The sequence below is a fragment of the Colossoma macropomum genome, unplaced genomic scaffold (genome assembly GCF_904425465.1).
Source record: "Colossoma macropomum unplaced genomic scaffold, Colossoma_macropomum, whole genome shotgun sequence".
Taxonomy (NCBI): Eukaryota; Metazoa; Chordata; class Actinopteri; order Characiformes; family Serrasalmidae; genus Colossoma; species Colossoma macropomum.
Genome location: NW_023494787.1, coordinates 8,033,187 through 8,163,484, shown reverse-complemented (window position 1 = coordinate 8,163,484; position 130,298 = coordinate 8,033,187). Strand labels below are relative to the sequence as shown.

The window sequence follows — 130,298 nt, the reverse complement described above, 5'->3', positions numbered from 1 at the left end:
TTACCACTTTTTTAGATATGGCCAACACAGATTTAATAAACTGCTTCATTTCTTAAATTACTAAGAGATACAAATTCTTATTTTTTTTTCTGCAGCCCCCTTAGTGCCACTCTACAGCCCCTAGTTTGAGAACTGCTGGCCTAAAATACCACTTATATTCAACTCAAATACTTTAACAGATAATTGTAGTTATTTTGAAATTCTGAGAAATTACATATACAAACGGAGGAGTGATCATCATTAAAGGGAGACTGGCCATGTGTTGCACTTATTGTTAACGTGCCTTCTGGTGCTGCTGCAGTCTCTAGAGCAAGATTTTTCAGGTTTAAAGACAATTAAACCTGCCTTCTCATGACATGTCTTAAGTGGGGAGAGCTTATGAAAAACTACACCTGCTTTGGGTGGACCTTTGGAGATGGTTGTTTTAAATGTGATTTTTTTTTTTTCTTCAACAGCGGAAAATTGAGAATCTTGTGTAACACTGTCTGTCTATACACTCTTAAGTTTGGAGTTTCTGCTCAGGCCGATTAAAGGCATCACTAACTTAACGTGTACAAGTATTTAAAGTATCTCATAGTATGGAGCATGTTTTTTGCACTGGAATGTTTAAGTGACTGAGCTGATATAGCACTGCTGCACTTAAAGGATGGGAATTGTTAGGTAGGGTATTTGGCATCATATGATACACAGTCTAAAAGTCTAAAATTACTTTTTATGATACATAATAATATACAGTATGCTGGTCACCAGCAAAACCAGCATATGTTGTGTTTTAGATGCTAGTATGTTGGTCAGCCAGCATGACCATGCTAGCAGACAAGCTAAACCAGCATAAATCAGCTTAGACCAACATGCTGGTCTACGCTGTTCTTTTCAGCAGGGAAAACACTAACATTAGAATAAATACAAATAAACAATCCATTGTGATATGATTTGTGTTAGTTTAACCATTTCCAAAGCTCTCCTTGGGCAACTCGGATTTACAGTTACCATCCAATACCTTAGATGTAACCAGTCCTTCATTAAATTAAATCAGGAGCCTTTGATAAAACTTAAAATAACTCTGACTTGAGTGCAGACGTCAGGAACCAAACCTGAGCCAACTGTAGCTCTCTGTCATCTAAGTCGATTATCCTCCTGGGTCGCAGGGGTGCTGGAGCCTACCCCAGCACTCATTGCGTGGAAGGCAGGAAACACCCTGGACAGGTCGCCAGTCCATCCCAGGGCAGAAACACAGACGTACACATTCACACTCACACCTAGGGGCAGTTTAGTATCTCCAATTGGCTTGACTACATGTCTTTGGACTGTGGGAGGAAACCCACACAGACAATGAGAGAACATGCAAAGAACCCTGGTCGCCCAGCCGGGGAATCAAACCCAGGCCCTGTTTGCTGTGAGCTGACAACGCTACCCTCTGTAGCCAATATGATCAATAATGCTTTTGACAAACAACACATTCCCATTACTGTACTTGTACAGCAGTAAAAATGACATTCTAAGATTAACAGTAATCATTAGATGCTAGGGGGTGGAGTGTCATGCCTTTGAGAGCATCAACTCGCTTGAGAATTCTCCTTTTATCATTAATTTTTGTACGTGGGACCCTTTAATGGATTTTGCGCCGGTGGCCCTAAGATCATAGTTACCCCCATCTGATGTAAACAATATAAAACCGTGAGATCTGTCGAGCTGATTAAGCTACTGCGCTACACGGTTTACATGACAAATTACGCACTCGTTTTCGTCTGGGCTGCCTTGTTAAGAACGCTGAAAACAATTAAAGACAGTGCCAACGGTCTTAAATGACCGTAAAGCACAGACTCTGCTAATAATAATGTACAGAAAAGTAAACATTCACACTGCCCTCTTCAGCTCCGCGGTCAGTCAGAGCGCTGTGGCTGTAAAGCGCCTTCAGACCACCAGGCGGCAGGACGACGCTCAGCAGCGCTTAACTCCGCCATTGTTCCCACAAACCGCAGAAGAAAATCAAGATGGTTGATGGCCGAAGAGGCGAAAACAAAATATAAGATTTTTTCTGGAAATTTCGATATAGGTTGAGCTGCTGCATGAGGTTTCACCGTTTAAAACGTGTGTTTTGATAGGAAAGTAGAACAGATGACCTCCTGAGTAACATATGTTGTTTTTTGTTATTTTGCAGAGTAACTAGCTCGTCTATTTTTTCGGTGCTGTCCGTTTGAAGGTTCAGTTGCCAGCGGTTCTTATTTTTTTGGATTGGAAGGGAAAGCTCACTGAATTTACCCTCTTTTTTCTTTTTAGTTAATATTAAACTTGTGTTCTTGTAACGTGAGAACATTAAGTATTTTGTATGCTCGTCAGGGGCCGGTTGGTAAGCTAGCTTAGCTTGAGTGAGGTTAGTTAGTTTGAACGTCCCTGACTGACCGAGCAGGTGACTTGAAGAGCGAAGGCTCCCGCTGTCAATGCTAAAAGGACTTTTTTCTTAAGAAAAAGGAAAAAGAAACGCTCCAGTCGACATGGAGTCCAAGCACGGTAGCAGCAAAAACCAGCCGAGCAGCAGCGGCAGCGACTCCAGCGGAGGGCCCGGGTCGCCCGCCAGCCCCGGAGCTCCCACCGGCGGCAACGCGTTCGCCAACGACGGCAGCTTCATGGAGCTGTTCAAGAAGAAGATGGAGGAGGAGCGGAGGAAAAGGGAGCTGCAGGAGGAAGGGAAGAGCGAAAAGAACAGTGCGGACGCAGGACAGTCGTCTCAGGGAAAGAAGACGCTTAGCGTGACCAGCTTTGTAAGGGGTTTGGCAGTTGCTCTAGCCGGTTACAGCCGCACTACATTAGTTTATGCTGAAATGTGCTGAAACTGTTTACAGCTTTACATCCCACGTGCAGAAATAGAAACAGCAGCCACACTTTTTCATCCCTTTATCAAGGACCATCAGTAATGGTCAGCTTGTTTAGAGATTGGCTTATAGTTTAGCACAGCTTGTATCCAGTTCACATTATTATAGCTGCACATCTGCCAAATCTTATGTTCCATGAGTCCTGCCCACCATGAAGATTGTTGAAGATGGGGGACAATTGAGATAAGGCATAGCAGGGGATGGTGCGGTTTTTTTGGGTGGTCTCTCGCTGTTGGGGCGGGTGAAGCCTACTTGTAGATGCTTTCCTAAGTGAATGGCAGGCTTCCCCAAAATGGCCCGTATAACGGTTTCAGTCTTCTCCCCTAACCCAGGTGGGCAAGCGGAGAGGCGGCGCCAAGTTGGCCCTCAAGACTGGCGTGGTTGCCAAGAAGCAGAAACTGGACTCGGAGGTGAGTCAGACTTTTAGTGACGGTGTTTTTGTAGATGGTCAACATTTTTGCCATATTCCAGCACAGCTGTACCAAGTTTCACATTCTTAACTGATTGGCACGGATCTGTCAGCGGTAGTGCTCCCTCATCCAGTCTTTTGGGACTCCCAGATGGTTCACATTTCTTAGTGTTCTTGGCTGGTTGGTACGGATCTGTTGGCAGCAGTATTCCCCTACCGAGTCTGTCCCAACTGTCACAACTATTCCAGAATTAGTGTTTTGACGTCTTGGTACAGAACTGTTGGGAGCTGGGATAGCACAAAAATAATGGACCATCTGGGGAGGACTGCACCTTTTTTGGGCATTTCTGCATAGTTTCTGTCCTGTGCGCATGTATTTCAGTCAGAGTAGTACGCCTTTTATCCATGTTATATCCATGTCTGTTATTGGTGGAACTGAGCAAAGACAGTTTGAAACACATTAATACACCTTCCTTCTGCAGGCCTCCTGCAAAGCGCTCGGCCATGTTCATTTCGGAAATGGGAAATCCTCTCACATTTATATGTATTTATATATATTTATATTAATATTCATGATGTGGTTGTACAGATTTTTTTCCTTTTTGATGTTTGCTGCAAAGCAGTAACTCTGAAAAGGTGCAAGAAAAGTTCATTAATCATTGTTCTGTTTAGAAATACAGGAATAAACTTATAATGAACGTGCCAAGTGGAATTGAGTAAGACATTGTTTCTCATCCCTGGTCCTGGAAGCCCACCGTCCTGCACATTTTAGTGTTCCCCCTGCCTTAACACAGCTACTTAGTCAATATTTGTCTGTTAATGAGCTGATTAGTTGAATCAGGGTGTTGGGAGCAGGGAAAACACTTAAAGGTGCAGGGCTGTCAGTCTCCAGAAACACTGGAGTAAGAGACATGGGCTTACTGAATGAACAGGCTGATTTCTCTTTGGGTATAATCTTACATTCCTGTGTTTTGATCCAATCCATGCATCACTTTATACTGCTGTCTAATGTTAGGCCCTTACAACCAACTTAATCAGCTGCTCTGTCCTACAAATATATAAGGTCTAAACTTTTGAGACAAACTATTCTTAAGCCATCATTTTCAAACAAAGTTTGTACTCGTGATTGCTTTATGTCCTGAAGCTCTCTGATGTTACTGTGTGTACTTTACAGGCTGAGGCAGGTAAAGGAGATGCCTGGTCAAAGTACATGGCAGAGGTGAAAAAGTACAAAGCTCACCAGTGCGGAGACGACGACAAAACCAGACCGCTGGTCAAATAGACTCTACTGAGCAGCATCCCACAGGAGCAGCCGCCGGACCCTCTCAAGACTGCCAGGCCATTTGAACATGCAGCCGATGAAAAGTCACACGGTGTACTTTGTGATTTGGTCAAGGGTTATTGTTTTTTGTTTTTTTCCCCTTCCTTTTTGTTTTTCCTCAAACGTTTTGATCCTAGGTTTCTAATTTTAGCGTGTATGCAGTCTGTGCCAGCTGCAGTTACGTACGGTGATTCAGATGCCTTTTAAAAGTGTAATTTGAGCATTATTATCAACATTAGTAAGATCATTTGTGGTGTTTGTTGTATTTGCACTGACATCACACCTTGCTATTTTGTACTTTTCCCCCCAGTGTCACCTGAATTAAAAGATAAAAGTATTAAAATGCTGAGTGATTATGCCCTTTAAGACTGACCCCTTGCATCACCAGTAATGCTTGTCACATTTTTGTGTATAACCTTTTTGAGGTAGAATTCTTAATAGACATGCTTTTTCTTTTCCGATATCAATGTTGAAACTGTGAGTTGCTGATACTGCTCCAATGTGTTTTTATTTTAAACTAACGCACTTTAGGCTATCATGCTATAGCTCAGGCATGTCAACCTGGGGACCTTCCCCTGCAGAGATTAGTGTTTACCCTCATCTAACACTCTGATTTCAGTTTATAAAGGCCTTGCTAATTAGCTTGGCCCGAGAGGACTGGAGGCTGGCACATGTGCTCTAGCTTCTCAAACTCTACTACTCCACAGGAAGAAATGCACAGCTAACATATCACGCTATAAGGTATTTCAAGCTAGGTTTGTTACAGGATTGGGTGATTCAGTCTTTCTTTACCCCCTTCTATATCCAAGCCAGCTTTTTCTGCTGCCCATCAATACTTATGCCATCCAAAGTTCAAATCCTGTCAGACCTCTGAATTACCATTTAGGGTTACCCTGTCCCAAATTACCTGACAAATTGACCAGTCCGAAATACATGCATTTAAACGCCTAGTTTGGTCATAGCTGTTGTCCAGTGGAAGGTATGGTTCTTTTTGTTCTGTTTAGTGTCCCCTCTGTAAGAGTAAATGAGAATTGTCCATACAGTTTGTGAATTTACGGCTCTTGTACTGAAAAGTTCTGAATCTGTTTTACGCAAGATATCCACTACTTCATTACCTGTTAAGTCATCCTCACTACATTGCTTCTACAAAGTACTGTAAGACAGCACTGCAGTAGTGTTGTATATGATTTTTCCTTGATCAGCTAGGCCCTGACATGAGCCCTCTAAGCTCATCTACTAACCAAACTTTACTTGAGACAATAAACATATTGAACAGCCGTTAAGTCATGGATTCCCCTGAGGGAAATAGCGAGGCCAAGCCGACGAGGGCATGTTAAAACCAGTATGAAATGGATGTCTAGCATTTCATGATGTCATTTGGTGTGGTAGAAAACAGGAAAACTAAATCAGTTCCGTCAGCACTGAGTAAAGGAAAAATGCCTCAGTCTTGCTATAAAGAAGCATGCATATTTCATCATAATCATAATCCTGAAAAGCCGTTGCTGGGACTAACTAATGCTTTTTATTTAGCTAGTGTGGAGTTCAGCTTAAGTAGACAAATTTTGAAAATTCAAGTACAATACAAATTCACCCCCCCACCCCCAAGTCCCCACTTTCATTTGGATATAAAATAATTTTTGTTCAACAGGGGCTTATTATAATTCCACTGGGAACAGCACCAGAGAGACACTGACCTACACCTGAGAGAGGGAGGGATGAATTCACTCACTCATTCATTCTCTAGCTACCTCATTCATTAAAGCATCCATAATTCACTCAGTGGTTCAGAAATCAACACACACACAAAATCACTCAACCCAGAGTGTGTACATATACACAGTTTCCCTCCCTGTCCACAGTGATTAAGGTCTGTCTGTGTAAACATTAGCCAAAAAAAAAAAATCATCCATTCCAATGACAATATTATTAATTTAAAAAAAAAAAAATTGATCCATTCTTATTGGGTAAGCCAGCAGTCCATGCATATGTGGGTGGGCCCCTTGGTTATGTCCATTTCAGTATGAAAGCCACCCAGATTCCCGCATTATCAGAGTCAGTTCACATGAGCTTTCCTTTAGAGTCCAGCAGATCCTGGGTGAGGTCATAGCGACTTCCTCTTCACGTCTCCGCCCTGGCTTTGAGTGACATCTGTAACAGGAAATGAGAATCAGTTCAGAAAAAAACGGCAAAGACCATGATCATGAGAGGACAGAGAGGTCAGGGGGGAAGGGGGAAAACAACACTTAACATTTAAGACAGACCCAAGAAAGGTACTAGTAACGACTACAGGAGGGCAGACATGCAACCACCACCAGATGAACACAGAAGACAGCCACCAGGCAGGCAGTGAAAGGGGGTTTTGGGGGGAGGTTGGACAGAGAGAAGGAACGAGGGAGCGACGGAGGAGAGGGCCACAGTTTACCTGAGAAAGCGAGTTGCAAGTGAGGAGGCAGAGCAGCCTGAGCACCTGACATGAGACCCTTTAACAAATCTGAGGAAGGATGGACAGACAGATGGAGAGAGAAAAAGAGAGCAAGAGGAAAGGAAAGTGAGAGGAACAGGGTAGAAATCGGAGAAACAGGTGAAGGGATGAATAAGGACAGGGATAGACAGATTAAGTGGAGGGATGAGAAAACAGACCAGAAAAAAGGGAGTAAAGAGCAGATATAGATCGTTTCAGGGGATGATGAATAGATGAAAAAGCAGAGATGGGCAGAACAGCAAAGAAAGGAAGTAATAAAGAAAGGAAGGAAAAAGGGTGTAAAAAGCAAGAAAAGTTGAACATGAACACAAAGGAAAAATGGATGAACAAAATGAATAAAAAATGTATGATGAGAAATACAAACAGGCTAGCAGCAGGTCAAAAACACTACATGAACCAACAGCAGCACAAGAGACAAGCCAAAGACAGGGACATACGGTGTCATATACAGCATCTTACACGCAACGTTATGGGTATAGTACTGTGTGAACTCTAAGTGGTTTGTTGAAAGTGCCAATCATTTTTACTTGAAGCTCAGAAAGCAGAGCAATGTAAATGGTATTCAGTTTGAACTCCAGAGTTGGTATAAAGCCCAGTGGATACTCCTCTCATCAGAGAACAGTTTCCTGCCACTTCAACTCCGGAAGAGCTTGTTAAGTGATTAGTAAGACCAACGACTAGACACAGCGTTTACAGATAGTTAAATAACTAATGATTTGATTTACTTTGATTCATTTTTGACACGATATAATGTGTTTCAGCTCCAATATGATTAGATTCAGGCATGTTTCTTATGCCTCATTCAAAGCCCCTACATTCTTTCTTGAATGTACCTTGGTAAAGTCTTGAGTAGAGCTGAGTATCATTACATTTTTTGATATCCATCAATACCTTGATTTTGATACTTATTTCTGAATTGTTTGATACTTGTCTTTTGCTGTCATATGGGGGTTTTGCTTTGCCTTTCTGGCCTGCATACAAGCAACTCTATCTGAGAGTTTTCTTCCAGATCTTGCCTTTACTTCCACAGTTCTCCTTAACCGCCATGAATGTTTTAATGACATTTCAGACAGTGGAAACAGGGTTGGAAGCTAGAAGCATGTGCAAAAGTCTGGAGTTAAGGTTATTAAGTCAGTCAAAAATTAAAAGCATTTGCAGAAAACGTTAGCTCCAGAGGTTAGGTTTACTTCTTTTTACTTCACAAAAAGCAACATGTAATGTGGCCAGAGGTTCCCAAACTCTTGCATACAACTCTCTCTAGAGCCACTAACAGATGACCTGCCTTTTTGTTTATTTAGATAACTAGTGGTACATCTAGACTTCCCAAAATGACAAACAATACGAATGCATTTACACAGGTATCAATGTAAGTGAACAATAGGACAGGATTCTCTTAACTGGACCCATCGAACATAGCAAATTGATGTTAATAGTTCATGTGTTACTCCACTAATCAGTGTGCAGACTGTGTGAAAGATAGCCGACACTGCTCACAGGCAGCCTGTTTCATGCGCGGTTTCATTGATTCTATTGTGTGTGTGAGAGTCATACTCACTGGGGGGTAGACTGTATCCTGAGCTGGTGGGGTTAGCAGAACTGGCCGCTGCAGCGGTAACTGTGGGAGTTGGGAGGTTGAGCAGGCCTGGGAACTGGAAGGGCAGAGAAACAGGCACCAACCCTCCCAACATCCCGAACCCCAGCGGCAAATTTGGGGCACCTGAGCCTAGCAGAGCTCCACTGGATGACGAAACCTGCAGAGAAAAATAAATAAATAAATAAATTTAAAAAAACAGCTCTGACAAGGAATCTGAAAGATGCCATCAGGGCTAACAATACATAAGAGAAACAGGTCAAAAAGTGAACAATGTTAACTTAGCCCAGCTTGTTAGCTTCCCACAGCTACAATACTGTCTGGATTAACTGAACCAACGTGAAACAAATCTTATCTATTGAGGGACATCAGTCATTTTTTGTTCTAGCAAATTAATAGTCACATACGGGGTAGACATTGCCTATTCCTCAGTGCCCCTGGCCACAACATTTCACATTTTGGCCATAAAAATTGCAAAACCTGTGGCCTGAGTGGCCAATTGCCTGGCAGAGTTTTTTTTTCCCTTTTTCCAATGACAGTGTGGTGACTGTGGTGGTAGCGTTACACCGAATACACTGAAATGATCTAGATCAGATGACATGGACCAGCACAGCAGGAGGACCATAGCACCATGGTCAGCACAACAGCAATGCTCTAATTAATGTGATTTTTTTGATAAACAAAGCAACTCCTGAATGTTTTAGTGCTGAAGCATGCAGCATTTCTTTATTTTGGCCACAAGAATAATTGGCTTGGTGGTTCCAATAGACATGCATTTTTTTTTATATCTGTCCACCCCTCATTACATAGAACATGGCTTAAAAGATATACATGTGCATTTGGTAATCCTTGCAGAACGTAATGTGCCTGGTAGCTAAACTAACTTTCCCTACTAGTTTGCATTCTTTTTAGCAATGTTAGCAACTGCACGCTGTATTACTTTCATTAGTCAGACACTAGGCAGACAAATTTGGTTTATCAAACTATCCAATTTATGCTTCCAACACCGCCTTACCTGTGGCAGCTGAGAGGCTGATGCTGAGGAAACCGATGCCATCGTCTTAGTCCCCTGATTAGCCATGCCTGCCGGCCTTTGCCGCTGTCCGTGATTGGCCGAGCCAGCTATGGGCGACGCGCTGGTTGGAGGCTTCGTGATGGAGGAAGGAGTGCTTGTGAGGTTGCCGCTGTTCACCTGAGAGGAATTCTTCTGCTGCCCTACAGGGGCGCTATAACTGGCCCTGACACCTGAGAACCCCGCGTGAAACCCTGGGCTTTTAGAGGAGTACTGGTGCACGCTGGGTAATGTAGGCGGTCTGAGGGTGGGGGAGGGGGAAGGAGAGCTGGTAGCCACGCTGGGGGTCGATACCCGAGGGGTGAGTTTGAGGATGGGGGAGTTGGAGCTGTGGGGGGATTTGGTGAGTGTGGCATGCATTGGGGTGATAAAGTTGGACTGCTGATGCTGCGGTTTTGGCTGAGAGGGGGAGGGAGAGGGCACTGGGCGTGGGGACTCGTGTGGGGCATTTTTGGACTGTGGTAAATGTAAGGCCTGTGGCGTTTTGGCAGCGAGGAGCGTGGAAGAGGATGAGGAAGAAGCGGAAGAAGACGGCGTTGTAGAAGAAGTAGGGAGCACAGGTGGCCGAGATGATAAGCTTATGTCACCTATTCTACTGCCGTTATTATTGCTGGACTTGTGTTGGCTCGGAGACGTGGCCATGGGCAATTTTCCCACGGGTGAACTGAAGCTTTTGTGAGGAGGGAGTAGCGGCGAGGCAGTGGGCGGCGGCCTCGGTTTCGGCGGAGACGGCGTACCAGGCATGCTCAGCTTGTTGCTAACAGCAACGACAGGGCGCTGGGCCGTCATTACGGAATGTCTTTGCGCCTGAGACACACCGCCCACTCCGATCTTCACCCCTGCCAATCCCTCACTCCTAACAGCAGGGGAAGAAGAGATGGACACAGAGGGAGGACGAGAGATGGAGGGAGACGGAGAAGAGACGAAGTGAGGGCTACTTGTGGCCAGCGGCACGGCGGCAGCGGGCACAGATGGGGCAGTAGTGGTGCTGGTCTTTTTGGGGAGTGGAGTAGTGGAGGTATGGGGAGCCGTGGGGCTGGAGGGTTTGGGGCCCTCGGGGGACGCCGGGCTGTCAGACTGAATTAGCCCCTTAGCAGCACTGCTGAGTAGAGCCAGCGCCTGTGAGATGGAGTCCAGAGACGGAGCTCCGCCCAAATCCTCATCCAGAGAGTCCGAAAGGCAGATGGGCTCGGATGGGGATGGCGGCTTGGGCAGCAGGCCAGGCTGCTGCACGCCTGTCTCCATGGACGCAGTTGGCTGCTGGACCCAGCCACCATCCTGAGGCTAGAGAGAGAGACATCGGTATAAATGGGTGTGAAAGCGCATGAGTGCATTGTGATGTATTGACATGAAGGTGGCAATTCAACTGTGCTGATTTTGCAATGTTAGAATCAATTTTAAATCAATCAATCACAATAATACTCAAAAAAGTATGTGTAAAAGCTATTTTCAAAACATAACTAAAAACTTGTATTGTTCTTATTTTCAATATTGCTACACTGTGTGAACAGTTCCTGTACAGTGCTTCTCCTACATTAATATAAGCCCGACGGCACACCTGGACAAACCTCCGTGGCTGAATGAGTCACTGACATCAGGGTATAACTTGCAGGCTAACGTTTGCAGTCCAACTGTCTAATTCAGTGCATATTTAAAAAGTAATTTAAGTTGTGCCAAAGTAATTAAATTGAATTGTGGTGAAATTTGAGATTTGATGACACACAAAAGGATCATAATCCTTGTCAGAGATTTACACCCATGATGCTCTGATGGGATGAAATTATTTTGTAGTACAGTTTGCCATTTAAATATTGTTGGATAGATCTATTAATATGAGACTAAAAGCAACTCAGAGAGAAAACAATAATATTTCACATCGCTCCATGGACAGTCACTAAACTTACATAATTATTTTCCAGCAATGTTTCTTGAAAACATTGGGAAAATCACAAGTCTTATGTTTCTAAAACGTAAGATAAGCTCTTGAAAGATTCACTTACTAATTCAGCTCTTGGCTCTGGCCAAACATTTGCCGACAAACAGTGTATCATGTAGGCAACCTGAAAGATTAGTGCACCTAACCATACTGCAGGTTTATGCAGTTCCTCCTACGGTCATTCACTGCTTGAAATATAAAAAGCAAGAAGATGGACAAGAATGCACTCGCACATTCTCCCACATGAACATGCACAGCTTACTTTTGGTTTCACTTTTGGAGTGGGGACCATCTTTTTCTTCACCCTGAAAACAAACATGAAGAAACATTTCTTACTAGAAAGCATTTCATTTTGTACAAGAACAGCTACACACAATCTGGACAAACAGGACACACAAAGTTTAGTTTTTATTCAAAGCCTGAACAAGTTAATCAGGATCTTCAGAACATTCAAATCAGTTGTGATAAGAACTGAAGTGACTGAGAGCGAGTGTCCTGATTTAGACTGTAGTTTTTTTTTTTTAACGTGCATGAGTAACCACATGTAAACAGTGTGTTTTAGGAGAATCAAAAGTCAACTCACGTGTTTCCTGTGAGGTGTCCGTGGGCCATGCGGCTCTCTTTAATCAGCATCCTGAAAACACACAACAGGAAGTGAGTGCTTTACACCTCCTAACTCCAGGACAGAAAGGCAATAAATATATATATAATGTATATATGCACCCATATACTAAAGAGCAAAATCAAAACCAAAATGCAAGAAATGAATGGAGACAAATCCTTAAACTTCAGGTCATGAGATAAGCTACACGAACACTAACAAGAGAAAACCTATTTAAATTACACAAGCTTATATGACATTTCACCTACAGTATTGTAGGGCTGAAACGATCAAATATATCCACTGCTGAACATTCTACTGAATATTTTTTCATATTTGAATATTTTGTAAGAATAAGAAAAGCTCAAGCAGAGTTGAATTAAATTGTTCAACCAGGGATTCTGGCCAATCTGGCAACCGCAAACAGGTTGCTGGCTGTGTTTGAACAGTAGTAAGCAGTGCAGGGAAGCAGAGGAAACTGTCTTTTAACCACTGTCTTAAAAATGAAAACAACTTTTTTGATCAACTTGCCATGGAATAGGGTTGTGACGAATACTTTTCCTACAGCTTCAGTTAGTTTGCATGCAGTCTCATTTATTCTCTGCAATCAATGAAGCTGAGAACATGCAAGTTATCCAGCTATACAGAGCAGTATTAAATGTATTTGGACTGCACACAGAGTTAAGACTGGTCTCAAACAGCAAAAGCCTGGTGTACCAAATCAATCTGCAATGAGTGTGGTGTGCAGAGCTGGCTTCTGTGTGCTACTAGAGACAAGTCTAGTATTTGGATAGTGGATAGTACAGTGCACAGGTTCATAAAAATGGTGAATGTGTTGGTTATGCGAATGGCTTTACCAAATATTATCAAATTTGTTGCAGCCCTTCAGTATCGAACCTTCCCTGCAACAACAGCTGCATGATAGCATTACAATTAGCTGACGTATGGAATCACCCAAATCACAAAACAGGCTCTCCATCACCCAAAACACTATTTCCCCCATCCGAAAAGTAGGCAATATGACGAGATTTGTTACCATAATTTCTGTTATCGATACACAATAGACATGCCTGATATAGTCAGTACTTAAAGAGCACCGACTAACTGCATGTTTCATTACAAGGACAGCATAATTAGTCCTGCGTAGTTGGATTTAGTGCAGCAAGCTATGTGTAATGTGTAAAAATGTTAAATAATTGTGTTTTGAGTGTATTGATGTTTATGATGAATGAAGATTTTTTACATGCAACACTACTAGTGCATGGTGTCAAAATATTGTGCTGTGAATTGTGTAAGTTTTCTTTCAGGATTGTGATAATATTTTTTTGCCATATTGCCCACCCCTACTACAACCAGTTCATTTTGTTTTAGCTGTAACAATCCCAGAAATCTATATGAGATTTCAAAACTGAATACATCCCACACTTTTTTAGCCTATTTTAGTAAGAGAAGCATCCCACAGTACTCGAAGTAACTTGCACTGAACTTAAACTACAGCAAATAGAGGATGGAGCAGTTTTGTAAATCAAAGTGTCACACATGCACACTAACCTGGCCTGCATCCAGCCTTTAGGCCAGAGGGGTTTCACCTCAGTCTCCATAAAGGCTTTGAGGTAGTCTTCAGGAGAGGGAGAATTTTGGCCCTCAGCTTCATAACAGCCCAGTTTCACTCGGACCAGATTACACAGCAGGGCCCTGCCGACACAAACACACACAGAAACACATTTTTTTTTTCGTTAAGATGTGTTAAACTACGTCTTTGTGCTGGTGGATGTGACTGAAGCATTTTTTTTTCATTTTGAGCTTAGATTTAGATTTTACCTGAGTTTGTCATCCCACACAAACTTCTTCCGTGGTCCCATTACCCGTTTTCCTGGCTTCTCCTCATCTTCATCCTCTGAACCATTCCTCTCCCCGTCCTCCGACATCTGCCTACAATGCCCACAGAAAATCAAACTGTGTGGCTGCAGTTTTGATGTTAAAGCAATTGTTTGACAAAAACTTTCCCCAACACCAAATGTAGCCAGTCAGTAGAGATGGAAGGATCAATCGGCTATATATCAGTCGATTTTCAGCCCAAATATGCCATCGGCAATTTGCTGATATTTATTTAATAACTTTCAGCCGATCCTGAGAGCTGATCAGTGACAAACATGTGAGCCATATTTCTTCTGAGGCACCAGAATGTAACTGCTGCACCATTTAAGGTGGAACAGGAAAATTCAAACAAGAAGCTGGTGAACAGGAAGCCAAAAGTATATTTATTACATATTTGGCTCCTATTGTGCCGTAAACTCTGTGTGAATGTGTAGAACTGTAATAATGCAGTTTGTGGTCAAAGCTTTGAGGATTCGTTTATGTTAGCATCCACATACTAATCTTAGCTTAGCTTACACTGCACTAGCTTCATGACCGATGGCTCTGACAGGGGCTAAAAATAAAAATAAGATGCACAACTGCATAGATAAAATGTGTATAATCAGCCCTTTTTATTTATTTTTTTTAGATTTGATTTAAAAATCATGAAGCAGCCTCTGGTTTTTTCAATGGTTACGCTAGCCTCTCTAATGTTATATCACTGTATTTGTCCGTACAACATTTGCGAAGTGTTTTATGGCCAGGAAGATTAAGAATAATAATAAATAAATAAATAAATAAATAAATAAATAAATAAATGTTCACTTTGGCAATGTGCGTCCATTCATTTGGGGGGTAGAGCTCCTAAAAGAGCACTGAGATGAGGGGTGTTTTGTTATTCGTTCTCCATTTACTGATCCTTCAAGTGATCAGCGATCGGTATCGGCCCCAAAAACACTGATCGCTCCATCTCAATCAGTTAATCATGTACAAAATGTTCTTCTTTTGTTTTGCACTGGAGCTACAAGATGCTGCTAATGAGTAACAGAAGCTTATAACCAACCAAATAACACTGTACCTAAATCACACACTTGCTTCAAACAGTGTCGTTGCTTTAGTGCTCATACTTTTGCCCATTTTACACCAAACATGCCTTCGCTGATAGAGGACATTTGGTGTAAAAGGGGAAGACAAAGTAAATCTGATTTTCACCAAACTATCGCTCATCAGTACATCATGAACAATCCATTTGTGCTCCCATTTCAAAAACTGGGACACTGTGTTCTGCAGTAATGCACTAACAGACACTCCCTATCTAATCCACTGCCAGTACGCTGTACAAAAGAAAGTGATCAGTTGAAAATGCCCTTACTTGGCCACTTTAGCCATGCAGTCCATGTTGTAGCGAGCGATCTGCTCAGGCATGGCGCTGCAGACGGCCAGTTTGAGTTTGAGCAGCGGCTTCTTCAGCCTGTCGTCCTGCACGTTCAGACTGAGCTTCTTCAGCCGCTTCAGCAGAGCCTCTTTATTACAAGGAACGAAGGCCTCAAGGTGGGAATACACAGCAGAGCGCACTTCAGCCGGCTGCTCCTGAACCTGCAGCTCAATACTGCAGACAGGGAGAGACACAAAGAGAGAGAAAGAGTGAATGAGAAAATATTATTTATATTATAAATAGTAGTACTGGTAATGGTGGTAGTAGTAGTAGTAGTAACAGTAACAGTAGTTAGGGATGGGCATTTCAGTCAAATTTCAAATGTCAGTTATTCAAAAAATATTTAAATAATTTAATTAAGTAACACAACTCCACAGTGTGAGACAGACTTGAAAGTCACACCAAGATAAACATAAAATAAACAGGCAAATGCTAATTAGTAGTTTTCACCTCAGCTAGTATTCATTCAAGTTAAATAAGTTAATAACGTCCAGTCCCTACCTGCATAGTTAGGTTACCTCTCAAATTCAGAAAACTCAAATGTGTGAGATTTTACAAAAATGAATAAACAAAGCACTGGCAAAGCTCTTAAATAATAAACATAATTAGGCTGGAGTTGGCATCTTATTTGTCAGCTTCTTATTCAGATTTTCTGTTCCACTTTAAATAGTGCAGCAGTTATTTAGGTGCCATTTACAATGGATTTTGAAAGAAGCTGGCGAGTAAGAAGCCAACACCATGTAACACAAAAAACCCGAAGACATCCTGTTTACCTCAATAAATACGTCCTTAATCAGGTAATATTCTCAAATATTCTATTTTTTATACTCTAAAACTCTTCTATACTTTTTAACTACTACAGTAACGAATGCAGTTCTATTTGTACTGCACTTTTATGTACTACTTATTGTGCTAGTAAGAGGTTTGGGAGGCAGCAGAAGTAATGAACCATCACTGCGCTGCCAAATGAACTTTAGATTCCTACCAAAATAGTGGCGACATCATCGGAATACTATCAATTACTTGCTTAGTCACACCTTATTTCACCACTTTTAGCTCAGAAACAAGGAGCTTAAGAAAAGTTAGTTTGTGGATACCAAAGCTTAAAAAAAAAAAAATAATAATCACTAAATGATCTATTCGATTAAGTGTAAAATAAAATTGTGCTTCTTGTTTATTAGGTCTACCGTGGAGCTCCTTCTCCGGTGTGTCAGCTGGCCACAGTTTACATTGCAGTAAACAGATAAGACAAGACAAAGCACACACACAACTCAAAAGCTACTCCATCCTTAATAACTAGCTAGTAAAAATGCTTAAAACATGATTATTTTCACTCTCAGTGTTGTGTATAAAATGCATAGACTGGATGGTAAGATGTAGGAAACAGTAATGGCTAAAGTTTAAAGATCAGAGGCTAAATTCATAGACACAGTCAATGCAGTGAAGTTCTCTTGAACTCTTGACATATTCAGAATCAACAAAGACAGAAACAAAAACTCACTCCAAGAGGATGTTGTTCATGTCCAGCGTAAAGAACTTCTTCCTTCCCTCCATGTCAAACTGCCGAGACGCCTAGAAACACACACATACATACATACATACATGAACAAAATCATTTAAAATGTTTGAAACAAAACTTCCAGACACAAAATCCACACTCCCAAATCAACAAGATACACTACTGTTCAAAAACATGGAATCACTTGTCAAAATAAATACTATTTTATTCTATCTAAATCAGTGTAAACTGAAAGACTACAATTGAGATTAGAAGGTATTTTAAGATGTTTTTAATCAAGATTTCTAAGAACACTAAGACTTTTGAAATACGAGGCATCCTGAATATTATTCTAACTTCATTCCTGACGCTATACAACTTTATCAGTCATTTGAGAATCATCTAGAGCTCTGTTCATCGTCATCATGGGGTCTGGAAGCATCACCCTCCAGAGAAAATTTCAATTATTTCAACATGAAAACTATGCTAAATGCTCATAGCGGTTACAGCAGCCCGTAACCACTATGTTCAGAGAGTGGAGACGTTATACTGGCCTGCCTGTCTTCCTTTGAAAACGTCTGGGGCATTATGAAGTGCAAAATACCACAACAAATGGACCACACGGTCGCACAGCTGAAGACTTAAATAACTGAAGAATGGCAAAAACAATACACTTTCTATGCTAAATCAGCTGGTGTCTTCAGCCCCCAAACAAATATTAAGTGCTGCTGAAAGGAAAGGTGATGTATCACAGTAGTAAACATCCTCCTTTAATTCATGTGAATGACTGACAACTTGTTTGCAATGCATGCAGTCATTTTAAACATGATTTTTTTGAACGGTGGTTTATGTTTAAAAATAAATAAATAAAATAAAAACTTCAACTGACAGCAATTTTCAGAAGTTTAGAGCCTTATTTCATAAGATCTTCACCAGCTCCTCAAAAAAGGACACTTAAGTTCAAAGAGCAGCACCATGTCTGTAAAATACTGCCATAACTCACCCACTTCTTTGCACCACTTTCTATACTGCTCCCTCTACTTTCTAGAGGTCTGCACGGGCTTGATTATTAAGGCCCGCAATCACTTGCGCCTGTGCCCACAAAATCTAGTGTCGTTCTTGCCCACACCTGCCCACAAAACTTAACGGCATTTTTGCCCACACCCACTCACATCTACCACACGCACACTTTGGGTAATACACAAGTGGGAGTGGGTCCTTATCCACCCACCCACTTCTTTGCACCACTTTTTAAACATTTAAAGTTGCAAATTATAAGTATTATGTGCATTTTCAGGCTAAACACACATAGCAAAGCAGCTTAGCTTCGCTACTTTTTATCTGTATCAACATTATTTTTTTGTCTGTCAGCATTATATTAGTCAGCTGGAATTAAATCAAAGCTAGAACAGATGCTGAGGCATGCCACACAGGTTAAAAAGCCAAACACAGGTTCTTGAGGGGAAAAAAATATATATTATTAACGTTTTCTCTGCAGCACACCTGCAGCTTATTTGTTGTTTGCTCGTGTGCTTCTAAACGCAGCCAATAATTGTCTAAGAGTGCCCCACCCAGCCAGCTATAATACCCGCATGAGCTCACAACCTGTTGGCTGTTTACTCGTGGTGCCTCAAAATGAATCCCACCCGACTATTATTTTGCACATCACCCACAGGTGAACCCACCTTGTGCAGACCTCTACTGCTTTCATCTTTCACCTCTTTTCTCTCTGCTATTTTGCCCCTTTCCCTCACTCTGCTTCCCTCTCTACCTCAGTCATAGTCCTCTCTACTGGTCTTTATTCTTTTCATCTTCTTCCTCTGTCTTCCACCTCCCTCCTCTTTCAGCCTTTACCTGTATGAAGAAAGCCTTTAGACACACTGCACTAACACACCTGATTCAGCCTGATAATGAACAGTTATACAACCTATTATGCCTCTGCTTTTGTCAAAAAGACAAGATAATGATACTTTCCTTTAATGCTAGTGTTACTTAGAACTCAAGTACACTTACACTGAAATGTATCTTTAAAAAGATTAAACTGCACTTATGGTTTTAACTTTAAGCAGATCACACAGAGGCTGTACAAAGGAGTGGAAATACGATTTCTTTTTTTTTTTAATGGTCATTTTATCAGAAGCACCTACAACAGTGTTTCCAAAAAAGTTGGGACGCTGTGTAAGATGAAAATAAAAACAGAATGTAATGATGCAAGTCATGTAAACCGTATATTTAATTTAAAATAGTACAAAGACAGCATATTAAATGTTGGAATATTTTTCAAAAAACAATATATGTCCATTTTGAATTGTATGCAGCAACACTCCCTAGAAAAGTTGGGACGGGGCATGTTTACCACTGTGTTTTATCACCTCTTAACAACACTAACTTTCGTGAACTGAGGAAACCAATTGCTGTAGTTTTGAAAGTGAAATGTTTTCCCAGTCTTGTTTGATACAGGATTTCAGCTGCTTCACAGTTGAGGGTCTCCTTTGTTGTATTTTTTCGCTTGAGAATGCATGAAATGTTTTCAGTGGTAACAGGTCTGGACTGCAGGCAGGCCAGGTTTGCACCCAGACTCTTTTACTCCAGAGCCATGCTGTTGTAGTACATGCAGAATGTGGTTTGGCATTGTCTTGCTGAAATAAGCAAGGCCTTCCCTGAAAAAGATGTTGTCTAGATGGCAGCATATGTTGCCATAACAATAAATGTATATTGTTCAACATCAATGGTGCCTTCACAGATGCGCAAGTCACCTCAGCCATGTGCACTAATGCACCTCCACACCATCACGGATGCTGGCTTTTGAACTGTGCACTGATAACAAGCCAGATAGTCTTTAGCCCAAAGGACACAGTGTCCATGATTTCCAAAAAGAATTTCACATCTGACCACAGGACACTTTTCCACTTCCATGCCTCAGTCCATCTTGAATGAGCTTGGGCCCAGAGAAGGTGGCAGCGTTTCTGGATCCTGTTTATATGTTGTTTCTTTTTTGCAGGGTAGAGCTTTAACTTGCATTTATGTGCATTTGTTGTATTTGTCTTGGCTATTATCTATTAAATATAGGGTTTCAAATTTGCACATCTGTGTTTTTTTTTTTTCACATTTTGCACAGCATCCCAACTTTTTTGGAAATGGGGTTGTACCATTCAGGTGCACTTGGTAAGTCTACAGTTGTAGACTGTAGCCCATCTGTTGCAGCACACTGTCAGCTCTCCCACTCTAAAATGGCCAGTGAGTATACGCGTTTCATATGGTGTTTCCGTTTTTTTTATATCCACTGTATATTCTGTACAACACCTTCAAGTGCACAACAACTTCACACCCAGTCAAGATTAATTTTAATTTAAAATTATTTTAAGAAATTTTAGCTGATTATTAATTTAAATAACTGCAATTAACAATTTGCCTTCCCAAATAAAAGTCCGAAGTGGCCAAATCGCCAAATAACCTTTTGTTTTACTTTGTCTATTGAGCCGGTGAAAACAGTCATGATCTCCCACTGTCACTTTTTTGAGTGGCTGCTTCATGAAACTTGCTTCACAAAATTGCTTACAACGGTTGCAGCAGAGTTTCATGCTTTACATCATGCATTTCAAGCGCAATTTAGTTTCATGCAAGTTGCATGAAAATGCCACAGTTTAAAGCCAATCTTTGCAAGATATTGATATTTACTGCCGTGATAAATGTACTGAACTGAGAATGCACGCATGTGGCCTACTTCGCTTGGCTTTGCAATGCTGCAAGCAATTGTGTGCTATATTCAGACTAGATTTGTGACAATATCGGTTTAGATTCAAATTTTCCAAATTGTATCTGATTCAGCACTTTTTTGTCGGATATCGGATTATCTAATTGTGATGGGCCTGAAATTCACCCCATATGTAGACCAGCCATGAAATGTCTGCTTTCTTTAGTAACACTAATGGAAGCTTATAGCTTACATCCCACCAATTAGCACAGTGGAAATTAGGGATGCAACGGTACACAGTTTATTACAGAAACGTTCGGTACACCCCCTCAATATGCACATGTGAACCACAATATCATGATGTGCCTGTTATTTTCCTACATTTTCCAAAACTTCCTACTGCGCTGCAGATTACATGGACGTTGTACATTCAGATCCACAGAGCACCTCTGGAGCCTATCAGAATTTCCTTGCAGCTTATCAGTGCTCTGTATGCAAATACGAACTGGAGAAGAGACAGGGAACTGAAAACAAAATCCATCAGCTCCAATGTGACAACAGCGAGCGCTAACAAGACAGAGAGAAGTTAAGGATGCTCCATGTCGCATCATGCAGCGTCCAAAAATTTGAAACCTGTTTTTAAAAAAAGGTACGCACACTGGAGTCGACGTGTAGCAGTGCTCGTGACTACAACAGCCAGTCTTTTAGGTAAACAGACAAATGCTACTGTTAATTTACCTCAGCTAACTTTACTATCCTAGCCTTTTTCAGCTCTTATCTTTTGCTTGAAAACAGTTTGTGATGAGTAGTAAACAGATGTGAAGTGTGGCAAGTGAGGCTTTTTTTCATTGAATTTATAAGAGCAGAGAATGTGCAAATGAACTTGAACCTGGCTATTATTGGCCCTCCCTGGCCGCAATCTACAGCAGCACTACACTACACGTCTGGTGTGCGTTGGCCTTTACAACGTCCCCTCCCACACACATTTCAGCAGCAAAGTAACTCCTAAAGTGTTCGGAACATCAGAGAGAAACTGAAAGCGTAATGACAGACACCCTGTCTAGCCCTCTTCAATTATTTAAAATAGAGAAGGCAAAGCACCTACAGGTCAAAGCTAAGAAGCACTTTTAATTTGAATGTTTTTCTCTTCCTGATTTCATACAGTACAGATAGAAACCAGGCCTATTCAGTCATGCTGCTATTCTTCTGAATGGAAGGGTTTTATTTGTCTACAGGCAAAATAAAGAGTTCATTGTTTAAAGGGTGGTGTGTTTTTTTTCTTAAATATAAAGATACCAAAACTGTACCATTACCATGGCCCAAAAACCATGACACACTCCAAACCGCAGGTCCACTGTACCACTGCATCCCTAATGAGAACTGCATAAATGAACATACACTTGCTTCAAACTGTTTCAAGGTGTTAAGACTTCTGACTCACTTATGTGGTAGCTAAACAGTTTTGTCCACTGTTTATAGATAATAGTATATCATACAGTGTCAGACACCAAATAAGCACGTCTACTTGAGATGACTTGACTAATTAATTCATGCTGTTAATATGATGCTAATTGTAGCGCACATGCTTTCATTACTTGTTAGCTACATTAACCTTGTAGCTCTAGTGAAAACCCAAAGAAGCAGACTTTGGCTGATTGACTACTTGTGGAGTAAATCAAATTGTTTTTTTTCCTCTGAAATATGGCTTTTAGCATGATTTGATTTAAACCTGAATTGTTTGTAGTTTACACTAAACTAACACTTGCTGCAAAGATTAAAAATTAGATATTCAGCTGAACAGGAAATTGACCAAAAACCAGAACAGGTCAGACATGTTTAGTGGAAATGAATTAAACTGTCAGGCAGGAGTCTCTCCATCTTAAGCCTTCTTTAATCGTCATGTCAATATGCATAGTTAGGCAGGCCAGCACTGGGTGATACAGTCCTAGCAAGGGCTGGTGCAGATTAGTCACAGAGACGCAGCCCAAAGATCACTTATGACTAAAAATAAACCCCACTCAAAGTGAAGACACAGTTATTCTACCTACTCCCATCGAGCGATCAGGGGGTGGATACATAACCAAGAAGCAAAATTCTAAATCCTCCTGTAGTATTTCTTGGCAGCACCAAAGACTAATTGAAGCATGACTAAAGCTTATTTCAATCAAAAGGCCTATTATTACCATCATGATCATATTTGTCATTACTGTAAAATTTAACCATAGGCTGCATGTTTTGTGAGTTTCAGAGTTGTCACTGCAACTTAGCATTATTGCAACAAATGCATGCAACTGCCTCCCGTTTTTTCTTCCAACAATACAGCAACAGCACAGCCATACCACTCGACAGATGACTGGATATGATGGAAGCTTGCTACATACCAAAATGATAACTTAATACAAGCTTAATATTAAAGGAATACTTCAAAAATGGAGTTCATGCAATTTCTTCCTAACACCACAATGTAGTCGATTAGCCAAGGCATGTTTGGTATTTGAAGTTTGTTTCTTTAGCTTTGTGCTGGAGCTATGTGGCTACTGTAGATCCTCTGCAGTCACTAATGTATTTTTTAATGGTTAACTCCTGTTAGATGACTTATTATAGACCAATATCTGTATCAAAAGTGTTACTACAGCACAGACTTTCAACGAAAACAAAGACTTTCTCGCTGATGTAAGTTTAGAGAATAAAGACTCAAAACTGAGCTTGTGTATTTGTGCATGGAACTGTTAGCCTAAACTACTCTTGCTCCACATTCACCAGAAGCTACCGTTAGCATAGAAAGAAGGCCTAGGCTTTACACACACACACACACACACACACACACACACACACACACACACACACACACACACACACACACACACACAGGTTCATTATATTTTATTTATGCCTTGCTGATGTACGTTTAGAGAATAAAGACTCAAAACTGAGCAAGTAAACCTGTGTTTGTGTAGCTTTTAGCTTATGCTACTTGGCTACAATTAGCTTAGCGAGAAGGTTAAACCACCAGCAATTTCAGACCACTGACACTGCAGTGAGGCAAGATCACAGGACTCAAATTTGAGCGGGTGAAACTGACCGTCAGGTACCATAGTGACAGAAACTGTACAACTTGGGTCTTATCACTCAGCTAACAGCAGCTTCTAGTGAACATGAAGCAAAAGTAGCTCAGTCTCCACAAAAACGCAGGTTCAGCACCTCAGATTTGAGCCTTTACTCCCTAAACTTCTGTCAGTGAGGCTTCAATAAACCGGAATGAACTTGCGTAGATGCGTGAAACACTTAGGCCTTCTTGCTAACCTAATGGTAGCTTCCAGTGTATTAAAGTAGCCTTTAAGGAGCCTATTTTTTGTTTCTGTAACATCTCATTTGTTCAGTCTTTAATACAGAAGGAAAAAGCATGCAGGGTGATGGGGGAAGGGGTGTGATTTAGAAAAAGGAGAGCAAGGAGTTGTTTAAAATTTGCATAATCATGCATACTCATATTTTTACATTCCTAAAGAGTGTCATGGTTTAGGGACGCTCTTATGCCATTTGTAATAGTTCCTTTGGGCATAAAAGCAATGCAAAGAAATACTAAAGGATTTATTATTCAACCTAGATTATCTGTGTGTGTTTCAGGAACTTTAAGGTAACAAATATAATTACAGGACTCGTTGCTCCACTTACCGCTCGCAAGTCCTCTATGCGTTTGATGAGGGGGGCAGGCAGACCATCCGGCAGTGGAGGAGGGGGCATGAGACCCGTCCTCTGCACCCGGCCAGGGATGCCTCCTCTCTGGGCTCCAGCACTGCCGTTCTCTCCTTGCCCTGGACTGGAGGGCTCCGTAGGGTCCAGCAGCGCAAAGTCCAGATCACCCATCAGGTCCTGCAGCATCTCATTGTCATTGGCTGAACCCAGTAGCGACATCACAGGGTCGTTGGTGAGGTCAGCCATAGAGAGGTCGTTGCCCGGGGGCACCGAGTTGGAGTTGAGCATGGCTCTGTTGGCATTCGTGGGTCCACGTGGGACCTTAAGGGGGCCAGAAACTACAGGGTTCTTCTTCCTCATCTCCTCTTTCTCACGGGTGAAGCGGCGGATCATGGCCGCCAGTGAGAGTGAATCCTTCATCAGCTTCTTCCTCTTCTTCTTCTCAGGCCGGTTCAGCGCAGACACCCTGAGAGAGGGAAGATGGCACGGGTGTTTAGGATTTCAAAGAAAAGATGAGGTCTTTCACAAAGCAGGACTTCTCAGTAAGGCTTGTTGACTTCTACCCAAAGTAAAGATTGTCCAACAGGAATGTCTCTAACTTCCTAAACTCTGAAACCATCACAGTCCAATAAAACAAACATGAGAGAACATGCCAGGTGCCTCCGGGAGAAACAGCATGAGGCCAGTGCTCAAGCCTCGAGCGCTGAGGAGAGTCAGGCGAAACACCTGAGCCGAGATGGCAAGGGAGAATTTTTTTTTTCCCCACCACCCCGCCTCAGCCCCTAACTTCTACTATTGTCAACATGTGGAAGACAGAACGAAGAAGAGACGAAAGTTTCAGTGTTCTTAGGTACAATGTAGTAAAATGAATGCCATAATGAATTAACAGTTCTATAATGAAACTGTAATATTCCAATGGCATCCAGTCGTATCGGGGAGGATAGCATTGTTCCATGCACTGTTTTTAAATCTATGTTCAGAATTTTGGGACGATGAACACTTAAAACTTGCCAAAACTGTGATAAAAGCACAAACTTGCCACTCATTAATGCAGAAACATATAGCCAGTGATTTTTTTTAGCTGTCTAGTCAGACATGCCCACTCAGAATCATACAAACAGTGATGAAAATTTTAAATTCTAATGATCTGTGTAACATTTAGAAAAAAAAAAAAGAAGATAAAAATAAAAATAACAAATAAATGCTAAATGAAGTAATAAAGGGTTAAATTTTATTTTAACAACCGTTTGGAGACTTTAATGCAAACTTTCTATTTTAACTGAAAAAAAAATACATGTCCTGTATTATTAATCTCTCACTGAAATGGGAACATAATCATTGGATTGGTCAATTAATTTAAACAATAGTTAATACAGAAGTAATTGTTAGTTGCAGCGCTACTGTTAAGTACTGCTAAAACACAAATTAAAAGAAACGGAAAACTGCAGGCCTGTCTGACCAATTAATAGGAATCATAGGCCTTTAAATGTCAAGCAGATGAAACCAAACTCCAAACACAAAATCAAACTCAGCCATGGCCCAAACTCATCTAGGGCTGCAACTAATGATCTTTTATAAGTTTAACTTATTTTATGATCAATCAGCTCATCTAACTAGCAAAAGACATTTCACAGGTGATTTCACTGAAATGTTTGAGCTTCATTGACGTACCACTGCACAACGCCATCTACACTGCATACGCTTTTACTTGTTTAAGTGAAAAACTCCCAGAATTTGGAGATTCACCACAAGCATTCAACCTTACAAATGTGGGATAAGCGTTTCTCAGTTGTGGAGTGACTGAACAGCAGAAGCTGTTGAATGACTGTGTGCATGTATCAAGCTCACCCTGGCTTTGGTACTCGATTCTTTCTGGGTTTCTTCTCCTCTAATGAGCCGTCTTTCTTCTTTCTTTTTTTAATCACTCGCTCTTCACCATCCTTCAGCTTCTACAGGCAAACAAAACAGAAATGCACCTTAGATGAAGAACTTCTAAAATTTCTAAACTGTCTATAACAACAAATTGGTTCTCAAAATCAAATCTTGAGTTGATGCAGCACTTCAACATTCATTCACTCACTCACTTTAGTTCATTCATAATCCAAGTGAAATAATTTTAGGTGAAAACACATTTTCTTCTACAGCAGACGTTCCCAATCTCAGTTTGGAGTCCTGTTGTCCTCTGCAATTTTTTTTCCTGAATCTTTTTTATTGCATTTTGTAAGAGCAAAAATGTAGCATTTTGACAGATCTAACAAGGACAGGCGTGACAATGTACACAAATAGACGTACAGAGAGACAGACAGAGAGACAGACAGACAGACAGACAGACAGACATCTATTAAATAAAAAATATAAACGAAAATCCCTCTGTCTAAAAGTTTTCATGTAAGCCTTGCTGTCTCATTCACACAAGACAGTAAGGTCATTAAGTTCTGAACTTTGTGTTTTCTCTACTCTACCTGCTGAACCCAGACCAGGAGGAACTTATTAATTAGTTAAATGAGTCGAATCAGGTGTGCTAGATGAGACAACGCACAAATGTGTGTTCAGTCAAATAGAGTTTTAAACACTGCCTGTTTACATTTTGTTGATTTTCTAAGTGAAAATAACATCCTCTACAGAAAAAACACGTAAAAATGGCATTTTTCTGAACATTTTAGTGCACCATTTATATTTATTAGCTGAGTTTAACAGACTGGAACACAAAAAAAATGAAACATAAAATAAAAAAATATGCTATTGCTTTTGCACAGACCACAGTCGCCACACAAAATTGTTAAATTCAGCAAATAAACAGTAGTTGTGTATGAAAATGTGTGCACTGAAGTGTGTTCCCTGTAGAGGACGCATTCTTATTTTCACTTGGGAGAAATAAAAAAGACATAAAATGACCATCCAAACTTGCACACAGCCGTTTTGCAGGGTCACTGAGACTGGGATTCCCTGTTTTACAGTGTGATCTGAGACATTTAAAGCACACTAGTCGAGAGGGGAGAGCTGTGTGAACCTTGAAGTGGTTGCCGTCCTTGCCGCCCTCCTCATCCTCAGACTCTGACGCAGCTCTAAACTGCAGAGTACCCGTGTTGATGTAAAAGCCTCCTAGTTTAGTGGTGAGGGATGCAGGCACAAGCTCATCATACTGCAGGGACAAAATAAAAGGGTTACGTCAGCAAAACAGCAGGAAGTTACAGGCATTTAAAGTGTTAATGCAAATCAAAACAACCAAACTCCCCTTCGCTTTTCACCCCCAATTTCTTTCTGCTGTATTAATTAGCTTTTTGGGCAGTTTATGTGCTCAAGCAACTCTTACCTGGGAAACAATAATCAGCTTAATTACTGCAAACCTAAATGTCTCAGTTCAACCTGACCTAGCGGATGTGTAATGAGACCAACTGAATGGAACAGTCATGTAGTTCGCATGGCTGAAAACTGAGCAATACTCACAGCCTCAGAGTTGTCAATGAATGGATCGGTCTCGTCATAGCCATAACCAATGTCAATGAGGTCCTGCATGCGGTCCTTCTTCTTCTTTCTCCCTGCGTTCCCCTGTCACAGCATCAGAATGAAGTTAATACATTTTTATATGAACATTCTTACACATAAAACCTTTGCAATACTGACACAACAGAGGGCTGCAATATGTAAACAAGCTCTCCAACCAATCACATTCTTTCTGTACGTTGTGGCATCCTAACCAATCAGAGCTCCAGATGAGTGAGTGTGGACATTCTGATAAATCAAGGTATTCATGAATGTAATAAAAGCAAATTACTTTGGTTAAAATAATGCAAGCCAATATTTAACTAACACCTACTTCTATAATCCGTTTTCCCCGATTAGTCAACTAGTATGATTATGTTCCTGTTTCAGTTTTTTTACACTTTTAAATGTTTAAGCAATCTAAACTGTTAATAAAAGTTATTTTAAAACTTGATATTACTTCATTTATAATTTACTCACTATGTTTTTGTTTATTTTTATTATATTAACTTTCCAGTTTTCTCAATTTTAGATTCTAACCATTTAATTTCCCATTTTTGTCTCTGTTTACATGACTGAGTGGGGCATCTCTCATACATCTCTCATATCACTGGCTAAAGGTTTATCAAACACTATGGCTGGCATGAACGACTGCCACGCTTGTGATTTTATGACTGTATATTTTACAGAAGTTTAACCCATCCAATATCATCTCAAAAAAAATCTAAAACATTCTCATGCACAACATTTATCCTCCCCAGGATGTCCAGCCAGTGTTAGTTTGGAGCTCTGTCATTTAATTATGTATTTATTACATTTTACTACACTATACTGATCATCACTGAATCGTTCGTTTTTTGCATGAGACATTCTGTTTTGCGACATGTAGTGTGACGTTAATATTACTGGGCTGACATTATCCACCAGGCTAGTTAGTTACAGCACTAACTCACTAATAGAGGGAGCAGAAAATAAAACTAAAGAGCTTACATTTCGTTTGTGAGTCACTGACATGCTGCTGTGAACTCTACCTCTGCTTCTGTATAGTGCAAAAGGCATTACACTGTGACTTTTGTGGTGTCTTGAGGTACATTCACACCAAAGCATGCAAGAGGAGTGGAGCAGCAGACATTTTCACCTCTCACTTAAAGCGTTTCTGTGATCCCTCCGGTCCAGCTCCATTCTGTTTTTTTTTCTATTTCTTGCTCCTTGCTCACACGTCAGACATACCCCACTCCACATGATTCATTCTTATATTTATGTCTTGACCGTATAAACATTTATTTCATAATTATATAACTCGTGGCCATTATTAAACAAAAAAAAACTAGTTTAACATTGTGTAACCCAGGCTCCTTTCGGAAGGAATAGGCTTGAAGTGACAGTCCAATCACAAGCTAGAAAACTGTCAAGGGTAAACAAACATACATGTTTTTTATACAATCTTCTCTGTCATTCACGCAGCAAAACGGCTGACCCAAGACTAACTAATATCTGTTTTACTGAGTTTTGATCAGTGAGAATTATACGCCTGCTGAACAGCTCTGCAGCGCAAACACTGTATGAATGGCTGTGGTGTGCGATCTGTAGCAACCACTGTCGCATCTCTCACAGCCCGCAGAGGTAGTCAGCGTGGAAAAAGGACTGTCTGGCTCATGGGATGGAGTGAAACTAGAGCAATTTCAGAGTGAGAAAGAACACTGACACTTTCTGAAAAGCTACTCTGCGCTCCGCTCCCCGCTGCGGTTCACACTATCATGGCAAATGTCTCAATCATGTCAAAACATCTCAAAACTGCCTGTAGTATGATTCAAAATACCCTGAATGCATACACGTAACATTGAAATTCTATAGTAACAGAAGTCAAGTAATTGCCTACAGTCTTTAACTGCACATTAAAAAAAAAAAAATCTCCAAAGAAGTTCAAAACCACTCCATTAAATGTGAACAGACAAGACACAAAACCTTTTCACAGCGATAATGCATCTTTACTTTTGCTGCCACCATCGTTCATCGTCCGTTCTGTCATATTGCCACCATGTGTACTGAAATCTTTCAGAATTAACACACAAACGTTATATGGCATTTTCTTTTTCAGTAACCTATGCAAGATCAAGATTTGTCGATTAATCGTTGCAGCCCTATTTTTAACCATGCCACAATAACTGCCCCAAAATATTGTGCACATCTAAATTGCAATATAAAGTAATCACAACACTAGGATTTTGTCTATATTGCATTCGTATAGCCCTATACACGTTATCACAATAAGGAAGAGCTACTTACATATTTACTCTCAAATTTCTTGGCCAGAGCTTCAACCTCTCGTCTCTCTCGGTCTTCGTCTGCAAATGGATCATTTGGGTCGAGGGGTGGGGGGAGCCCTTGAGGAACTTTCCTGGCCTTTAGGAGACACAGCAAAAGGGTGGAATGAACAAAAAGCCACAGACTGAACACAAAAAGCAGGAAGTGACCAGATGGACAGTCTGAACATACAATCATTGTTGGCTCATCTTGATCAAAAAAAATTAATGTCTTCAAATTCAGACAAACGAATTGTGCCCGAAATGCAGCAATACCACAAATTAACACACTAGGTGTTAAAGAAAGCAGCCTTCCACCACATATTGTGCCGGAGGAGTAAAGGCTTTCACGTAATGTAAGAAGCATGAATCACTTTGTGTGTCAATAATGATCATCAACCGTTTTGCTTTGTTTTTTACATAATGCAAAGCCGATTTCAATCGCAATTTGAAGCAATGTAACAGCAACATGGTCTAATGTTGTGCAACCCAAGTGCTAAAGCAATCCTGAGTGAAGCCAACCAACAATGTGAAAGCAGACTTTCTTACAAATATCTCCACATCCCACAAGTTCCCCAGCTCCAGTTCTGTGATCCACCTGCACTGCGGAGTTTCCATTTTTTTTCCCCATGTTTAATTCCATAAAATAAGAGGATAATTTAGGATACACCTGTTTTTTTCTAAATTAGAATCACATTAGCATATGCTCAAGTCCTTCATCAGATGAAAGATGGGGTGTGAAGGCCCAAAAGTTTGAAGTGTCCAATAAGAAGATCCCTTAGTTTTTCTCTTATTGAACAAGGCTCGACCTCTGGTGTAGATTATCTGACTAATGATCTGGCCTGCTTTGTGAAACATAATAGTATGTAGTGCAGGTGGTCTTCAGGAACATAACACCGCTCTAGCTGGTCGTATAGTAACTCAAAGCATTTGTAGCATATTTTGATGACTAAGTCTGAAGTCATCCTCCCTTACTAGTACTAGATACTTCAGTGACCCAATGTCTGAAAACCTTCACAGACACTGTTTCCCCAGTTAGTAACAGCTAAAGCCCATTAGGAAGCTATACATAGGCTTTGCAAACTTACAAAGAGCTATAAATAACGCGTCTAGACCACTAGTGGTCTCCTAACCTGCTACTGGTGGTTTTTCCTCATCTAACACACCCGATCTAACTAATCAGCTTCTTATAAAGCCTTTCTTGAGTTGAAGAGGGTCTGTTAAAGCAGGAAAAGCACCAAAGTTTTTTTACCGATAGTGCTCTGGCTAGCAAAACCTGCTAAATCTGTGAACACCTGCTCATTAGGAAGCTATGAACTTTACAAAGATCTGCCAACAACGTGTCCACATGAAAGGCCCTGCAGCTCGGCTTAAAGGTAAGTTAAAGTGCCCCAGTCTTGCCTGCTGGACCAGCTCGCTGTAGCTGAACTCTGCAGATCCGTGGTCGCTCGGCTCAGACAGAGAGAGACTCAGCCGCACTGTGGGCTCCGGTTCTCCCGAGGCACTGCCACCACCTCCGCTGCCGCTGCCGCCTGGGGCTTTTCCAGCCCCGAATAACCCAGCAGCCCCGGCCCCAGCCCCTCCATCCCTCGGGAGGTGGTGATGATGATGAGGATGGTGAGGGCTGACCTCGCTCTCCTCCTCCCTTCGTCGTTTCTTGGATTCAGGAGCCGCGCTGTATGAAGCGAGAGTCACGAAAGGGACTTTTCTGGGGTCGGCCATTGGAGGGATGACCGCTTTTGCCCTCGGGTGGTTCTGTTACCCCCCCTCAAACTCTCTAAAGTAACTAAGCAGGCGGGCTAGCAGCAGCCTTTAGCTGAAGCTAAACCGAGCTGCTAACTAACCGGCCAGTCAACACGCAGCTAAGTTGAAGAGTTCACAACACAAACTCCCGCCGTCGAGGATCCGGCGTCCTTCGGGGCCTCCAAAGTCGCTTTCCTGGACGCAGATGGCTAAGAATCTCAGTTCTTCTTCGCCTCCATGAGACTGAGGGTTCCAGCAGCATCCGTGGTGGCCATTTTATCAGCGCTAAACGGGTTTATTCTGCTGCGGGTCACCGGGCCTGCGCAATGCTGGCGCCCAGCGGAAATGGAGGAAGCGCACGGAGGGAGGAGACGCACCAATCACAAGACAGAGCGCCTCTTAGAGCCCGCCCACTTACTCTTTTATTCCATTCCTGATCTTTATTTTTACATTTGTCTGGAGCTCCCGCGCTTTTTACTTTTTAAAAATATTTACTTACTATTTTGGTTTTGGTAATGTATTTTTATTCGTCTTTTTTCACAAAAAATGTGACCTGTGCAAAAGTTGTGGCACATTTTATATTTTGTGTTTTATTTTTTCCAATATGTTAAATAAAGAAAATAAAAGTAGCAAGAGAAATACCATATTTATGTTTGTTCTCTGTTGAGGACATGTTAACTTAGTTCTACTTAGAAAGTGAACAAAACCCATAAATTGACAGGTCTTTTGCAGACAACTGTACTATAATGTAACAAGGCCTGTGTTTGGTTCCCCGACTGGGCGACCAGGGTCCTTTCTGTGTGGAGTTGCATGTTCTCCCCGTGGCTGCGTGGGTTTCCTCCCACAGTCCAAAGACATGTAGTCAGGTGAATTGGACACACTAAATTGCCCCCCTGTGTGAGTGTGTGTGTGATTGTATATGTCTGTGTGTCTGCCCTGCGATTGACTGGCCGTCCAGGGTGTCCAGGGTGTTTCCTTTCTTCCATCCAGTGACCGCTGGGATAGGTTCCAGCATCCCCCACGACCCAGATGATGTGTAAAGTGTAACGATGAATGCACATTTCTATTGCCACATTACTGACATGCATCACAACACAGCCTCATTGGTAAGTGCTAAAAACTATATTTTTCTTTTTGAAAACGTAGATTTAAATCCATATATACAAACCATGAGCTGTATCAACATCTACAATGATATAAACCTAAATGAAATCTAATGAAAACATAAAAATGATTTAAAATAAAAGCAAATAACGGACCCAAATGAGTAATGAGGAAGTCAAGGACAAAACTAGACAGTGACTGCTGTGTTACTGCACTTCAGAATCGGCTTAGACAGCAGTATGTCTGAAACAATGTCACAGTGTTATATAACACCACAGGCTAGTGTTCAAAACAGCATGGATGTCTTAATGCCGTTCTCAGAGCTTGCTTAGTGCGTACTTCTTATCAATGTTGTGTAAAATAAACAATAAGACCATTGTAAACACTTAATTTTTATTAATTTTTCACAGGGATACAGCACATCCTCATAATGCAGCCAAAACAGAGTGATGCATTCAAACTCTACTATGTTAATTGATGTTTATCTTATTAGGCATGTGCAGTAAGAAGCCTGATTGTGTTTTGCCAGTATAAACACATGCAGAACATGTCACAAACACACGTTCCTCATTCCTCCGTAATCGTCTCACTCTGGATCAGAAAGAGTAGACAGCAACCAAGTTAATGCATGTTACAGGCTTCAGAGGAAAACACATCTCACAACTGTAAACACATTCACAATTCTACACCAAGCAAGAAACCGTGAGTGTGATAAGGTACTATTTCAGCTTCCTTATAGTCTCCTTTCAGCCTGAGCGTAGTTAAAGTTGAATGTGTCGCCACTGTCAACGTGTTGTAAGTGGTACAAACATGCCTTCAAAAATAGGCCTTCCAAAATAGGAAGCCAGTGAGCAAAACAGACATTAAGTACTAATCATATATGGACTATTGTACTGAATTAGTTCAAACCGCACAAAAAAATAATAATAAAAACGATTCTTTATTCAGATATTTACAAGGATTATGTTATGATCTATGTAAACCCAAGGTATTAATTGAGATAATTATAAGCTTAAAAGATACGAATTACCATTTATATATTTCTTTCTATTGGCAGATGGCTGTCCTAAACACTAACACCTAAATTTGAACTTAACTTACTGTTTTTTCTTTTTCTTTTTTTTCTTTTTTTTTTTTGCTGACCAGGTCCAGTAGAATAATGGATAAAATAATCCACTTTCATAAGAAAGGAGAAAGTCAAGGGGAACACAGAAGTTTCCAAAACTGGAGTTCAAAAACTGACTAAAAGATACAGAGAAAATTAAATATGAAGTAAGACTTAGAAGACCACCAAAACTGTCACCATCAGATAAACAGTACTAAAAGCTTTAATCTTTGAGAGAGAGGAGAATATCAAGCTCCACTCTTACTTCAGATCTGAAAAACTCCACAGGTGTTTCTGTCCATCCTTCTACTGTGAGAAGACAACTCAACACTATGATCTGAAAGGATGTGTAGCTGTCAGACCTCAACATCACTGTATGTCTTTGGGATTATTTGGATTGTGAGAAGCAAAAAAAAATGCAACCAACTTCTAAGACTGAATTTTGGAGGTGTAAAAATATATCCCTGCAGATTTCTTTTGAAAAACTGAAAGTAAGTCACCTAAAAAGAAGGTGTAATAAAGGCAGTGGGTGGAAATACTGTGTAATTATCTGTTAATTTTGTTTTTCTTAATGTGGAAAAATAACAACTTTTGACTGGAAATGAAATAAATGTGCAAAATAAGCGCAGAGTGCTGTTGTAGAGGCTAATAAGTGGGAAGTGATGGCACATCTGATTGTTTGGACCAGAATCCAGAATAATATTGGAAAAAAAAAACTTTAAAAAATCAGCTGTACAACATCCTAAGTGCTCCATAAAAAACTCTTATCCCTTTAAAGCAGAAGCCTGGGTTTAAGGAATTCCACAGCTGATTTTTAGGGGCTAAATAAAGAATCAAGACATCTCAGTCAATGCATAAACAAACGAATGAATAGTTTATTATTTTAATAGCTTGAAATGCTCCCAATTCATACAATGAGTCAAGTAAGCCCAGCTCATAATTTGGCTCCTTTTAACCCTCTGATTCTGTCCAGAGTCCTGCTGCAGCATTTTTACAGATTACACAACAGCATGACATCTGAAGATGGATTAAAACCCAAAGAGCCCAAGAAGATCTCAAATATCTCAAGCAAATGACAAGCATGCTTTTTGTGGTGCAATAATGTAAAAACTGGTGCATAACAGTCCACAGGGAATGAAAGTGGACGAAAAGCTCCAAGCAGGAACCACTGCAATACGCAGTGCAGTGTTCAACTCTGGCAGTGTTCCCTCTACCATATAATACACATGCAAGTAATAAATAGAAAAATCAATTACATTTCAATTAAATTGAAAAATATTCCAGGGAAACTTTGCATTTTGTTGCCAGCATGTGACAACTGAACTGCACTCAGGCGACAACTGAACTGCACTCATCAAAGCACTCATCGAAGCAAACAATTAGAGCAAACTAATGTAGGACACATCCACATTCAGGGGTATGTATTTTTTATATGTGAGATTTATTTTAAATACATTGTTTTATTCCTACATATATTCCAAAGAGTAATGTACAACATTTTCATACATTTTCAAATGCATTTGAAGTACATTTAACACATATTTCCTTTCCATATGGGAAAACAGCAGTGTCCATTGTGTCCAGTAAAAGTGTATTCATGTACGTCCCACATGGAAAAGAAATACATGAGCAAATGAGAAAATGAGCAAAAATACATCTTGGAATGAAACAATGTATTCGATGTGTATCTCCAAAACATGCCCATGTATGTCTTGTCTATGTGGGACTGTATGCATTACAGATTGCAGTTCCATTTACATGCTGTTGCCATAAGGCAACAATACAATTTTTATTGTTTATTTTATCATTATTATTTTATTTTTTTTATTAGCAAAACCCATGATATCCAAATTGTTTAATTTATGGAAAAGAAATGGTAACCTCCCATAGGTTGTGTTTAAAGCATAAAAAATAATTTTAAATTCTGGTGAGACAAAATTAATTTGAAAAGAAACGTATTGCCTTATGGCAACGTCATAAAGAGTTGTTATTCAACTAGTTGGCTATAATTAATTACTACCTAGAAAGGTTCAGTCAATAACTGATTACTACACAAAAAAATGCAAAGGTAGATGCAGAGTGCAGTTAGAGGTCAATTTTAAAAGTCTGGTGTAGTACAATAGATTTATTGAGAAATAGGACGTTTAAGACAGAAGTAGTTCGCTAGCTACTTTAGCAACTGTGTTAGCTGCTCATCACACAACCACTTACAATGACCACAGTTTTACATTAGCCAGCAAGCGGGACACCACTGGCATTTCAAAATATGATTAATTAGACAGATTAATTGGAATTTGCTGTATAAAAATGAAGTGAGTACAGCAGCAGCTGTATAAAAGCTACATACAGACACTATCTACAGTGGCTGGTTATTGTGACCGTTATCTCAACGGTTGCCGCCGTAACCTGACGGCGACTGGCGGAGGCAGTTTCTCCAGTATTACTGCAGGTGGCGCACTCTTCCGGCTCTAACGTTTCAGACCCTTCCTGCGCAACACAAACGAAGAAGAACTGTTTCCAAGAGGTAAATAAAGTGAGACGTGTTGTTTTTTGTAACTTTATTGCTGAAAATAGAAATTACTGAACTACGTTTAGAGAGGGATTTAAGTTACTGATATTGAGAATAATTCTCTCTATTATCGACCGAATAGAGGCGCTCGCTAACTTTCTTGACATCCGCCAAAAAGTGAAAGGGGCTTTTTCAAATTTCCTGTATTAATCAGTTATTAAGATGTAAACAGAGTAATTCAGAATGTTTTGGTGTGAAACAATCCGTTGTAGATAAACTTACCAAGTCAGAATTGTTCACAGCAGTGGTGAAAGGACCCAGAGGAACCAAAAGTCTGATCTGAAAAGTTTAATGACACTAAAAGCTCCAAAAAGCTAGGTTACTACACATAAAGCTATTACATGAAATGTTTAAAAACACGCTGTTTGATGCATGAGCCATTATATTACAATCATTCTGAGATAAGATTTTTGTCTAAAACGTATTTTTTTATCTGTACATGGCAGAGAGGCACCTGCAGGGTGTTGGAAGGCAAAAAGGTAATTTTGAATAAAGGTGTTTACAGCCGGTGCCATCTCTAGTTTGTATGATCAGCCTCATTTTATACACGACTAGTTGCTAGGTTGCAAATATAGTCACTGACTTAAGTCTCCTCTTGTTCAGTTGACACCAACATGGATATAAGCTTCACTAAAGGGAAGTCGGCCATCCTGGAGCGGCCGTTGTCTCGACCCAAGACGGAGGTCAGCTTAAGTGCCTTTGCCTTCCTCTTTTCTGAAATGGTCCAATACTGCCAGAATCGAGTGTACTCAGTGTCTGAGCTGCAGGCGCGCCTGGCTGATATGGGCCAAAGTGTGGGGGCCAGCCTGCTGGATGTCCTGGTGCTCCGGGAGAAGAACGGCAAAAGAGAGACCAAAGTGCTCAACATCCTGCTCTTCATCAAGGTCTGCCTTTGTCCAATTTTGTCTGGGGGCATCAGTCTCTGCCCTCATAGAGATTTGATTATGATTCAAACGGATATATTAAACAGCCTTAACAGCTACATATATTTTTTTCAGTATTTAGTGTGTCCAGCCTTTGCCTTCATTACAGCTTCCATTCATTTCCAGAGACTTGCTTTCAGTTTTTCAAAAAAATCTGCAGGGGTATTTTTCCACACCTCCAAAGTTCTGCTTCTAACAATCCAAGCAATACCATACATATTCAGTGATGTTGAGGGCTGGACTCTGGGGTGGTCAGTCCGTTGTTCTGAGTTTCTACCATTTTTTCATGACAAACTGTGTGTTCTTTCTCTTTTTTGTAGGTGAATGTCTGGAAGGCTCTATTTGGCAAGGAGGCAGACAAGCTTGAGCAAGCAAACGATGACGACAAAACATACTACATCATTGAGAAAGAGCCACTGGTGAACGCGTTTATATCTGTGCCCAAGGAGAACAGCACTCTGAACTGTGCTGCCTTTACTGCTGGGATAGTGGAGGCCATCCTTACCCACAGCGGATTCCCTGCCAAAGTCACTGCACACTGGCACAAAGGCACCACACTGATGATCAAGTTCGACGAAGCGGTCATCGCCCGAGAAAAGCAAATGGACGGCAGATAGAGACTTTGAAGGAGCTGTAGGTTAAAGGAGAGACACTTGGATTTTGTAACTTTGTAAACTGCGTGGGTGAGAGCTATGGGGGCCAGTTGACTTGGCTCAAAAAATATCCTTTAGTAAACCTGTTCCTGATGCTTATTGATTGCTTGAAAGAATTGTTTCATCATTGTCATAAAAAATCTTCAATTTCCAGAAAAATGTTCTTGATATCTGGTTATGTAACTTTAAAATGAATTTCTTCTGGTCCATTTGTAATGAAATGTTCACACAATGTAAAAGGGAGCCACTGGTTTTACGTGATGTAAAAACATTTTCAGAAAGGAAAAATGGATTTACAAGGTTTTCTTATGGCGGTGAAGATTTGTATTAAAACATGTCTGAACCAAAAGACCAAGATCTTTCACCAGGAACAGTTGCATTAGCATTCTTTGTCTCAGGGATTTAGCTTTCACCTCAACATATGGCAAATATGTTTGTCTGTATGTATGTCAAACATGTATGTATGAAATATCTGACTTCTTTTTGCTGTATGCTATTCATTGTATTATTAGTCTACTTTAAACAGCATATTAGTGTGGGAGCAGATTGAGTATGTGACTAAATGAATGAAGGCAATATAGAACACTAGACTGTAAAATATTGCATCCTTCACTGTTTTGGAAAACATCGTGATGAAAACTTGTGCCTGAACATGTTAGTTATTGATTCATCGTTTTTACTATAATGCCAAATTACCAATTACTTTTACTTTACTGTTTGCAGGCTTACTGTCAAGGCTTTGCTGTGCATCTGGTCAAATAATGATTATTCTGCAGTGTAAGAACTCATAGGGAACAAATCAAGAGACAGTTCATAACTGTATAAGGGTTAATGGGCATTGTGTCAGTGGGTTCAGTGAATAAGCAGACATCTGACTTAACTGACTGAACTTCATCCTGAATAATTCTGATTCTAATAAGAGAAGTATACTAAAAAAGTAACGTATGAGATAAAAGTTTACCTACATCTGATGAGACCCGTCTACCACCCCGCAAAAGCGCTGTCAAATAAAAATAAAACTGTCAAAATAAAAGTCCCGGTTTACGGTTCCTGGAATTACTTTTTCGTTTTCAAAAAAAGAAAAAACGTAGAAATATGAACTGAAAAATGTGTTACATAGTTGCATTATGTAACATTAAATATTTATAAAAAAAAATAAAATCTACAAAACATGCACTGTCCCTCTGAATCCACAGATTTGTGTAAGGTCTCCAGCCATATTGCTAGGAATTATAGTCCTGCCCATCGTGTATATCATACATATTATAAATAATGACCAGAAAGGGCAACTGCATGATAATTATGGTAGAACTATCAGAGCACGGATATCATAACACGGAGTTCAGGGAGTCACGTGGGCGCTGTCACGTGACCCTGTAGGATGTGCTGTATGTTTACTGTGTTTTCCATTCTGCTCTTTTGACATCTCCGGTGTTATGACACTTAAGTTACCACAAGAGCGGCAGTTAGCTCCAGGCTTTACTTAATCCTGTTGCTCTCTAGGCGAATTAATGTACACTTATTAGCTTTTCGGCATATTTATTTTAGCTGTCGTCCCCAAAGGCATCGGTATGGCAAGCTCCCTGTCTCAGAATCCACGAGAAGAAGACACAGGTTTGTTGGTGCTTCTTTTCTTTCAGGCAGGGTCTGTATTTGCACGCATGAGAATTTTAAAAGAGGAGAGAACTAATCCTTCATTTCAAAGTACTTAAGTAAAAAAATCTCTTAGTGTGCTTCTGTTTTCTACAACTCATCGACAGCAGCGTTAAAACCTTTGAGTAGCCTAACGTTACATTCAGTAGGTTTTTCATGGTGAGCTGCAGGAGTAGGTAGCGTTAGTGATTTGCCCTATTTGATAATAGCTAACATAGTGTGACTGACTGCACTACAGGCCACTTTCCCAGACCCAAATTAAGCCTAAAGCTAGACCAAAATAGAAATTGCAGTGGACACGGTGGTCTTAGGCTCGTGTACAGCAGCTCTAGAGCGTCCCATTCTATTCTATTGGCGAAGCTTTTCTATGGAGGTTATGTTAGCTGTGTGTGCACATCTGAACGCCAGCAATGGGTGCACCTTAAAGGGCTCATATTTTGGACAACCAAACTATTTGTTAATAACGTTAACATTGTTAAAGTTTCAAATGTCCTATTCACTCACCAGTCCGGAGAGCCGATATATGGAGACTAAACTGCAAAAACAACCCATTTTGAAGATATTTGTGACATCACAAAAACAACTCATTCGCATGTATCCACCTGTTCAGTCTACAGCAGTTCAGGCTGAAGTTATAGTGTTTCAGTTCTGACTGCTTTTTGTATAAGGCACAATAAGGCATCCAGTCAGAAGATGGGTCATTTTCATTTCATCACTGTCCAAAGAAAAAGAGGAATCACCAAAATTTTGCAGGAGAAAGAAAAACATTCTTTACATTTAATGTAAGTTAATGTAAAGAAATATTATTCCAAGCAATTTTTGGAGCATTTTTGTTGGTCCATTCATCATGAAATTTTGAAAGGAGAGCTGTTTCTTCAAATTATGTTGAATGATGTAGAAAAATAAAAATAGCAAAAAAATGGAGGTGCTTGACACCAATGATGTATCTGTCTTAAAGCCACAGTCATGAAAACAGTCTGTTTCATTATAAGGGATAAAGAAAAGAAAACGGTCATGTAAAAATGGAATTATGACTGTTTTTGATACGTAAAACCATTCAAATGTTATAGGTGGGCCTTAAGAAAAATGGAAGTATGGGCCCTTTAAAGTACCCGAATACACTAATTAGGTGTGTCTGGATACCTTAGGCGTGTAGTGTATCTTTGGAGGCTGTACTGCCTACAGTGTATATTAGATGGAAGGTCTTTACTGAATATGTATTAGAGACATTGGCCATATGTCAGTTGGACTATTAACTATATAGTGCACTTGACTTAATATAATGACATAATATAATGACACTGGACATTATAATATATATAATAACATTTAAACCTAAATAGTGCTCTGTATCTCCAAAATAAAGGAGTAAGGATCTGTTTCAGTTGTTTTTATGCTCTTTTAATTTTTGCTACAGAAAAGGACAAGTTACTGACTTCTGTAACTGACCACAATGACGGCGGCCATCCTTCGCTGGATGTCGGCGGCTCATCATCATGGAAACGGGTGGATGAGGAGGAGGAAGAGGCTCTGCGCAGAAAGCTGAAATACTTCTTTATGAGCCCATGTGACAAGTACCACGCCAAGGGCCGCAAACCCTACAAGCTGGTGTTGCAGCTTCTGAAGATCATTATAGTAACAGTGCAGGTGGAGCTTTGATTTTTGTCAGTATATTATTGGCTATTATTATAGTCTTAATTATAGAATTAATCATCAGTTGCAGCTAGACCTGGCACAATTGTGAAATTTTAGCCAACTATTGATTGCCATATTAATAATTGCGATTAACAATTTAATTGTGACAGGCCTAGTTGCAGCCTTAACTTAAGATACCACAAGGATGCAAAAATATGCAAATGTTTGGGTGCCTCCAGTCAAATTACATGTGTGAAAGTAAGTTACACACAACATATATACACACACACACACACACACACACACACAAACAACAAAATGGAATTTGACAAGGGGGGTTCAGACTTTCTCTCTCTCAATCTCTATCTCTCCCTCTGTTTTTCTCTTTTTCACTCAGCTGGTGTTGTTTGGTTTGAGTAATCAGATGGTGGTGATGTTTAAGGATGAGAACACAGACTCCTTTAGGCATCTCTTCCTGCGAGACTACCAGGACGACTCTGATGGACTGGCTGTCCACACTCAGAGCGGAGTGTGTGAACACATCAACTATGCCATAGAGCAGGTACGCTTTACCTCACAATCATAAACACATATACTCATACACTTTTATGAGTTGGATAAGTTTGTGAAATGCAAAAAAAACAGAAAGTAGGAATTTGTAAATTTGCATCGACCTGTGTTTGCTTCTGTGTTGGGATATCACTGCATGGGCTCTGGAATATTTTGACAAACAGTTCATCAGTGCATCCCCACGTGCAAGTAAAGACTGTGCTACACACAGCGAAAGCCATACATCAGCAACAACCAGAAATGCTGCCAACTTTGCCAACTGAAATGGATTGATGCACAGTGGGAATATGTATTGTGATCTAATGAGTTAACCTTTCAGATTGTTTATAGAAATAATGGATGCTTATTCTCTGGGCCAAAGAAGAAAAAAAGGACCATCCAGATTGTTACCAGAGTGAAGTTGTCATCTTATGGAGATGTTTAAGTACCCATGGCATGGGTAACTTACACATCTGTGAAGGCATCATTAATACTAAGAGATATACACAAATTTTGAAGCAACATGTGCTGCCTTCTAGATAACATCTTTTTTTTTAGGGATGTGCTCATTTCAGCAGTTGTTACAACAGCATGGTTGGATAGTCAGAGAGTGCCAGTCTCCCACTGAAAATGCAAATAAAAACAGAAAGCAGTGATTTGTAACATTGACCTGTATCTAAACAAAGTTGTACAAAATATGTACCTATCCTTCCAAAAAAGTTGAGACAGGGACAATGTAAGGCTAGGAACGCTGAGAAATGTTCAAAGAAACATCTTAAACAGGTGATGCAATTAGCTTGGGTATAAAAGGAGCGTCCAGGAAAGGCCTAGCACTTGGGTGGGTTAAGACTCAAATGATTGCAAGAGTTTTAGATATTTTCCCCTCTGCTGTATCTTAAAGCTTTAAGCAACCTGCAGAAATCCCTGTGCGAAAAGGCAAGGCTGAAAAACCACAGCTGAATGTCAGTGACTTTAAAACCCTCAGATGGCACTGCATTAAAAATCTGCATGCTTCTATGCAGGATGAGCTCTACATGGTCATTTTCAGGGATGTTGATGCTTATTGCAACATGACAACATCAAGGCACATTCTGCACATGTTACAACAGCAAGGAATGCGTAATCAGAGACTGGCTTCCTGCAGTCCAGACCAACTGAAAAAACTGCCACATTAAGAAGTGTAAAATGTGACAACAAAGGCCCTGTACAGCTGTACAGCTGAAGACTTGTATAATGTAAAAAATGGCAAAAAATTCAACTTTCAAAACCGATCAGTTGGTGTTTTCAGTCCCCAGACGATTATTAAACATTGTTGAAAGGAAGGGTGACGTAAAGTGGTAAACATGCTCCTGTCTAACTTCTTTTGAAATGTGTTGTGGACATCAAATTTGGAAAGAGCATATATTTACCAAAACAGCAATAATGTTCATATGGTTTAACATCAATGTTGTGCTTTTGTACTTGTTTGCTGTTTTGCTGTCTTGTTCTTACTTTATGTAAACCCTGTGGATGTTGAGTAAGATGGCTTGTTTTAGCTTGTCAGCAAAAAACAGACTGGAACCAAAAATACTCTTGTTTTAATTCACAATCTAACTGCCAAGCAGTCTTTTTAACTGAATAATGCGCATGTGCCCAGCCCTTCTCTTAGGGATTTGTCTCCAGTCCAACTCTTACCACACCTGATCCTAAACAGGTTCTCCAAAAGTAAAGAACCAGTCAGCAGACATACTCATGAAGGATTTTTTTCACAGATTTTTCAAAATTTCTGCGTAATTAAGTGGTTAAAGTCATTCAGAGTGGTTTGCTGTAAAATGCTCCGCTCTAGAGAAACTTACAATGTCAGAATTATCTTGTATCTTGGGTTCTAGGATTTGGAGAACAGTTTGGTTCCAGATTTTTCCTGGACGCCTTCCGGCCATCACATGGATTTGTTAAATTCCATCACCAGAACATTTGTTTTATTAAAGCGAAGTAATGATTAGCCAAACGACTGGTGGATGATAAATACAAATAATACTGGGCAAATAAATGCTTCCTGCACAATGCTGTGTGTATGTATACATAAATGTATATATGTGTGTGTGTGTGTATATATATATATATATATATATATATATATATATATATATATATATATATACACACACGCACATATACACACGCACATATACACACACACATATACACACACACATATATATACATATATACATGCATATAAATCTTACAAGACACCACAAACAACAACAATAACAACAACAAACAAATAACAAAGTCTCTCTCTCTCCCTCTCTGTCTCTCTCTGTCTCTCTCTCTCTCTCTCTCTCTCTCTATCAGTATCTGGCTCTCACTCAGAACTCCGTCAGCAGATACGCGTATGTGTTGGGTTCAGGAGTAAATGGTAGCGCCCTCTCTCTGTGCCAGCACTATTACAAGAAGGGCAGCATTGACCCGGTCAATGACACCTTTAATATCGACCCTCACATTATAACTGGTAAGTGGACACGCTCTCATTCTCAAGTCTATGAGGAGAGGAGTCAGGACTATTATATATATAAAGCAGCTATTCATCTGTAGACAGAGTCTGTTGTCTGTTAGTCGATTACAGAAAGGTGGAGCATAATTTATTAAAAAAAACAACAACTGTGCTCTGTAATATTTATATGATATATGTTGTTTCATCTGATAAATTGCAGTACACAACAGGAAGTCTAGGGGCGCTATGACTTTATTACACCATAAAATGAGAAATTGCTTGTTTCACAGATGGAGCTTTGAATGAAAGTAGTCCTTTAATAATTGTTTATTGCAGCCCTGTACTTTCCCATTTGTAAAGCACTTTGAATGACAGCAGTGTATGAAAGGTGCTATATAAATAAAACTTGCCTTGCCTTGACTTGTACTATTTCATTTTAGTGTTCCTGTTTTGAAATTACCTCTGTAAACAAAAAATGCACAGTATCTTTTGTATGTTTGTATTGTCATTAAAATATCCTTATTTATTCAGTTGTGGTAGCTACTCTGCATGTGCTACACAGCAGGTTTCAAGTATATCTTTTTTGGACGTAAGGAATTTGATTATTTGAAATGTACAAATCTATGTTATGACTAGAGACAGCACAATACCACTTTTTCTTTTCTGATACTGATAATAAAAACCTCACACTTCAAATTCTAATTATAAGATGTAAGATGGCATTTTAGAATTGTGTCTTAGCTTTCTTTTGTCTCTTTTCTAGACTGTATAGGGGTGAATCCCCCTACAGACCCTTCAGATCCAATCCCTGAAGACTACAAGAACTTCACACTCAAATTCCACAAGTAAGTAGGAGGGAAACCTTGAGCCTTACAAAGAATTTAACAGTTCAAACAAATAAACAATGTTTTGTTTTGAAACATTGTTACTGCAGCATACTAAATAACAATGCATTTTTATTTTTTCTTGCGCATAATTCCAAATGTCCAGTTTACTGGATAATAAAATCTACTGATATTGATATTAAAATAACATTATCGCCCCCAATTTTTCAAACATTATCTGCTGTCACTCACAAATGAACATAAGATTTTACTGTTAGCAAAATAAACAAAACCCATGAATGATAACAGTTTTGTAAGACCACAGTGTATTGTACTAAATTTTCCATTCCACCTTAAATGGTGAACTAACCAAAGACCAGCAGTGAGGTAGCTGAACTTTACCACTCCTCTATCACTGCAGACTGGCAGGGTCGCCTACAGAGCACTGCTAGTAGCCTGTTAATGAAGTAATGTTCTTCTTTATTTGAGGGCTGTCTCATTTCGTAGGGGAAGATTTCAACCACTACCCCCTGTAGCTCAGTTCCATGGGGCAAGGTGACACTCGAAAACAAGGGGTAGGGGCAAAAATAAGAAATGGGATTGGGCCAAAATATAGGTTTTAAATACAATCTGCATAATTAATATTATTTGCTTGGAGTGCTATAAGTAATGCATGTAGTGAAAATCGTATTATGTCTGTAACTGTGATGTGAATCTAAACCGTAATTAGTTTCACTACTTTGTTATTTTGTTGAATTGTTGCAGTCCTGCAAGTAGGACACACGCATTAGATGAGCATCAGTGCTGCTGGGTACAGTAACATTTCAGAATGCACTTTATTACACATGATCACACCTTTCACCATTTTGCCATCTGCCTCTCTCCTTTCCTCTGTCTGTCATCCTCCTTATGTTGTAGGCTGATAAACGTAACCATCGAATTCAAGCTGAAGGCCATTAATATCCAGAGTATCATCAACAATGAGATTCCTGACTGCTACACCTTTTCCGTTACTGTAAGCCCTGACCCTACAAACACCTGAACTGAACACACGCATTTAGCAAATAAAAGAAGCTAAATACTTCATTTACACTGTAAATAGAAGAGAGTTCGTCTATTCAACCAGTCCATTACGAATCTGCAGTGCCTGTTATTGTGTAATGAATCGATTTCTGTAATTGGCTGAACATGGAGCTCCCTCTGTCATTGTAATCCCAGTCCAATCCACCTCGAGGTAATGGACTGCTAAAAGATAAATCCAAGAAAAGAGTGTTGTTATTGTTATTGAATATGCCTTTTGGTGTACTTCTTGTCTGTCACCTTTTAATCTAGGCTATTTGTGGAAATTTACACAAATACTTTATCCCTTACACATTACATTATACAGCTTCATCTGATAAAACCGATCCTGCTTAATAAGCTCATAAACATAAATCACAAATCATAGACCACATCTGTTACAAGCATTCATCCATTACAAGTATTCACACTCATATTAAATGAAAATCCCACCCAAAAATGCTAACTTTGCTAATACACAAAGGGTAGTAAGAACCATTTATTATAATGAAAATAAAATGCAAAGTGTTCATTGCTAGCTTCCTTGGGTAATTTTTTTTTTTAATTGAAATATTAATCAAACCTACAGTTATTGTAATCAAGGGTTGGAAACACTATATAATGTCCAAGGACAATGTCTAATGTCTAAAAGTAAATCATTTAAAGTCAACATACGTTGACATTTTTCAGTTTTTTACATAATTTAAAAATACCTGTTGCCCTTTACGTTGGGTGTAAATTTCATGAAAAATGGACCAAAAGAAGCAGCCAAAAATAACTTGGAAAAAAGTCTGGTTCCATTGACTTACATTAAAAATAAAGTAGTTTTTTTCCTTTTCCTGTAAAGATATGATTGTGGAATTACGAGGTTTTCTTCAGATAACAGCGATATGTGGTTGGTCAATTAATTCCTAAATTGGCCAGGGCCCACAGGGGGGGCCCAAGGTTTTACTACACACTTTAATAGTGTTCATAAGACTGGGATTTTAGAGGGTTAAAGTGAAGAAGCATTGTTCACTACTCAAGCAAAGGTGCTATTGCTTTACATTTTTGCTTACTACAGTCTGAACTCTTACTGGAATGTGAGAATTGTGAACCCGAGGCTAAGTACAGATGTGGTAATGATGTGACAATGATGGATATAAAATGATTCTGCAAAACTGCTAATATTTAAGAAAATGTAACTATAATGGAACTCAGGTTTTCTTTGATTTAGTCATTAGAAAATTTGCAGTGGTTTGGGCAAAAATAAAATGTACACAATTTTCCTCTTACCCTAAATGTATTCATTTAGCCAAGACATGTGGGGTGTATAAAGTTGACTTCTTTAGTTTTACACTGGAGCTAATGTAGCTGCAAGTAATGGAAGCTTATAAAGCACCAAATAGCACTGTGCCGACTGTAAGCCTAAATCATGACACACTTGCCTCAAACTGTCCGGCTAAGTCATCTCAAACAGACTTATGTGGCTTATGACACTGTATAATATACTATTTCCTATAACACATTTTTTATATATATATATATATATATATATATATATATATATATATATATATATATATATATATATATATATATATATATATCAATAACATAGGTATTTTTGTTGTACACTGTCAGAAACCACATCAGCAAGACTGTGTTTGACAGCAAACAAGTCATGACTGACTGACTATATTAGGATTGAGGGGAAAATTCTGCACATTTGATTTTTGTGAACTGGTTAACTGAAGTTTTTCTACACCTGCAAGTTGGAGGTCTGTTAGGCTGCAGTGGTCACTTCCTAATTGTATTTATAGTCCACACCTGCTGGAGGTTTACCACGTGTGATATACTAAAAAGTGAAAAAAAATCCATTGTTTTTCCTCTTTGTGTGTGTTTGTGTGTGAATTGTGTTTTAGATCCTCTTTGATAACAGAGCCCACAGTGGGAAGGTGAAGATCAGTTTGCGTAACAAGGCCATCATTAGAGAATGCAGTGCAACTAGTGTGTCTGGACACAGTAAGACAACACGCTTTGCAAAAAGTCAGACACACACTGTTTCTTCACTGTCTGATTCCTTCAAGGAGCCCATATACTGAACATCTGAATTTTCTTTTCTTTTTTTAAAATAGAATTTTGACATAGTAAACTGCATAAAAAATACTTTGGCAGCAGGGTGCCAGACTACAAAGTCTGGATGTAGCTGGTGCTATAATTTTCTGGATAGTTATCTTGAGATCACAGGATAACTAACTTGTTATTTCAAGATAACAGCTTTCTTATATTGAGATAATAAGATAATTAACTCATTATCTCAAGATAACAACTTTTATCTTGAGATAACAAGATAACCCGTTATTTCGAGATAACAACTTTTGTTATCTCATGATAACAAGATAATTAACTTGTTGCTGCCTTTTAATGTAATTCAGCAGTTTTGTTACTTAGTTGACATCAGTATTTTACCACAAATGTCTTTTTCTGTAAATCAACAGAAGCGGTGTTAAAGTACAGTATATGTACTCCAGATAGGAGTCAATATGGCAAAAATATTGTATCACCATACTTCAAGACATATACACAATATTCATCATGATATTTAGTTTTTCTGAGATGTAATAAGTTGGAACAGACAAAATAGAACCTATAGTTCCACATATAAAAATACTATATTATATATTATATACTATAATAAACCTACAACTACAATATTTTTATTTAATATTTTACAAACTGTACTGCACTAAATCCAGTTAAACAGGCCAAATTATGTTCACTTTGTAATGAAACCTGTAGTTAGTCAGAGTTCTTTAATACTGCTGATATACACAAAATGCTTAGAAAAGCCTATTGTGACACAATTTAGCATGAAAACGATAAAATTTTGCCATATTGCTGAAACTGATTTTTGAATTTGAGTTGTTTGAGTGGTAGATGTGGAGAGGATTAAACGTTGTACTGTACATGTGAAGGGAGGGCCTGAATTTTTTTACAATGATCCCTGAGAATTTCACTCCAACCTTTGTTTCCACATTTCTACTGCACAATACATGGCAACCTGTTAGAATGTCTTTTACATAAAACAGTAAGAAAACCAGCTTTTATGATTCTAAAGAACAGAAAGACAGGTTGCAAAATCGTCATGTGAAAATTAATTCAAACATTTTGTTACATATTCGTACAAATACAAGTGGACTTCATAATATGGGCCCTTTAAATAGATTTGACCATAAGAGTGTTCTACAATGCTGCGTCCAAACTAGTCATTTTTGTTCAACTGCCAGAATGTATTTTACATGCAATGCAATAAATCTAATTTTTATTATTATTAATAATAAAACAAATCTAGAGAGCTTGATAAGCTTGTTAGTTATCAGTGCAGACCTCAGAGGCTCAGTGTTGTGGTTACAGTGTGCATCAGGTGAAAAGCTTGTTGTATATTATCACAAAAAAGAGTTATTTATTTACAATTATTTTATGTTTTACAACTCTAAAAATGTCTATTGTGAACACAGAATTTTGAGGGTGGGTGTTTATGATTCTTTTTTTTACTAAATGCTCATATTCTAAATAATCATATTTGCTCATTCTCCCTCTCTCTCTTTCTCTCTTTCTCCCTCTTTCCTCAAATCTGTCTCTTCGTTTTCTTTGTCTCTCTCTCTTTCTCCTCTATATCTTTCTTGATCTCTCTTTATCCTTCTCTGCCCTTTCTCTTACTTTCATTCTATTTCTTTTTCTTTCACTCTCTCTCTCTCCTCTCACTCACTGTCTGTCCTTCTTATTCATTCCTTTCTCTTTTACTCTTGTCTGTCTGTCTTCCTCTCTTTTACTCTCTTTCTCCTGTCTCTCTTTCTCTATCTTCTCTCACTCACTGTTTCTCCTCTTTATCTCTCTCTCGCTTTCTCTCTCTCTCTCACTCTCTCTCTCCTCTTTGTTACTCTTTCTCTCTCTCTCTCTCTCTCTCTCTCTCTCTCTCTCAGAGGAGAACTACTGGCGGGTGGCGTTTGATGTGTTGGTGGCGATAGTATGTGGTCTCTCTCTGGCCCTGTGTGGACGCTCCATACTCAGAGGAATCGCCCTGCAGCATGTACGACACAGAGGAGAGGGATTGAGGGAGAGGGGAAAAAGGAGAAAGAGAGAAAGAAAGGAGAGACATTGCTACACAGTGACATAGATACATTATTAATTATCACGGACTGCATGTCCTAAATTAGAGTTGTACACTGAGACAGTACAGCACTATTTGGACGAGGTGGGTTTTCTGTGGTGAGGTGGGGCAGTGAAATTTTACCACAGGACGTCTGTAATGTTAAAGACCAATTTTCATGGAACAAGAAATCTCTGTATAAATGACAGAGATGGGAGTGGCTACTCCGTGTGCTGTCTTTACTCCAGCAACAACTAGAAAATAACCTGAGGTTATTTCTGTGGCTTGTTTTTAGAAAGTAAAAGGCACTGGAACCTTTAATGATGCAAGAGAGCACAGTCTGTAAAAATGACTAAATGGAACATTCAGATGGGATTAAACTAACTTAGAAACAGCAGTAAAAATTACCCCACCTACTTGTGTGAAACTAATCCCACAGTAAGACAGTAATGGAGTAACTTCTCCGTATATTTATACAGGGATGTGTGGATTTATGGATGGACTTATGCAGTAATGGGTGAAAGGGAAGCTATAAGGGTGGATAAATGCAATGTAAGATGTTCTTTGTGATGTGCTGATGTCATGCAGGGGTGAATTTAGGCTTGGACTGCTTGACCAGCTTCCACTGGTTTGAGTTTGTGTTTGTGTCTGTGCAGGAGTTTGTGCGGTTCTTCAGGCAGTCTTTGGGTCGTGAGGTGTGTTGGGCTGACCGGCTGGAGTTCATTAATGGCTGGTATTTACTCCTCATCATCAGCGACATACTGACCATCATTGCTTCCTTCATCAAGATCGGAATTGAGACCAAGGTTTGGGATCTGCAGACATCACTACAGACAGACAAACACACACACACACACACACACACACACACACACACACACACACACAGCAAAGTTAACAGGACATGTCAGTTGAAAGCCTTTAGTAGGGCCTGAAGTTTCAGCATGAACCCGAATAAAGTCTGAGAACTTTCTTTCCAGCATCAAGTTTTGAGTCCAAACCCAACCTGGGCCTGATAAAATTTTGTCTGATTCCGACCCGTACTACATCAAATTTTGTGTCTGAAACTGACCTGAGCCAAACAAAATTTAGTCCGAAACTGGCCAATCTTCACAGAAATAATGGCTAATAAAACCTGTTATTTATAATTTTATAGCTGGTTAAAGGGGCCCGTATCCTAGCCCGAGATCTACTTATAACATTTACCAGAACCAGTCATAATTCATTTTTAGATTAGTATTTTCTGACCTCTCTGTATCCATAAGAACTAAACAGTCTGCTTTTGTTACTGTGCCTTTAAGAGTGATAGATGTAAAAACCTCTATTCTGATTGGCTGCCCTGTATGGTGCTTTGTTCAGAAATCAGTCTGGGCTGAAGCATTCCTTATAACTTTCAAGTGATTTGGCAGAGCTAAACTAGGTATAAAATAGGTGGATAAAAGTAAATGTTTGTTTTTGGTGACATCACACCACTGTTCAGTTTCCGTTTATGGATGGGGTAGCCCTACATAGTTGCATCTGGATGAAATGGACAAAAAGTTAATGAGTATTAATAATACAGCCATTTTTGCATTAGAGGTGAAACTCTGACGCATGGTGTAGGCTGTTTTAGCACGCTTTTAATCTGTATATTGTAGACTACATTTGCAGTTTAACCAGCATAGTTAAAGACACATTTCTTACATGAAGACGTTTCAACATTTCTGCATAATGCAATCATGTAAATAAACTCATTCAGATTGGTTTGATGTGAAATAGCACATTGTAGGGAAACCAACTCTGATTTTCTTTACAGTGGTGGTGAAATGAACCAGGGGTTGCAGTATCTGCAATATAACACAAATGTAGCAATTTTATTTTTATCTTTACTGACCAGAGAACCTACATGTGTCTTGTGTGTAAGTTCTGTGGTTTCATGGTAGACAGGCTCATAGGCTCAGAGTCTTCACTACACACACATACACAAACAGCGTAGAGTTTAAGTCACTTACAGCAAGGATTACATCAGAAGGTAAAACACATCTTCAAGAAATGTACTAATTTCTTCCACACTGTACGATACTGTTTAATGTGCTTTAGCTTGCCACATTAGGAAGTCCTCTCTCTGGGTCTGCTTCCCCAGACGTTGTGTAACAGTAAGAGCATTATACGATGATAGACTGAATTTTTAAGGAACGTTTAAGGTGATGCTGATTAAAAGGCTTAAATGGTCTTTATTGTCATTCCACAAGATAAATTGTATACATACCATTGGAATGTCAATCTTCAGGCCCCATGGTGTAACACACAACAGCAGCACATTACACACGAGTCATAGTTGTTTTGCTCCACTGGTGGAACTGTGACAGTTGTGGGACTGTCTGATTGGTTGTTTGTGTTGTGCTGTAGAACCTGGCGTCCTATGATGTGTGTGGGATTCTGATGGGCACTTCAACTCTGCTGGTGTGGGTGGGAGTCATCCGCTACCTCAGCTTCTTCCAGAAGTACAATGTGAGTCTTACAGAATGAATGAATGAGTATATAAAGAATAAATGAATGAATTAAATTATGAATAATCAAGCGATCATAAACATACTCACATTAGTAGTGGATTTTTGAAAATTCTAGGATGTTGTTTAAGCCGTAAGCTTTAGCAATCTTGAATTATTATTGACATTTTGGTGCACATTCATATACAGCAATTACATAATTACTGATAGTTATATATTTTTGCGTATGTTTAATTTACATGACAGTATAACATTATAATATTTATATTCAATTGTATAAGTTATTAATTACAAAGCAATTACATAATAGACAGTTATGTGTTTTGGTATACATTTAATTTACACTGCAAAATATTTTCAATTGCATAATTACATAGTAATTACATGTTTTATAATTATGTAATGAATTACATTTACATTCATCTTACATTCTTCATCAACAGGCTTGAATGTACATTTCTGGCTTTATTCTGTTTATTTTGATGTCAAAGAAAAAGTATAAAGGATATTTTTTCTTCCCGCAAAACAAAACTGCATGCACACCACTACTGTCATCAAGTTTAAATTATAATAAAATCTCAATTCACTAAAGTAATATATATATATATATATATATATATATATATATATATATAGTGGTATAAAAGTTTACAATTTACACTTTCAACTGAATTTCTCTGCTTGTTTCATTGAGCTACAACTGAGCTTAATAATTCAAATAAAATTACAGCACATTTTTTTTCAGTGATTCATTGTTGCTGGTGATAACTACAACTTTGCAGGCTAACGCCATATGACATAGATATAGATGAAATAGATCAAAGCTCCTTTTCTGAATGAAAGCTTCAGATGTGCACAGGAGATTACCCAAGTGTTGCGTTAGAGGTGAAACTGAATGAGGTAAAACTTTAGGCAGAGCTGGTTAATTAGGAGTCTGATCATTTCCTGTTCCTCCCATTCTACCAAAACCAACTGCAAAATGCTAGAGTGCCCACAAGCAAGTCCTCAATGAATGGGAGTGAATTAAAAATGAAACGTTTCCATTCATTGAGGAACTTTCTTTAATTTTGGAAAGCAGCAGGTTGTATTGCATTAAAATCAATAAAAACTTATTAGTATCGTTCCGTTTTTATAGCAAACAGGTTTTGAGTAGTAATACACTAACATTACTGCTACTGAGTGCTTGTTCAGTGAGCTGATCCCTCCACTCCTAGGCTGAGTAAAGTGGTTCACACACATTGACATGCACTTTTAGAAAGTCTGAAACTAAGTCTGTATTATATCAGCAGTATTGAAATATTTGAAAACAAGTGCATTTTTCTATATAAAAGGATAAAAAATTTACAAACTACGAATTCACACAAAAGCTCCATGCAAACCCATTCATTTTAGGCTCTCTCAGGAGCGCCCTCTAGCGTCTGACCAACCCGGAACCAACCACATGTCTGAGTTGTTGGTGTCACTAGAAATTCTCTGCTTTTGGTACATAGCAGGCAGTTCACCAATGCTGGACATATCTATATGTTTTTATGTGTTGTTTGTGCAGATCCTGATAGTGACTCTGAGAGCAGCATTCCCTAACGTGATCCGCTTCTGCTGCTGCGCCGCTGCCATCTATATGGGCTACGTCTTCTGCGGCTGGATCGTGTTGGGACCCTACCATGCAAAAGTAACACATCCTAAAGATACTGATCCTCTTTACACTGGGACTGTACCATGCTAAAAAGTGATAGTTTATCAGAAAAACAAGTGCACACAACTGTCACATTATTACAAATGAAGTCAGTCTGCCAAAACATGTTTTCTGTCTGAGGTTTGTTCCTTTTTTTGCACTACAGCTACAAGGCTAATGTAGCTAACAAATAATGGAAGCTTATACTTGACCAATTAGCATAATGCAAACTGCAAACCATGTCCAAATGCTAACGGTATTTTCTGTTCAATTATTGAGATGTCAACAAAGTCGTTCAGAGCAGTTTGAAGTGAAATGCTTTGTTTTATTAATATGTTTTATATATATATATATATCTTTGTCGATAATATTGATGATTGTAAAATAGTAGAACTTGGAAGAAAAATGCTTTTTGGGTATTTTTGGGTTGGCTATTTTGCCTCACAGCACACTGCATGTACCCCTCCAACATTTATAAATTTAAAAAATACATTTTAGGCCAAAATCTTATCTCAGGACTATTGTAACACAGTGTCTCAGGCATCATGTAGCATATTCATAAATATTTCATATACAAACTTTCTGTTAGAGGCCTTAAACTCTTTTGACATGGGGTTCCTATCACCACCACTACGAACGATTCTGATTCAGTAAGTTTCTTTAGAACAGAGTTTTGCCCCATCAAACCCATTTTGAATGTCTTTATTTACATCTCAAAGGTTTAATTATGCAGAATTCGTTAAAGTTTGCTTGAAATTAATTTTATGTGATCTCAAATAGACATGCTTATGTGGTTTCTGACACTGTATGACAAACTGGTATATATAAAAATGGAGTGTTAATCTTTTTATTAAACTAAAATATTTATTACCACATATATTACTAACTCTTCTACTATCTTTCTCTCTCTGTGTCTCAGTTCCGCTCTCTGTCCACGGTGTCAGAGTGTCTGTTCTCTCTAATAAACGGAGACGACATGTTTGCCACATTCTCAGAGGTGGAGCGCAGTGGGACGTTGGTGTGGCTGTTCAGTCAGCTCTACCTCTACACTTTCATCTCTCTCTTCATCTACATGGTGCTGTCACTCTTCATCGCCCTCATCACCGGGGCCTACGACACCATCACAGTGAGTCAGAGGGGGAGGGGAGGAGGTCTGAGAGATAAGAATAATGATGTTTGTTTGATCTGACATCACCACAGGGAGCGTTGACTATTACAGTCATTGAGGGTGTAGAAGTGATGGATGATGCAAATGTATGAAACCATTAATTACATTGTCAGTAAGCCAGCAACCAGGAGGTTGTGGATTCAAATCCAAGGACTAACTGGGAATTTCCTTTGAACACTGTTCACAGCCCCAGCCAGCACTGCTCTGCTGGCAACTCTGTGCTGCTCCCAGATTGGTACTAACCTATCAGACCAACAAAGTGGCTTTGTAAAGCACTTCAATTTTCCAAACTGAAAAGGAAACCGCCAGATTTCTCAGCCCTCAGCCATCACAGAGACTTGTTCAATTCCATCATCATCACACCTGATTTCACATACTGAAGTACTAATTAAGCCCAATGAGGTACTAGATGATAACTACAATAATACTGGGCTTCCTGGAGAAGAGGTTTGGAAATGGTTAAATAAACCCATCGACATACTTAAAATCACTATTTATTGTAGCAGTATTATTTATTTTATTGGCCAAGTATGTTGACACACACAAGGAATTTGGTTCTAGCCGTTGGTGTCTCTCTGGAATTAAATGCAATATACTGACAATGTACAAATAATTTACAGACAGTACACAATATACAGTATACAAGCAATATGCAGATTATGCAGGGACAAGCAATATACATAAGTTATTATTTACTGTAATATTAGTGTGTATATATATATATATATATATATATATATATATATATATATATATATATATATATATATATATATATATATATATATTCAATGCATGTATGAAACCACAATTTGACAAGGTCTAAAAACAGATGTGTGTTTATCTGTGTGTGTGTATCCACAGCAACAAGCCCAGGAGCCACCACAGGTGTCAGATCTGCATCACTTCATTGCGCAGTGCACAGACACGCCCACTTCAGGAAAGTTCCACAGCCCAGAGAACACGTCCTGTTCTCCCTTCTGCTGCTTCAACTAGCGAGGAAAGAGTGTGTGTCTGTGTTTATGTGTGTGTGCATGCGCGTGTGAGAGAGAGAGAGAGAGCGAGTATGAGCAAAGGTATGTGTGTGAGTTTGTGCTGTAAGAGAGTTTGTCTTGTCTTTGTAAAGGTGTGTAAAGCACAGAGGGTAATTCAGCCCCCTGTTAGAGCTAAAGCTGTTTTACTTGGTTTCTTATGGATTTCAGTACTGGTTGAGTTTTGCCTTGTTGTCAGTTAAACTATGTGAACCAGTGCCTCCTAGTGGCAGTGACAGTTAGCTCAGCTCTGCACTCATGTCATCCTCAGTATTCATTGGGGGCATTTAGGGACTTTTATTTTATATAATATTTGGTTAAATTTTTGACTTTTACTTCTTTGTTATTTTAATTAATTTAATTATTTATGAAGAGAATGTGCTGAGCACTATTTGCACAAATATATTTTTATTCGTTTGTCTTTTTTTGATGTTGGTAAATGAAGTAGTCATACAATGTGTATCTGACAGCTAAATTACAATGAACTGCAAATTAATGAATGTCTGGTCAATATACAGTACTGTAAGAGTCAGAGACCACCTTTTCATTTATTTAATTTCCAGTCAAAACCACCACTGAATACAAGTTACTCAGTTTCAGTGTTAGAAAAAAAGCAGAAAAACATGTATTTAACAGAAAATTCCACAAAAGCCTCAAAGTATAGGCACAAAACTCAAGTATAATATCAAATCTGTCAGTATTTAATTTGTCCACTCTTTACTTTTGTGCACTCAACTGCCACTTTAACTCTTTCATCCTTCCAATCTCAAAACTAACCAGTTAAAGTTGTTCGCCAAAACTCACTGATATTATGTTCCCCTTCAAGCAGAAACTAACATTCACACAAGCAAATAAGTTGGAGTTTGAAAAATGATTAAAAGTTACAGAGAAACTTAGACTCCAAACAATCATGCAGGACCTGGTAAACCACCGCAACCGTCCCCATCAGATAAACTGCACTTACAGCTTTAATCTTTGAGAGAGAGGAGAAAATCAAGCTCCACTCTTACTTCAGATCTGAAAAACTCCACAGGTGTTTCTGTCCATCCTTCTACTGTGAGAAGTCAACTCAGCACTATGAGTCTGAAAGGATGTGTAGCTGTTGAGAAATCTTACTGAGAAAATGAGTACAAGAACACCGAAAGTGGAAATCTGAGATAGAGTAAGTCTGATGAGTCTGAATGGAATTATTTGGATCTCGAGGTGCAGTAAGTGCACCCAGTGTCTAAGACTGAACTTTGGAGGTGTGAAAAACTATCCCTGCAAAAAAGCAAGTCTTCTGAAAAGAATAGAAGCTGCAATAAAGGTAGAAGGTGGACACACTAAATAAATACATATAATACATACAAACACATTCAAATAAATGAAGGGTGGTCTCTGACTTTTGCACAGTGCTGTAGTCTGTAAACAGGACATTCATTTTTAGATTACAGCAACCAAGCACACAAGAAAAAGCTCAAGCTTCTTTCTGACCTTCAACTAAATATCACACACAAATCTCCGGTAGCCTTCTTCATGTCTTTCTCTCCGCTCTGTTGCTTCTTGTCTTTCATCTCCTCCCTTCCTGGTGTGTGTGAAGGAATAGCGTAGCCTGCAGCTTTACTGAAGCATCAATATTTATGGGAGCTCTTGTGGTGTCCAGGGAGCTGACCTTGTGTTTTTAATGGAGTTGGAGCAGTTGGAGCTTCTTTTCTGACCATGCTGGCCTTTCATCCACACTGTCCCTGCAGAGAGAGAGGAAAGGAGGGTGGAGAGAAGGAAAGGGGGAGTGATAGTGGGAGAGGAGGTAAGAGAGAAAAGGAGGAGAGAGAGAAAAAGACAAAGTAGTTAGTCGGGTTTAGGCCTAAACGATACTGTGGACGAAGTCACATCGCAATATTTAAAATATTTTAGTTTCTACAATAAATATTGTGATATTTGAAAAAATCAGAAACTAGTCAAAATGCTTTGATGAACTGTCCCCAATGGCAATAATTAGCTGTTTTAGCCATGGAAATTGTGTTTTTCTGCATGATGTGGATGAAATGCTGTCTCGCAAATAGGGCTGCTTAGGGGGGGAATTCCACCGATTTTTCAGAATTTCTGCATAATTCAGTCGTTGAGATGTAAACATTCATTCAGAGTGGTTTGGTATGAAATGAATAATTGTAGACAAACTTACTGACTTAGATATCTTCACAATGGTGGTGATGGGAACCAGGGGTCCTACAATTCAAATGCAAATAGCGCTATTTTATTTACTGTCCAAAATGACCCTGTGTCTTTTTGTATGTATTGTTGATTATGGAGAAAAAGTAGTAAATCTGGAAAAAAAAAATACTATTCTGCATCCTTCTCAAAAATGTTGTAAAACAATGTCTCAGGCATCAATGTTTTAAATTTGGTGGAATTTCCCTTTACGTGATCTCAAACAGACTTGCTTATGTGGTTTCCGACACTGTATGACATACTGGTATCTATAAAAATGCATAGTTCTGACACTTCTCAGTTCTGACTCTTGAGTTTCTTAAGGATGGAGCATTTCACATCAAACCACTCTGTTTACATTTTAACAGTGTCAATATACAGAAATTTTGAAAAAAAAATGATGTAACTCTTTTTAATACATACCTTGTTAATTGTTCGGTTATGCTGATATTGCAGAAGGCAATATGCTGTTGCGATTGCAATATGCAAATATGGCCTCCAACTAATTACAGTAGACATTCTAGATGTGTTATTGCATTATGTTTTATTTTTTTTATTTTACATGTACTTTTATTCCTTTTTAACAGTCACAACATTAATGAAAGCAACAAAAACATGTCCAGTATTCACAATAGGGCTCCCACTTTGTTTGGATAGCCCCCTAAGATTATCCACAAATGTTCTAATTATTAACAGACTGATGAAACTCTCAACAGTGATAGAGTTAAACTTAGGACTAGCACTATGGTTTGTTTAGGACCAGGTTTTGGGTTAAAATTAAGTTTTGGATTGAGGTTAGGTTCAGAGTGACTGTTTAAATGAAGTATCACATAGGTACCGTCTGACCTTCTGTTTACATAGACAATTAAATGTAGTACAATACAGTTTAAAAACAAACTGTTCATAAAAAAAAGCCACAGGCTTCTCTTTAACCATGTCATGTCAAAAGTTCACTAATGCTCTTTTATCTGTAATCAGGCATATTGGAGTATACAATGTAGTATTTTGTCCACATCATACAGCACTAGCAGCTACTGAGGGTCATTATCCTTGACACTGTTTTGCTGCTCCCTTGTGTCTTGTGTTTGCTTCTACTCTCTCACCCAGAACTGAAAGATAAAAAGGGACAAAAGGGGGCTTTTGTGCGAGGGGTGTTGTAGCCGGCGGAGTTATCTTGCTCTTTTGAGGATTTTGCCTATAGCGCCCAGTCGATAGTGCAGCTTCTGTACTCGGATGCCTTAAAGATTTATTGTGCGTCATTCGCGAGTTTGGCTGGGCACCCGTAATGCGCTTTGTTTTAATTGAAAAGCCTCACGAAGGGAGATTTATGAAAGGACTGTGCTCTATAAAGGGGTGGTTCTCAGTGCCAGTGCTAGAGGGCTGCAGGATTGCATAGTTTTTAGTGATTCCTCTGTTTGAACATGCCTGATTTAACTCATCAAATAGTTATCAAACCCTTCAGGAAGGTGGATAATGTGTTGGAGCAGGGGACGCACTGATTTCTGGGTTTTCCTGGACTGATTGAACTAGTTTGGAGATATCCAGCTTTAGCTTTTTGGAGGGCATTAGTCCAGCACAGAATATTTTTTGTCCAAATGCTGTTCACAGGTTTTGTATGTTTGTTAAAGCAGAAAAATTGATGGACAGAGGTGGACATCCCTGGATAGGAGGTGCTTGGGTGCATAGGAATATCTCCACATTGACCAGTACTTTGAATGATGCACTGCAAACAAGTCAGTTTTGTGAAACATGCTGTAGATAACATTTTAAGCAGTTTTCAACAAGTTTTTGTTTTTGGTCAGATGCACAGTACACTGTAACAAAATATCCTAAACTTCTGGCTTTTTATTAGTTTTAAGGGGAATTTCACTTAATTTTTATTTCTGCATTCTTTTAGATTTTTGCATTATTCAGTAATTGGGATGTAAATGAAATCATGCAGGGTAGTTTGATGTTAAATGGTTCATTGTGAAGAAACTTGCTGATTTCTTTACAGTGGTGATGATAGGAAGAAGAACAAATATAGCCATTTTATTTACTATACAAAATGAGCAGTAAGCTACATGTGTCTGTTTTTTTATCATTTATTAATACTAATAGTGGTAAAATAGTGGAAAATCTGGAAAACAATTTCTTTGGTTACTGTTTTGCCTTACACTATTCTGCATGTTAATCTCTGTCGTAAAAGGCTTTTAAAATACATGTTTTAGGCCCAACATTATTGTAAAACCAGTTTTTGGGACGCTACTGATGTCTGGTTCCTATCACCACCACTGTAAGTAAATCTAACTCAGTTTCTCTAGAAGGGTGCATTTAACACCAAACCACTCTGAATGACTGTGTTTACATCTTAACCATTTAATTATGCAGAAAATCTGAAAAATCAGTAGAATTCCCCTTTAAGAAATTGTTCAGTAACTGCTATCAATTATTCAAAGAGATACTCTGTACATACTGTAGAGTACTGTAATGTAACACGACAGCCAGGAGTCATGTATATGCTTTATGTTGTGGTTTTGTTGAAGGACACGGTGCGTATCTGAAGCGTAATCCAAGTTTATACACAGCAACTCTGAAGTTGTCACGATACTATGGGAGATCTAAGCTGCTACAGCTTCATCTAGGGATCTGGAGGTAGTGAGAACGAAGTGATTGTAGTTTTTTCTCTTTCTCTTTTTCAGTCTTTTGAAGTGTAAATTCCACTGCAGATGCGACAAGGCTTTTCTGAAGGGAGGGGTGGGTGGAGGGTGAGATGAGGAGCTGTTTGGAGCTTTGGAAGGGAACGGCCTGCCTGTATCTGTGCAGTGATGAAGGGAGATAAAAGAGAAAGGAATGTAGTTGGCGAGGCTGAAAATAAAAGAGCTGCACTGAGGTGACAACTGATACCTACCCAAAAACACGCTCTCCAGCTATATGACAAATGCATGAGATGATGTACCTGATCATCCTGGGGCAGTTTGTAATGAATTTGCAATGATACGTCCAGAAAGTCACTGGTGTAATAAAGCCTTGTATCTCTGAGAAAAAATGTGTGTGTGTGTGTGTGTGTGTGTATATATATATATATATATATATATATATATATATATATATATATATATATATATATATATATATAAAACTGTATGTGTGCATGTGTGTGTACCCTTTGTTCTGATTGGCTGCACTGTATTGTAAGGAGAAACACTACTTCAGCATGAATGGGCAGAGCTAAACTGTCATTGGCTGAATAGGCAGGTATATGTAAATGTGTTGGTTGTCATGACATCATAAAAAACAAGAAGTAGACTGGTTTTGTGGCTTGGTTTCCATATATGAACTATATGGAAAGGGTTGTGTTTTAAAAATGTTACCATGTTTACACGTTATGTCAAACATTTATTCCAAATAAATGAGGAAAATCTTTTTTTTTCCTGTTATAGGCTGTTTAGTGTACACTTATGATATTTATTTAGGTAATTTTGGACCATTTCTATTGGACCATTCATCCTGAAATATTGACCCAATATAAAGGGCAGCTGGTGTGTGTTCACATGGTATAATAAAAAAAAACCTGCAGAAATAGGAGATACAAGGTTTTGATATGACAGTGGCATCTGCATTTTTTGTGTTAGTGTGTTAATGAATTTTGCTATTGAGCCAATGTAAAGGATTCTTATTTGAAGTGTCATTCTTTGTGAATTAAGGGATCTTCCAGTAGAACCCAATTACCTTATACTTATGTTAATAATTTATTTTAATATTTTAATTAACATATTTTAATGTATTGTTAGTCTTTTTAAAGGTCCTATATCAATATTTTCTTCTGTTTTTTTTATGTGTGGTTTTATGTGTGAAACAACATCCCTTAGAATTCAACAGGCTGTGACCTTAAGACTAATATGAAAATGGCTTCTGCTCTGATTGGCTGCCCTCTTTTGTGCCTTGTTTAAAAAGCAGGGCAGAAACACTCCTTACAACTTTACTGTAAATAGGGGGAGCTAAACTACTATAGGGATGTATAGGTCGATGTATGCAAATGGGATGGCTTTTGTGACATCACAAAAACAATTCAAAACAGGCTGTTTTCATAGGTTAGTTTATATATGGACTGAGGAGTGAACAATACATTTTGATATTTTAACAATGTTTACATATATCAGATTTCAAAAAAGTGAGGAAAATACCATTATTTTCCATGATATGGGCCCTTTTATCATTATTTTCTCATTACTCTGTGTTTTAAGAGGGGAAAAGACCAGGGAACGAATGATGGATGTAGACATTCATTGCATTGGGCTGGCAGCTAGTAATGTTAGCTAACAGTGTGACTTTCACATTCACAATTTTCGCCGTTTTCCTTGTTCTGTTATCCTGTCTCTGTTTAACTTGCTCTTATGTTTGCAATGTCCATCCTTTAAAACCTGCTAATAAAATGTAACTCTTAATGGAAACCGTTTCTTTGTTGCTTTCACAGAAACGAGACTGTTTGCTGAGTCACTGTTTCTTCTCCTTAGTAATTACATTAACAAAGAATTGGTTTTCTGCTTTGAATTCTTTTGTTTTGGCCTTGGATTTCACAGATAATCCCTCGGCAGGCTCAGGGAGAGGTGATTAAACACAACGCAGCTGCTTAGGAAGTCATTTGGATGCAGCTTTAATTGCTGATGTGCTTTGTATCTGTGGTGCCTCATTGTTGTCTGGGCTGAAAAGCACCAATTGAATGAATCGGCCCTTATTTGGACAATACAGATGCTGTGTAATGCATTCACTGGGCAGCAGGGGGCGAAGTGAACACCAGCAGCTGAAAAGCTTCAGCAGTAAAACCGAAATCAATACACTGCCTGGAGAGGACAGAGAGAAAGAGCTGGACTGTTCAAATAAACAGACTGCATTTCTAATGAAAAGCTGGCAAGGATATACTCATGGCTTATGGTGCAAAATCAATGTTTCATGTGACATTTCTAAATATAATGTCTTATAAAATATGAGTATCATATCCTGCTTTTCTTCTTGTTTTTTTTTTCCTTTCTGAAGTTGACTTATAACGTTTGTCTGCTTTTATGTACCAAACACAGTCGTAATTCAGTTTTACATGACCATTGTCCAGCCATTTATCCATCCCTCAGAGTTAAACCGGCTGTTTTCCTTTAAGATTGATGTGTGTCAATGATCTCTGTCCTGTCTTGTGCCTCATTTAAAAAGCAGTCAGGAGTGAAAGACTCTTTATAACACAAGTGTGAATGGATGGGGCTAAGAAGGGTAACCGTAAATGTATTGGTTTTAATGGCATGACAAAACAATACATTTGGACTGTATGGGCTGGGCGGGTTAATGATATATTTTGACTTTTTTTAGGGTTCACATACGTACATTTTTCCATGATAATGGCTCTTTAAGTACACAAATACAGTGTATATCTAGTGGCTTAACTACGATCCTATGGGCCTCATTGTAATTAATATTAATAGGTCCCCCACACAAAATGATCTTCAGTTAGTAAAAAGAATTAACAATAATAAATATCATAATTTGTTTGATTTCTCACTATCGCTGCTCTTTGCTTGTTATAAATTGACACTAAAGAGGGTTAATGGTTGACATTATTGGTTGGTCATTGGTTCTATTAAGTCACTCATAAGTTGTTCTTAGCTATTTATGAGTCAAGGGTTTAAAATTGCATAAATAGTGGGTTCCGTAAAGGAGGTCCGGTAACCCTGGGCCCCAATACAGTTGCTCTGCCTTTACTTCAGATTATCATGCTGTAATCATACATTATTGAGTTCAAAAGTTTGGAATCACTGTTTTTTTAAATAATATGACACCAATGTGGCTGCAGATAAATATATAATATTATTCTAATATGCCAGTACAGCTTTCATATAATTAGTAGAAAAAATTAAGAAATGTTAGATGTGTCCAGAATGATGACTAGGAATTATTGTAAGTAGGTTATTATATATTATTCATACTATTTAGCATTTAAAGGCCCCATGTCATGGGAAACACACACAGCCCATAGTGTCTATCTTCGTTTTTGTGATGTCACATTATTTACATATATTTGCATACTCAGCCTATAGCCGTTTAGCCCCGCCCATTCACGCTGAAGTTATAAGGAGTGTTTCAGCCTGGGCTGCTTTTTGATGAGGCACAACACAGTACAGCAAATCAGAAAAGAGGTCATTTACATAGATCAGTCGATTTAATTCTAAGGGATATAGAGAGGTTGTAAAATGGTAACGTAAATATTGATATTTACATTACCATTTTACTGTTATTACTGTTATTAGTATATAAAGCTACACATGCCAGCAGACCTTAGTGGGGGAAAAATATAATACAAGAAAAATGTAGGATATGAGCCCTTAAATGACATCTTAGTGCTCTCTGTGTATAAAACATATAACAAACACCTTTTGGTGTTTAGTTGATAATTTAATTTGTATATGTTACTACTAAATAGAAAATAATTGTTATTAATATGACAAGTGATTCCAAATGTTTCATTTCAACAATAACCTTTGTGTTTGAGAGAAATGCACAGTAGTTGAAATTAAGACAGAATGAGGTCCAGCAAGTTGAAAAATGGCCTTCAGTGGATTTTATGGACAGAACGGTCAACGGTGTGTCCAATACTCTTATCAGTGACATCTATTATTCACTGAACAATGGAGCCAGGACACAGGAAGCACTTACCATATGACCCCAGAGAGAAAGAGTGGGGGAGAGAGAGAGAGTGGAGTGCATACATGTATTAGATTGAGTCTATCCTCAGGGGAGAAGCTAACTGTACTGCCACTGGAGCTCCAGGAAGCCAGGCTCCATGTGCTGCTTTAAAATGCCTCATCACCTGCCAGTCTGTCACCTCCAGCCTGAATATTTAATCCAAGGCCGTGCTTTTTGCAGCATTCTAGTGCTCCTCTCAGAAAACAGCAAGCTTAGCAAGCCTTTTGACAGACGTGTAGCAGTGAAAAGCCTTGAGAGGAGCTGAGCTTATTAGCCGTGCTGTCTAGAAAGCCGTAAGTTGTAATTGACCCGTTTCGCCTGCGTTTGATGCAGACAGAGAGTGAAAAGGCAAGCGAGGCTGCACATTCAGACTGTATTAGTCTATGAGGACTTACAGCTGTCAAGTATTTAAAGGAACCACTGCTAATCTAGGATCAGCTGTACTTGAACCATGTGATCATGATGTAAATAGATAACAGTGCCATACAATGATGGAAACCACATAAACAAGTCTATTAGAGATTACGTAACAGCTCAACACTAATTGAGGCATGCAATTTGCATGATGCTAACTGGTGGGATATAAGCTTCCATTGTTAGCTGCATTAGCCTCATAGCTCCAAATCTGAGGAAGCAAACTCAAGATACTAAACATGTCTTGGCTGATTGACTGTATTTGGGGTAAAGGGGAGGTTGTGCACATTAAATTTGTCATACTACCGCTGCTACTACTACTACTACTACTACCCCTAATAATAAAAACTAATAATAATAATAATAATAATAATAATAGAAGTAATAACACCCTATTTCATCTTTATTTTTAAGACTTTATTACAATATTTATAATCAACTCAGATATAAGTATGGTTTAATGGACTGCTGAGCCTAAATTTGTAATTGAGATTACTTTGAACGCAAAAGCAGCAAACAACTTCTAAGACTGAACTGTAAGTGTAGAAAAATATCCCTGCAGATTCCTTTAAAAAATTAAAGGAAGTCTCCTAAAATTAATTGAATCTGCAATAAAGGCAAAAGATGGACAAACGACATACTGAAAAACTAATGTTATAATTAGTTGTTGTAATTTTTTATTAAATATATTTTTCTGTATTTTTCTAATGCTGGAAAATGAACAACTTATACTTACTGGCCATTTTGACTGAAAGTTAAATAAATGGCTTTGAATTGATATAAATGAATTGTTTAGTTATATTTATTAAATCTCAAAGAGCTTTACATGCGAATATTAGCAAAACATTAGAAATGCACATCGGTCTGTGAGGCATCCATGAGAAAATCCACTATTATGCCACACAGATGCATATTTAGCCTGAAGTCACCTCAGGATGCTGATTGCAGGAGGCTTTTCCCCACGGGGTAGCCTGGGGCCACATGCCCTGCCCAGGGGCAAATTAGAGGCTACACGGTACTTGAGTTGTTGAACTGCTGTCTCTATCTGCCAGCTCTGTTGACTTGCACATCTTTGAATTGATCCCCATTCATAACTAACAGCATATTTTCTTTAGAACAAAATTAATGGAACATTATCAGGGTAGTTCAGGAAAAAATAACATTCATAAGATAAATAAAATAATACAACAAACTCGTATTTATCCAATACATTAATAGCTTATTATTATTATTATTAATTTTTTTTTTCAAATTTTTAATGACAACACAGGTCCGGATACACTACATGGCCAAAAGTATGTGGACACCCACACATCACGTCTATATGTGCCTGTTGAACATCTTATTCAAAAACCATGGGCACTGATGTGGAGTTTCTTCCCTCTTTACTGTGGTAACAGTCTCCACTCTTCTGGGAAAGCTTCATTTTTAAACATGGCTACTGGTGTTTACATCCATTCTGCCACAACAATATTAGTGAGGTTGAGACCTGATATTGGCCAATAAGGGCTGGCTCTCAGTCGCCATTTCCATTCATCCCAAAGGTGTTGAGGTCAGGGCTCTGTACAGGTCAGTCAAGTTGTTTCACACCAAACTCTGCAAAACATTTCTTAACGGAACTCACTTTGTGCATGGATGCATTGCCATGCTAATACAGGAAAGGGCCTTCCACAAAATGGTGCTACAAAGTTAGAAGCTCACAAAGCTCTAAAGTTTCATATGCTGTAGAATTCAGATTTCCTTTGCCTGAAACTAAGGAGCCCAGCCCAAACCATAAAAACAGCCCAGACCATTATTCCTCCTCCACCAAACTTTACAGTCAGCACTCTGTAGTCAGGTGGGTAGCATTATCCTTGCGTCTGCCACACCCATGGTGGAGCATGATTCATCACTCCAGAGAACGTACTTTCACTGCTCCAGTGTCTCATGGCGGGGGGCTTTACATCACTTTTTACCCAGCACTTGACATTGCACATGGTGATCTTACGTTTGGAAATCCAATCCATGAAGCTCCCACCAATCAGATAATGCGTACGTGTGATTGCTCAACTGTATGCTTAATCTTGTGCACCTGTTAGCAATAATTGTGGCCGAAATGGCTAAGCCCATTTATAAGGGGTGTTCAAACAGTTTAGTAGGACTACATAGTTTACCGTCTATTGTAATCTCAGCTCAAAATCAGGGATATTCAAAAGCAGAAGGAGCTTCATACGGGACAATCCTCGCTTTGGGTTTAAGTTCTGAAGAACTGATAAGTCCTGCTTTATGAAATATCCTCCAGGTTTAGTGCTTTAAATATTTGAGTACTAAAACAAACACAAATAATAGGAATAATGCAAATAACAACACTATGGTTTCCACAATAAGTGCTTGGACCCCTAAACATCAAACATTTTGTGCAGTAGTGCTGATCAGATGAGGTCCTGGCATGTTTCTGGTCTCCAGGGAAACGGTGCAGGCTTGAAGCGGCAGCTGCTGCAGGGTTGCAAGTGTGCTCACCTGTGAGGCTTTTATTCGCTGTTTTGGTGTGAACGTGTTCGCTCTGCATATGCTCCAGCATGAGCCGTGTTGATTATTTATTTACAGCGCTGCTCAGGCTCACTGGGTGTTTTCTGACTAGAGGGTGTGTGTGTACCACGCTGGGTGTGCCTGCTGCCGGCACACTTACATACAAAAACACACCCAGTTCCTTTGCGCATTTGGCTGAGAGAAGTGTAACTGTGTGTGTGTGTGTGTGTGTGTGTGTGTTTCTTCAGTGAAGGTCTGAGGACCTTGAGTCCTGCTGTTATTTTGCTTGTGATTGCAAGAGGATGTATGTGTGTGTGTGTGTGAGTGTGTATATGTGTGTGTCTCTTTCTTCAGCAAAAGTCTGATTGCAAGAGAACGAGTGTGTGTGGGGGGTGTTTCTTTGACTTATTGTTGTTACTTATAGTTTGTGTAAATCACATGACATTAGCAGTATTTTATTTTTATGTTACATTGTATTTCTTATTTGTATAGGCAATTATTTTTGAGTGTGTTTACATTTGCATGAAAATAAATGAATATAAATTTAAATTTCAGTAAATTTATTGTCCTTTGCTGCATTCAAATTAATATGACTGAGGTGGTTGGGGGGACTGGTTGGGGGTGGTTGCTTTCTTCATGTTGTTGTTTTTTATAATTTGTGTAAATCATAATATTCACAGTATTTATGTGTTTAATTTTAATTCATTCAGATCAATAATAAAAAATAGGCTTATAAAATAAAATTTTTGAGTCAGATTTTAAATAATGAAATGGTAAGGGCAGAAAGAAAGAAATTAGAAAGAAAGTAGAAAGTATGGAAGGAAGGAAGGAAGGATGGATGGAAGGAAAGAAGGAAGGAATGAAGGAAGAAACAAAGGAAGTACAGAAGGTAAGAAGAAAAAGAGAGAAGGACATCAGAGAAAGGAATAAAAAAAGAAAGAAAAATAAAAAAGAAAGAAAGAAAGCACAATTATACAATCTATTTCCTCTTTTTCATAGTTAATTTTATTGTGTTTATCTTTTTCCTGATTAAAATGAACAAAGTCATTATTTTTATTTCAGTGATTTTTTTTTGTTTCATTCTTACATACAAAATAGTGTGTTTGGCTGGGTGGTAGGAGAGAATGTGCAATGTTGTGCAAAAGTCAGAGACAATTCATCATTTATTTAACTTCCAGTCAAAACAGCCATTAAGTACATGTTATTCATTTTTCTGCAGCAGGAGAAAAGCAACCAAAAAAATTATTTAACAGAACATTACGCAGAAGAATATATTAACATTTTCAGTATTTAGTGTGTCCACTCTTTGCCTACGGCTTCCATTCTTTTCAGGACACTTACTTTTAGTTTTTCTAAGAAATCTGCAGGGATGTTTTTCAAGTTCAGTCTTAGAAGTTGGTTGCAATTTTTACTTCTTACAGTCCAAGTAATTATACATTCAATAATGTTGAGGTCTGAATTATGTGGTGGTCAGTCCATTGTTCAGAGAACACCAGCAGCTTCTTTGTTTGATTTGCAAATGCTCCTCTTTTGTCTATTTCTTTTCCTCAGTAGCTGCTTCTTCACAGCTACACATCCTTTCAGACTCATAGCTTTTATCTGATGGTGACAGTTTTGATGGTCTACCAGGTCTGGCATGTTGTTAGGAGTCCTGTTTTTCTTATGCAAGTGAAGTATCTTATATCTGACCTCCTCAGAAATATCTTCTGAAAATTAATAATATGTACTAAATTGCTGTTTTGACTGGAAATGAAATGGATGAAGGGTCTGACTTTTGTACAGCACTGTGTGTGCGTGTGTGTGTGTGTGTGTGTTTGTCCTTCGCAGGTGTGTTTTGAGATATCTGAGACGCTTCTGTGTTTGACAGCAGGTCTCTAATGTGTAGTGGTATATTACACTGGTATTACATCTTGGAAGCAGTCAAAGGGTCTAGGCTGGGCTTGACAGTGTGTATGTGTGTGTGTGTGTGTGTGTGTGTGTGTGTGTGTGAGAGAGAGAGTGGGACATAGAGCGAGAGAGGCCAGAGAAAGAGCCTGTGTGTGTGTACGTTTCTCTGTCAGTGTTTGACAGTGTGCCAGTGCTTTTGTGCCGTGTTGCCCAGCTGCAGAGCGAGACTCGGGGGTAAAACACACACTCTAATGGTCAGGGGAAGTGAGCGGCTGGCCCTGCCTCTTCCTGCCTCTCTAATAGTCCACTCCACTCGGACCTCAATACTTCCTCCCTTTGTGTGGCCTGCTGGACCAGACCAGAGCCTCCACAGCAGAGCGTGTAAGCCCCCAAAATACCAGCTTAATTTCCAGAGGGGGATATGGGGGTCACAACCTATCCAGTAACTGTAACTCAACCTTATAATGCCCCATATAATAATTTTTGATAATAATTATTTGGTAATAAAATGTGGCAAAAACATTGTTTTCGCTGATACATTGGCCGCAATTGTAAATCACCTTTATTTACAGTATTTATTTAGAGTAGAATAGTAATACTAATACTAATATAATACGTATTAATTGAAAATTTCCCCCCAGGTCTGAAAAACATGCACCCAATGCAGTAAGTAGGAACTTAAATGCTCTCCGGCTTCACAATGAAGTTCCCACATTAAGCACGTCAAGCTAAGCTATCGTAAAATCTGGATTTTTTTTTTTGCAATGTATGCATTAAAGTTGTCACCCACTACAAATAAATGATTTTGGATTCTAAGGGTTGGTTCCACTATTGGTTCAAAACTATTGCCTATTAAGGTTGTCCTTCTTGTGATGACATTGTTACATATTTTCGAAAGCTGTTTATAACTTTTGCCATTGCTTTTGCATTGCATTCCCCAAGACTCACAAAAAAGGTTCCAATCAACCCCTCCAGTATTCAATCCTTGGGCACAGGTGTAAATCTCTGACCTCACAATGATATGATAAAACTGGGAGGGAAGGGCCATCCTACCCACCCAGAGAGAGCAAGGCCAATCATGCTCTATTGGACAGGGCTAAAACAGCACTTTATCTACTTCTACAAATGGAATGCGTTTAGCAAATGCACTTTTTAGCATCCAGTTAACAGTACCAACTGGACACTGGGCAACAGCTCTAAACTGGACTGTCCTGTCCTGGCAACCTTATTCCCAACAATAGGTCCAATGCTCAGATGGGAGCCCCTTGACATGACTATTTATGTACAGTGCAGAATTATACACTAATAATCCCAATATGACTGGAACATCTACAGTATTTACACAGCAATGGAAAATCGACTAGACATAAAACACTCTTTTTATTTTAGGATATAACATTGGAATATATTTATAATTGATTATAGTTGATTCTACCATTCAAAAATCAATGCACCATGAAGCATCAACACATTTCACACCCCTCTCTGCCCTCAGTTTGTCCTGCTGATGGGGCTGAGATCATGTCCATGATAGTTTGTGATGCTAGTGGAATAGAATGTGGGAAAGGAGGAGGAGGAGAATGCAGTTATACAGAGAACTACACAACTACAAGCAGAATGTTCCATTCACTCCAGGATTAAGCTAGTCTGGAACTACTACTGCTGCTATGAAGGCAAAATGCAGTGACTGCAGTTATGCCTTTGCTCCATATACAAATGTGTTATTTTGCAGCTAGTGCTGTTAGTTTATGGCTTGTATCCCATGCAACTTAATAAGGAATAGTAGCACAGCTCTACCTGCTAAATGAAAACATGCTCAACTCTGTGATTTTAGCCTGCAGTTTACCTTAGACAGTCTGTGTAAATCTGAAACTGAAACTAAAATGCAACAATAAAACTCTTTTGCAGTTCAAATCTCACACCTCAATACACATTGTATTTATTGTATTTAAATTTGATATTACATTTAGATTTTAGGCTTCTGTGTAATATATGGGTGTCTGTGAGATATATGGGTTTTTTGTTTGTTTTTGTTTTGCTGATCCTGATAAATGAACTTCTACTTAATGGCTGTTTTGGTTTGAAATTAAGTAAATGAAGGGTGGTCTCTGACTTTTGCACAGTACTACATGTATGCAGTATCATTCATGTACCTACAACATATTTGGCTGGACGGTTTAAAGGTGTTTTGTTTTTTTCACTTACTGCTCTTTGCCTTCTATGTGATCGCGTCTCCTTGTCTTGGAATGCCATCGCTTCAGCTAATCTTACTACAGTATCCTGTTTGTGCTCTGCCTGCTATGACAGAACGTCATCCTAAGATAGAATGTGATAGAACCTCCTCCTCAGATTCTAGAATGGCTTATTGTTCCACGCCTAGTTCTATTGTAGGGCCCCTGTGGGCTGTGGGGTGTGTTGTAGGTGTGTGTTGAGACGCTGCTTTTGTCTGGTGCAAACGATAGAAGATGAAAAGGAGTCTATACGTCTATCAAGTGTTAACTACTTTGAAATGTTAGAATCACTTATAATCAATTATGATGACATTAATGTGCAGACCGTGCACAGCTACTGCATCTATAGCATATGATTGATGACCACTGAACAGAAAGCCCACTGAGTTGAAGCCAAGTTTCAGGTCTAAGTGTTGCTGCTTTAGCCCTTGCCCACTGTGTTCAGTCATGAATGTATTTTAATAGGTTTAAGTGCAGGGAAATATGTCTAAATTACTGTGGTCATCAATCATATGCTACAGATGCAGCAGATAGAAATTAGGTTCCAAGGTTTCCTTCAAACTGCAAGTGGCCATATGTAGGTCCACATGTGAATTTTTTACTAATGTAACACCTGTTGCAGTATGTTGCCTCAAGGTAACAAACCAATTTTCATACTTCTGAGAGTGTAAAGTTAATTTTGTTAACATTTAGTTTCATATCAATTATTTTTATGATAAAATAAATTTCTTAAGTGTGTATGTTGCCTACAAGCAACACTGTGCAACAATGGAATGAACATAACCTATAGCAAGTGAAGTCACTTATGCAGCCACATGAAAAAACACTGCATGTTATTGTATTATAAATCGAATTATTTTAAAATTTAAAAATATAAATGTATTTTTGTTCATTTAGGAAATTGGAAAAATTTGTATCTAACTAATATGTATTATTAGCAGCTAGAAGGGCATAAAAAGATTATTGAATTAAATTTTACTACTATCTTCAGCTTTGTCTAGAAAATGTTTTACAAAAGAAAATTGAATGGAACATTTTTTAAAACATTACTATCATAATGTGTGCAACAGAGGGATAACTACATAGCTTATACATGATTGCTACTGGAACTTTGTTCCAATGATCAGGGGTGCAAATTTGGGCTGACAAGTGGGGGTGATCAGCATGAGGGCTATGGCTTACATACAGCAAAGCAGGCCTACAGATACACTTATCATATTGCTATCTCATGCTTTACAAATCAATATTAAAACACAAAAACAAAGCATTATTAACAGGAATAATAAAGTCTTAAATATTCAATATAGAGATTCAGTTTTGTTGCCAAGTGGCAAGTTGCTATAGACCAAAAGCTTGTAAACATAAAGGGTGCCTGATTGGTGGGTGGATAATTCGCGTCCAGTCCAGAAGCAGTTCACTTTACAGCTCAATTTACAATGAATACAGACAGAACAGACAAACTTTTGGGAATAACAGTAAAATTCTGTTGTGTTTGAGGCTGTAATATCAAATATACATAATTATGTAATAGATTTTACTTATGTTTTCCCATTTTCAGTCTTCAAAAGCAGGTAGAGCTGCTATAACACTAAGTATTAATCTTAGTAAGGAAAACTCTCTGTTTGGTAACATGCAGCTGAACATAAAGATTTAGTGAATGATTTACTGTTCCAGATGAAGATGATATTGATATTACATTATTACATGACCAGTAAGAACACCAGAGCGTGTAGGGCCTGGGAATCTGACGTCATAATGCAGTGCTTTATGGGAGATCCACCATTGTGGCAGGGTTCGTCAGTCTAGGCTGGTTCAGAATGGTTGAAAAACTTTTCTTCCTGCTTTACTTGATTTTGGCTGATCTGTAGCTTATTTAGCTCTCACTAAATACATTTGCAGAGATTACTAACATGTGGATCTACTACCAGATCACAGATCAGAAAGGAAGGTTTTAATCAGCTATTCAGATGCAGCTCTAGGTAGAAAGCACATATGAAGCATCACTGTGAGAAGGCAGTTCAACATCAAGCTCATTATATATTATAATTGTATAGCTATAATGGAATAAAACTTTCAACATCATTTAGTGGATTTATCCCATTTGGAAGCCGCTAACTTACTTTCCACAAACGCCTCTGTTGTACTGCCCTGCTAGAAAAAACAGCATAGACGTGGTTTATCACCAGGAAACCCAACATATTTTGCAAGCTAGTATGCTGGTCAGCAACAATGACCATTAATATGCTGATCACCAACAAAACCAGAATATTTTGTGTTTTGGATGCTGGTCTACTGGTCAACCAGCATGACTATGCTGGGAGACAAGCTAAACCAGACCACCAGCTAAGACCAGCATTGAATGCTGTTTTTTTTTTCAGCAGGGTGATTAAACCTTCCTTTCCATGCTAGTCATTTATGCTAGCAGCCTCTGAACGAGTGTGTTTGCTCATATTTTTACACTCAAAAGAGAAAAATTAAAGTTTTGATTCTACACATGATTCTGTGTGAATGTAGACATTTGTGTGAGTGAGTGTGCGGAGTAGTACAATATATCATTCTATTTCAGTCAGTAAGCTAACTTGCTAGTAAGGTTGCTAGTTAATTAGCCTAGTTAGATGCTTTAGAGTGATGTAAAATGACCAACAAGACTATTAAACCATTAATCATGGTTATTATATTGGTTCCAGATGTCTCTCAAGCAGGTGGAATATGAACTAGAACCAAGACTGTAGGTTTAATTTTTTCCTTTTGCGTCTGTCTATTTTTTTAACGTGCAGAGCAAAACGCCCTTATAAAGTGAATATTTCTTTGCTAAACCCTGCAATTACAGGTGTGGCTGGTGCAAGTTTGTGATTATATTACAAAAATTAACCACACAAAGTTGTGAAGTTATTAAAAAGCTGTTTTTCCCATCTTGTTTAAATAACTCTTAGGATTAGCACTTTTGTACCAGGGCAATGCTACCTGCATTACCCACCCAGAGGTAAGTTCTATGCTGCTGTAACACGGACGTGTCCTATAAATATTTTAGCAAAACCCCGAATTATGATAAATATGAAGATAACTAAGAAAAAGGGAGGACTATTAATTACTCTTAATATGGGGTAGGTAGTCAGTACAGCCAAACAGTGGTGAAAATGATTCCAGGGCAAGTGAGTACTTCTTTCTTTTTATTGTTAATGACTATAACTAAATAGAACAATCATCTGTTTTGACTTTAAAGTTTTAAACTGTAACTATATAAAAATTCATATCCGACAGCTCTTTTGCATCTCAGCTATGTACTGTTCTGACAACCATCCCAGATTTTTCAAAAAGTGGATGGGATGTGCACTAGTGCAGTAGATTTTAAGTGCATTGTACTGAAGTAAGAGCAAATCCAAAAACCATGCCCAATGCAACAGTGCGTTACAGATGCCGACATGGTGCTAGGGGCACGAAGGGCGTTCAACAGGAGGCAAGCGTGCACGACATGCCTATGAGAGTGTGCGCCTTTCTCAGCCTTTGTGCAACAATAGCAACGCTTACATGTGAGCCTTTGTATATGAGACAGTGGAGGACAACTCTAAGCCTGCACAAAAGCCTGGCTCCTGCAGACAGACAGGCAGACAGGGGGAGGGAGGGAAGGAGGGAGGCAAGTAAGAGGGAGAGGGAGATGCCAAAAACTCAGCCTGAGTTCTGTCTCTAAAGTGTAGCACAGAGCACAAGCCAAAAGACAAAGGCTTGCATATAACAACCTTAAGCCTAAGCATAGCTGGAGAGAGCTTGTCCTCAGCATCCAGCTTGACCCCCTGTCACCTTTCACTGTGGTCTTCACTGCTGTACCATGCAGACTACTGCAGCAGAACCACACTGAGGAGGATCAAACCACACAAATAATTCTGCCTTATATGGACATAATATGCTTTGTGAGGTTTTTGTTCAGGTTTTCGTATAAATTCAACAGACGCATCAGTGCGAAAAGAAAAATTTTGAAAATGCAAAATCTTCATTGTCCTTCTCAGAGCATGCCATGCACAAAAGAAACGGCGGGAGCGTACATCATGAGGAGGGGAGGGCTGGAGGGGCGGAGTAGGGGGGCAAAAGGGGTTGGAAGGATTTGGAACTTTCTAAACGGGGTAAAAATGACATCATCCCCAATTTGCATAAATCTCAGTCCTAGTCCTGATTGGTCCGGTGGGCTGGAGAAACCCGAAGCCGCTTGGCTTTTCATTCGCGCGTTTGAGTTTAACCCCCCCTCGCCTTGCCCGCGATGGTTCGGCCCGCCGCCCCGGCTTTAGGGAGCGTGTGCGTGTGCGTGTCAACTAGCAGAAGCGTTGCTCCTATTCTTCACAGGAGACGTGCATCTCTTTCTCTCTCTGTCTCTCTCTCCGTTCTGTTTTATTCCATTTTCCGCCTGAAACACGGCGGTCCTGATATCGAAGGAGCTCCAGACGCTCTTTCTGTTCAACTTTAACTACACCTCTGGTATTTTATTTATTTCGTCGGCTCTTTTGTAGTCCGTGTTGTCCCGGCGGAGGAGGAAAGAAAGCGCGGATAAGTGCAACTTCACTGGGCGTAGCTGGAAGAGGAAAAGCGCTGTAGCTGCGGTACGGCTTTAGGTCACTTCTTGTTTTAGTCCTTTTTTATCCATTATGTCATATTTTTGTGACAACGTCTGTTCGTTTAAGATCTCTTGTGTTATATTATGTTGAATTCCAGTGAGATATTAAGCCTGTCTGAATGAGCGCCTGAGAGGGCGTTTTTTTTGTCTGATTTGAATGCATTGGACTGATTCACACTGCTAGCTCTGCCGGCTAAATCTATTAATATGCAAATGCGTTTGTCTTGCCTGCCGCCGTTTTGTGCTTCAGCATGTTGGAATAAAAGAGCAGTGAAATATGAGGCTAATATGTCTACATATCTGTATATCTACATGGATATAAATCTAGTTATCAGTCCATAGAGATGGTTCAGATGTTTAATGGCAATTTAATGGCTTCACATTTCTCTTGTTACCAGATTTGTGCAGTTGAACTTGTTGCTAGTATTCCTTTTTATAAGAGGTTTAAGTTGGGCTTGGAACCGGAGTCCTGATATTACTCGTTATCCTTCAGCTTCTTACATACTGAGTTTGCAGACTTTAGCCCTCCGTTCCTCTCAGTCCTCCTTCTATACTGAACATTGGATAAAGCTGAATTCAGCTTCCTATTCGCCACCTTCTTGTTAGAATTTTCCCGTTCCACCTTAAATGATGCAGCAGTTCCATTCTGCCGCCTGAAGCTGCACCATTTAAGGTGGAACGGGAAAATTCTAATAAGAAGGTGGCGAAAAGGAAGCTGACTTCAGCCTCGAGCATTCTTTCCTATGAAGGGCTTGAGCTGATGATGTGTTACAGCAGAGCAGCAGAGAAAATAGGCTAAAATGTGCTCTACTATTGGGGACCACTGACGTCCAGGATCTGGATGGAGATGGAGGCTCGGCTAACTGGGCGGTGGCGGAACCGTCATTGTATCCGAGACTGATGGCTCTCAGCTCGGTCTCAGTCACCCTCACAATCCGCCAGTAAAAAGCCGAATAACGTCATTCATGGGTGGGTCAGTGGCATGTTGTTGGGCGCTTTTCTTTTTTGGCTGGGGCGATTTTTTCAGAGCCTCCAGCCTGCCGAAACTTTTCTCCGCCGCCCCAGCCTCCATCTCCATCCTTTGGGGTCTATTGTTCTGCAGTTGGTAGGACGACTCCATTCATTCATCCAAAGGGGACTGGGTTCATTCAGCCATCATTACCACCCAGTTTAGAAAACTGTGTCAAGTCTCGTATTTTACACATTGTTTAATCATTTATGTCATCTCTACTTATTTGTTAGAACAATTTTATTCATTGCATCACCCAGTATCCTAACGTGGCAGTTTATTTTTATCCGTATCTTTTGTCAGGATCTAATATTAGGCGAATATGGGCATCCAGACAGCATTGTCAGTGGGATATACCAGCAGACAGACAGTCTGGTGTCTCCATGCCCACAATGGAAACCGGGAGGCAGTGGACATTTGTGCTGTAAAACTGTCTCCTCTTCGCATGGAGCCCTGCGGAGCGATACTCCAGCGGGGTGATTACATCTGGCGAAGGCAGGTCGATATTTTTGCAATGATCTGCCACGAGGTATTGATGCCTTCCCAGATAAATTGGGTCCTAGGGCGATTAATGTGACTGGCTTTGTAGAGGCCGGCTTGTAGTGTTTGGAGAGAGTCCAGGATGCCAGGTAATGCCATCCTGCCACTGGACAGCCTGTTGAGCGCATTGTAAAGTTCAGATTGCAACCTTGACCTTCGAGCGTGTCCTGCTTATCTCTTTTGTAATTGTGGTTCAAAGGGGCGTAACAATACATCGCTTCTGATTAATTCATTGACTCTAAAATCTGTGATTCTCTGGATCCAGTATGCACACATTGATGCATGCCAATGTCTTATTTAGCCAATAAACACTTGTAAAACGTACAAAAATTAGGTCGACATCTGCACAGATGCAGTAAAATGAATAAACTACAGAAGTCCTAGCATATTAGCCCAGTGTCGCCCAAATATTCTGTTCTCCCGATATGCTTTAAATACAGTCTTATGCACAAGCTTGACCCCCGCCCCACCCCCAAATTGATTTTTCAAAGTGAAAATAAGTTAACACATCCTCTACAGGGAATAGACTTAAATTTGGCATCCTTGTGCATCCTTAGCAGAAATGTATTTGTTGGATGCGCTGGTCATATCAATCATATAATACTTAAAAGAGTGGAATATGTATCCTAGTATCATCTGCAGTAATGCCACATGCCTTACAGATTGAAATTGTGAATCCTGAGGTTCAAGCCAGGTAACAAAAGCATAGCAGTTTGGCTTGTGTTGACCTGCTCTGTCTATTTAAACATGGTGGAATGACTCACTGTAGGTGCAACTGTTTTAACCTGTGTGGTATTATATTGATTTGTCTCCTGTCTGCTGCTTTGTGAGTCTTATTGTAGGAAGGTCTATTGATCACAATATCAGAGTTGATATTTACCTGCCAGCTTCTCAGCAAACAAAAGACTTAAGCTGGCCGTCTGCTCTCAGAGCGGCGACCTCTGGAGAATGCTGTCGCTCAATATTCTGTAAAGCTTATTTAAAAGTATGGATTTTGATACAAATACGGGCTCAGTGACCCTTGTATCATGACTCAAGGGTATATCATTTGGTGTGTATGCATTCTAACTGCGAAAATCGCAATCCACATTTTATATGAAATCGTTGGAATGTAGTTTTGTTGCTCAGGCTGTCACTTTTTATTCATTTGCAGGGGCAGACAGATATAAATTTGTCATCCAGTCAAGTTTTGTCATTAGGTTCTGTTAAGCTACAGCAGTGATAGCCTCGCAGAGTAATGGCAGCTTATTTTGTTTTTTTTTTTTAAGAGTATTTTATCATAGAGTGAAATTAGCAAACTTTAGCCAGTGGAAAAGCTTCTATGATGCCGGGTGGACAGGCTCAGCAGGGGAGAGCCACCACAGGCACCACACCACCAAGGTAGCTATAACGGTTACTGTTAATGAATTGTGACAAAATCTGATTTGTCTGATTCTGTGTTAGACCAATTAGGTTTGTTAAAAGAACACAAAAAAGTGGCCACTCAGGCCACAGGCTCCTCATTTTTAGTGGTCAAAATGTGAAATGCTGTGGACAGAGCTACTTGGGAATAGGCAATGTCTACCCCTGTTCTCATACCATCAGATTATACTCGAAATGAAGATCCAGACATCATTGTGAAACTCAGGATAGCAAAAATAATTGGTGCTAAATATCTGGCAGTGCCTATCATCCTCAGATATGGGGCTAATGCAGAATGATCTGATTGTGGGTTGTCAGAAGATATGAGCAAGAACATGGGGTGCTGGCCCTGTTTTCTGTCATTCAGCCTGTGTAACCTATTACTAAAGGTCAAGCCAAATATCCTTAAGCATTTTGAACATGTTTTGTGCCATCCTTCAGTACCGTTTCAGAAGATTTGTGACCCAGTTTGCAATGTCTTGCCTGCTTAACACCCAAGCCTGCAGGCCTTTGGGTTCAGACCTACAAGGCCTCCAATTACCCATGTGTCATATCATGACGAGTAGTTGCCATGGAAGCCTGGAGAATGTGGGAATGACTCAGCCGTCTCCTGGGCCCTCAGCGATTGGACAGTCTTACCATCCATCTTCCTTATTCCCAGAATAATTACTGGAGGAACTGAATGACCTCACAAATGTCACAACCAGCCCCATTCATAATCATCTAAGCTGGCACCGGACTCTGCAGTTGTACGATTATCTGAACCGCAACTGTCACCGATACTCTCAGGGTGACCGCTCTGTGGCTCTCAGTGTTTACCCAAGATGGCCGTGCCAGAACTGCTGTGGTTTTCCTACTGCAGCGCATGCATGTGCTTTTCCAGATAATGCTCACGATCTCATGCTCACTCTGCCGTGCTCAATTGCTGCGGTACAGATAATGCCCCTATGGGTGAGTACAGTTGTCACCCGTGACAGTTGGCTCTGGGGTTTTGATGCTGCATTCCTTCAGTGGGGGTCGTCCTCTTGTTGAGGATCACTTTTCTCTGTCTTTTGGAATTTTATACCACTCTCTGGTGTATTTAGATACTGTTGAACTTAGGGCTGAACAACTGATGATTTCTGTATCAGAGTGCAATTTTCAAATTGCTAGAATTACGGTTTTATATTCCACATTATTCAGCGTTGTCTTTCAATTTTTTTTTACAGTGGGGAAATTTAACCTACTAATGTAGAGTTTGTGAACTGGCAGTCTAACACATTTCACGTTTATTCATTCAACCTCAAGCTTGAAAAAATGAAAAGGCCTTTAAATCGCAATAGTAGTCAGAAAAATGGCCATGAGTTATTTTCTCCAAATTGTTCAGCCCTAGTCGTGTTTTAGGACGACCACACTGCAATGTCATAATCGATTTTGGTTAAGTAACACTCTTTACCCATCGTGTTCCAGTGAGGATGCCTGCTCATGGTTGGCACAACTGATCAATATGCTGGATACACAGCCAGTTTAGTCACATGCAGAGTGAACTTTTGATCCCCGCAGCACATGGACCATCATTTGGTAAATACATACTGAATGTAAACAAATCTGTTATGCAAATTAGCTCTTAGAGATGGCACTGCAGTCGGTTTCAGGCTGATGTTAGCAAAAAATGCTGGATTGGATATCGGAAGAAAAAAGAATAAATTTGATTAAATCCTGTAACAAATCTAGCCTGAAATAGCACTCACCTGTATTGTGTGATCTGATGTTAGCTTTGTAGTTGTGATTGTGTAAGTGATTAAGTTATTATTTTAGCCTAATTTTAGATGCTCATCTTAAGTGGAGCACTTCAATTAAAAGTGGTTTATTTTAAAGCATAGAAGTTTCTAAAGAAGAAAAATCAGTATCAGTAATGGTATCAGAAAAAATGGTATTGTGCAATCTGACCATTATTAGTTGACCATTGATTGTTAACTTGCAAAAATCAAGGACACAGTCCATTAAAATATCAGTTATCTGAACTCTGATTGACTAAGCTGCATTTGAAGCCATTGTAGAATATTTGATGTGTGCACACCTTCTCAGTTGTATTTTAATACACCAAATATAAAAGTATTCCTCATATGAAATGCAGTACTGATAGATGGGGCCAGGAATAAGCATCTATATGAAGTTAATAGCCCAAATCTTTTAAACATACCCTACATAAGAACCCAGTTTTGATAAAAACTGAGGGGCTGGCAACCATACGCTGATGATTATATGGACAATTTGATAAAATGACTGGAATATACAATGTTGGGCTGCTGAAAGTTATATTCTAAAGTTCTGAAGTTATTACTAGGTTATAACTAGGTTTACTAGTTTAAGTAAACATAAATGCCATGACTGGGGTTAGCTTTAGCTCAGTGTACCTCAGTAGCTCTCGAAAGACGTCACTATCCACCATGTTTTTCTCTGTTTGCAAACCCCTGTGTGATTTCTGCACTGTTCATCACACTTTTGCTTTGAGAACACAGATGAAATAGTTGTCTGTCTTATCGCTTGTGGATATGATACACTGTTGTAGTTATGCTGTTGTCCACTCAAAGTGGTCCCAAACACCACTGTGTGCTTTATTTTTTAATAGGCCTGTCTTTTAGTAGATCCAATTACGGTTAACCGTGGAGAACCGTGGAAAGGGAAATCGGTTGGTTTTGTGTCAGATGAGTAACATAACAGAGACTGCCTCAGATGAGCTAGTGAGCTAAAACTACAGCACTGGATGCTGATAGAGGCGCCTACATGTTTTTTTCCCTCTTCAATGGAACATGGAGTGTCTGAAAAATATATTTGTTCTATGTCTGGACCTCGCTAACATCAGCCTAGGCTGTTTAGTGTTAAACGATAAACTATCTCTGTTATAAAAATGCATCCTTGGCAACACACCCAGCAGTAGCGAGTATAACATGACATACTTTCTTAAATATGTAAATGAACATTTCACAGTTTTGTTAGAACATAAAGTTGTTGCTTCACTGAATTGTAGTTCTGTATTTTTCCCTTCTTCCCATGATTAAAATGCAACGAATACCTAAATAGAGACTTCATTATTCAATACCGGCACCTCGAATGGTTAAACAAGTACTTTAGTACCCTTGCACGTCCCTAATATGTCAATACCCAGAATGCAGCACTTGACTCAGCTGTTCACTGTTGCCCTCAGTATCCATTCGTTCACAGTGTGTTGCACCTGGGAGGGATCCATCTGGACTGTGCCAGTCACCTCATGGCAGAAGGATGGTTAATCCTCTTATAGGTAGAGTACTTTCCTGTATTGTATGTGTGCTTCCCTCCGTTAGCCGGCAGGCGTATTGGCTGTCTGGTGCAGATGTTATCTGCGGCCATTGTGAGTGTGTGTGTGTGTGTGTGTGTGTGTGTTCAGTGCTATTGATCGAACCCCACCAGCTGCTCCTGATCAGCACTTATCTAATTTGGCCCCCCCGGCAGGGTCTGTCTTAGTGCAAGTAGAGGATAATGGTAATGGTCTCTCTCTTCAGGTTACAGATGACACTAGAGATTTCCTCTATGCCCCCGCCCTCCTCCATTGACGGGACAGAGGGGGATAACTGGTGTCAGCCCACACATGTCCCACTAATGCACTGGTGAGGGTCCCCAAATATGAAGTCACCCATGCACTTTCTCCCTGCAATCAATCCCGCCTGCTCTCAGCCACAACGCTGCCTTTGTGACCACTCTCTCTGGACCTCTCCACCAGGCTGGACCTCATCAAAAACGTGTTTGTTGTGGACTCTCTTGTCGTGATGACTGGTGTTGGATGGTTTGTGGAGTTTATTTGTTTCCAAATGTACACTAGGCCTCTTTCTCTCTTACTCTCTCTCCCCATGGGCTGGAGGACGGTCAGGCCGATCGTGCAGGATTAGCATCAGGCTTTGTCCAGGGTTAACGAGCCCTGTCGTGTGTTAATCTCTCTGCCCCCAGGGGACCAAGCCTCCTGAGTCCGGCGGCCATAATGATTCATGCCAGCGCTCACAGCATGGGGGGTGATGGGACCAGCGCCTTTGCTGGAGCTAGTGGAATGAGGCAAGGCTAGGGGGGTGCCCGCTGCCCACATACTAAGGGAAAAAATTGGTTGTTCCCAGAGGGATTGGAAATTTTCTGGTAAATTTTGCTCATTTTGTCCAGAGAATGCAGACAATTCCCATTTAATTCAATTGAGATTTGGATATTTCCTCTTCCTTTGTGAATTAATTTTTTTTCTCTTGAATATGCTACATGATCACTTCCTTCAACTTGACCCATTTAACATTTTAACCAAAATTGGATTTCCACTTTTTGAATATCATGCAACATTCCTATTTAGGATCCTGGAGTATGTTCCAGAAAACTCATGCAAATCTTCCTTATAGTACAGGGATTACCTCGCTGCCGCTTGGACGGAGCCCAGGTGACCGCCACACAAGCTGTTGGCCTACCAGCCAAGTAAACAACAAAAGGTACATCCTCATTCGCCGCTTAGGCCTACTTCACTCTGAATGCCCTTGGCTTCGCCCCAACGATTAGGTTTTGTTTCCCAACTTCCCCCAGAGGGCAGTGGCCTCAAAAGGGGTTTGTTATGGCCTGACGTCACCACCTGTACAAGCATCGCATCTCCTTCCTCTCGACCTCCTCCACATGTATTCTGGGAAGACTCTGGCAGAGTCGAGTGAGCTTTGTTCACAGCAGTTTGTTTGTATGCAGAGCCAAGACGGCTTCCTGACCTTCTGGCTGAGGGTGTAGTGGGAATGTGCTAGCCACGACAGCAATCTCAGCAGCGGGGGAAGCCACTCGGCTTTTGTAAACTCGTACATGAGCAAGTGTCATGCGCCTCTGTGCGTCATTTCAACGCTTCGGCCAGAAATCAAATTTATAGAGTTTACCTCTTACCCCAAATATAGTCAATGTTTGCTTTAGTGGTGTAGTTTCTAAGGAAAAAAGTGGATACACTATAAATCTCCACCAGCCCAGCTCGGTCAACAAATAAACTTGTATACAAAACCGTTTTTCGGAATCCTGATATCAGTGACCGGCCTCTTGTTTCTAAACATTTTAGGCTCATTTTGTCTTTTACAAAGCTGCTGATAGCCTACTTGCCTCCTGAAACCTTGCTAGTTTCACAGAACTGATGCTGTAACAGTCCCTCCTTCAGTCTCGTGTTTGGTTGGGATGGCCTAACAGGCTTTGTCTCTGAGCCATCCGCTGTATAAAGGCCCCAGTCAGAGCAGTGCTAAAGACAGCACGCCTATCGGGCAGTTGAGCCTGCTAATGGAGAGCAAGAACACAGCCCTCCAGTCTCTCCACACAGATGCCTCACAGAGATGGTCAAAGCACAGAAATAGCATTATGTAATCTCGGTGTAATGGACGCAAACAACCGTTGGGCAATTCATGTGGTTGTGAGAGAGACCACTTGATTTCTCGAAAGACTGGCCTGTTTCATAGCCCTCTCTGCTTTAAGGGCTGAACCTTCATGTGCTTGCCATATGCAAGCTTGTATCAGGGTGTATTTATGGCATCTTCTCTTTGATGAAAAGCGTTGGTAGGTAATCATGAGGATTTTTGGTTTTGGTTTAAGAAAGAGGCAACACCGGTACCTCAACACCGTGTTATATTTCTCACTTATCACTTATCTCATTTCTCAAATTAAGAGAAGGTACAACACCCAAGAACTTCTCCATTACACATTTGATACCACTTGAAAACACAACATCCTGACTTGATATGCAGAACGTCAAAACAACAGAAGCAGAAAGGAAAGTCCCTGCTAGCTTGCTAATGTCATCTGTAGCTCGTTTCTGAAATTATGAAGAAATTCACAAGTGATGGTGCCAAGGTGCAAAATAATAACTAAACCTAAAAGAACTACATATTAATAATAATTAATAATAACTATAACTAAACTAACTAAAAAATTCCCGTTCTCTGTTGTGGAGAAGGTTGGATTTTGTGGCAAATACTGTAGGCTACTGTAATAATTTTGGTACGTTAATTTCACGTAAACTGTTATTTTTTTTTATTGTTAGATTTCTTTGGTTTTGTTTTTTGGCCCAGTGTGTCTTGAATTTCGGTTTTGGCCAAAAATGTTCATTTTGGTGCATCACTACTGTTTTTTTATATACTTTCTTTAAAATATCAAACAAAGTGGGCGTGGCTTAATCAGAAATTAGTGTGCAGTTCTGGAAAAGATTTATGTATTTGTTTACTGGTTACAACAGATTGCGGGCTAGTCAAGAAGAGCTGACATTAGTAACATACTTTAGACAGTCTAGATTTTTAAACAAGCGTTGTTATTGTTAAAATATTGTTGAAATATTTATCTATATTCTCTAGTATTTAAGTAATTTGGTCAGTACCATAAAAGTAATTCAGAACCCAACTGTAATGGGACAGAGCATAAACGTGAACAGCACTGGACTCTGCAGTTACGTTGTGAATTACCATTTGGAATCAGCAGTGCACCATTTAAATTGTTTAACTTTGTTAACTCAATCGCCCACTGTTTTGGCCTTCCTTGATTGTATTAGTACCATCCTGCTGAGCCTTGGTTTTAATTGTTTCGGCGTTCAAATAGGTGCCTGTGGAGTTTGTGTTTGTATGTGTGTGTTTTTGTGGTCCAGTTTCTTGCCCTCTGCCCTTGGTGGGCACCATGCCATACCGTGTGGCACCCTGGTCAGCGAACCAAAGATTTTCTCGCCCTGCAGTGCAGGGAGGGGTCACCCTCTCTGAACGAGTCCTGTGTTCCCTTGTGTTTGGGGTTGGGGATGTAGGGGGGAGGGTCCACTACAGCTACCACTATACTGAACGTGGGCTGAGCAGGCTAGCGTGCAAGGGGGGAGATGCTGGATTGAGATACTGCATTGTCTCAGTCCGCCAGTCATAGATTGGCTGCGGTTAGCTCGGGCTCCACAGTGCATTAGCGAGGCAGGCTTGATCTCAGCAAAATGCCAAGGAGTGATAAATGGCTGATGATTACTGGGTCAGAAGCCGTTAACAGCCTCTCTTCAAATGGCCAAAGCAGAGCCTTTGGAGAAGGTAGCGCTGCCAGCAGATCCTCCTTAAAAGGGTCTTCTACAAGAAAAAAGACAAATGGCAATATAGTGGTTCAGAATTCATTACGTTTGGTATCAGCTAACTAAACTGTTCACAAAGCCACTGTTTGCGAGCTAAAAGGTACAACCTTATAATGTGACTGTGGCTAGCTGAGGGTGAAATAGAGGGGTTTTGGACACTGCATGTCATCCACCAGATGTGTCTGCAGTAGCCTGTAGCCTTTTTTAAGGGTTGGGGGGGGTTGCAGGGGTAACAGTGTCTTACAGATTGACTGAAATGCTCATCTCTAGTAGATATACAGTATGGAACTTTTTAGAATTGAGCTTGTATTTTGAATCTAAGACGATCAGTTTTTCTCTTCTATTATTGTGTAGAATTCTGAGCTCAAATCACTGAAGACATGCATTTAGTACTCAGACATGTATTTAGGCAGTAATACTGGTGACCTGAGACAAATTATAATGTTCTCTAATTCAAAACTACATCACTGATACGCCCCTCTGTCTCCTTCGACTGTCTCTCATTTGCCATCTTTCATGAAAGCCATGGCCAGTCTTGAGTAAAGTGGGTGGGGCGGAGCTTGTGTTACACACCCACTTATGCTCAGATGACTGGACTTTTTTCTCTTTTCAGTGTAGCAGTTCTAGGAGTTTGGAGCATATCATCTTATCAAAAATTAAATTTAATCTTGAGAATCGTGTATTATTTACTCTTATTTGTATCGTGAGTATGCCATGAATTTTCATTGTGATTTGTAACTATGTCACGTATGATGTAAATATATTAGGCATACACCGCTATTGGAATTGTGGATGCCGAAATGGACCTTTATAAAATGGTTTAAAATTAGGGGTGGGTGACGTGGTAAAAATAACATTTCACAATTTTTATAGACATTTTCATGGTACACAATATGTATCACAATATTTTGACCTACGGACACAGGGCACAAGTAGTGCTACATTTGAAAACTGCCATCAAAAACTGAATGTAATGATTTATATTCAGCATTTCATGTACTGCACTGTACTAAATCCATTTTGACAGGACTAATTATAGACGCTGTGGAAGTTATTGTAACAAAATTTTGGACCATTTCTATTGCTCCATTGTTCATGAAATTTAAACGCAATGCTAAGGGTAACTGGACTTTATAAATTATGCAAAAAAATGAAAAACAACAAAAAGCAGATGCCGCGTTTACCCCTGACAATGACGATATATGGCCATATTTCCGATTTTCATATGGGGTAGTAAGAAGCTGGGAAGTTTTTCAGCATCTTCTGCTACATGCAAATCCCCACTTCCGTTCCCCCTCACAATTCCTCTATTGATGGTTATTTAAAGAAAACCCCGGGGACTTGCAGCCAACAAAACTGTGCATACTGCATGCTGAGATTGCTATAGAAGCCCAAGCCAATCTATTCATAAATGCTATTAGCGCTGGCTAATGTTTCTTTTTCTAGCAGTTTGTTTCACTCAGTTTTGGGTTGTTGCAAGCCACCAACCCAGTGCGTTCAGTGCTTCGATGCCATCAGCCCTGTATCTCCTGCTGGGTGGTGATGCAAATCATTTTCACACTAGATTTTCACATAATGCGGTTCAGAGGCAACTGAGGAATGCATTTATGCATGCATGCACTTCACTGCACTGCGCATGCCCTCATATAAAGAGGCCACAGTGCAAATTGCCATTAAAATATGCTGATGACCTGATTAAGCAGAGGAGGAGGACCCCGAGGACTGCGTCTAGACGAGCAAAAAGGCTCAGATCACCCGGCTTTGTTGGAGGCCACCCAGAAACATGATGTGTGATGTCAGAATGTATGCAGTACCTCAGTTGGTGGCACACACTGGCTGTTTGTTTGTGTTGTACGATATGCCGTATGTAACATGAGATCACCTTCACAGACTGGAGTGAGATCAAATTCTCCATCAATTCAAAAGCATATTAGATTTGTTTGTAATAATAGGGTGAGGCCTTATCGGTAGTCTTGGTTGTATTGTAGAAGAGCAAAATGTTTAGATGTTGCTGGGCTTCCATTTAAATCATTTTAGTGCATTAAAAATGACCCTTGGTCTACATTTATAAAATGTTTATGTATCAGCATCAGCAGATACATAAGCAAAAGTTTGGGCACCTTTGTCCAAATTACATGGTGTTGATTTTTGAAGTGAAAAGTGGAAAACACAGCATCTGCACCAAACCATTTTAAAAATATAACATTTAATAGGTTTAGCTGACACAGGAGTGGTGGTGCACCATTTTACTGTGCAGCATTGTTTGCACAAAAAGGATCTGCATGAAAGAGTCATCAGAAGGAAAACTTACCTACAATCTCATTACAGAAGTCAACATCTGAAGTATGCAAAACATCATCCAGATAAACCAGAGGCATTTATTAAAAACAAGGACTGTGGATTGATGAAGTAAAAAAGGAACTCTTTGGCCACAATGACCAAAGGTATGTTCTGAGAAAAAAAGAGCAGCATTGGATGAAAAGAACATCTTGCCAAGTGTTGAGTTTGTTTGTTTACTTCTTTTCACTTAAGAAATCAACAAAATAGGCAATTAGGCCAGGGATGCCAATTAACATTGGCATTGGTGCCTCCTTTGTTAATGCTGTAGAGTGATGGACTTCGGATTAGTGTGTGCATGATCCCTTTTTACTACCCATGTCTGTATGTTATGCAGTATCAGGCAAAAGGGCTCTCCTTATTTTTCTTGTTTTCCAGATTTTATGATATTGGAACCATGAAATCTGAAAAATAACACATATGGAATCATGAATTGACCAAAAATCAACCCTATTATTTATTTACAGGTGTGTGATAATACCAGAATCATATCAGTATCAGCTGATTTTGCTTGAAGAAATATTGGCATTGGACAGATATTTAGATTTGGCCAATATTTCAAGCTGATATTTGATGATGTATTTATGGTATTCTGGAAGAGCAGAATGTTTAGATGATGCTAGGCTATGAAATATTTCTCTATAATGATAATCCACATAGACCAGTTTCTATGTTTGATAAATGTGTATGTATTGGCATCAGCAGATACGTACATGGGGGGAAAATATTATAAATAAAATACTTTTATTTTTCATTATTTAGAGTAGCCCCAGGCCTCCTGGGTGCTTTTCCAACAGGCTTGTAAAAGCTTTACAAATGCTGGCTACCTAAAACTACTGAATGGAGGGGTGGGGACATGTTGTTTACACAAAGTGTCATTTTGTATATTCATATATTTACTCATACTATACCTTGCGAGGATTGTGGCATTAGATTCATGTAAATACCTTTTGCTAAGGGGTGTGAACCAGGTAGTTCAACGTTAGAGAATGAGCATTTTAATAATGGCTCAAGATGCTTCCTCCTCTCAAAAAGGAAGTACAGATTGCTATCTTTAAAGGAATACTGAGGACTTTTGACCTTTTTATCCCCTTTGGGGTTTATTTGAAGAGGAAGTTATTCCTTTCTCACAGATTACCTTTGTTTGTGGAGTTATTAAGGGCACCAAGTCATCACTAGTATGTTAATGACTGTACAAAGTAATATGCCAAAAAAAGATAAAGACAATCTTGTAGGTCCACTGTTAGATTTCAGGGAACAAAACCATCAGCGTGTGGATAACTGTCATTTCTGATAACGCGTGTGACATCCTAACATATCTGAGTCAAGCATCAGAGCACTCCAGCCCAAAGATAAGATAAACAATTCAACCTAATAAAAAAACCAGATGTGCTTTTATTAGACATGGTGGATACCACTTTATTTTCTGATACTGATATTGAAACCTTGAGTATTGGCCTATACCCCTCTGATATTTATTGTTTAAAAACTGCTAACGCTTTAGAATGAGCTCATTTTAATTGAAGCACTTCACTTAAGTTGAACATCTAAATCATTTTCTGCTGCTAACGGCCCCTAGCTTTTACAGATACGGCTGTTAGTCTACATTTCTTTTGAGTTTTAAGCTCCTTTCCAGTCCTACTCTTGTTTGTGTGTTTTCTGAAAATGGAATCACATACGATATCTCACACTAGCAGGTTACTGTTTACTTAGCTAATTATGTTTAAATAGGCAAAGTGAGAGCCAAGAAACCAACGTGTTGTTTTAAATGGGACCTTGTTTACAGAAAATATAAAAGCTCACGCAGCAATAAAACTAACAGAAGACACCAGTTGGAGACATAAATTATTATATAAAAATCAAAACACATCCAGAACATTTGGTAGTGAGTCTGGAGGTTGGATTGGTAATGTCTCAGCTGTGTATTGGAGAAACAGACTCATGCTTCAGCCCTGTCGCCTCCTGTGAGTGTGTGATTTATCATTCTGGCACAGCGAGGGCTCATCCACGCCAGCATGCCTCCTCCAGAAAGAGGACTAGAACTGTGAGGAGGATGAGAGAGGGAGGGCGCCACTGCTGGAGGATTTTATATTAATGAACTTTTTCCAAGGGTGTAAATTTCATGTCAGATGTAAAGGCACTATAAACTTGTAGCTAACATTAGCTTACTCACCCCATTTCATGATTTTTCTGGTAATACAGAGCTAGAAGGCTGTAACTTTATTGAAGTTAGTGTACACAGAGCAGATAACCCTCTTGCATCTTGTATGTAGACTAGATCTTCTTTCTTCTGTTCTGCACAAAAGTTTAGAATACTGGAAACAAATTTCTTTGCCTGTATATCCTTGTATATCAGTGTAACAGCATTCCACAGATAATAGTGCATGTCTTCTGACAGGGAAGACAGAGAAATGACAGGGAATAACCATAGAAATGAGTACAATGTAACCCTAGAAATAAGTGTAGTGTAGCCATAGTAGTGAGTGCAGTGTAACCCTGGAAATGGGTGTAGTGAAACCATAGAAATGAGTGTGGTGTAACCATTGAAATGGGTGTAGCGTAACCATAGAAATTAGTGCAGTGTAACCATGAAAATGAGTGTAGCGTAATAGCATAACCATGTGTGGGTGCAGCACAACCATGGACATGGGTGTAGCATAACCATAGAAATAAGTGCAGTGTAACCATGGAAATGGGTGTAGCGTAACCACAGAAATGAGTGCAATGTAACCACGGAAATGGGTGTCCTGCAGTGGTATTCAACTCCGGTCCTGGAGGGCTGGTGTAACGACGATAGTTGATGCATTAAGCTTAAACTCACATTTGCAGAATCAGCACATGCACAGTGTACATACGCTCGTTTGTGTAGTGGTGTGGCTAAATGTGCTGTGTTTAGACTGGAAAAAAACACAGTACGTCACACAGAGCATCAGTACAATTTAATGCACGGGTGTCCAGTCCCGCTTGGTGAGTGTTTGTTTGAATAAGGAAATAAACAAGCTATGCTGGACACCGGCCCTCCAGGAGCTGAGTTAAATAAGCCTGGTGTAGCATAACCATGGAAATGGGTGGAGCCTGGTTTTCCACATTTTCAGTGCTGTAGATCTACTTCAGAGGGATGTTTACCAGTCAAACCATGTTATAATTCTTTCCATCGTCCATATTGTGAAAGCTGTGTAGGAAGAGTAGACCTGCACTACTTTTGAAAGGTAGGGGTAGGACAAGTATGAAGGACTATGGACATAACTTTTCTGAGTAAGCGGTTAAGTCTGCATGGCAGCGTCTGAGCAGCAGGGAGTGTAAACTGATTCACAGTCCAGGTCTGTAGGGAGGATGGTCTGGATTTCTAGAAGATGCTGTCTAGGGCTCTGCAGCCTTACTGCAACCAGTTTTCTGCAATAAGTCACCTGAAACATAGGGAACCAGTTAGGGCTGCCAGAGAGAGAGTTCGTCTGATTGATGATTGAAACTTTTGGGCTTTTGAGTGTTTTGGAAAGCCTGTTGAAAGAAGCTATGGTGAGACAAGACTGGACTTTCCGTGTTCATAGACACTAGCTGACCATAGTCCAGTACCGATATTTTTTTAAACATTTATCTGCCAATACTGATATAATTCCAGTATCATCAAGCATCCCTAATTTGTCTGATATGTGAGCCACTTCACTGAAACAAAACGAATGCACCAGCAGTGTCACATTAAAAAATGCTCAGAAACCTTTTATTCAGGATTTCACGTACAGCACAGCACTATATCCAGTTAATGAGGCTCGGTGATGCTTTTGGACTGATATTTTTGGGATTCAAACTCACAGCCTCCTGATATTAGAGCAAAATTTTGCAAGACAGCTATGCCAGTTGGGAGCTGCTTTTTAAGCTTTTTTTAATAGAGCATCAATTGGTCAGTGTTTTAAAAGGGCTAACACTACAGGAATTAATCGTGCTAAAACCATTGTATCACCCACCCATATGTCTGGGAGAAGAGAATACTACAACGGCTGTTGGTTCCAGACCTTGGTCCTATGGTACCCCACCTGTTAATTAGCTGATGGTTGATTAGAGCAGGGAAAACACCACAATGACAGAGGTACTCTAGGATCAGACTTGGGAACCACTGTTGTAGATTGATGTTTGTTTGCTGATGCCTGTCTCTTTGTCATCTCTTGTGTTGTTGGAGATGGGTTTCTTACATCATCTGACATCCCCCCTCTACCCCCTCGTCTGAGTTTATGAGAGATCAAGGCTCTTTCTCTCTGTGGAACTGAGCGAGGAGTTTCTCACTTCTCTTTATCGCTCACTCTCACCGTTTCTGTCAGACTTTGCTAACGTCGAACTGGAGTCAAATTCAGACAGAACTGTCTGCCAGTAGTAGGGATTCTTTCCCTGGGGCTTTTTCTTTCTCCCATCCACTCTCCCACTCTTTTCTCTCATTCTCTCCCTCCCCCAGCCTCTCTGGGTTTCCTCAGCTGCCGAGGCCATCTGTGCAAAGGCAACTGAGAACAGATCTTATGCTGGACAGAAGGAGGGAGGAGGGGTGAAAGAGAGCAAGGATGTGTATACAGCTCGGGTTAACATGGATGTTGCGAAAAAGGGTACGTTCCACTACGGAGGATAGGCGAAAGAAGGATAAAGAAAAGGTGAAGCTAAGGCCAGACGATTAGGAGACAGGCAGGTGACTAGTGCGACGTGGCGTAGTATTTATGTGTTGGACAAAGAAGGATTCTTAGCGTATCTTCTTGGGACCCAAAGGGCTCCTTGTTTCTTTTCCCATGCTCCCTCAGGCCAAGCCATTTCCTCTGGCTGGCTTCTGGTGCATTTGTGTTTCTGTGCTCTTAAATCATACATGCAACATCTGCATCCTCAAGGCATCATGGGTAATGCAGCTGCTGTTACTGCTCTTTGGAGCCAACATTCAGCTTTTCATAACTGGATTTCTGATGTGGCTGGAAAGTCTCTAATACCAGCACTGAATTAGGGCTGCACAATGTATTCTTTGTTAATTACTATTGTGATATTGTGGCCTTTGCCATACTGATGCAATATCAGCAGCAGACCTTCCAGACAAGTGTTTCTATGACTGAAGACAACAGTATAATCACAATATAGTATTTGATCCCTATCAGGCAGCCCTACTTTGAATTTCCTCACTTCTCATAAGTATTTAATCTTTTGAAATAGACCCAAAAGAGACCTTTGCGAAGTGAGACAGTGTTACAATTGTGTCCCGTCAAGTGTGAAATTGTGTTTGAAATAACACTGTGGCCCGTTTGCCGCTGCCAGCACACACTACTAATAACTGGCTGTGTGCTATCATTACAATTTCTTTTGGCTACAGTTTCACAAATTCTGAACACTTACAGACATTTATTTGTGAAGTGGCTCTTTGGTTGGTCCTCAGAATATGTTCACTTTCACTTTCCTCAAACTCTTTCTTGGAGTTTCTTGGTTCCCCTAAGCAGACCTAATCCTTTGTCTGATTGCTCTCATGGGTTGCTCTGACAATTAGAAGGTTCTGATTTGCTCTTGTTCAGACTTGTTGGGCTTTGTCTCGATTCTCATATTGTTTGTTTTCTTTTGTTTGTTGTTGTAGGTCATCACTGTAGTTTCCTCAGAGTGAGTGTTGCTGACTAGCCTGCTGAGTCTTCAGCTCCTGATCCCTCTTTGTTGAGACAGAAGACGAGGTATTAAGCTATTCTTAAAGCTAGGAATAGCTGGTTCAGACGAGATGAAACCGGACGGGGTCGATGCAGCAGCTATGGAGCCAATGGTAGCACTAGATGCAGAGCCTGCGGTTGAGGTGGCACCACTTGTGGAGGGCCAGGAACAGGCCCCGCCCACTTCACAGACGGAAGAGACCGGACAAGGGGAACCACAGCCAGCTGGGACACCCGCTGCTGCCACCAAGACTGGCAAGGACAAGCCTGCAGACCCTAAAGCAAAAACAAAGGGTACCACGAAAACCAAGACACCCACAACCAAGACATCTGCGACCGCCTCCCGTCCCTCCACCACTCAAAGCCGCATGACAAATGGGGTACAGAAGGCACAAGCTAATGGCGTTGCCAAGAAAACCTCTAGTGCAGCTCCAGAGAAGAAGACAATGTCAACCACCGCACCTTCCAAAAAGCCTGCTGGTGCTGTGACCACCAAGACCACCACCAAGGCCACGGAAAAGAAGCCTGTTGGGACAACGCGGCCAGCCACTGCACCCACTAATGGAACGAAGACCACAGGCATGACGCAGCCAACTAAGAAGACACCTGTTACATCTGCGAATGGGGATAAAGCCAAACCAAAAACTGCAGGTAGGCTTACAGGAATAACCTCTCAAAATGACAATGTTGATAAGTTGATCAGATGGACCAAATATTCACCAATTAGCATAATGCAAACAATGTGCTAATTGCTTATACGTCCAAATTGATCTCAGATAGTCTGGCCAGTATTGTTCACGAACCACGCTTTAATTGTACTAAGCCTAGGCCGACTAAGACCTCAGTCGGACCATGATTGATCAAACCATGCTGTTGTACATGATCATAGCTTAGTTAGACTAGCAGCTTTAGTCTAGACTAGTGGATATCAACCCTCCTCCTGGAGATCTACTTTCCTGCAGAGTTTAAAGTCAACCAGCATTTAACATGCTGTTCTATTTATTGAAACACATTTCATCTCATGGTATGGTGTAAATGTTTGAATACACCCCCTCAAATTACATGTTTTGTTCCTTTTCTGTTTGAAAATAATCAATAATCCTCTACACTGAACAATCTTAAATATGCCAGGTTTAGTGCACAGTTTTACTGCAGAAAAAAATTAAATATAAAATGTAAATATAATTTTTTTTCCCACCAATATGTTAAATCCAGCAAATTAACAGTAACTGTGCATTAATATGTGTAGAAGTGTGTTCTCTGTAGAGGATGTGTTAACTTATATAACTTATTTCCACTTAGGAAATCAACGAAACGTCATTTTACTAAGCTTTTGCATACAACTATGTTGAATCATTGGTGTACAAGTTGTTCCTTTAACTTATTTGATTAAACCTTGTATCTTGTGGATCTTCAAAAATTATTTTTACTTTAAAATCATCAATAAGTTGGTGTTTTTACCTGATTATCTTATATAGAGCCATTACACAGCATGGAACATGTGCATTATTATGTGCATTATTACGGTTCAAGGGCTGTTACTGGTCTGCATGTAGGAGGAATTCCTGATTGAAGTGTCTTTCAAACTTCTGTCTCATTTCTCGCTTCAGCTCCTAGACCTGCCTCTGCAACTACCACCAAGCCCAGCACCACCTCCTCTCCCAAAACTGATAGGCCTCCTGTCTCCAAGACAACCAGGTAGGCCTCTCATTGGCTTAGATGTCTCCAAGCAGTCAGTCAGAATGAGCATGTTAATTAGGATTGCAGGATATGATGTTGAGTTGCTCATTACTGCCTCACCTCTAGCTCTCTCACACACACACATACACACTAAGACTTTTTTATGAGAGAACATGCTTCTTCATTCCTGTACATGTTGTGGCCTAGCTTTTAGCTTTCAGCAGTAAGCACCACATGCAGTTCATCATAAGCTTTAGTAGTGAGCCATATACCATTTTCAATGTATGAGTTTTGTTATTAGATTCATACTATTACAAGTAAGCGCAGATAATGCAGCGAACATACAATGGACTAGATGCTAAGGCCCAATCCCATTTCTTCTTTTTACCCCTACTCCTTGTTTTCGAGTGTCACCCTAACCCCTTGGAACTGGGTTACAAGGTGTAGTGGTTGAAATCTTGCCCTACGAAATGGGACAGCCCTCAAATAAAAAAAATAAATAAATAAAAACCATTGCTTCATTAACAGGCTACTAGCGGTGCTCTGTAGGCGACCAGTTCAGGAACCTCACTACTGGGCTTTAGTTACATTTAGGGCATCATATGCTTTCAAAGAGGGGGTCAATTATTATCGCCCTTCGCTAATTCTTTGGTGATACGAAGCTGAAGTCAGCTATTCGCCAGCTTCTTGCTCTAATTTTCCCATTCCACCTTAATTGGTGCAGCTTCAGGCGTCAATACTGCTGGACTGTTTAAGGTGGAACGGGAAAGTTAGCTAGCGACATTAAACTAAGATAATACGATAGTTATTGTCATTTTTTTCTTTGGTCGCTCGCGCAGCCATCTTGCTGGTTTTTCTTTCTTTCTCGTAACACTCCGTTTGGAGGGCCATGTAGCCCTAACACTTTACCCTACCCCTCTATCTCAACAAAAATTGGGACACCCTAACCCTAGACGTGAACGCGCAAAACAGAGGGCTAAGGGCTAAGAGGTAGGGCCAAGGGGTGAAATGGGATTGGGCCTAGGTCTCTCACCTCCCATGTAGTGAGTTTTAGTCTGAGGTGAGTTTGTTGTTGAAGAAGCAGATGTTAGAATGTAATGGGCTAATGAGTTAAAGGGGAAAAGGGAGTGGAAGGATATCCAGTCTCTTTAGCCATTAGCCTAGCATAGAGACTAGCCAGCTTTCTGTGCTATGGTGCCCTTCGCTCGGACATCTGCTTCAGGTGATACCACATTCTTGGGGCCTGTCCCTCGCTACTAGCCAAGAGGCTGTGCAGCTTTTCAGCTAATACAGATAACTTGAATGACTTGTAATATTTACCAGCCGTGTCTGATGCTCACTGTGTGTTTTCATGCTCTCGCCTTCATCTCATTAATGTTAGAAGGCAATATTGATGTCTGTCTATATGCAGTTCATTTCTATTTTTACTATTTTGTCTAATATTTCAGATTTACTTCACTTATTGATTATGGTTCTTATTAAAAGTGAAGGGACATCCCAGAATAAAACACCATTTTTAGTCTACGAAACAGGTTTACTTAAGGATCTGGGATTTCTCTTTTTAAAAAAAAAAAAACTACAAAAAAACAGACGTATGCAAAAGTTTTGGCACCCTCGGTTAAATGACGTGTTGATTTTCTAAGTGATACTTTTACATTCGACTGTACACTGTACCAATAGCAATAATTAGTTCAAAATTCTGTGTCAATAGTAAACACAATAGTAAACAACAGTATTCAGATCTTAGATATTTACAAGGATAATGTTATAATCTATTTAAGCCCAAGGCATTGATGTAGTAATATACAAGCCAAATATATACAAATTGTTCAGTTATAGGGTATTTTCTATTGGGATGCGGCTGTCCCTAACTCTAATTTCCTTGTTTTTGCTGAAAGCCGAAAGGATTTTAGTCTAATGTAAAAAGCTCATATATATATATATATATATATATATATATATATATATATATATATATATGTATGTATATAACAGAAATTATATAATGATATATATCCACTACTACTAAGCATCAGACCTAGTGTTTAGCAATAAGCAGCAGTTCTTTTCCTAGCCAAATACAGAAGTGCTGCCATTGCTGGGAAGCCTTCAAAGAGTCGTTCCTGATGAAGAATGCTAATGTTAAAAAAAGAGCACCATGTCCCCGTTTGGGGAGCGCTCGTAAGAAGTCCTCGTAAGTAGGCCGGCAGTCTCGCCAAGGCCCAGCAGCTTCTTACACGCTGGGTTTTGTTCAGAGATTACGGAGCTTGACAGATAAGACACAGAGACAGCGAGGCGGCGTGTTGCGCTGTGTTGTGTTCAGCTTCTTTGTGTGAAGCGTCTGCAATCAGGTCAGATTACCCTGACTACCTGAGTCACGCTGTGTTGAGTGTCTCCGCCTCGCAGAAACAAACATGGCTGCTCGGCCTCCCTGCTTGAAAGAGGCTTTTGTAGTCGGGTGATAAGGACAGATATCCTGAGGTCCTTTGACTCTTTTTTGTTGTACTTCAAACTTGAATGTTAATGCACTAGATTTTGTTTATTTAGAACAGTAAACTTTTTGTGTGCCTATGATGATGTGCTGCTGTTTAACCTTTTTAAGTCTGGAGTTGTTGTTTTGCTGTACGTTCAATTTGCATTACAGTTATTTATATATGCTGATCTAATGAATTGAATAGTTATGTAATTAACTATACTGACTTTATTGATGATTGTTTCATTTTGAAAAGGAATATTTTTTCATCAAATTCAAATCATCATAAAAACATCTCTTTGACTGACAAAACAAATACTTTTTCACAGCGCTGTATATGCCATTGGGAGACTCCTGTTTTTTCTTTGTTTATCTGTCCTTCTCCTCCTTGATTGTTTACTTAGATGTGGATACGGGGACAACTATGTCTATGTGCTTGTTTTTGAGTGCACAAAGAGGGATTTAGTGCAATCAGAGAGAGCAGAAAACTCTACAGGAAAGAGTAGAGCTGAACCTCTTTCTGCCAAGCCGACTGGAGGCTCGTATCCAAGGCCCAGACAGCTCCATAAATCACTCTTGTTATTGGATGTGACCTTTCTCCCTTTTTGCTGCTTCTTTAATTTATATTGAACCAGGAGAGCCTACCATCCCAGATCTCCCTGCTTAGTTTGTTCTTTTTCTGAAACCCATTTTGTTATTAAACAGGAAGTCAGGCAGTTAAAGGGTGCAATGAACTGTGTCTCAGCCCTGTTTGTTTTTTTAGTTTTACTTTTCTCTTGAATTGTTCTCAGCAGCCCCTTTCATTGCCCACCTTTGTCTAAAATGAAGGCCTGATTTCTCTATTAGTCCAGTGCATTAGTGGTTCCCAACTAGGATTTGATTGGGTTATTCAAATATACACATCTAAACTAGACGTAACTTAGTGAACAATGGGGCTACAATCGTGGAGGAGTTGGAACATGCAGCCACTGTTACTCTCACTAGACGTCAGTCTTGAAAACTGAAAACTCCGCTCACCTTATTTTCATGTTTAACATGCATTCATGTGATTTCAGTTTCATGTGAACTCAGCATTCATACGATGAAAATACTTTAACTGAATTACTGAAAGTAGTAAATACACTCTGATTAAGCTTAGTCTGTACTCTTGTGTAGCTATAAGTAAATTCACTGTTTCTAAATGAAAAATTGTGATTAACTACACAAAATAATTTGCTTAATTATTTTAATTATTTGACAGTCCTAGTTTTAATGCAAGTGACGTGAAAACATGTTGATTCTTCCCTCAATGGAGTCACAAAAGAGGTGTGTCTGTTGAGTTTCAGCTGCGATGTGAATTTCAGCTAGTTTTGAAATTTGAGCAACAATAAGTATATATAAGTATATATAAATTCATACTATTAAATTTAAGTATATCGCTGTTGTCGGAGCAAAACCTTGTATCTCCAAAATGGTAACTTTACAGGAGAAGTAAAAAACATACTCTACTGTTAATGTAAGTTAATAGAACCAGACTTTTTTCCAAGTAATTTTGGGTCATTTCTTTTGGTCCATTCATTATGAAATGTACACACAATGTAAAGGCCAACAGGCATTTTCAAATTATGTCAAAAACTGAAAAACGACAAAAATGGAGAAACAAGGTTTTGTTCCGACAGCAGCGATATATAAATTCATACTATTAAATTTAATAGTAGATAAGTGCTCCAAAAATTCTGACCTACGAGCTGCTCAGAACTATGTGGGCGGGTCAGAATGCAAAAATATTGACTGTCTCCTAGGCAACGTAAGCAACCCTGGTGGCGGTGATTGCCAGTCAGTGTGATTCAGCCCTACACATTTTAACCTTTTGTAAATAAAGTTGATTGCATATATTAAGATCCTGCAACAGGTAGCTAACACAAGTAGGAAGCAGCGTCTGTCTACGCTACAAACAACGTTAGTAAAACTTCATAACAAGCACTGTTAACAAATTAAACAAAAATAAGAAAAGCTTAGATAACCTATTTGCTGGGAGTTTCGTCTGGGACTCGGAGCAGAAGGAGAGCAGTCATTATATGAGGGAGAGGAACGCGAGTAGCTGACGTATACGCCCACCCACCCAACTCAAATTAAACAGAAGAAAAGGGCAGAAAAAGCCTTTTCAAAAGTCACTTAATGGAAAAAACCACAATTCTGTCCGTGCCACTTCATAGTAAACACATCACAGAAAAATATAGATAATAGAAGAACATCATGAAAATTAGTAGACAAGGGCTTTAAACGTGACTCCAAAATTTCCAGAAGATTACATATTGTGCATCATGAAAATTTCCCTAAGTATCTTGATATTATGTTTTTCCCTATTTCCCAGCCCCAGTGCAGGCTGAGCAGTTCCTCTTCTCTGCAGTGGAAAGATGGTAAATTGTACATGATTTTAACATGAAATGCAAAACACAGATCTAATTCTGCCTGAGGTTGTGTGTGCTTCAGTATGTCTGTGTGTGTGTGTTTGAGAGAGAGAATGTGTGTTATGGGGGATTGTGGGTGTGTTTGCATTTCTTGGTATTTCTGTGTGTTGGAATGTGTGTGTCCACTGGTCTGTGGGTGTTGGCATCTTTGTGTGGATGAGAGAGAAAGAGAGAGAATGGTCTTTTCAGTTAACCAACCAGGCTGAAAAAAGAAAAAGGGACTTTGGCTGATATTAACATATCGTAGTTCTGGCTAATAATACACAAACTGGAGCACTGATGCAAGACAAGTATATAACGAAAGGGTAAATTTGCAAACGTTATTATTCAAAAACAGCCAAGGGAAGTCTGTCAGCAGGTTAAACAGGTAGGTTTTCATGTTTGTGGGCTGCCCCTTCAGATGAGCTAATTAGCTATGCTAACACTAGAGCTAACTGGTGCAGTGGTAGATGATGATGACTCGTGGGCTCCTACACAAGTTTCTCAGGTTTCTCCTGAATGCTAGCTAGAGTAGTTAGCTTAGTTATATCTATAGGTTACACCCGACCTGCACAGCCTCTTCCTACTCAGTCATGTGGTTAAGAACATGTCTTTGGCCAAGTGCTCATTTTAAGGAACTTTTGTTTCAACAAAGTATAATATTGTCACAGGAAGTCAAACGGTTGTGCGGTTGTCTTTAAAGAAAAGATTTGGGTGACTATTGGCTTGTAGTGTTGGTTAGCAACATTAGCCATATAGCTCCAATTCTAAACTAAAAAGGGCAAAATTTGGATGCCAAACATGCTTTGGCTGATGGACTACATTTGGGGTAAGAGGAAAATTGTGTGAATTAGATTTTTTCACCAAGTTATTCCTTTAAAACTTAACAGAGTTTGACTGAATTGTGGGCTGTATATTTTCTCCATAACGTTCTGTGATTTAGAGCAACGAATACCTGAGTAGTGATTTCAGTACTTAAATACTGGTACCTGAAACAGTTGATGGAGTACTCAAGTACCCGTGCATTTCCCCTTCGAGAACATCAGTGTTGCTATTTAAGTAAACTCACTTCAGTCTTACACATCCCGCAGCCAACTCAGTAGATGAGGACATTGTCTGTGGTGCAGTGGGTGTGGCAGCGGATGAAGTCATAGTGAGTCATTACATATTAGGTTGTAAATATCTCTCTCTCACACACACTCTCTCTCTACCCCTCTCTCTCTTTGACGCATGCTTCTTCCTGCATCATGTTTTACACGAGCCACTGCGCTGCATCTAATCACCAAATGGATCTTGCGGGAGAGATGGGGTAGGTGGGGTTAGGGGTGTGTGTGTGTATGTGTGAGTAACCAGAAGCACAAAATGGTTTATGGTTTGGTTCCTTTTCTTCTGCTTCTTGATCCTCTTTGTTCATTGATCTAGACAATGTTTTACAAATAAAGCAGCTTATTATATCTTCACATTGTGAAAGTTGTATGCAAAAGTTTGAACACACTGTCAAATGTTTTTTTTTTTATTTTAAAACATGCTCTACAGGGCACTTAAGTATGGCATTTTTCGTGCACAATTTCTGTTTATTTTTTCAACATATTGGAGGAAAAAAACATAAAATATAAAATGTGCCATAACTTTTGCACAGGCCACATTTTATGTCTTTCCGATATGTTAACTGCAACAAATAAACAGTAATTTTCATTAAAATGTGCAAAAGTGTGTTCTCTGTAGAGGACGTGTACTTATTCTCACTTAGAAAATAATAATTTAATACTAATAAGTTTTATTTGTATAGCACCTCTCATACATATAATGCTTCACAAACAAAAAAGGCAATACAGTTATTATTTATTTAATTATCATCTCTTAGAAAATTAACAAAGCGTGTCTGTGTATGACTGTGTATGTTACTGTGTAGGTCTTGCGTGTAATGATACGTCCAGTCTTTTCTGTTGTGTGTAAAGAGGGTCCTGACTGAGCTGCAGTGCCTTAGGCTGCTGTCAGGTTTCTGAAGCAGCAGTTCAAGCATGAAGGCACCTATATATCATTAGTGTCCTCACACAGACCCTTTTGCTTCATGATTTTCTGCTTAAAAATACCCACTTTGGATTACTGTTATGATCTGAAATCAAGCTTGTTTGTAGGTTATTTATCTTAAGTGAATGTGCTGTAAAAAAGAAAAAAACAATTAGCAGTAACATGGCTGACTTAATAATGTGGAACTTATGAAAGGGTAAGTTAACAGGACCATAATCTGTGCATAATCTTCTCCAACTTGCTATTCAGTATTCAGGTAACATAAAATGTCGAGCCAGGCATGATACTCAATTTTTAAGATAAAACAAGTCATTTTGACAGTGTAATTTAAAGGAGTGTGCTGCTTACTTTACAGTGATAATGGGATGTGGGGAGCTGTGCAACTGCCGAAAATGCTAATGCAAATTGAAGCCAAAGAATTCAAATCAGGAGAATTAAGGATGACATGCCTTTTTTCCTGAGGCCCATGCCTAAAAGTTTAGCATATAAAGATGTCTGACTTTGTGGTAGTTAAAGGGGAATTCAGCCGTTTTTCTGCATGATGCAAGAAAGTCATTCAGAATGATCCGATGTGAAACCTACTGAGTCAGAATTGTTTACAGTGATGATGGTGGGAACCAGATGTCCTAAGCTAAAAGGTACATCACAAAAAGTTATTACACGAAATGGTCATGAATAAAGTGCCTGATGCCTGAGACATTGTTTTATGATAGTTTTGATGTAAGCATTTGGGCTGAAATATATATATCTGTATAAAATTTATATGTATAAATCTGTTTATGGCAGGGTGTTCTAAGGCAAAATAGCACCTAAGAAACATTTGTTTTTTTCAGATTTCAGATATTTTATCATGATCATCATTACATATAAAAACTCAGAAGACACGTAGGTTCACTGGTCAGTTTGGATAATAAATAAAATAGCTGTATTTGCGTTGTATTTGCGACCTCTGGTTGCTAGCACCACCTGTGAAGAAACTCAGAGATGGTAATTTCCTCTACAATGAAGCATTTTGTGAAAAACCACTCTGAATCACTTTGTTTACATCTTAATCATTGAATTACACAGAATTTTTGAAAAAGGTGTGGAATTCCCCTTTAAGTCATTTTTTGTCAGTTTGCTGATGCAAGTGTCATGGTTCATGTCTCAGCTCACACTGGTAAATGGTCTGTTTGTGGGATGGAGATGTATCGGGCCAGTGCAACAGAAGCATAGCTCTATGCATGTCTGGTTTATCTTGGACACCCCATGAACCCCTTTTAAGTGGCTAACGAGTGCCTTTTGGCCTTCCACCTAATTAAAACTTCATCAGCTGGTCGTCTGCTTTGGGGGGGGTCTCGCCTCTGCTCCCTCCTTCCAGGCATCCCATCAGTTTAACTACAGCGGATCAAAGTGGTGGCATGTTCACTTTTTCACTTCTGCAATGATTCTGACCAAACTCTCTCGTCAGTACGAATGCCTAATGATTCAGTGTTATTTACAGAAAAAGCCTAAGGCTACATTTGTGAACTTTAAAGCGTTCGAGTACATGTGTTCTTTCGTGCGTTCCGTCCCTCATGGGTTTCTAGGCTATATTCTACATTTATTCCTTTGACCCCAACTGTGGCCCAGATCTTGCTCTGCTGGCCGATGGCAATATGAAACTTGCAGAGGCGCATGAAAAAATTACAACGTCGGCCTAGTTTCTCTCTTTCCCCTTCAGTGATATTATGAACAATCAAGCTGGCTAATATCAAGCACAGCAGAAAAAAAATATTAGCCTGATTCAGATGCTCCAGCAAATTTAGAAGCCTGTGTTTGTTTTGTACCAGAACAATCCATTCAATAGTACACACGTGTCCCATAGAGGACATTATTTGTGAAGCGGAAAGTGACACTAATATGAAGTTAATAGTCTTTAATCGGATGAGTAATGCACATCTCATCTTTTTTCCCCCTCTCTCATTGAACCAAGCGCACACTAACTCTCTCTCTCTCTCTCTCTCTCTCTCTCGCTCTCACTCAAGTCATCCTACTGTCATAGTGGATTATACATATTGGTTTTATCCAGGGGATTTAGGTGAATGCTCTCACAATATCTCCTATGTCCCTCTCTACCCTTTCTCCATACCAGCCTATTGTGCCTATGCTGTGAATACCTATTCTGGAAGTTTCTCTTTGTTAGCTACACAGAGTTTAGAGCCACTCTTTTATCTGTCATGCCAGTTCCCATCCCCATGCTTTCTGTAGTCTATATGCACTTGTGAAGTCTATCATGACATTTGTGTGCTCTTATGCACTAAAATCAGTAATAATTCATTTTTACATGACCATTTTCCAAACTGGCTGCTTTTGTTACTGTTACTTAAAGGTTGGAAAGTGTGTGGTCAAATTACACTTTAAAAAAATATATTTTCTAACTGAAAGTAAGTTCTCATCTTCTCTAGGGAGCAAACCTAAATATTGGCATTTTTTAGCAAATTTTAGAGCACAATTTCTATTTATTTTCTTAATAAATACAATATAAAATGTGCCATAACTTTTGCACAGGCTACAGGTTTATGCTTTATCCCCTTCATCCCCCATGCTTTATCTGTAGAAGATATGAAGATATAGAAATTACTTTCACATAGAAAATGTAATTTGACCAGGAGTGCCCAAACCTTCGCATACAACTATATGTAAATGAGCTCTGTTTTGATTGGCTGCCCTGTATTGTGCCTCATTCAAACAGCAGTGAGGGCTGAAACACTCCTTGTCACTTCAGCATAAATGTTCGGAGCTAAACTGCTGTAGATTGAAAAGGTGGATATATGTAAATGTGGTGGTTTTTGTAACCTCACAAAAACAAGATATTTGAAACAGGTTGTTTTTGACTGTGTGGACTGGGGAATGAACTGTATATTTTGTGAACGGTTTGTGAATACTATAGCAAATAGCTATAGTACTAAAAAAATAGTACTTTTTTTTTTCCCCACGATATGGGCCCTTTATTTATTCTCCGGTCATGCTGGCCGTGTTTGAAGCTGAACATCAGTCAAGAACAGATACATGCAGCTCCTAGACTGACCTTTTAAAATTATGTGCAGGGGACAGATTTGCCTGTATTTTAATATCTACACAAATACTAGCACCTGAAAAGTGGTTTAAAAGTGTATCATCATTTAAAGTGGATCAGTATAATCAGGTCATTTAAGGTTATCGTGGTATAGTTTGATGATGACGGCTCTGATTTGCCTCTCTTAGATCCTTTACAGGATCGGCACAGACATTTTGGGGGGCAGGGCTCAAGGGAAAAACTGGCAACACTTAATTTAAATTAATTTGCAGCAAATTGCAACCAGTATTATCAAGAGAGACTGTGCAATCATGTTTCAGAAGAAACCAAACGTGTACATAAATAACAGAAATAACAACACAACAAAAATTCTGTTTAGTTATAAACACCCTTTACTGTGGACATTTGAATGTTAGATTCCCAGCACTGTGGTGATACAGGTCAGAATTGAGAGGTGAAAACTCCATAGATGCCTGTATTGCACCAGAGGGAGCACCCAGATTGATGAAGCTTGTGGAACCTGAATGGAACGACCATATAAAACAGTCATTATACTCAACACCCAAGAGGCCACTTGTACAGTCTGAGGGCAAAAGGGAGGGGGGGGGTCTCTCTGTGCACGTGCCCGGTGCTTTATGTTAGACCCTGGCACCAGATACAGGCCCCTGCAATTCCATTCAGCCTCTGAATAGAGTAGTTTTCATTAGCGTGTGTGAAAATGGAAGTTGACGCCAACTAAAAATGTCATGAAACTGGCTGTTCTAAGTGACCAGTTGTGCAGAATTGTTCCATTTAATTTCAGGCAATTTTAATTAATACATTCTAAATTTTATTGTTTATAGTTCAGTATCACTTCTATATGATGAAGGAAATGCTTTTAGAGCTATCTTTATGAAACTGTACCAGGGTTAGGTGTGGGCGATAACATCATAATACTTGAAGGACATTTTTACAATATGTGATTATGTGTCATAGTATTTAGTTTTTCTGAGTTTTGATGCACATTAAAAAAAAGGGCAAAAAGTCTGATTTTATTCAATATTTCACAAACTGCAATGCAGTAAATCCAGTTCAACAGGACTTGTGATACTCTCTTTGTAATGAAACATAGTCATTTATTGTTCTGTAAGTACTGACAATGTCCACAATATGCTCGGAAAAGCCTACTGTAAAGTAATTTATTGTCATATTGCCCTGCTCTGACCAGGATATAACCTTAAATGACCTGATTATACTGATCCACTTTTAATGATGATCCACATTTGATCTACCTTTGACTTGCCTCAGCTGCCGGTTTTTTGCATAACTATTCAAAACACAGACAAATCTGCCTGTCATACCCAAATCCCAAATACCCTACACAAAATTTTAAAAGTAGGCCAATTACAAAGACTGAAATACAGGACTGAAACTGTTGCATTAACAGTGCCAAAATCTGCAGTTTACTCTTTCAATATGAACATAGACCTTTGGAGCTCTGCCAACATTGAAACATATCACATTTGTAGCTCCTCTTCCATTGCATTGTGTCTGCAGATACGAACATGGCCAGTTCCTGTCTGAATAAAAGGAACTCTTAATCCACCCACACAAGTGTATTGTGAACTGAAGGTGCCAAACAGATACTTATGTAATAATGAATTAAGATGTGCTTCATAAACATATTGGTCTCTTTAAAGCCATGTAGCCTGTCCATCATACACCTCCTGAAGATTCCAATGCTTACTGCTTGTATTTCACTTACTGATGGTAAAACTGAAGGTAAAATGCCCCAAGAACAAGCAGGAACTGAAGACCACCACAATAAAGGCCTGGCAGGGATGAAACTCGGCATCTGGTGATGTCTGTGGGTTCCAGAAGTTTCAGGAAGTCATTAAAACTTTGAGCTCATATTCAATATTTAATTTCAACTCCAGTATGCTGTAGTAGACAACTAAAATGACAATAACTTTGTCAACATCCAAATATGTATGTTCCCCATGCTGACCAGATGAAGCTAGATTCAGCCGTGATACCCTTTTTTAGCTCTCTTGTGCATGAACTAATGACTCAATGACACAGCCAGTCAGGAAGAAGTAGGAGGGCTATGTACAAAAAGGGGTGTAATTCCTAGACAGTTCACCTGATGGTTCACCCAAATTAAAGGGACACTCTGAAAATGAAAGACTGTAACCATCACAACATGCCAGTTCGCCTCCTACAGTGGTGCCGCAGCAGTCCTGACAGCTAAATTTTCCAGTTTAAAGACTAGAAAAACTGCCTTTATTTGATGGGTCTTGAAGGTGGAAGGGACTTTGGAAAAACTACAAGCACTTTGGGGCGGATGCATGAGGGCAGGGAATTTAAATATTTTTTCCCTGCTAGCTGGCTAGTGCAGAAGGAAGCCAGATAGCTAACTTTACTACTAGGAAACACAATGTATTTGTTATTCCCTACATCCGTGGATTTCCTCATTGCTGTGGGAGGGTGGTTCTCAATGGTTGTATGATGAATTTGCACAATGCATTGCTGGACGAAAACACAAAAAAGGACACAAAATCATTTTGTCAAACCTGATTAGGCTGAAGGATTCCGTGCTGCTCTACAGAATATTGCATCGCATGACAAATAACATATTAAATGGTAGCTTTAGGCTGGAATGCCCCTTTAAAGCTCATAGTTTGCACTTTATCTTGTTTCAAATTCAGTGTGGTAGATTCAGTGCTAGAACAACAAAAAACTGTAAAATTCCTTACAGACTGCACTGTATGTTTATTTTCAGTCTTTTGTTGCTAATAATGTACCTGTGCCTATTTGACAAAACACATTTATTTCTAAATCGTTCATAATGTAGCTGTTTGTCATTTTCCAAGTTTTTATTAATTTCACCTACTGCAAGCTCATTGTTCCTTCATCTGCATGGCAAGGCCTACTTTTTAAAAACACATTACACCATATGTAGGACACAAGTTTCAGATTGGTGACATGCCCCCCCACCCTTCTCTTACCAGAACAGAAATGTGCTGCACCTCAGTGTGAAGTTAAAAAACATCAAATATGCAGTGCCTTTGCTTTTTGCCTCCATCCATGCATCCAAATGGGATCTGAATGGTTATTTTTGTTCCTGCTCTTTTAGAATCAAAGATTAATGTGACTCTCATGCTCTCCCCCTTCCTGTCATCCTCTATGGCGCTCCCTTAGTTCAGGGTCTTTATTTAGAGTGAGAGATAGGCCGCCAGCAAAGCGCGAGTTAAGGAGATGAGCCGCTCGTGCCGTGTCTGCAGGATCTAGGTTACTTTACTCAGCCCCTGACGTGGAGCCCAGGCCCCAGGCACATGGGCGTTAGTCACAAGGTCATCCAGGTCACTGGGACTTGGATGGCAACAGGGATGATGGTGACCGTTTTGGAAAGTTGAGGTCCAAGTTGGGTTTGGCAGTGTTCCTTGTGGTGACTTGTGTGTCATCTGTTGGTCTGTTCTGCCTCAGCACCCTCAAGGGTAGGTTAGAAATTGGAGTGATAATGTTGAAAAGAAGAGGCAGTTCCTGGGGATGAGAGTGACTGATCAGCATCAGTGCAAGCACTGAAAGGAACAGGATGAACAAGGTGTAGAGAATGTGAAGAATGAACTTAATGACTTGTTCTGACTCTTCTTCAAAGGCTAGGAGGACAAGGCTTTTTTTAATAAACTCTCACTTATCCACACGCCCACATGCAGACTCTCCGGAACCATGTTTGTAAAGTATCTTGCTTTAGCACTACACAACAGATAAGTAAGTAGGTTGCTGCTTCTGTTGCTAAATCAGAGGCAGTATACATAAAACATCTCACAGCAGAAGTTTATCTTATCAATATATCACTTGTGGAAACTGTAAGAATCATACCTGATCCTGTGTCACGGGTCATTTTCCCAAAAGATCATAACTTGGTTGCATAAACTGCTGAGAAGCACTACTCTTTTTGCATCTACCACAGTTGGAAAACTGGGTTAACATCATAAACAGCTGACCTGATCTTATCTCACACTTCTGCTCTGAGCTACAAACAAATAAAGGCACAGGCACCCTTGTTTATACCCTCCCACTCCCCCAGCTTGTGCTTTTATGCTGGTTCCTGTCCCTGGGCCACACTTTGCAGGGTGACTAATAAGCTCTCAGCCACTCTGAAAAATCTGTAGAGAAAAAGAGACATACTCACTGGCTGATGCTGGAGTTCAAACCTTTCTGTTATTTTTCAATGTAATTTATTTTTAACACATTGATGTACCACCATCTTATACTTCTATTGAATCCCTTTTTGTATAATTGAGTTTGGGCATGGTTTCTAGAGACACTGACTACATGTCTTTATTCCTCTATGTGTCCTCTTGTCCAGGCCGGCCACAGGGACCGCCACCTCTCGCCCGGCTTCTGCTGCACTGAAGCCAGCTACTACTACCACATCCAAGACATCAACAACTGCATCAAAGCCCTCTCCTTCTACAACTAAAACGACCACCTCCACTGCCAAACCATCACCTGCTAAAACCACAGCTCCCCCTGCTGGCCGCACTCCAACCCAATCTACAAAGACTCCTACACCCATCAAGAAAGGTGGATACAAGAACTAAGGCCTTTTATAGCCTTTAATGAATGGTTTACCACCTTTTCTAAATTTGATGCATGCTTTATAAAAGCCCTGAGACTAGTCAGTAGGTATGAGTAAGGATACTTCTGGAGCTGTGTGCCTTTAATTTTAGAATGTTAGTATGAGGGAAATAAATCACACTGATGTATATTTTTGCCCAGTTTTCTTGCCTTAAAATGCAGGTCAGCTTGAAACTATGGAGGTAACTCCAAATAATGAACCTGATAATCATATACTCTTAATGTTAACATGCTTAAGCATTTAAGGTGCAGTATTAACTAAAAGTATGTCCTCAAAATATACTAAAATAAATGAAAATTTAAAAGAAAATGTCTGTTTTTTTATGCATTATGATTTTAACATATTAATATTATGTATAGCAAATCCAAGTACACTTCATTAAATGTTCATATACTTTACTAAAAAAGACACTGACAACACTGTTCCCTCTTTGGCTTTTGCTTCTCTTTTTAGATGTTAGCAAGCCAACCACTCCAGCAGCCAAGAAGCCAGCTGCCTCCCCCCTCACCCGCCCTGCCACAACGAAGACCACCAAGCCTGACACTCCAAAGGCAGGCACAGCGGCCAAACCAGATTCTGCCCCCAAGAAACCCTCCTCCCCCACAAAGGCAGCAGCAGATGCCAAGACGAGTAAGCCTAAGGAGAGCAAGCCAGCTCCCTCAAAGGAGGTCACTGCTAGTCCCAAAACCCCTCGCGCAAAGAACAGCACAGCCAAGATGACCAGCCCTAAGAAAGCAGTGGGTAGCAGCACTCCAATGCCAGTGAAGCGTGGTCCCAAAGCTGCACCAGCAGCTGAGCCTGCACCCAAAGAGAGTGAGAAAGAGGATGTGGCTCCTGCTGTGGAGACAACTCCTCCTATTGTTGAGGCCATGGCTACTGCTACTGCTGTGGTTGCTGCTGCTGCTACTGCTGCCACAGCCACTGCAGCTGCTGATACATTTAACACAGATGTAGCTAGTAAGCCTGAAATCCATTTAGAGCCAGTGACCGAACTCGCATCTGAACCCAAGCCTGAACACCTGCCTGAAACCAAATCTGAACCCCTACCTGAAACCAAGTCTGAACTTGCACCTGAGCCCAGTTCTGAACCTATGTTGGAAACTGAGTCTGAACTTGCACCTGAAACCATGCCTGAACTCCTGCCTGAACTCAAGTCAGAACTTGCACCTGAACAGAATTTTGAATTCCAGTTGGAAACCATGTCTGAACTTGCAGTTGAACCCAAGTCTGAAATCCCATTGGAAACTGCTATGGAACTTAAGCCTGAACCGACAACTGCACTGCTGCTGGAAGCAGAGTCTGAACTCCCACCTGAACCTGAAATTTCCCCTGAACCCACTGTTGAAACCATTCATGCTGCCACTGAGGACATGATACAGGATACTGAGGATGACCAGGATATTCTATGCACAGAGAAAGAAACCACTGAAGACATTGTGCCCCAGCTGGCAGCTGAGTTGGACCTGGTCAGTCTCAAGGAGCCCACTGGTGCTACTTCTCCCTTGGGCACTACAGTCATGTCACCACCATCCTCTCCTGCCAGAACTTCACCTGTGCCTGTGGAAGCCCACATCTCTGCTCCACTACAGGATATGCATGTTCCTGTTAATCCCTGGGCAGAGAGCCAGTCCTTGTTCTCTGAGGATCTGACTGCAGAGCATCTTCAACAAGAAGAAGTCAAGCCCCATGAAGACTTCCTGACAGCTACAGAGTCTGCAGAAGAGGAAACAGAGGATGCAGGAAAGCCTATCAGTCTTGCAGTGGAGCCCAACCTGTTGAGTACCTCCCCTGTAGAGCATTTCAGTGGTGCATCACCAACCTCACCTAGCCTTGAGAAAGAGGAGGCTGTTGAGAAAGCAGAGGAAGAGATCAATGAAGATGACCACGATGATTATGAGGAGGAGGAGGAGGAAGAGGAGCAGGAGGACAGGGAGGTTGGGAAGCCTGAGACATATCCTCAGAGGCCACAAGTAGATGACTTCAATGTTGGATTGTCAGAGTTTGGTGGCTCCAGTTGGGGCATGATGCATTCTGAAGATGTTGGTGTCATCAGCCAGCAGGAGAAAACAGAGACAACTTCACCCTCCCTAATTGAAAGCCATCATGATGATGATGTGGATGACTTCTCTTTGAAAAAAGTGGAAATGGAGGCAACTTCACCCTCCCTAATTGAAAGCCATCATGATGATGAAGATGAAGATGACTTCTGTCTCAAGAAAGCTGAAATGGACACAGCTTCACCCACAGTAGTGGAGAGCCATCATGCTGATGAAGATGAAGATGGCTTCTGCCTCAAGAAAGCTGAAATGGACACAGCTTCACCCACAGTAGTGGAGAGCCATCATGCTGATGAAGATGAAGATGACTTCTGCCTCAAGAAAGCTGAAATGGACACAGCTTCACCCACAGTAGTGGAGAGCTATCATGCTGATGAAGATGACTTCTGCCTCAAGAAAGCTGAAATAGACACAGCTTCACCCACAGTAGTGGAGAGCCATTATGCCGATGAAGATGAAGATGACTTCTGTCTCAAGAAAGCTGAAATGGACACAGCTTCACCCACCTTAGTGGAGAGCCATCATGCTGATGAAGACTTGGATGACTTCAGTCTCAAGAAAGTAGAAATGGAGCAGCCATTCATGGGCCCTCCTGGAGTCAAATCCTTCTCAGATGAAGAGGAAGAGGAAGAAGAAGAGGATGAGCAAGTAAGGGGGGGCATGGACAGTGTCCCTGAGCGTCCTGTCGAACACCACATGGACTTTGGCCTTGAGCAAGCTGCCAGTCATCACATGGATGTTCATCATCAACTCACTTCTCAAGAAGCGGAGGAGCAAGAGGATGAAGATGTTGAGATGGTTAGTGAGAGCTTTATGGAGACTGGCATCAAAAGTGCTGGAAATGTTGATGAAGATGACTATGAGGAAGGTTATATGGACAATTTGAACCGCACTGCTCCTGCTCCCTCTATGCCCATGACTACAGCTTGGGGCCCATCCAACCCCTTTGCAGACACTTGGGCCCAGCCTGCTTCCATCCATATGACATCCGAACCTTTAGACATCGGTGCAGCTGATCTGGAAATGCCTGCAAAGTCCCCTGCTGAAGCCTGGCTGGAGCAACCTCTGGGCCAGTTAACTGAACCGCCCCTTGAGGTCCGTGAAGAGATGGAGAGCTCAGTCCCAGCAGATGGCTCGACCCTGGGTGCACCTGTAGTAGGTATGTCTCAGTCAAGCACCTTAAGTGGAGCAGCCTTGGCAGCCCACAGCAGCAGTGAGACAAGCACACCTGAAGAGCTTCGGGACTATGACAGCAGCTCAGGTGTGGAGTCGCGCTCGGACAAGCAGCAGACTCCTGTGCCTGCAGCCCAGCCTGACCTGGAGCAGGACTTAGGAATACATCTGGAGCGTGGGGATGGTGAGGAGGAGGAGGCAGAGACACTCCCAGCAGATGAGGTACTTGGGGATGCTCCAACAGCACCAGCATCTGCTCCGTCCTCTCCTTCTACCTCTGGGGATGAGGCCAGTGATACTGAAGGAGAGATGCAGATCAATGACCCTGATGTTCCCGTAGATGACTCTGCAGCTTTCGACAGCCCTTCTGCCTCTCGAAATCTCCCTGCCTTGGAGGAAGATGAGGAGGCTGCCGACATGCAGGCTGGAGAAGAAGATGGTGGCGGCACGCCACAGTCTGCCAACTCTGTTGCCTCTTATGGCTTTGACTGCTCAGCATCCAACTCCAATGCACATTCTACAGCTGAGAGCTGCGGGAAGAGTCCCGGCATCTTCTCCCTGGAGAACGAGGACCAGCTTCCCGAAGAGGCCAAAGATCCCTCGCTCATCAAGGAGCTGACCCTGCCAGCTGCAGCTGCCCACCCTGAGGAGCTGTTGGGCTGCCCTGTGGACCTGCTTCCCCTGGGCCAGCAGGGGGAGTCGCATATCGGTCTGGACGACGACTACCTGATGTGCGGAAAGACGGGAGCCAGTGCACTGGAGGAGGCTGACCCTGAGTCACCCATGCACCTCTCGCCCCAGCACGGGGGCAACACCGACAGCCAGCCACCTTACTACTCTGCCATATGCGATAAGACTGATAGCTTTCTGGCAGGTAACGTATAAAATCCCTCCTTTCGGAATGCACCGTTATCTTCCCCCATCCCCTGAGAAAACCCCACCCCGCTCCTTTTTTGTCATTTTGTTTTCTTACAAGATGAGGTAATTGCGTAGAAAACAGGGAGAAGACATGATAATGGAGTAAAAAAAAAAAAATTAGGGACATTGGGGGAGGGACTGTAGGTTTGTCAGTGCTGCTTTCCCTTTCTTACTACTATTATAGTCATGGTTATGATTGTATGGCTTAAACTTCTGTATGTACAATAGGTATTCTCATTTTCTATTAGAATGTACTTCAGTAACACTGCATACTATGGCACCCCTGAACTTGGATTGATAGACTGAGATGTTGTGAAGTCCTTTAATGAAAAAGGAAAAAACAAAGATTTAAAAAAAAGAAAAGAAAAGAAACACATTGGATGGACTCTACCTGTGTTTGTATTTATCCTACTGTTTTTACCGAACAAAATGTCAAATGATTTTTTTATACTTTTTTTTATTGTTTTTATTTGTTTTGTCGATCCCTGTCTTGCCTACCGTTTGTACATGTCAGTTCTCCTGCACTGTAGAAGTAGCCTTAAACCCTTTTTTTAAAATTTATTCCTGTGTCAAGAACTAACTGTTTTAGCACTAACTAAGGTTAGATATTCTTCCAGAGGCTTTGCACTTTGGGTGTTTTCGATGTAGGGAGTTATTGGAATGTTAGATGGCAAGCCATGTTTCATTTTTACATCTTTTCCTACTATAAAAACAAAAAAAAAGGCACATTTTTGTGAAGGATAACTTTATCATGGCGCGTAATGTCACATACCACAAGTGTTTTTAAAGTACTTGAGTGATCTGGCTTTGTTGATTTGCAGTAGTTGGACATGTTACCTTGGATCAAACTAACTATTTCTGTTGGAAAACAAAAATTTCACAACTTTTCTACTCACTTGAATGTTGCTGGTGAGTACTGGACATTTCGATTGGAAATTGCATGTGGAACTAATGAGACTGTAATATGATTCAAGATCTGTTATGTCAGGATGATCATAAATTAATGGTTCACTAATCAGAAGGTTTTTTTTTTCAAAATTCCATTAAACAGCATTGCAAGGCCATCTGTTCCCGTTTCTTATTTCTCTGTAGGGTAACATTAGTACACACAGTTGGGATTTTAGACTTCTCCCAAGTGTTGGGAAGTCGTCCCAGTGGAGCATTCCCATGATGTCTGAATGGGAACAGGAATGGTGTTACTTCCTAATGGAATTTTGATGAAATGACAAACCCAGGTGTCCCCACCCATAATCTCCGGCATGTACTTTGTGTTTCTGGCTACCCTAAAATGTCAACAAATCCCTTCCTGCAAGAAGAACCTGCACAGCCAGACGTGTATGAAATCTCACTACTGGTCATCCTGTTTTGTCCACTGGTATACAGCTGTGGGAATGTCTTGGTATTCTGCACGCTTAAGAATCCTCTCTGATCCTTAAGGAATGTAGCTTTCCAAAAAAGTAGTCCACACATACATGCACATGATCCAGCACATGCCTGAATGTATCCATGCCTGTGAGAGATAGTTTTAGGATAATTTCTGCAGAAGAAATCTTCTTCCTTTCTCTCTGTCTGTCTCTTTTCTCCATGCCCTTTGTGTCCATTTAGCCAGTGAATGACCATCTCTGCAAACCAGTCTGACCCCCTCTCCTTGCACTGCCTTTTGTCTCTCACTACAAATCTAGTCATTTCATGCTCAACTGAGAGATTTTCAGTCACAGTCTTTGTGGTAATGATGATGCAAAATACGGGACTATGGGATTTAGCGCTAACCTCTTGTGCAGTGATACAATACTATCTTTGATTTATCTGGAAAATATTTTACAGCAGTTATTGTTCATCCATATTTATGTTCATTAACATATTCTTTTTTTAAGTAGCTTTATAAATGACGTATAGGATACATCTGTTAGGGAGGGTTGAATGCACTACATTTATTGGATACAATACCGTCTTTGACTTGTCTGGAAAATATTTTAGAACTGCTAATATTCAGATGTATTTGTGATCACTAATATTTTCCACAGTGAATCTGTTGTTACTTAATTAGCTGTATGTATTAAGTAAGGTGGAAAAGGTCAGTGAGCAGAGTTGAACTCTTTAGAAGGGTACTGATTGCAGCTTTATTGAATTGATTGTTGTGAAGGTCATTCTGACTGGTCTGCTTTTAGATACTGTCATATGTCTACAAGTTTTATTTCTCCGATGCCTTAAGCCTGCACTATGTATGTTCTTTTTCTGTTAAAATTCACAACAGTAGCATTAAATACCTCACATCTCATTCACAAAATGGTTCTCTAAAGAACAGTTGAAAGGTATTTAGAGAACCAAAAGTGTTTTTTTTCTATTGCACCATGCAAAGAACCCTTTTCAGAGTGTATATGGAGTGTTAGTTGAAAGCATTCATCTTTTTCCTGACCTGCTCTGAGTGTGCACATTTCCAGAGGGAGGGAATTGTACCTCTTGAGGGTAATCCAAATCTGAAAAAAAACAAGTGAAATGCTACATCATGAATGTAAAGCAAGTACTAGGTTGACCTTTTGCACTCATGCAACAGAAATAATGTTTTGCCATCTTCAGTTTTGATGTCTTAGTCTTTGGCTGGAAGGCAGTGAATGGGGGCCAAATTACAATTTGTAGCAAAGCGAGCGCCAGTGTGTCTCTACAGAAGTGGAACACTTAAATGGCTTCAGATCGCTACCTCCTTTTTTTAAATTTGTATTTGCCTGGTGAGGTTTTTTCAACATTGCAAGAAAGATAATGTCCTGGTTATTTCTTAAATACATGGCACAATGCTACTGTCACTGTTTTGACAGAGAGGATAGTAATTTAGTTTGCTGAGCAAATTTCCAGCAGCCTGAGGTCAGCCTTTGGAAAGTTATCTGATCCAGTCTTGGTCTGTTTTTCATTAAGTCCCTGAAATAGAAAATAAAATGATCAACCTCCAGGAGATAATCTAGTACAGAAGTCAGAATCTGATGAGATAACTTGGGGAAAAAGGTTATTCTGTATGCTAATTCCAGTACAGGAGTTTTTGTTTTTCTTGCACATTCAGTAAAATGAAGGACTTGCTAATCACTTTAGTTAAATCATCTGTAGCTTCTGTTCAGGGTGGAGAGCTTGGTTCATGAAAAGAACCTTGTTGGTGCTTCCCTTTTAGTAAAGACTTGCTTCGATATATTCAACCATCATTAGTCCATTGACCATTAGATCACAGACAGGCTCTACAGCACATTTTCACAGTATTCTTGGTTGAAGTTTTGTCTTGTGTGTTATGTTTTTTTTTTGTTGAGTTCTTTATATTTTTCTGAATTTAATTTGTGAAGTGCTGTGACCATCTTTCTCCTGCCGTGGTCTGCATGCTCCTTTCAGTCTGGTTCCATTTTTTTTCTCCGTCTCTTCCCTTTGGTCAACCCCTCTTTGTCATATGTGCCTCTGTCAGTAATGCATATTGCAAGTGCTCTTGACTGTTCCACAGGGCACGATAACCTGCCTCTAGTGAACCACTGGGAGGTAAAGAGTGGCAGCCTGCCTTCACTTACTCGAGAGGTCAACGACAATCACTACTTCCCTCCAGTGCAGAACAGCCACCGGCAGCTCAAATCCCCTTTGCCACAACAGCAGCAGCAGCCTACTAGTCAGGGAATGGAGCTGGTCAAGGTGTCAACTGACCTTCCTAATGGGCAGCTGAGGCGGCTGGAGCAGCACCAGCTGCAGCTGCACCAAATTCAGGAGCGGCAGGAGCAGGAGAGGCAGAAGCGCTTATGGCTGGAGGGTGCAAGGCAGCGACTAGAGCTTCAGAGGCACTTGCAGAGGCAACAGAGGTTGCGGCACGAGGAAGAGATGCAACAGCTGCAGCTGCAGAGGCAGCAGCAGCAGCGACAGGAGGAAGAGAGGGAGCTTCTTGAGCTGCAGAGGCAGCAGTGGCAGGAGGAAGAGAGGAAGCAGCTGGAGCTGCAGAGGCAGCGGCAGGAGGAAGAGAGGCATCGGCTGGAGCTGCAGAGGCAGCAAGAGAAGCAGCGGCTGGAGCTGCAGAGGTGGCGGCAGGAGCAAGAGAGGCAGCAGCTGGAGATGCAGAGGCAGCGAGAGAGGCAGCGGCAGGAAGAAGACAGGCAACAGCTAGAACTACAGAGGCAGCGGAAGGAAGAAGAGAGGCGGCAGCTTGAACTGCAGAAGCAGCATCAGGAGGAAGAGAGGAAGCGGGTGGAGCTGCAGAGACAGCAAGAAAGGCAGCAGCTGGAACTGCAGAGGCAGCGGCAGGAGGAAGAGAGGAAGCGGCTTGAGTTGCAGAGGCAGCAGTTTGAGCTGCAGAAGCAGCAGAAGGAGAAAGAGAAGCATCAGATGGAGATGCAGAGGCAGCAGTGGCAAGAGGAAGAGAGGCAGCGGCAGAAGCAACTGGAGAGGCAGCGGCGAGAGCTACTGCAACTGCAGCTCCATCAGCAGCAACAGGAGCACAGGCAGCGACGGCAGCTCCTGCAGTGGCAGCTGGAGCTGGAGCAGCAGTTCCGGCTTAAAATGCAGCAACAGTCAAAGACGCCGTCACCCTCATCCGGCCTCTGCACCATCTATGAGGCCATGGAGACCAGCGAAGACGAAGATGAGGACAGAATTCCACGTCAGGACTTCCCAGGAGAGCTGCCCTTGCGGGCTGCCAATGGGAACCTCCGCCGTCCGCCTCCACGGGAGCTGGACTGGAACACAAAGGTGGATATGGTGCAGCAACTAATCAACCAAGCCCTGCTGCTGGAGGGTGAAGACGGCTGCCCGCCGCTGCTTTACTTGCCAGGGCAGGGAGGGGGCATCCTCAGCCCACTGGAGAGCAGCCTCTGGCCCCACATCCTGCCTCAGCTCAGTCCCACATCTGCCACCATCACCTCTGTTAGCAGCTACTCTCCGACCAGCCAGGGCAGCTCGCCGCAGGGTGACTGGACCGTAGTTGAGCTCGAAACACACCACTAAGAAGTACCTATGGAGCTTCAAAATGCAATGCTACAGAGTGGAACCAGACAAATATGAAAATTGTTACCAAATTTGGCAAGATAATTTTAACATAATATTTGTAATATTTCTCTGGTAAATGATATGAACCCTCATATTGATGACCTCTCAATGTATAAAGAGACATTATAAGTTGTTTTTTGGCTGGACTTTTGCCACTGCTGATAAATCTACAAACTCTCAATACTGACGGAATTTATTGACCAAAAGATATCGGTCAAGCCCTACTACAGACAAGTGCTGGTGTATCAGTGGACTTTAGTGCAGGCCAGTTCCATTGTCTTACATTAATCTGCTCTTAACTGTGAATAGTCCACTATGCTTCTCACATAGACTTGCACTTGATCCACTCTAAGGCAATGTAGATGGGGGAATCTATATCCACTAGCAACAGTTATACTCTGCTGTCTGTTTTACAGTCTCATTTAGCTATTTGGTGTCACCAGTATTTATTTATTTATTTACTTATTTATTGTTGGTGGGTAGACATCAAAGATCAGTCTCAGATTTGTCTTACAGTACCAGTCAAACATTTGGACACTCACTCAATCAAATATGTTTACCATTTTCCACATTTTAGAATAATAGTGAAGCAAAGACTGTATAGTAAGAGGAGACTGAAAATGATTGGGATAATTTTTAACAGGAATGCGCTCAACATGGTGGCTGTACTGCGGGAAGACTAACCCTTTAATAAACACAGCCACTTGCCCTGGTGGTAAAGGTGTTAGCAGGAAAGCCCTCTCTTGTTGTGGAGATATGCAGTAGCCACAACAATAGGAAAAAAAACAGCATGTTTTTGTGTTATTTGAGCCAAACACTACTAATTATTCATGCCATTTTTACCAGTCACTTTAAATGCATTTTTCAAACAATGTGAATTTCACCTTTCAGTTTATAGGTCTCTCCCCATTCAAGAAGATAGGAGCTTCATCTTGAATGACTGGAAATAACTGACCCGTGGTGTTCCCAAGATGGCTGCTGAATGAATGGACTTTTGTATAAGTCAGCAAAATTATGAAATAATGAATGAAAATTATGAAACGCATGAAATTATGCAGCGACCAAAAAATGTTTTTAGACTCTTAAAAGAAAAAGAATGCCTTGATGCAGCTTTACACACTCCTGGCATTCTCTTAACTTTGTGAGGAGCCATTTGGGATGTTTTTCTGACTTTTTTTAGTCTTGAACAAGTTCCCGAGCACTTGTTGGCTGATTAAAACTTTCTGGGGGGCAAATCAAAAATTATTTTTAGATTTTAAAATTTAAATACACTCATGGACACCATCTGCATAATTCATATTTATTTCAAGCATTTAACCATTAAGTCTTTGCCTTGAAATGTCTTTAAGATGATGGAAAACACAAGCAGATGTGCCCAAACTTTTGATTGGTACTGTAGTTGATCATACGATCTGCTTTGGCTTTACCCCATCGGCCCACACCCTTCTGTATTTTGGACGTGCCCTGCTCCAGACAGCTGCCAGTATGACACTAGCGCTAGTGGTCTGATCTTACTAAAGCCCAGTTGTTCCCAGTCCTAATCTGCACCAGACAACTGCCTCTGCTGATGGAGAAGGTCAAAGATAAAGCTGTGGATCCCATATCCTGCAGCTGTAAGCTAACATTGCCCTATATTTGCACTTATGTGGGTTATTAGATAAATCCATGCATTATACATAGAATCATAGGTCAATTTATAGTGCCTATCACACGTTCAGCTTAGCATGCACCACATTCATCCAGATTTAACACAAAATATGCGACTGTAGGTAATACCATAAAACATTGTGTACATACTCTTGTAACCCATCAACATGACACAGCTTGTAGGGTATGAACCAACACAGGATCATTTTTATTAGGAGTGCCTAATCTAGGACCAGTAATGGCTTCGGAGGAAAGGGCAATCCTGCAGTTCACTGAAACCTCACCAACGTGTCCTTACCTGAATTTAGCCTGCTGGGTGGGGACTGTTCCTGACAGTGTGTCATCAGCTTTCAAGATGTTGCATGTATTTTTATTTTTAATAACAGGAACTGAACTGTATCCTACATGCTATTGAACAAAATACATATAGCCAGCTGGCCAGCTAGCTAGCAATGTAGCTAATATTGAGAATACATATACTTAGTTAGCTAGCTAGCAAGCTAGCAGTATAGCTAATATTCTTCCATTATGAAAACATTGTTAAATTCAGGACAAGGACATGAATATTGAAGGGGAATTCTTCTCATTTTAAACATTTTGGTATAATTCAGTTATTGATATGTAAACAAAGTCATTCAGAGTGGTTAGATGTGAAATGGTTTCTCACTCAGATTTCTTTAGCTACGGTGGCCATTTTATTTACTATCCAAAAAAAAAGGAAAAATGTCTTCTTTTGAGCCGATTTTGCCTCACGGTGCCCTGCAAACACTATGAATGGCCTGGTTAGAATATGCTTTAGGCCAAAATTTTATCGTAGAGCTATTATAAAACCATGTTTCAGGTCTCAGGCAGTGCATTCAGAAAGATTTTTTGCAATAACAAAACAACTGAACAATTCTGATTTAAGGATCTCTAGAAAGAAGCACTTCCATGACCATAACTGAATGACCGTTTACATCTGAACAATTTATTTATAAAGAAAATTCGAAATGTATGTGGAATTCCCCTTTAAAATTACTGAAAATGTTTGGAATAACTTTCTAATAGAAATAACTTTACAACTTTTGCCTGATTGTGGCTTTAAAGGGAGCATGTGCTGCTCTACTTGCAACACAATGGAACTGTAAATGTACAACTTTATACCGTTTAGCTTTAAGTGATAATCATGCAGTCATATAACATTTAACTCATTATAAGCAGCTTGTGGTTTAAGTGGCTGGCGAAGCTGCCTGTTCTGAGCTGTTTGACACCCATCATACTCTTTCTCGAGGCCTATAATTGCCTTTATATAACTTTGGTAATAGCATTAATCTACACAGTAGATCTAACTTTTTTGCTGGTGTTCACAGAAAACCTTGTATTTCATCTATGTTTTTTCAGATAGGGATTGACTATTTTTTAAAGAATTTATCATGAAGAAATGAGGAACATTCAGGGGACATAAAGCTGAATGTTAGTACCATTTTCTCAACAGAGACTTCAGTTTCAGTTAAACGGATATGATGAAGCACAAAGGTTATAGAGCACAAATTGCACATCATGTTTTTCCCCACTTCAGCTTCTAAACTGTCCACATAATACCACCCCAGTATGCTTCTGTGTATAATCAAGCCGTATATCTATATAACAGTATTCTATCTAGAATCTATAGACATACTGCAGTAGATATGTGCAGTCTCAGCCTGTGATTGCAGCCTGCTCTCGAAAGGCCTGCACATTTCAGTGTCTGGCAGTGTCTCCTTAAGTTTTTAATTGTTGTGCTTTTGGTTGAGCAGTATAACTGGCTGTAAATAAGCAAACTGTAGCAGTGTATCAGATGTCAGTGAGTCTATTGAGTCTATTGCATTTGTTTTGGAAGAAAAACGAGAAGACTTACAAGCACTTTAGACAGAACTGCACTAATGACTGCTATGGGAAAAGATGGATGCTGTGTGTTCTTTCTCTCTCTCTCTCTCTTTCTTTCTCTCTCTCTGAAAGGGGGAATTCTGCTCTATGTTCTTTCTCAACATTCCTCAACCGTTACCTCATTTCCTGGGTCCCTTTGCCTCAATGGGTTTCCCGGGTTACCCGATGATGTCATGGTAACAGATAAAGGAGGGGAAGGTGGTGGTGGTGGTGTTGGGGGGTGGGTGTCTGAAAGACAGATCCAATGGAACAAACCCTCCAGAGAAAGAAAAAGGCAGGCCTGATCTCACACTGGGCCTCTACACCCTCCGCCAGCGGTCAATAAGTTTGGGGCATACGGATATTTTAGTGCTCGCAATATACGCTCATCATGCCCTCCGAATCTGAACAAAAATGATTTACTAGCCTCGAAGTTTCAGCTTATTCAGTCGGGATAGAACAAAATGAGTTATGTCAACACTGTGTTTCAGTTTGCTGCATTCGCTAAGATGTAACATGTTCAAAGCACCATTTTTTCACATCCGCTAAAAGTGCTAAAAATTAGCGGCATGCAATAAAGCCAGCCTAAATGGAGGAATTTGGCACGATTGGTATCAGATTAAACATTACTAATGATTTAGGCTTATGAACATTAGCAAAGTAGAAAAGATATGTTCAGTCTATCTGAAAACAGCTGGAAAACAGGCCTACGCGTCGTAGCCAAGACAACCCAAAAAACAACAAACTCAAAATGTGAAACTAGATCAAACTGAAAGATTATAGGCTTTTAATTTGTTGTCACATCCTTTTCCCACCAAACGAGAACGAAGCTAAGGCTCCAATAATATCATGAGGACCATCTGCCTTTCGGCTATCTGATTAGCCTGGTTAGGTAGCACCATTAGAGCAGAAGATTCCGGTTCTAAAATGTGATTAGATGAGCCACGTTCAAAGCCGTTATTCAAAGTCTTGGCCGAATCCTGTATAGACCTCTGAAGTCTGGATCATTCTGTAGTCAGAGTCAAAATAAGCCTAAATAAGCAGCTTTTCTATCTGGGAACAATGAATGCAGTTTTTACAAATCAACTTCATATTCTGTGGTACAAAAAAAGCTCCAAACCAAATACGTTTTGTCTTACACACATTTTCCTCAGTATTTTACTGGGTCCTCTGATTTACAAGGTCATAGGAGGAGGTGAAATATGAATAATGCTAACAAGCTAACACGGCTGCGCATTGAATTAGCATTGAGAGAAATGAAAGTCCACTATTAAACTTCAACACTATTATATACCAACATCAGCTACTCAGACTGTAGCCTTTTACTTAACTACCACATTTGACAAAGCTAGCTGGTTTGTATGGGGTATTTTATTAAAGTTGCTGTCGATTCAAAATGCCGCACTGTTAGCTACAAGTAGCAGTCACATTTCTCCTCTAATGACCTCTTAATGTCCATATTGGCTCTGAAGCATTGTGGTTCACCACAGGCTGTGATAGCTGATAGCGACAGATCGAAAACCACTGTTCTTTTTTCCTATAGACGAAATATATTTATATATCGCTGCTGTTTGGAAGAAAACCTTGTATCTCCATTTTTGTTGCTTTTGAGTTTTTGGCATAATTTGAAAATACATGCTGCCCTTTATATTGTGTGTAAATTTCATGATGAATGGACCAACAGAAAAGCCCAAAATGACTTGGAAAAAAGTCTGGTTGTACTGACTTACATTAAAAGTAAGGTAGGTCTTTTCCTTTTCCTGCAAAGTTATCATTTTAGAGATATTATAAGGTAAGAATATTATAAGATTATAGAGGTTTTCTTCCGACAACAACGTTATATACATAAAATATATGTTTTTTTTCCTATAAAACAAGCTCAGACCCGGAGTTCCTAATATGGGTGAGATGCTGACTACAGAATGACTTCAGAGGACTTTTCATGTGACAACCCTGCTGAAAAAGGACTGTTAAAAACCATCAGGATTAAAACCTAATGATTTTGCTTTCTAATGGAAATTGGCTTAACGGGACCCCCAGTTTCCTGTTGAACACCTGCAGATCCATTTAGGAAACCATCAAATGCACTCAGAATCAGTCATTGGTTACCTGTTAAACTATCAGGATTCTGATCCTGTACAGTGATATCAACCCATTAAAAGCCAGAACACATTACAAAACTGCCAAGAACCAATAAAAACACTTAATTGTTTATATGAGCTTTTTCAGCAGGGAAGTTACTAGGCAACCATAGCACACTGTTAACTGAAAAAATGTTATTGTGATCAATAAATGTAGTTATTTTTGAATGCTAATAAAATCACTGTTCGGCCTGTCGTGCCTTACCGCTTTAGGAAACTTTAAAATGTGTATCTGGATGCTGCGAAGGCCGCAGGAGGGTCTTGGCTCTGGAGGGTAGGGTGTGGTTTTTGGACAGGGCTGAAGAGAGCCCATCTGCGGCTCAGCGGGTGGTGGCACTCGGCTCTTCCTGCACTTCACAAGAGAAGAGTTTTATTTAAGCAGTGCCGTACATCACAGCTGAATCTCAAACAGCTTCTCAAATTGAACTGAATCCCAACAGTTGGGCACATTGCTAGGGAGTGACCCCTCCACCCTGCACAGCATACTAAGCACACATGGAGTAACGAGCTGAATGAAATTCAGGTTCTGTACATTTCTGTTTTCCGATATTCTCTTTGTTTTGTCGTTTTAAAGCAGACACTTATATAGGCTTTTGAATTGTCTACTGCACAAAGACAAAGGGACCTTTGAGAGTATTTCATGTGTTACAGTACTGCCACCTTCTGGCTCAACAATGTAATGACATTACAGTGCTGCACTCAGTGAAGATCCTGTATTTTTAATTTGACAGTGTATTTCTGTGACAGGTAATAGACTTTATGAGGATCAATATTTAATTATATAAATATGTGCATAATTTATTCTGTGTATGTGTCTATGCAATGATGTAGCTCATTACAACAATAGCAGCTCGAATACTGGAACTGTGAACATTATACTGTAGTGCATTATACTAACAGATTTATGTGACTTTGTGTAGCATGATGCAATAACAATAGAAAAAAAGGGGTTGGTTGGCACAGGGGTTGGTTGTCATGGTGTTAATGTGTGGGTCAGAAAACGAACAAAAACGAGTAAAATCATTATAGAAATGTTTTTAAGGACTGATATTTAAAATGATGTAAGAGCCAATGATAAGTAAGGATAGGAGGCTAAGTAAATACAGACTTGCGTCTTGATGTGGGTGGGGCTGGTTGGCACATTGACTTTGGGCTTGGTTGGCACATGTGTCAGCCTGCCCAAGTGTACAAACATATGTTCTTTTATATCATACACTGCAGACATACTAAATAACCCAACTAGAATGCAATACTATAATATACAACAGTTTATTTTAAATGTACATTTATAACAAACAGTTATGTTATAAAACGTTGTTTATAATACATGCAATCAAATTACAATGTAATCTGATCATAATCATATTTCTGCAGTTATCTGATTCTTCAAATGGTCATGTAAACAATGTAGTCCTTATTAGATTAGAGTAAGATCTAGAAATCTAATTAAGAAATCCAATAAAGCGAGCTGGATTTTAGCTCAGTAATCAGATTTTTCAGTGCATGTAAACTCTTACTCGGATTTCTTTCGGATTTCACAGTCTGAGCATGTACGAAATGGACCGCAGTCCCGGAAATAAGCAAGCAGCGTTGCCATGAGATGGCAGCAAAAACATTTTTAAACCAACTACACGTTTGATGAAATGAAGGATTTAAATATTCTTCATCTTCTAGATGATGTATGATCACATTTTCAGGTAAAGTAGCTCAGTGTTTAAAAAAAAAAGCTGCATCATGAAGTTTGAGTTTTACATTACGTTTACGTCACGTCTTCTGTGAGTTTATTGGCTGGTTGGAAAGCAGAAATCTGATTACTCTCTGAATCATGTAGACCTGGAGTTTCCCATTATCTGATTACTCAAGTGCATGTAAACATGTTGATCGGATTACTGACAAAATCTGATTTTCTGCAGTTATCGGATTATTATATGCATGTAAACGCACTCACTGTTGAAATCATAGACTTTTAACATGGTGCCAACCATCAGCATAACATACACCAACTAACCCCATATTGGGTTTGGCTGGCACAATATAAATTTAGGCATGAATGAATGCACTACTTTCAGGAAACGTTTTCTGATATTGTAAGTGTCTGGTTTTATTCCTATATGAGTTATCCTAATATGTATTATGGCTGGAATATATGGCAGGGAGTGAAAACTGTGCCAACCAACCCAGCTCTCCGCTAAGCATTCTTTTATTTTCCACAAGAATTCAATCTTATGCTTTTCTATAACACAGAGCTTTTCAGTTTCATATAATTGAAATATGAATTTGTACATGAATAAGCGTTGACTCATATAAATGCATTTATACAAAGATAATATCCCTTTATATAGCATGTTGCAACATATACTGCTTGGTTCATTAGCAAATAATATATGTGGAAAGAGATTTTGTACTGAGATATATATTTACATGTATTTATGTTTACATAGTGTGCCAAGTAACATGTGAGTCTTAATTATATTTTTTCTGCGCTGTTTTATAATCACTGTATTTTGGTCCAGTTTGTGTGCAAAGTTTCTCCTTTTGGTTAAACAGGCTGCTAGAAAGTGCTGGTATTTGATGTCTCATTTATGCGGTTCATTTTGCACTTTAGTGATATAAATATTGATCATTTGCTCGCCAAATAGGCAATATTAATAACAATGATACCTGTAATATCGTAAGAATTATGGTTTTCTTTGATGTTGTGTGATTAATTTGTGTTTGGATTGTGTGCCATGCAAAGTACTGGTGTCCATATTGCTCTATTACAATAAATCCCTGTGGAGCACACAGGCCTTTCAACTCTGAAACGATGCGGTCATGTCGCCACTAGATGTCGCTGTCTACCAACCCATACACTGTTAAGACGCGCTCTGCACTGTGAATCTACCAGGTGGCCACACAATGCACTGTAAAGTGGTCTAGACTGTGAGGGTCCTGTAATAACAGAGTTCGCTTAATATATTTACTATTTGAGGGTCGCGTGCTTGGACAGAATGTGCATCACCTTCTCCAGGACTTTAGAGCTGCTCGCTGCAGGCGGTAGAGCTCGTGCAGCAGGTGACACCGATTTTTTTTTTTTTGTTAAGATTTTTAAAAATGCATTACGTCATCTTACGCTGACGTGAGACGGCCAAATACTATCTTACTTTTTAGACTTTCATCAGTTAGCAGTATTGCTACCACCAACGAGACATAAATGACCTCTAACAATACTAATAATACTACTAATAATAATTAAATGGACCAAAAGCAAACAAAAGTACTGCTAATACTACTAATATGCTGATAATAATAATAACAACAACAGGAAGCTACTACTACTGTTTCTTCTAGCTATAGTAATGCCATTACTATTCCAGTACTACTACACGTATTGACATTGCTAATAATAACAATAATAGGATATGAGTAATGTGGTAATAATAAAGACAGACATACAATTAACAGCAGTAGTACAGCCTAAAACCTGTACTGCTATTATAATAATAGTAATACCTTTCTAGTAATAGGCTGATGACCATAGGCTCATGATAATTATGTGTTGCTAATAATGTGATTATAATAATTATAGGCTCCTAATCCATGGGTCTATTAGAGCTTTATTAAATCG

The 130,298-nt window shown here is 39.9% G+C and overlaps 6 protein-coding genes across 10 annotated transcripts; 5 read left to right on the top strand and 1 right to left on the bottom strand.

Annotated features, from left to right (window-relative positions):
* Positions 1-1,958: 1,958 nt before the first annotated feature.
* trir (telomerase RNA component interacting RNase) lies at positions 1,959-4,969 on the top strand. Its single transcript, XM_036566040.1, has 3 exons — positions 1,959-2,762; positions 3,206-3,283; positions 4,457-4,969. Exons 1-3 carry the CDS (start codon positions 2,496-2,498, stop codon positions 4,562-4,564), a joined length of 453 nt encoding a protein of 150 aa, XP_036421933.1. The 5' UTR covers positions 1,959-2,495; the 3' UTR covers positions 4,565-4,969.
* A 1,137-nt stretch (positions 4,970-6,106) lies between these two features.
* Positions 6,107-32,321, bottom strand: ubn2b (ubinuclein 2b). Of its 3 annotated transcripts, XM_036566038.1 has the most exons (16): positions 31,650-32,321; positions 30,232-30,348; positions 27,910-28,011; positions 27,473-27,604; positions 26,311-26,411; positions 24,442-24,928; positions 17,079-17,149; positions 15,515-15,751; positions 14,107-14,217; positions 13,837-13,980; positions 12,268-12,318; positions 11,947-11,989; positions 9,692-11,032; positions 8,641-8,836; positions 7,026-7,094; positions 6,107-6,751 (listed from the first exon to the last, which is right to left on the bottom strand). In XM_036566038.1, exons 1-16 carry the CDS (start codon positions 31,968-31,970, stop codon positions 6,705-6,707), a joined length of 3,570 nt encoding a protein of 1,189 aa, XP_036421931.1. In that variant the 5' UTR covers positions 31,971-32,321; the 3' UTR covers positions 6,107-6,704. The 3 variants fall into 3 exon arrangements, with proteins under 3 accessions (XP_036421931.1, XP_036421929.1, XP_036421932.1); XM_036566036.1 differs by having other exon boundaries at positions 6,107-7,094; XM_036566039.1 differs by lacking the exon at positions 7,026-7,094.
* A 4,358-nt stretch (positions 32,322-36,679) lies between these two features.
* Positions 36,680-38,716, top strand: LOC118805315 (trafficking protein particle complex subunit 5-like). 2 transcript variants are annotated; one of them, XM_036566035.1, is made up of 4 exons: positions 36,687-36,724; positions 37,216-37,247; positions 37,371-37,653; positions 38,013-38,716. In XM_036566035.1, exons 3-4 carry the CDS (start codon positions 37,384-37,386, stop codon positions 38,307-38,309), a joined length of 567 nt encoding a protein of 188 aa, XP_036421928.1. In that variant the 5' UTR covers positions 36,687-36,724; positions 37,216-37,247; positions 37,371-37,383; the 3' UTR covers positions 38,310-38,716. The 2 variants fall into 2 exon arrangements, with proteins under 2 accessions (XP_036421927.1, XP_036421928.1); XM_036566034.1 differs by lacking the exon at positions 37,216-37,247 and having other exon boundaries at positions 36,680-36,724; positions 37,373-37,653.
* A 977-nt stretch (positions 38,717-39,693) lies between these two features.
* Positions 39,694-58,071, top strand: mcoln1b (mucolipin 1b). Its single transcript, XM_036566033.1, has 13 exons — positions 39,694-39,959; positions 41,416-41,645; positions 42,031-42,195; positions 44,520-44,676; positions 45,422-45,503; positions 46,401-46,497; positions 48,446-48,545; positions 50,507-50,613; positions 51,330-51,479; positions 53,062-53,163; positions 54,709-54,831; positions 55,754-55,960; positions 56,867-58,071. The coding sequence occupies exons 1-13, from the start codon at positions 39,917-39,919 to the stop codon at positions 56,996-56,998; spliced, it is 1,695 nt and encodes a 564-aa protein (XP_036421926.1). The 5' UTR covers positions 39,694-39,916; the 3' UTR covers positions 56,999-58,071.
* A 19,202-nt stretch (positions 58,072-77,273) lies between these two features.
* Positions 77,274-117,085, top strand: wu:fb95e10 (microtubule-associated protein futsch). Of its 2 annotated transcripts, none has more exons than XM_036566031.1 (5): positions 77,274-77,557; positions 95,536-96,250; positions 97,210-97,297; positions 111,601-111,818; positions 112,327-117,085. In XM_036566031.1, exons 2-5 carry the CDS (start codon positions 95,671-95,673, stop codon positions 115,986-115,988), a joined length of 4,548 nt encoding a protein of 1,515 aa, XP_036421924.1. In that variant the 5' UTR covers positions 77,274-77,557; positions 95,536-95,670; the 3' UTR covers positions 115,989-117,085. The 2 variants fall into 2 exon arrangements, with proteins under 2 accessions (XP_036421924.1, XP_036421925.1); XM_036566032.1 differs by lacking the exon at positions 77,274-77,557 and adding an exon at positions 94,473-94,537.
* Positions 117,086-119,302: 2,217 nt separating this feature from the next.
* On the top strand, positions 119,303-120,977 carry LOC118804863 (trichohyalin). The gene has a single exon (XM_036565481.1). It carries the CDS (start codon positions 119,463-119,465, stop codon positions 120,975-120,977), a length of 1,515 nt encoding a protein of 504 aa, XP_036421374.1. The 5' UTR covers positions 119,303-119,462.
* Positions 120,978-130,298: the final 9,321 nt, after the last annotated feature.

Bases quoted from the DNA above. Each gene is read 5' to 3' on its own strand.
- trir (XM_036566040.1), top strand. From the start codon at position 2,496: ATGGAGTCCAAGCACGGTAGCAGCAAAAACCAGCCGAGCAGCAGCGGC. The intron at 2,763-3,205 runs GTAAGGGGTTTG...CCCCTAACCCAG, and splicing joins CGCTTAGCGTGACCAGCTTT to GTGGGCAAGCGGAGAGGCGG. The intron at 3,284-4,456 runs GTGAGTCAGACT...TGTACTTTACAG, and splicing joins AGCAGAAACTGGACTCGGAG to GCTGAGGCAGGTAAAGGAGA.
- ubn2b (XM_036566036.1), bottom strand. From the start codon at position 31,970: ATGGCCGACCCCAGAAAAGTCCCTTTCGTGACTCTCGCTTCATACAGC. The intron at 26,412-27,472 runs GTTCACACAGCT...GTTTGCCTGTAG, and splicing joins AGGACGGCAACCACTTCAAG to AAGCTGAAGGATGGTGAAGA. The intron at 13,981-14,106 runs GTAAAATCTAAA...TTGTGTCGGCAG, and splicing joins GTGTGGGATGACAAACTCAG to GGCCCTGCTGTGTAATCTGG.
- mcoln1b (XM_036566033.1), top strand. From the start codon at position 39,917: ATGGCAAGCTCCCTGTCTCAGAATCCACGAGAAGAAGACACAG. The intron at 51,480-53,061 runs GTTTGGGATCTG...GTTGTGCTGTAG, and splicing joins AGATCGGAATTGAGACCAAG to AACCTGGCGTCCTATGATGT. The intron at 55,961-56,866 runs GTGAGTCAGAGG...GTGTATCCACAG, and splicing joins GGGCCTACGACACCATCACA to CAACAAGCCCAGGAGCCACC.
- LOC118805315 (XM_036566034.1), top strand. From the start codon at position 37,384: ATGGATATAAGCTTCACTAAAGGGAAGTCGGCCATCCTGGAGCGGCCG. The intron at 37,654-38,012 runs GTCTGCCTTTGT...TCTTTTTTGTAG, and splicing joins ACATCCTGCTCTTCATCAAG to GTGAATGTCTGGAAGGCTCT.
- LOC118804863 (XM_036565481.1), top strand. From the start codon at position 119,463: ATGCATATTGCAAGTGCTCTTGACTGTTCCACAGGGCACGATAACCTG.
- wu:fb95e10 (XM_036566031.1), top strand. From the start codon at position 95,671: ATGAAACCGGACGGGGTCGATGCAGCAGCTATGGAGCCAATGGTAGCA. The intron at 96,251-97,209 runs GTAGGCTTACAG...TTCTCGCTTCAG, and splicing joins AGCCAAACCAAAAACTGCAG to CTCCTAGACCTGCCTCTGCA. The intron at 97,298-111,600 runs GTAGGCCTCTCA...CCTCTTGTCCAG, and splicing joins CCTGTCTCCAAGACAACCAG to GCCGGCCACAGGGACCGCCA.